Below are 109,500 nucleotides of genomic sequence, written 5' to 3' on the forward strand. Positions count from 1 at the left end.
ATATGAAATATTTATTTTGTTCAATGCAACATGCACCGGTTGTCGGTGCGTTCCTCAAAATGAAATGCGCGTGCAAACATGAACAGACAATCACTAGTTTTGCAAGTGTTTGATAGCTGTCACTGTCAGGCGATCCCCAACCTCTTTAGTCTACGGCCTGACTATAGACTAAAGCTATAGACCATAGAAGGTAGTATCCTATAGAAGTGGTCTACCCGTGCCTCCGTGAGGGACAAAACATACGCAATGCTACGCTATGATTGGTCGAATTTATTTGTTATGGGGGCAATAAATCAATTCGACCAATCATGTATCTAATTTACAGTAAGGAATAAAAAAAAAGTGAGACTGTGACAAGGACAGTGGCGTAACTAGGGGGGTGCTGGGGGGGCACGTGCCCCGGGCGCCGTCCAAGGGGGGGCGCCAAAATGGGCCAAATACCTCCCATAGAAAATGGATGGAAATGGATGGATTTTTTTCGCGACTTAGGGGTTGGTCTCAAAGTAAAAATTGGTCAGTATAATCCCAAAACCTCCCTGGCAACGGAAATGCAGTTATTTTTTAGCCACCCTGTATACAGGGTGGTCCAAACCTTGACGTGAAAAAAATTTTTTTAGAATCCTAGCTCGTCGTTGGTTATCAGAATATACCCCATGTATGTTAGCCGATTTTTAGTAGTTTTCGAGTTTAACTTTTAACTTTTGTTAAGAAATTCCGGGGTGAAGCTTTACGTTGCTTTTATGCCTTCTAATAATTGGGGAAGTGACCCCATAAAATAATAGTAGAAATAACAAAAGAGGATTTTTGTAATGAATTACTAATTTGGAAGCTTTCCACCTCAGTTCCTTTGGCCGGCGACTCTGACAAATTATGACTATTAAGTATCAGTTTTTTGACCTTTTAAAAAAACGTAGGGTCTAGCAGTTTCTAAAATAACCAAAAGTCTTTGAAATCGCTTGTATTTTTTATTTATTTAGGTAAGGGCAACATCTAAGCTTGACATGCTTGAACGTAAAAGTTTGTCTTTTTTTCAACTCAGCCAAGTGAGGATGCTGATTTTTTTTTAGCAACTGCGCCGTTTGTGAAGGATTATGTTACAAAAAGAAATATTCAAAAAAATTCAATAGTTTTTTTTAATAAATAATTGCTTCACCCCGGAATTTCTCAACAAAAGTTAAAAGTAATAACAATAAAAATCATAATTCGAAAACTACGAAAAGTCGGCTAACATACATATTCTGATAGCCCACAGCATGAGGAATCTAAAAAAAAATTTTGGACGGCAAGGTTTGGACCAGGGATGTTGCGGATGCCGATTTTTTGACATCCGCGGATGCGGATGCGGATGCGGATTTTTAAAGGCTCACATCCGCGGATGCGGATGCGGATGCGGATGTCAAAATAGTACCATAAAAAACGTCAAATATTACATTTTAGTAATTTTTATTTCAAAAAACCGGCCAAGTGCGAGTCGGACTCGCGTTCCAAGGGTTCCGTACATTAAGTCCCACTCACGCTTGACTGCTTATTTCTAATAGGTTTTTTTCGTTAATGACTAAATTACCTAGCAGTCTAGCACTTACGCCGATGCTAAGACGTTCCTGTACCGACCTGTTCCACATCCGCATCCGCATTAAATCCGCATCGATTTTATGCGGATGCGGATGCGGATGTTGAAAATAATGCGGAAGTTCCGCGGTTGCGGATGCGGATGCGGATATTCGCAACATCCCTGGTTGGACCAACCTGTATAACACATGCCGTGCCAACATCTCGTTCTGTGATACTAGAATGCCGTGAAAAACCTGTGTCAGGTATTGAGGTATCCAGAGTTTCGGTGTGGGATCGGGAGAATTTAGTCCAATTCAATCCCACCAAGGCTCAATTTTGCGCGTTTACCGCTAAGAAAACCTCATTTTTCAAGGCACAACCCATCCCATGTCAAGGAGTATTGGGAGCCTCGGTGTTGACATCTCCATCAGTGACATCCAATAATTTCGTAGCCACCTTGCTGGGTAGGCTGCGCTCGTATCCAAAAAACTCGGTGTGCTCAATAAAGGGAGGCGATACTTTACTCTGGGGCAGACAGATCCATAGGCGTACCCACGGTGGGGCAAAGTGGGGCAGTTGTCCCACCCTGGTCTCTGACCATAAGCTAAGAATCTCTGTTTCAACCGTACTCTGTTACAACGTCCCCAGCCTCCCCTACTTCTGCCCCACCCCTTAAAAAATGCTGCGTACGACCATGGACAGATCCCATATAAAGAGTACTGCTGTCACCTTTGGGCAGGAGCACCTAGATGCCACCTTGGTCCCTTCAAATCAGTCCAAAGGCGCGCTATGAACAGTCTACGATCCCAAACTTACAAGCGATATTGAATCTTCAAGTCTAAGGAGATCTCCAAAAAGAAGTGTATACGTTTTAAAATGGTCGGCAACGCGCATTACCCGCTCCTGGAGTGTAGACGTCCATAGGATGCGGTGACCGCTTACCATCAGGTGAGTCGTAAGCTTGTTAGCCACCGATGGACTAAAACAACACTTATTTGTCTAAATCAAAAGTAAACTTTAATAAGTAAAAAGTAATCCTTTCGTTAGTTCATTTCGTTTGGGGGGGGGGGGGGGGCGCAAATTTGGTGCCTGCCCCGGGCGCCATATCGTCTAGCTACGCCACTGGACAAGGACAAACAATAATAGCGCTTTCGCTGTTACTCCTACTGAAAGATACATAAGATTATCCCGTTCTGTCAGTTATCCCCACCACTCATGCCCAATCCAGTTTAATACTAGATTCATGCTATAGACCAAGGCTCCATAAAGCCGTCTCCAGACGAGCTGGGCAAATCGACCAATTTGATCAGGAAAATAATTGGCGACAATCTCCAATTTAATCACCAATTTAAGATTTATGGTGATATTTGAGCCCTCTAAGTTAAATAAAAGCGGCCAAGTGCGAGTCGGACTCGCCCATGAAGGGTTCCGTATTTAGGCGATTTATGACGTATAAAAAAAAACTACTTACTAGATCTCGTTCAAACCAATTTTCGGTGGAAGTTTACATGGTAATGTACATCATATATTTTTTTTACTTTTATCATTCTCTTATTTTAGAAGTTACAGGGGGGGGGGGGGGGGGGGCACACATTTTACCACTTTGGAAGTGTCTCTCGCGCAAACTATTCAGTCTAGAAAAAAATGATATTAGAAACCTCAATATCATTTTTGAAGACCTATCCATAGATACCCCACACGTATGGGTTTGATGAAAAAAAAAAATTGAGTTTCAGTTCGAAGTATGGGGAACCCCAAAAATTTATTGTTTTTTTTTTCTATTTTTGTGTGAAAATCTTAATGCGGTTCACAGAATACATCTACTTACCAAGTTTCAACAGTATAGTTCTTATAGTTTCGGAGAAAAGTGGCTGTGACATACGGACGGACAGACAGATGGACAGACGGACAGACAGACAGACAGACATGACGAATCTATAAGGGTTCCGTTTTTTGCCATTTGGCTACGGAACCCTAAAAATGATCCAAAAACGAAAATACTAGCGTCACTAATTGGTATTCTTTCTTGCGTCCGCACCCCATTTTATCGGTAATATCCTTGGAGGATACAACTAAACGGAGTAGCCATTAACAGGCTTTCCCCTCTGTCGAAAATAGGCGGCCAACGGTCATACACAATGTATGGACTGACGTTTATCTGACATGGCTATTTTTACGTTACGCATACATTTGACGTTCCCCTCCCCCGCAAAAATCGGCAGACTGTTTTGTACAGAAAATTACAGACATGGCGTCTCCGTTTGATTATATCCTCCAAGGTAATATCGGTCATAATCGGCGATCGAATTCGGCGAGCCAAATTGGCGTTTGCGTCCGCACGTCCTGATTTTGATCGGATAATTTCATCAGATTGGCGAAAAATTGTCTCGTCTGGCGGTCTAGCACAACTTGCGTTCTCGCACGCGAGTCCATACTTGAAGTCGCGCGATGTATGGAGCCGCGCGCGAGAACGCAACTCATGCTAGACCACCTGGACTGGACACAGCTTAAATGAGACAATTTGTCTGAGATTGCAATATTATACTTGGTCAAGCAGATCTTGTCAGTAGAAAAGGGCGGCAAATTTGGAAAATATAGTCGCGAAGGATATCGTCCCATAGGAAATTTGAATATCTCGCCTTTTTTTACTGACAAGATTTGCTTGACCAACATAAATGGCATCCATCTCTTGCGTCCACTTTAAAGCCATAACACACTACGGCACCGCAGCGCGAGCTTGGTGGGATCGGTAGTGTGTTACGACTTCATTGGCTTCTCTAGTCTGTGCGGAAAGAGAAGAGTCGTAGAATGTATTGGATTCCATACCCATACATTTCACGACTCTTTTCTTTCCGCACAGACTCGGGCCCGATTCGGATTTTGAACTAGTTATCTATTAGATATCTATTAGACATCACGAAGATACGACAACGATATTTTAAGATCTAGCCTGTCAAACTTGACATTTCCACGATTCTGGAGATACTCTTGAACGATTTTCACAATGTCTAAAACGTCTCGTTATGTATTTTAGATCTCGAAATGATTTTGAAACGATCTTAAAACGACAATTTGACGTAAAAGCAAAGAGTAAAGTAAGTATATAGGTAAAGAGAGCCCTCTTGACGCATTTTATGGAAACTCATTTGAAAGCGCCATCTCTGATTCTCCGCCGAAACTAAGTATGTTTGTGTGCGTGCACAACTACATATGCATCCATACGTGTACTTTCGTTCCACATAATATTAGGTCTACTTGGGCGGTTTACAAGTCCATTTTTTGTTTGGTTTCTTGTAACAAAAACCTTTAATTGTTTACAAGAAATCAAACAAAAAATGTACCTACTTGTAAACCGCCCAAGTAGACCTAACATTATGTGTAAAAGGTTAATGTTATCAATAATGGAGTAAAGAAAAAAACAGAATATTACATTCAATATGTTTATTACATACATGTTTTACATCACATTATCGCTAGGAAAGTACAATTTTAGGTAAACAATAGAAAAGAAAGCGAGTGTGGTGAAAAAGCATTCACACACAAGAAAATACATGTTAATAAGAAAATTTGAATACAATACACGCACAATACAAGCACATAGTCTAGGCATTGTAGCAGATTTATCGATAGTGGCGTGCCTTATCAAAAGTAGGTACTTAGATACCTACCACGAAATAAATTTACTCTAAAATAGCGTCCATATTGCACAAAATAACACAGAACTCAACGCACTTTCTGGAGGTTTTCACAACAGGGCATGGCAGGGCAGGGCAGGCATGTGTTTTCATAACCTAACCATAACGAAGAAAATGGCTCAACCATCACTAAAATATTTTTAATTTACGTTCTTCCAGTGACAGTTAAAAAATTGCATGTCTTAGCCATATACCTAGTATTATATACTTAGATGAGCTATACGCGTGCGCCCGTGAGGGACAGAACATACGTAATGCGACCAAATTAAAAACACGTTTTGATGTTCCTGACAACCTACCAAACATAACCTACGTAATTTGGTCGGGTTATTTCAAAAGCGCTTTCTCTGCTACTCATACTAAAAGCTCCATAAGTGCATCTCGTTCTGTCAACTGGCTCCTCGCCCATTTCATCTAGGTATACAGGGTGCTTCCTGTAACAGGAGCAATAAATTAAACTGTAGGCTTTACTCCTCAAACTGACTAACATTTGTTCAGCAACTTTTGAAAATAACTCATGTTTTGATTTTTATTACACTTTTAAGTTTATTCTAAGACGCAATGTATTGCAAATTTTGTTATGTTTAAAGCGTGACAAGCAACGTCAAACACACTGATGTCAGCGTACATTGAAGGCAATATTTATTTTGTATGAAAAAGAGGAGGTCTAAATGATTCATAATTTTTAAATGTTGCTGAACAAATGTTGGTCAGTTTGAGGAGTACAGCCTTTGGTTTAATTTATTGCTCCTGTTACAGGAAGCGTCCTGTATATGATTGTACCACTATGGTCTTGGCGGTTATGCAAGTGTTGCCAGCATAAACAAACAGCATAATTAAATCACATTTTAACAAAATTCTTATTTTTTCGAAAAATTAATTGAAAATTATAATAATTAAAAATATCAATTCGTACTTATTTTTATTTTAATATTAATGCCACTAAAATTATATGAATTTTATAGTGACATCTGGTGACGTAGTTTGTGTAATCGGAAGTCAACTTTACGCAATAGTATGTTGTCGGGGGCAAACATAGAAATCGCCTGCATCTTTACGGACGTTAACTACATTTCTAGTGTCCCCCCCCTGCGTAAAAGTGACAATTGGTTGCCCGAATTGAGCTGCATAAGATAGAGTCTGTTCGGAAAGAGAAGAGTCGTGGAATGTATGGGGCCTAATACATTCCACGACTCTTCTCTTTCCGAACGACTCTCGGCTGTATTCGAACTTTAAGATGCGTCAAATACTACGCGTCGCTTTTGACACTTGTTTGACACTGACATATCCAATCCATATCGTTTCAATCTCTAGTATTTGACGTATCTTAAAGTTCGAATACAGCCGTCTATCTATTTGAAATCTAAACTAGTTGGTATCTAGTACATATCGTATCGTTCTCTTCTCTAGAACGAATCTTGTTTTCCGAATACCGCGGGATCGCCTTTGCAAATTCGAACTTAGCGATTATATTCTCTTTGATTAGTTCGAGCGATAGAGGCAGATAGAGGAATAACGATTTTGGGTTTGCACTTTGCAGTAAGTAAACATTGATTGTTTTTAATATTAATATACGTAGTCCTAACAAGATGTTAACAAGAATGGTGACTGTAAATTGTACAGATTTCCAAAAGTATGGTGGTACAATCGTACAACGAAATAAGCGGAACAAAAATTAATTGTAAGCAAGGCGCCCCTCATAGGGGGAAATGTGTTTGCTAATAAACCAATTAAATCACTACATCGTATAAAACAAAGTCGCTTCCCTGTCTGTCTGTAATGTCTGTATGTATGCTTAGATCTTTAAAACTACGCAACGGATTTTGTTGCAGTTTTTTTTAATAGATAGAGTGATTCAAGAGGAAGGTTTATGTTGTTAAACCGTGCGAAGCCGGGGCGGGTCGCTAGTTATGTATAAATCAGTATTATTAGTAATATTGTCCTACTGACTTCCCAACTTTTGGTCCCGTCCTTGACACATACCTACTCGTAGTTTTATATTGCTTATTTTTCGCTTATCATGTAAACGGCAAATTATGGCCATATTTTTCGCGGATAATCAAAAGTAGGTACCTAGGTAATCATTTTGATTTGTTTAATTATATTAGATCTCTGCAAAGTAACGCCTGGGCTATAACCGCGAAAATCGAAGATCACAAATTGCGGGGTTATTTCTCTGTCACTCTAATTACGCCTTCATTGGAGAAAAAGAGAAAGATTCCCGCAATTTGCAAATTTCGGTTTTTGCGGTATAGACTTTTTTACAATTATTTATTATTCTGTTTGTTTACATTATTCCCAATTTATATTGAACTCGACTATAATCAATCATTATTCATAATATTTACCTTATTCCCAATTTATATTGAACTCGACTATAATAAATCATTATTAATTATATTTACCTAGTTCCTTTTTATTAAATTTTTCTTGTATTTTGTATAATTTGCTTCCGAACAATAAATATTATTATTATTATTACCATTTATTTATTATTTCATCTCTATGCCTATATAACAATAAATCTTATTAGGTATTACTACCTTTTTTAAAGTAAATAAATAAATACTTACTTAATGTAAAAAAAACTCTCGGAAATGACACCCTGTACCATCAGTTTGGCACTGACATAAACGCCGTCGAGAACGTAATTTACTTTTTCTACTCCCGTACTTTTATTTGTCATTTAAAGGGTCGTGCACACACCTTTAAACCCCTCTCTTATAGTTGTCAAGACAAGTCTTTAGTCTATTCCTCAAAAAAGTATTTGTGCATACCCGCAGTATCTTTTTGGTACTTTTACAATACTTCGTGTAATCACCACTTAAAAAATATTGTATGAAATACATTGTTGACAACCTAATTTTAGTTGTCATCTCTGACAGATGAGTACTAAGTGCATTTGTGACACCTGTAAAGCAAGATCCATAGACTACGAACACCGCTTAGCGTTGCTTGTTAGTCTCCATAGGCTACTGCGGCCAAAATCGAGAAAAAAAACTATCCAAAATTGTAATTTAACTAAGAGCAAGTACCAGGGCCTCATGAGTTACAAGAAGGTGTCGCTGACCAACCGGCAGCGCCACTCGCCTTTTTTGACCTCTCTTAAACAACGGTTGCATAAAATACTATTCTATACATCTCGCTCGTACTCGCATATTTAGTGCAAACGAGTACGGCTACCATCAGTTTGGTACTGACATAAACGCCATCGAGAACGTAATTTACTTTCTATACATCTCGCTCGTACTCGCATATTAGTGCGAACGAGATGTATAGAAAATAAATTACGTTCTCGATAGCGTATTTGTCAGTTTTGACACTCATGGTACGGGCTTAGATGTATAGAAAGTAAATTACGTTCTCGATAGTGTAAATGTCAGTTTTGACACTGTCAGTGACTCATGGTACGGGCTCTGTATCTACGTAAAAATATATATTGCGACTGCACGCAATAGATACTAGAGAAAAAATGCTACGCAAGCAATATCTACGCGCGTAGCGTACTAAAGGCCTTCTACGAGCTGAATCATAAGCGCATCGCAGGCTGAGTTCCTCCCTGGTACAGTACCCGCCGATAAATATCGGAATGTCGGCTTCGTAGAGCGTTGTCTCTTTCTCACTCGTATTCTCCAATATTCTCTTTCTAAAGACCGATGTGTAATATTTACCTATCGCCGGGTACTTACTGTACAGTCACCTGCAATAATATGTTATTCTTCCAAGGCCGCAAAAATCAGACGCGCTCTTATGGCTCTACAAATAAGATCGTGTCAGATATTTTTGTGGCCTTTGAAGAGTAACATATCATTGCGGGTGACTGTACACTCTTATCTGTATCTCACTATGTCCATTGTATCTCACTCTCTCACTAAGCAAAATGTGAGACGCAAATACACATTGGACAGAATACCACCCTATAAGAGAAGGAAACGTTAAGATTTGAAAAATACGACATTCAGGCCTATTCGAGCATAGGTGATGTCAGTGTAGGTACAGTCAAGTGTAAAAATATGGGTGTACTTAGATCACTTACCTACTTAGGTACTCAAAAATATGTCCCAGATGAATTCGCTGACATAAGAGCTATTGGGCATAATTTTTATGAAGATTTTTGCACCTATATTTTGACACTTGATTGTACTAGGAATTGCAAATGTGTATTCGAAACTTTCAGGTATTGGTATATTCGAATTTTTCGGACGAGATATTTGAATACCTATTCGAATATTATATAAAATAAGAAAATAAATCCGAACGGAGGAACGAGAAATCGGTTTTTCACACGCTCATCACACTCTTCAAACTTCTGGATATATGTATTTATATTAAACATAGCTAAGTAAGAACCACAGCAAGGAAAATCGCTTTGACGTAAAAAAACCACATGGAAATCGGTTCATCCGTTGGAGGGCTACACACAGACATTGGCGTCAAACATACAACACCCCTCTTTTTGCGTCGGGGGTTAAAAATAGTTGGTAGTCGGAAAACAGACATCAAGTTTGTTAAAAAAAGAAACGGTCGAATTGATAACCTCCTCCTTTATGGAAGTCGGTTAAAAACTATACAGAAATACCTAAAACAGGGATTATGACAAGCCAATTCAATTCAATTCAAAATATTTATTTGCATAGGTAAATATTTAAGGGCGCCTACAATAAAGGTAAGTATTCAAAGTTTTCATAATCATTCTTATTTTACCTTACCTAATATGGCGTACAAATATTCAATACTTAGAAACTTAACTATTGCCTAATAGAGCTACCTATATTTACTGTACAAAGATATATATTAAGTGAACTTTAAAAAAAATATGACGATATATTGACCTTACGACCCCTTTTTGTAATGCCTTACCTACGAAGTTTATTTAAACTCTTTAAATACCTAATCAAACGCCACGTCAAGTTTTGGATACACTGAAACTACGCATCTTATATTCAAAATTATTCCGCGGTAGGTTAACAAAACCAGATTTTTAAAAAGGCGGAATTCCACCAAGTGTGCGACAGTTGCGACAATATGCGGCACGAGCAAATCGAGTACAAAATTTCAAAAATGCTTATGCGAAACAGTGCCGCACACTGGTGGAATCCCGCCTTAAAAATGATATCACAACATTCTAAAAAATAATCAAAAATGGGTGCATAAGTAGTGGTAAAATAGTTATTTTCGATACAAGTGCGAAAAAGAGGAAATTCGAAACGAGTGGCGACAAATTAAAACACGACCGAAGGGAGTGTTTTAAATCGACACGAGTTGCGAATTACCCATTCGCACGTGTATCGAACAACGTTTTTCAGTACATATGGCACTTTAAAGTTTCGACATACGCACGAAAAGTTCTATTTTACGCACTAGTGCGGAAAAGTAGCCCCATATGTACTGTAAAACACTTTTTGCCCTAAATTACCAGTTTGAATATGATGAATTATGAGATCACTGTTTTATCCATTGTCAGCAGCAACATTATACTTTTACAAGACCTTTAATACCTTTCCTTTATGTAAGGTTATGTACAGTCACCACACGGGATTGTTACTCCATTTAGGGTCCTAGCTAAATTGGTTTATCCATAGTTACGCTGTGTAAAGTCCAATTTAGCTAGAACCCTCAATGGCGTAACGATCACGGAGCGTGACTGTACCTATTTATGCATAAAATTAATTGACTGACTGACAGCAACTACGATACTTTTGCGAGTTTTGCGTTAGTTAAGTACAAATTAGCTTATATGTTCAGAGTCAGTTTGCTGCGCTATAGAGTTACAAATAGGTAAGCACATGTTGCAGGTACATGCGGCGTAAGGTCGGAAAGGCTGCCCCGATATTTCTACATTATTCAAACCCAAAAGACGGAAATTGGGGAGGAACCGTCACTCGCCAAATTTCAAAGCGGTTACAAGGCTCCTCCTTCTCACGCCATTGGTGTCGGGCCGCTCAAACCCACCAATAGCACTCCGTCTTGCCCCACCGACCGCAAGACCAAGATTTGGTTTTCCTTGTGAAAACTTTATGATTTTCGTCATTATTTTGTAGGGTTTTTTAACGAATTTAAAAAAGGAATGCCGATCGCATTTAAAGTTTCCTTTTTTCGAAATGTGTCTCGGTATGATTTGTTTTCAGGTTTCAGTGCGGTGTTGGTGTGCCGTGATTTGGCGGTAGCGAGTATAGCGCAACCTAAGCCAGTCCGTCGGTCGGCCATCGCTCGCACACTCGTTCGGCGCGCAACGCACTGCGTCCGCCCGCCCAAATCACGCGATTTTCTTAAAACTTATAATAAATTCTAAAAAAAAAAGTTGTTTACGTGTGGACTGTTTTTTTTATCTGTGACACAACAAGGATGCCCGCTATGTAAAGCTTCATGGACTTTTGAGCTGAATTGGAAAGCCTAAATTTATAAAAAGTGGGTGAGTAATATAAAAGTAGAAGCAGAGTTGAGATAAATTAATGAGCGATCGGGCTTTCGGTGGGCGGTCAACTTTTATAGCTTGTTAACTGTGATTTATGCACTGTAAAATACTCGTTTATTACAAAAACATAAAACTGTGTTTTGGTAAACAAATATAAGTCAATATTGGATAGAAATGCTTATACTGTTGATAAAAATACCCATAAAACAGTATACCTACTCTCATCTCATTAAGCAATTAAGTCAAAGTTTCAAAGTTAATGTGATCTTGACGGTACTTGTGTATATTAAAGTGGTTACCAAAAATTCCAATATAATATAGGTACATGCATATAATTATTATTATGCCTGACATTAAGACGAAAAAGTGAACATTAATTAGTATTAGGTATTAGGTAGGTATAGTTTGTCAAAGGACTGTCGCATTTCAAACATAGACAGAGAGAATTATACTATCTTTGTTTTACACAAGTACTAGCACCCAAAAGAAAAGGACAAGTACAGTTTTTTTTGTTCCATTTTACTGACAATTTGGTTTGACCAACTATATTTACGTAACGATTAAAACTCTACAAACATTTTGTAAAATAAGCATTTGAAGTACTTATCCTTTATAGCATGTGATACTCAGCATTCTAAAAACAAACCAAGGTAAAAATCGTTATGTTAAACATTTTAATAGAAAAATAAGTGAGAAATGCTTTTTTTTAAATAAATAAAATATTTTAACAGAATATTAATTCTTTACCCGCTTTCGCCAATAGTATAGGGTATTTGACTGTATTTAAAATAAATTATTACACCATGCATTAAATAAATTACCAGAAGATTAGTAGAGAAACGTAGACAGCAGTTATTTTTAGATACAAATTTTATTTTAAAACCCGTATAAAACTATAAAGAGTACGTTATTTGATTGTGACGTCACATGGTAGTGTTTCATATAAATGCCATTGTAGCAAAATCGTTCTGACAGTTCGAAAAAAGAAACTGATTTGACTAGTGGAAGCGTCCTGGGCCCAAAACCTATAATTGAAATACGTGCATGTTAACCGAAGGCTATTTATTGTGTGACAGAATGAAATGACAGCAATTCATATCAAAACCTATTTGGTACATAAGAGTTCCATATTTAAACAAACACTATAGATGGCGCTGCTGGATATCAAAAACTACAATATTATTCGAAATGTCGTGCAGATTTTGTATAAATAGTATACAGTATCATAACATGTATATACTCACAAAAGTTACGTTAAAGCTTTGCACAGCGCTTTTAGGGCGGGTTTCGACCAGAGATGTACGAGGATGGATTGCGAGGGATGTGTTTGTTAAGACCCAAACCCAATAGAATCACTTCATTTGTTTTCCTCGCTCAGTGTGCAGTGATTCTAAAGATTCTTAAAAACACATCCTTCGCAACACATCCCTGGTCGAAACGCACCCTTAAACTGATATATGTAGACTAGCATTCGAATTAAAATCGGATCTTGTTTGGATAACTACAAAAGACTTTACCCGAAAGACACCTCACTCGTAAGTAACTAACATATTGGTGGAATCGAAATGCAATGCGCCTACCGAATGTCATATCAAGATGTTTGAATGCCGGTACTGTTGCTATGTACCCTACAAAATAACTAAATTTTCATTTTCATCATATTTATATAAAATAAAATGTATAGGTTATGGGTTTAATTGAAAAGGATAGAATTTTATATTTTTTATAGCTTAATTAATTGTCCTAAAATTAGTTAAATCCAGTAATTATAAACCTCTTTAAAAACTATTTCAAATACAAAAGGTGAACAGAGTACAGACTACAGACGCTGGAATATTTAAATTGACCTTTTCGTAAACTTAAATGAACTGTACCTAATTAAGTTTGTGGAGAATAATATAAAAGTTAACGACCCCGGTACATTATAAAAAACGTTTTTCCACCTGTAAGGATGCACCGACTTGGCAAGCGACACAGTATGGAAGCTCGACCATCAATATCAAGTTTATATAAAAATATGATCTTGTTAGTGACAGTTCCCAACCTTTTCAAAGCTGCAAAGTCTGTCATGTAGCGTAGTCAGTGGTAGACAGACTCTAGAAATGTTCCTGGCAAAAACGAGTGCTCGTCCAAAATCATTCAAAATGAAACTTTGACGTAAGGACTATTATGCACGACTATTGGATGAAACTTATAAACAAAATTCTAGACTATTAATAACTAGCTTAAATCTAAGATAGGCCCTTGAGGCACTGTACCAAGATGAATAAAAGTTTTATTATGCGACAGTTTCAGCCTGGCGTATTTTTCTGCGCGTATACGGTCGTTTCAGCGGTAGGAGCTTATTATATACGCATTACATTTCCCTACATTTGATTTTTACGAGCTTACACGTGCGTTACTTTTCCCTACATGTGGTCTACCATACGAGGTTACACGTACGTACGCGTACGCTTGTATAAAACGCTAGTCTGAAACCGCCCTAAGACAACCTCAGTGAATGTAATAAACCTCTAATTAGGTACCTTTCATCTTACATGCTCCATTTAGCAGGAAAATCATCTTGTACTTAGGTACGATGTAAAAAAAACTGTTTATATTTCTATAGAATTACATTCCAATTACTTAGTACTAATCTTACATTTTTAAGATTATATGAACTAAGGGACATGGGGAGCAACCCCTATCAAATTATTGAATTACCATTAAATATTATTACATGCTACTGCGTCTTTTTACATTTATCTCTATCAGTGCCTTTTTAACTATAGCCTTAATATTACTAGGTTTCTTAATGTGACGGGTTCTTGGTAAAGCTGAGAATACAAGTCAATACCCTCCGCAATTATTTTCTTGTTGCCACGCCCACCATTTGCAGTGAAATTCGCGACTTTCTTGAAATATTTTCAGTTTAATTATAGAAGACTACCCAATAAGGATTAATCAATTCCAACTAATATTAATACTATGTTTTCCTGATTCACATGTTGTAATGGACAATATTTTGCGTATTTAAAAAAAACCATTGCAATAAATGTTTCGTAGGTAGGTACATTTAAATCTAGCAGGTAGAAACCTATTCATTAATTTCCTAGATGTCAAACTATGTCAATGTAAAATTGGTTATTCTCACCAGCGACTGATTGCACCACCAAATTTTTATCGATGGTAACAACTAGAATTTTTTTTCACCTGTTTTGTTTGTTAGTGGAGTTTTACATGGTCGGAAGTTGGGAACTAAACTTGTAACTAAAAATTTAAGCGTGAATGCAGGTAATAGGCAGACAGATAGAGCCATTTTCGCATTTATAATAATTAGGAATATCCGTCCGTAGCCCGTGAATTTGGAATATATTGCGCAAGAAATAGTAGGTACCTTAAACAATTGACTAAGTTGGTTGGTATCACATTAAAATATTTCAAGGGATATAAAATACCTACGTATCGAAGTTTCGCGTTCGTGGTCAACGGGAAACTGGGGAAAAATATATGAATCTCTGTCAAGATTATAATATACAAAACTACCCACCTCAATGGCCTCACACAACATTCAACATACTCGTAGGTTGGTAAGGTAGCGATGTTACATTAGGTCAGATAATTGACCGAGTTTTAGTTATGCAATTATTAAAAAGTTAGTGTGACTGCGTAATGCTACATCAGCGCATGGAAGTACCGAAGTAAGCAATAAAGATATACGTACATACGTACTATAGGTGTATGTAATTTGATTACTGGCTGATGAGTTATAAATAGCTTACGTGCGTGTTAATAGGTCTTAATGCATTTTCGACAAAGTAATATCAGTAATTAATATCATTGCGCCAGGGTATTGAGACCTTGAAAATTTTAAGTCAGAGTAAGAATTATTAAAATACCTACGTTGGATTCAAAATGAAGTTAACATTTATGACTACATATAAGTACCTATGTACATCATTATAATAGTACATATACTATCATTAACTAGGTACTTCTAGTGAGTGTATGAAGAAGAGGCTTAAAATTTTGCAGTAAATTGATTTAACTCTATTGGCTCTGTGAGCTGTAGAACTCTCGAGTCTGTCGTAACATAACAAATAATAATGAGGAGGCACACTGAAAAGTTAGGACAGATGTCGCCACTGCTGCCGGCTTTGTGTACGTTTTGTTGTCAAGTGCGATTTTTTCAATAATACTTGCGATTATTAAAGTATAATGTATTCATTTATGACTGTACGGGAACTGCATACCGGGCTTCGAAGGAGAAATGATACAGTTGGTGGTAAAAAGGCTGATTTGTAACAAAGATAATCACTTACACATTTGAGCAATATGCTATTACACATGAACTTGTATGCAATGTGTGCTTCCTCAATTTTGAAAACTGTTCTAAAAATGAATTGATAGAAAATCTATGTATGTAACTATCGAACCCTGTTCACAAAATTTTACGACAATCGGTTGATAAATGCAGCCTGTTGTAGAGGCTAAGGACAGCCCGGTTATACGAAAGCGTTTTTGCCCAAGCTGAAACGGTGACGCTCTTGAGCTCGGTCAAAAAAAGGAAAATGCGTTATTATAAATCCATAAGCTTGCACAAAAACACTGTCTTGGCTACCTCATCACAGTCATTACTTTAAGCCCGGCTATTATTTACTCTACCTGTCTATTTACTTAACGATTAAATAGAAATTTAAAATACCCTAGTACCTAATTCAGGCATTTGAAGTCAAATTTTAGAGAGTTTCGTATACCTATGCCTTTCGTATAACTTCATGCCAATGACATTACAGAAACACTGAGAATGACTGAGAACATTAGATATATTTCAGAACTCCATCACAGTCTGGAGCAATTATCTCTGCCTGGATGATGTATGGTGTTAACTCTATCCTTCGAGTTAGTAAACAAAGAACAATCCTGACCATATGACCCTTAATCCCGCCATCTAGCGAGATTGATGTTAAACTTTGCAAACTTTGTCGCAGTGGCCCGCACGACGGATGATGACGAGCTGCACGACGGCAGCGGCGATGTCGCGCTGACCGGCTACCCGTTCGTCATGAACGACCTGTATGTGGACGCGCGCAGGATGCAACTCTACTCCCACCCGCATATGCACCCGACGGTAAGTCCTAGGCACGTCGCGCGACGGATGATGTCACGCTGACTGTATGTGTGCACGCTGTGTGTATCAAAACGCGTGACTCCTTACTATTGGTATATGAAAAGTCCAAAAAGCCCGATTCTGACTTTAATTGTTCTGAAACTGATAGGGCCTTACCATGACGTTCTTATTGCGATTCTGTTTAAGATCTAAACTGAATTGCTAAAGGACGGAGCTATATAAGTCGCATAACTCCGTCCCTTAGCAATTCAGTTTAGGTCCTAAACAGAATCGCAATAAGGAATCACGGTAAGGCCCCTGTTATGTCACTGTTGACAGGTACAGAAATCAAATCTGTAACCGTTTCAGAACAAGAAATTAAAATCCAGATCGGGTTGAATATTTTGGTAATTCTTAAGGTTCTGTTAAGGTTAGTTATATTTAGGTGCATCTGCTATTTAGAAACCTACCTACGTAGGTATATTTCAACTTCTTACTCTTCAGAAACGACGTGTAATCCTCGACGCACGTAAATTGAAATTCTACCTCCACCCCGTGCACCAGTATGTGAGTCAGCCTTTGTCTTTACGCAAACGGACTTGGCCCTAAGCACCTATTGCCATTGGTTACGCGAGAGCGGGCGAATCGAGGTCGACCCAGTAGAGTGACAGAGACTCATAACATCTATACCTCTCGCGTCGAATGATGGTCCCAATGGAAGTTCATTTTTAGGGTTCCGTAGCCAAATGGTAAAAAACGGAACCCTTATAGATTCGTCATGTCTGTCTGTCTGTCTGTCTGTCCGTCTGTCCGTCTGTCCGTCTGTCCGTCTGTCTGTCCGTCCGTATGTCACAGCCACTTTTCTCCGAAACTATAAGAACTATACTGTTGAAACTTGGTAAGTAGATGTATTCTGTGAACCGCATTAAGATTTTCACACAAAAATAGAAAAAAAAAACAATAAATTTTTGGGGTTCCCCATACTTCGAACTGAAACTCAAAAATTTTTTTTTCATCAAACCCATACGTGTGGGGTATCTATGGATAGGTCTTCAAAAATGATATTGAGGTGCCTAATATCATTTTTTTCTAAACTGAATAGTTTGCGCGAGAGACACTTCCAAAGTGGTAAAATGTGTCCCCCCCCCCCCCTGTAACTTCTAAAATAAGAGAATGATAAAACTAAAAAAAATATATGATGTACATTACCATGTAAACTTCCACCGAAAATTGGTTTGAACAAGATCTAGTAAGTATTTTTTTTTATACGTCATAAATCGCCTAAATACGGAACCCTTCATGGGCGAGTCCGACTCGCACTTGGCCGCTTTTTATATGGAATAGCTGTCACGTAAAATGTTTGTAGACATTTTTTTAAAGCATACATAGCACATTAATTTATTAAGAAATGTAACATTTGAGTAATACAAATTCAATAATCATTTATTTACAAACAAGATATATACCTACAGTGCAGTGGTATTACTAAAAGAAATTAAAAACTATCTTAAATCTAAAATAGGCCCTTGAGGCATTGTACCAAGGATGCTGGCGACATTTCCTCGCTGTATCGCAATGCTGATACGTTGTGCGAGGTAGTAATAAAAAGGTACATACCTACGTTAAAGTCAAAATTTGGTACCTACTTGACAATAAAAGTGTATATACTGTACACGTATGGAACGTTTTTGTAACTCAGGGGAAGATTTTTTAGGACATATGGTGAAATTATTGAATTATTGGCTTACCTACATTGTATAGAATCGGAAACTATCTATAAAAAAATATCGATTCATAGTCTTCTATTTTCTATGTTGCTTGAATATTCTTAGTGTTTTGAAAAGTTCGTTGTGCGCACCGCCCCAAATCATTCAATTCACGTTTATCACACGACACAGAATCAGTTGGTACCTAGGTAAATATTTTTATAACAATCAATATGACATTGACTTACCCAATGTTCAGTTCAGGTTATCAAACATTACCATTTTAATCGGTTAGGGCACTCTCAATTACAAAAAAACATGCTTCACAAACAGATTTTAGAAATCGTTCTAACAAAGTAAGTATGTAGACCCTCGTGAGTAACTTACAATGTTATGTTCCATTTAAGAGTACGGCTTTCAAAATAAATGTACAGAACGATAATTCAATAGAGAACTAATTTCTGTAGAAGTAAAACTAGGAAGAATTATGTTTTTAAGAAAACATAAAAATGATAATTATAATAAAAATATACGCAATTTTTTACCTATAATGTTCAATTTCAATTTACAACCCTTTTATGTTTATTTGCCTTATAGATAATGTACCTATCTCTAGATGTTACTTTACAACAATTATATCCTTATTTGTAGAATAGGGAGCAATCTTACACAAATCGAAGGGATAGTATTGAACACTTCGCTTATTTGCCCACTCACCTTTAAGTTAAAGGTGAGTGGCCAAATAAGCGGGCTTTAACACTTTAACTATTTACCTGTTACACTCGAGCCCTCGCCTTTCTCTAATATTACATTTATAGACGAGTGTTTTGTTTCACCCTATAGTAATGATAATGACGCTTTAATTACTTGACCATAGTATTTTTGATATACCCCCAAATTAAAACAAGACGTACTCGTAGGTTTACATACTGTGAAATAAGTATTGCGCGCTGAATTATTTTATACTTTTGAGCACTGTATTTATACTATAAAACGACAGCAACTATAAAACAAATAATCACAAACTACCCATGCAATAAACACCTTGAATTTGGACGAAAGTTAAAAACAAAAAGCAGTTCGGCGTTTGTAAAGATGAATTACACCTGAAGTCGTGAAAATAAAAATAATTGAAAGGTATGAAACCTGGCGTTGAATTTCGACGAAAAGTCGAATAGTCGTATCTACATAAGACAGTGGTAGTGGCATAAGGCGTACTGGATCGGTTTTGTGGCTTCGAATTCGAATCCGGCGACGGTCGTTCGACCAATAACTGCACATTGCCGTAAAGCAGTCTGCAATGTGTTTGCACGTGAAACTTTATTGGTCAAATGTTACCAGATTTATTAAATATTAAAAAAAAAACGTGCGGGTATGATTTTACGACAGTTAGTTCTACACTCGCTATAAAGATTTAAAAACGTTTGTTGTGATACGTATAAATACCTAAGTAGACAAAATGTAACAATTATTCCCATCTTTAATATTTATCACATAGACATCTCACATAAAATTTCTACGTAACCAATTTTTATTTATTATTCATTGGCTTATATTTTAATTGTTCTACTTATAAATTAATATTAGACTTATCAATAAACGTGACAGTATATTATTTATTTTCAAATATCTATCAAAGATAAAATATGCTAAATCTATATATATATAAATGCAAGTGTCCTGACTGACTGACTGATTCATCAACGCACAGCCGAAACTACAAAAGCTAGAAAGTTGAATTTTGCACATCAGGTTGCATTTATAAAGTGTACAAGAGATAAGAAGCGATTTTGAAAAATTCAACCCCTAAGGGGGTTAAAAAGGGGATGAAAGGTTGTATGGGGTACAAGTTTTATTTTGAGCTAGGAATTTAAAAGTTCGTAAAAAGATATATTATCATAATCTTTAATAGAAAAAAACCGACTTCTCTAACTACTAGCCTAACCCACTTAACGGTGCTTATACTTTATTTGGTAATATGTATACATTTTATGGTAATCATAGTGGTTGATTTAGTTTAGGTATCATAGTGGTTTTCCGGGTCAAGGTCCGGGTCTGGGTCCGAGTCCGAGTACGGGTCCGAGTCCGGAGTCCGGGGCCCAATCCAAGTCAAAATCGAAATTGAAAATCACAAAACGTGTACTATGCGTCGTTGAGGAGTTCTGTTCTGATCATCATCAGCAGTTCCACTTCATCAAATGCCACAGTTTTTAATGTAAATGCTTGATTTTCTGATGAAAATATATAAAATTCTATACGGATGCCTTTAAGATTTGAGAAGTTCCCTCGATTCCTCATGGATACCATGTTCAGGACTTGAGATTGACATAAATGTGCCTAAAAACCTAACTTGCTTAATAAACATAACGAAAAGGACAAATCGCCAAATGCGAGCTATGCGTCGTTGAAGAGTTCCGTTATGATCATCATCAGCAGTTCCACTTCATCAAATGCGACAGTTTTTAATGAAAATGCTCGATTTTCTGATGAAAATACAAAAATCTCTATACGCATGCCTTTAAGATTGGAGTAGTTCCCTCGATTCCTCGTGGATCCCATCATCAGAACTCGAGCTTGACAAAATTGTGGCTTAAAAGTTAACTTGCTTAACAAACATAACGAAGAGGACAAATCGTCAGACGTGTGCTATGCATCGTTGAAGAGTTCCGTTCTGATCATCATCAGCAGTTCCACTTCATCAAATGTCACTTTTTTGAATGTATATGCTTGATTTGTTGATAAAAATACAAAAATCACTATATGTGTGCCTTTAAGATTTGAGGAGTTCCCTCGATTCCTCATGGATCCCATCATCAGAACTGGGTTTTGACAAAAACGGGACCAATCTGTATGCATATACATACAATCAAAAAAATAATTTTCAAAATCGGTCCAGTAATGACGGAGATATGGAGTAACAAACCGAATTGATAACCTCCTCCTTTTAGATTTGGAAGTCGGTTAAAAATACAAGAATACTAATTTCAGCGTTTTGGAAAATTCATCCCCTAAGGTGGAGAAAAAGGGGTTGAAAGATTGTATGGAAATTAAAAAAAAATTCGAGCGCAGGACTTGAAACTTTGTATATGGGGATATTATTATAAGACACGAAAAGTAATTTCAGCGTTTTTGAAAATTCATCCCCTAACAGGGATAAAAAGGGGTTGAAAGTTTGAATCCATTACAAATGCTTTGAAACTTCTTAGAAAGGCATAATAGCCGATTAGAAAAAAAAAGTTATTGCAAGGTTTTCGGGAATTCAACCCCTGAGGGGGTTAAAAAGGGGATGAAAGTTCGTCTTGGGGTGCAAATTTTATTTTAAGTTAGGAGTTCGAAACTTTGCAAAAAGGTATTAAATTAAAATACAAGAAAACTAATTTCAGCGTTTTTGAAAATTCATCTCCTAAGGTGGTGAAAAAAGGGTTGAAAGTTTGTATGAATATCAAACATTTTTTCGAGCGCGGGACTTGAATCTTTGTATTTGGGGATATTATTAAAAGACAGGAAAAGTCCCCTTAAATCCCTTAAATGGGTTAAAAAGGGGTTGAAAATTTGTATGGAGATTTTTGAGTACGGGACTTGAATCTTTGTATGAAGGCATATTATTAGAATACAAGAAAAGTAATTTCAGCGTTTTTGAAAATTCATCTCTCAAGGTGGTGAAAAAGAGGTTGAAACTTTGTATGGAGAACAAACAGTTTTGTGAGTGCGGGGCTTGAATCTTTGTACAAAAGCATATTATTAGAATACAAAAAAAGCAATTTCAGCGTTTTTGAAAATTTATCTCACAAGGTGGTGAAAAAGAGGTTGAAACTTTGTATGGAGAACAAACATTTTTGTGAGTGCGGTGCTGGTCATGAGTTAAAAGGGTTAAAAAGGGGTTGAAAGTTTGTATGGGGTTCAAATTTAGCCAGGAACTTGAAACTTCGTAAAAATGTATTTTATTAAAAGAGAAGAAAACTCATTTCAGCGTTTTTGAAAATTCATCCCTCAATGTGGTGAAAAAGGGTTGAAAGTATGCATCGGGCGCGATTTTTTTTTAAATAGTGGAGTTGAAAATCTTCTAAGGGCCACGCAAGAGGGATACTATCGAGAATTTTTTTTTCAGTTAGGGAGCTTGAAACTTCATGAGTAGTTTGTGACAGACAAATTTCATGCTTTGTATAATTATTAACAGTCCCTACTGCTATCTTCTTTAGGTGGTCGCCGACATCCGTTAGGGCATGGTAATTAAAGAAAAAGAAGAAGACTACTATATTTTGCCGCATTAATGCTCTATGCTCATGTAGAATATATTACCACCAACATACAAATCCACGCGGACGAAGTCGCTGGCAACAGCTAGTAATATATAAAATAAAAAAGAGAATGTAACGACAATGTTAATATGGCAATGCATTTATTAGTTTTTCATTTTTGTCAACATTTTTAAAATGTTTTCGATATCGGTACTACTTCAGGAGACTGATATTTACTCCACGTTCCTCTAGCTTTGGGATTCCCGTCTTCTTTATAACTAAGTATAAATTATTTATCGTTTGTACTCAACCTATGTTTATTAAATAAATAAACCAAACAGCATAATATTTACTTAAAATACTAATTACGCACATTAAAAACGAATCTCATGATCAATTTGCAAAAGCCTATAGCTCGTTTTAATCAGTGTCAATTGAATTTTGTTTGTAAATATTTTTCTAGTTTCACACAGTTAATCGAGTATTTACAATAATAACTTTCATATGAGCTGGTTATGTGATGACGTGGGTTGTCAAGTCGGAGTACATGCGGTATCAGAACAGGGTCTTATCGCCCTCGTCACGGTTATATCACCGAGACCGACCTTGTTGTCTTGACTTTTATTCTTGCGACTATTGATATGAATTGATACTGGAGCTATCCTGTGCAATTAGTTAGTTTGGAAATGCCTAGTTTATTAAAATACCTACATCGATAGTTAAAAAAATGAAACTTTATGTAAACAGGAAATATGTATATGAGAAAAAACCAACGTCTGTATGTTTTTTTCACGTATTTTCTGGTATTTGTATGTATAAGCTTTCCTTTAAACAATTATTTTAACGAAAAAGATGACTGAAAGTACATGCTGCATTGGCTGATTGGTGTAACATTGTGATTAAGTGTGATGGTTGTCATATTTTTTAATCCTAAGTATGAATACACCTCCCCGACAATACGTTTTCGCTCAACCAGAAAACAGATAAAATTTCACTAAATAACTTAAAATTTTCAACGATTCAAGTTGAATTTCAATTCGCGCCTTTATTATCAGCATGGTTGGTTCTTTCCACTTCTTAAAAGATAGATTCTTGAATCGTATTTAGCAAAGAAAACACTTGATAATAAAAACCAACGGGCTGCACTCCGGGAGTGCCGATAGAAGTGAAAACTCACCTCACTATGTTACCGACGCCCGGTAACACGATACATACGTTTAGCGGAGGTATTCTATTTATTTATTATACTTATATTATTATAATTCTCAAATAAGATCACACTTTTTCATAGACATGTTTATTTACATACTGCCATGACAACGTCAAATTATTTGAACAAAGGTAAGTATAGGTTTTGAAAAGGAGTCCGCAACATGAATGTCAAATAACATTGAGTTTTTCTTTATTGATTTAAATGCCATCTAAATTACGGGGCTTACGGTCACGTGATCGCCTTACGCTAGCTCGAGTTTATCATTTTTTCCCCACCTCAAAAAGTGCCCAGCGCCGCTAAAGAACTTTTCACTTCAAAAACCTTTACACTACTTATACCTACATGTCAAACTTAAACGCATTATCACCTTGCGCGGGGGAAATAATAAAATTGCTTATACTTATACAGACGTGCAGAATTGTGTACCTAATATGAATTCAGTGGTACCTACATGAATTCTAGTTACAGGCCCGGAATCTATATTATCTGTCGTCCGTGACTCTAGTTCACCGCGGGCCGAACAACAGATTGACCGTAAGATAACACTTATTTACTACTAGCGGGTAAAAATTAATGATGAAACATTCGGGTCAAGCAATGACACAATACTGTACCTGAAATATTTCATTATTGTACGCAGGGATCGGATACCGGTATTTTTTGTATGGGAACGGAAACAGTATTTTTTCGTTCTTTGCTAATTACTTCATTTCTTATTGAGCAATCTAATAATACAAAGTCGTAATCTAAAAACACAACTGAATCCTACATTTCGAGTATAAAATAATTCGAAAAATATGGTTATTTCTAAGATTTTGCAAAAAACCGGTTCCGATCCCTGATTGTAGGTACGACTCCATTCCATCTTCCCCGTTCCTTCATCGGACGTAAGGCGTGGGGAGGGAATGCATCCTTTATGTCGACATACCGTACGAGTATGTGCACGAAGCGATTTGCCACGTCATCTTCAATGCGTCCGTATGCTATGGAATGGAATATATCGCACGCGTCGTCTGTATTACCTGATAAAAAGTATTGTACTAGTGACAATGCATTTTTCCAAAAACGTACGCTAATATCAAAATTATTTAATTGTATTTTTAGGGTTCCGTACCCAAAGGGTAAAAAACGGGACCCTATTACTAAGACTTCGCTGTCCGTCCGTCTGTCACCAGGCTGTATCTCATGAACCGCGATAGCTAGACAGTTGAAATTTTCACAAATGATGTATCTCTGTTGCCGCTATAACAACAAATATCAAAAATAAAATAAAATAAATATTAAAATTTTTAACAAACACGATTATTTTGCTCTATTTTGTGTTGATGGTGCGGAACCCTCCGTGCGCGAGTCTGACTCGCACTTGGCCGGTTTTTTTTAGTTAATTGAAGAATGAAGCTGGGTCTAGTCGTATGCCATATTTAATTACCTACCTATGCATAATGTCACAGAATATAATGTAATGAATGATACATTAACATTTTTGTCATATTGTAACAAATCAGCCTTTAGCAGTAGGTAATTGTTTTCAGTTGTCCAGGTTGTTCCTTTTACATTCTGGTTATTTCAGTAAATAAAATGGCCGCATCGATATTTCAACCCTTACCTACTCTTGGCGCTTTAGACGTACATTATGTAGGTACTACATAGAGTCCGGTTCTATACTCTGAACAACTTTACGAATTTTGGATTAATACTTAAAGTACCTACTACCTAGGCGATGATTTATAATTTTCGAATTCGTTGGCCCTGGAGAACACCAGGGATCTTTTCAAATGTTATAAGCACACCTATAGTGATTTCGGTGTTTTTCATATGTACCTACGTAGCAAATGCAAAAAAATGCGTTTCAATTAAAGCAATACCTATTTAGTACAGTGGAACTGCAACAAACTGAACTAGAAAGGTTTTATAGATATATTTATTTAAACTTTATTGCACATATAAAGAACAATGTCAAAATTCATAATCCATAATCCATAAGGGATTCTCTACCAACCAATGTATGTATGTTTTCAAATATTAGTAAGTACCTAAGTTGTTACCTAGTTGCTGGACCTAAAAGTAATAAAACTTTCTTTCCGATCATCACCTCGGGTGACCTACAAAGTGCAGATTGCGCGTCTAGAGCATGATATGCCTTGGTAACCTCGTGCTCAAAGTGACTCATTAGCTCATTACTAATTATGGTCTAGACTCCTCTAACTACCTACACTGTCATACTAAAGTAATGTACCGGCACTTTTATTGTCTTTTTAAGGTTCCGCACCAAAAAGCTAAACAGGAACCCTTATTGTGCAGCTCTGTTCGTCTATCTGTCGGTCACATCGCTAAATATCTCGGGAACTTGGAATAGTTAAAAACAAAGCTCTCGCTCGAGCTTTTTAGTTCACTACTATATACCTAATCTAAATTAAAAACATCTACATCATTACCAATCCAATCGTAATTAATAAAAAGTACACATAGCTACCTAAGTAAGTAGTTATTATGAGCCAAGGGAATATGTTGAGAATAATATTTGAAGCAACTGGTACCAAACAGTCCAACTACTCAGTTGGCTTACGGCATAGTTTCGGGAAAACTTGGAACTGTATGTCAGGTTACTAATGAAAGTAATGGGGCCTGACTTGGAATCAACATAGGTACATATTTTATTGTAATGTAATGTAGTAATACGAACGGATTTTGGAAAGTATGAATTTATTTACAAACTTATAATGCAGCCATTCTCAAAGTGTGTTCCGCGGAACCCTAGGGTTCCGCGACACCCCTGCAGGAATTTAGAATAATTTAGAATAATAAAATAAATAATTATTATGCTTATTAATAAAAAAATACACTTCTAAAAACTATTGTTTTATTGTAGGGTTCCATCAAGTATTTCGCTTTCCAAAAGGGTTCCGTCAAAAAAAAAAGATTGAGAACCGCTGTTATAATGTATTCGGTACCATTATGTATTTCTATATTTCGTTAGGTACCTGTATGGTTTGTGTAGGTAGGTATTTATTTCAATTTAATATTCCCGACGAATCAAAATGCCAAAATATTTATATTGAATAACACGCGTAATTCACGTATTGTGCTATTCAAAACAATATAATATTTATCGGAATTTTCTGACATGACAATAGTTTCAGGGAATTTAGATAATTCCAGGATATAGGCAGGATATAGGTATATTTTTCTTGGTAGCCTTTTAATTGGAATTTTAAAACAACGGTGTTTCAAAAATATACCTACACGCAAGAGAATGTAACTTCCGTAAAATTATATGTAGTAGATAAATAAAAATAGATATTACATTAAATTATTAATGTCAGATAAATAATTATTGAATACTACGAATAACTCGTTATTTATACATATCTATATATTGTTATTATAAAGGCTGTTTAAAAGCACAAAATTTTTAGAGCTATCGACATAATAAGGGTCGTTCACATTTATTGTATTGTATGCTTGTATTGTATTGCTATATGTAGTTCGCGAAGAAAAGACGCAAAGTTAAGATAGTCAAAAGCTAATTTTTACGCTGGACGGGCGAGATACATTTTATCAGTACCTACTTGAGACACAGATAAGAAACACGTGATATGTGTCTAAGTACTCCGGACGTTAACTTTTATTGTGTTGTCCAAAGATACTTTTTTCTGAAACGTAGGTAGGTATATAGAATGAATGTTTACAATCATGATAAACTAAACTAAATAACATAAATTTTATTCCTATTCTGAAAAGTAGGCGCAAAACTGACATTCAAACCTCGATAACATTTTATTTTTACATATGCAAACTGAATGGTGTATATAATAAGTGTTCCGGACGTTTGTATTTTAGTTTTTATCTTATTTTGGGTAGTTCCATTTCATAACTTTGACGATAAAGAGGAAAACCCACCTCACCCCGTAGTGCCTCGTATTTGGGGTGAGAGGGCTTTTCATACAAAGGTGATTTTGGAAGAATGTTGGATCGATTTTTTTTTATTATGCGTATTACTATAGCTCCATTTTAAATTGGAATACATTATTTTTGTAGCAGTAGCCTTAAAATCCCTTCTCACCCCCCTCTCAAACCTTCTCTCCCCATTCATAACCCACCTCTCCCCGCGAAACCTACTCACCCCATTTTACGGTATTCAATAGATTTCCATATAAAGTGACCAATTAACGTGGCTTTACGATGTGTATTCTTTCTATCTATTCTAAGACAATCGTCGGCAACCCTAAGTCACACACGAAACTCCATTGTCGCAAAACTTCAATCGTGGTAACTCGACACTTCTAATCATAAATTTCATAGAGCGTATACAAGTACAGGAAGCGTGCAATACTACTCCAACCATTAATCTTATAACGGCTCTAGTGGAGGGGTTTCACACGAACCCGAGACATCAAAATGTCCCGAACCTATGAGTGGTACTGGTATGAACCAAGGTTCTTGACCACTCATAGTTCGCTTACTATTTCAGGCATAGATCACTAGAGCGTGCATAACGACTAGCGGTCATAGGCCATAAGCGTTTCTATAAGTAGTGTCTGCGTTCGTAAGAATTTTGCGATCGCTGAGTTAGAGAGTAAAAATATGGGCGCATACAATTTACTGAAAAATATGTTCCATATTTATTAATTTGCTGATATGATCTAAAGCACATAAGTATTTTGGAGTAAGAGGTGTGCACCCACATTTTTGGTGAACGCGGATCTTATATTTTATAATGCATAATCTAGTAGAGGTAAGCACTGATTTCAGCACTTGAAACCGTAAAGTCCTTAGTCACCTACGGCTTGGAGTTTTTGTTATTTTACGTTTTTGAACGAGTTAACTCTCGTTATTCATTCACACATACACGTGCGAGAACGGTTCTGTGGCCCTAGTGAAAAAGGGTACAAGTCTCGGGCATCGCAGGTGTAAAAGCCTAAAAGGGTGTAAGTCTCACGTAACACTTATGCCCTTTTATACCTAAGCTGCGCGGGACTTGTCCCCTTTTTCACTAGGGCCACAGGGTTTGACTTTAACAGAACCCTTTGTTTAGAGCCGTAACTGTGCTACTTATTATAAAGTTCAAAAAGACATTGGAATACCTGGAGTTAGGACTTTTGGACTGGCGATTGCTACCGATCGCCGATACGTAGGTAAGTAAGTGGTTTGATAAAATATTGCAGTCCCAAGAATGTTCCTGAATAAGTAGTTTCACGGTAGGGTTCTACCATAAAATTAAATGTGTGCATACGCAAGAGTTAAAAGCTACGAAAGAGCTTGTAGACCGTCTTACCTTATAGACGTTATTTCCCACTTTGACCTTAATTTTATAGTCCTTACTTGACAATAATGACGTTTCATCCATTGAATTCTCGTCATCGTTTGGGGCGCAAGGCATACCAAAAATAATATTGTTATAGAAACTCGGGTCAAAAACTTTGTTCACAAATGAGTCCGTTCTTGTAACTCCAACTGAGGAACCCCAAACGTGAAACCGAATTCTGAAAGCGTTCCAACAAAGCGCATTGTTTCAAACTCATCGATCATCAGCACTTGGACTCGATAAAGTACTTTTTGTTCCAGACTTCAACACCCTCACGGGGTCACCTTTAAAAGTACGATGACATTCTGTAGAGTAATTGGAGTGTAGGGCACAATGCCCACTGTAAGAGAATAAACTGCTGTATACAAAAATCATAATATAATGCCTACCAATAATGCAATGAACTGACTTCAACTTGACTAGTTATTAATATTTTTTACAACCGCACTAGTGCGATAATTAGCACATTACGCAACTATGCCGACAATTTAAAGGGCTATAATGTACTGTAAAACGAAAATACACTTGCGAATAGTATTCGCAACTTGCGTCGATTAAAATGTATCGCCACTCGTTTCGAATTTCTTATTTTTCGCACTTGTATCGTAATGCACTATTATACTTTACATTTTATTTGTCGGTCTTAAAGTCGAGTACTACTTAGTATATAACAAGCATCACAATTCCAAAGTACCTACAAGCGCGTGAAACGTTTTTTTATTACAGTTCAGTCTTTATTATGGAAACAACCTCGAAATCGCGAAAAAATGGTCGCTTCATAAAATTTGGCTGATGAAATGTCCATGTGTTCTTTGAGGCTGTATATTTGCTCATTCAGTGGCCCGTTTCTCAAAAGCTTGTAACTTGTAATACAAGTAGAAGTCCATTTCTAACAAAAGCTGTCGAAAAGTGATACATACGAGTAGTAAAAGTTGTTCATTAAGTATAAACTTGCATATCCGATTCGCATAGATCAAAACACTAAAAGACAACTTGTGTACGATGCACGTTTAAGTATAATTATACGCTTGCAATAATTAATACAACACAGTGACAGCCGTATTCGAACTTCAAGATATTCACAAGAGACGACACGTACTAGATCCATTCTAGATACGTTATAGTTTAGATTTCAACTAGTTCTCTTTTGCAGCGCAATTCGGGCAACCAATGTCACTTTTACGATACATCGTGTTAGATATTTATTAGATGTGAATTAGATCTCTAAGTAATAGTTATCTTGTGGAAGTCGTTCAAGAGTACGTATCTCCAGAACCGCGGAAATGCCAAATTTGACAGGTTACATCTTAAACATATCGTTATCGTATCTTGGCGATGTCTAAAAGATATCTAATAGATGTCTATTACAAAATCCGAATCGGGCCCTATGTCTGAAGCTGCTCACATTAGTAATCCTCTAGCTACATGTATGTGTAGTGTATGTATATAATATCGGCATTCGGCATCCGTACGTCTATCATGGAGATGTGCCAAACAGTCAGGTATCGCTGACTCGGGAGTCGCGGCCCGCCTCGCGTGTCAGCAACCCGACACGCGCAGTGTGACAAATGCGTAAACTATTGCAGTTTTTAAGTGCCCGCGGTGCCTGCAACAATTTAAGTTGCCGATGGATCGGGTTACGTCAAAATGCTGCTTGTACAAAACCGTATAGTCGTCACATTCCTTTTTGACCACGTGTCTTAAGCATTAAGCAAAGACTAGTGAATTGTAAAGAGTGCTTCCTGGCCCCGTAGACAACATGCCAATCGCTAACGCTAAGTAGCGAACGAAATGCAACGGTCACTGTCACACTGATATTCAAGAGTGATATATTATACATGATAAATCATACCCTTTATTGTTCTACACGTCTTAGGGCCAATTGCGCCATCCAGGGTTAACCACTAACTCGGGGTTTCCCGGTTAAATCCGGAGATACCAGTATATTAACAGTTAACTTCGAGTTAGTGGGTAACCCTGGATGGTACAAGTGACCCTTAGGGTTATATGCAGAGATCGGAGAGATTGGCGTCATTGCTCGCAAGAATGTGGACATGACTCCAAATTTGATTAAATAATTAATCATTTAATTATATTAATTAATTTTTTACCTGAGATTTAATTTTGTTCCCTAGTCAATAAATAGCACTGAAATATATTTTTGATATAAAAAATGAGTACCTACCTACAAAAAATTTGGAAAACATACTGATTTTTTTTAACATTATAAGAAATCTTTGTGTTGGTTATTTATTAGGAATCAAAATTAAACCTCAGGTAAGAAATTAATTAAATGATTAATTATTTAATCAATTTTGGAGTCATGTCCATATTATTGCGAGCAATGACGCAAATTTTTCCGATCTCTGGTTATATGTGAGGTTTTACGGGTTAAGGGGGGAGGTTATGGCGGTTGACACTTACCTCGCATATTAGCACCGCATTTAGTATAGGTAAGTACGTCGGTCATTAGTATAATCGGAACTCATACTCGACTAACATTGGAACGACGCACAATTATATCCAATAAAATAGAATTACGAGTACAGTATGAATAAGTTTCACACTCGTTGGTTTAGAACAGGGATGTTGCGAACATCCGCATCCGCATCCGCAACCGCGGAACTTCCGCATTATTTTCAACATCCGCATCCGCATAAAATCGATGCGGAGCTTATGCGGATGCGGATGTCGAACAAGTCGGTACAGGAACGTCTTAGCGGCGGCGTAAGTGCTAGGTAATTTCGTAATTACCTATAACGAAATCGTCTAGATGCAGAAAAGTCGGCGAAGTTACTGTTTATTAAATATAACGCACCTATATTCTTGCTCAAATACTAAACGTTTCGTTTTTTTTAATAAAAATATACGAAAAATGTAATATTTGACGTTTTCTAAGTACCTAATCTTGACATCCGCATCCGCATCCGCGGATGTGAGCCTTTAAATATCCGCATCCGCATCCGCGGATATCAAAAAATCTGCATCCGCAACATCCCTGGTTTAGAATAACTACTTACTATACCTGCTCTTGATCAGACATATTTCTAGAATTTTTCCGATTCGATCGGACAAATTTCGACCAGGGGGCCGATTTTTGAATTTCGACCACTAGATTTTGTGTATTTCGTTAATTAATATCTCCACTACTAGGCATTTAAATTCTACTAATAGAATTAAAATCGAGTGGTCAATACCAATAGATTCCAAATTTCGATCGCTCGTATTTCAAAAATTAGCATTTCGCCGTTTTCCACCGATTTTCAAGTGACGAAATCGAGCGGTGGAAATTCAAAAATCGGCCCCCTGGCGGCTATTGTACACAAAATTTATTCATCAGATAAAGGACGACTCACAGTGGAATGGTCCGGTCCGAAGAGTCCGAACCGAGGCTTCCGACACTTTAGTTTTCTATAGAAAGCATCACATCAACACCGACCACCCGTCATAGAAAACTAAGTTTTGGAAGCCTCGGCCCGTACCCGGACCGTTCCGAAAAATTTAGCTTAGTTGCCGTAGCCAAGATAACAATTGTACATCGACAAACGCAACGCGAGAAGTCATAATTTATCAGTATGATATATCTATCATACTGATAAATTATGACTTCAAGATATGACTTATGATAAGTTTTTAGCAAAAATTTCATTTTTGGTACACGCTTTTATCGCTGACTATACTTTTCTTACGACAGACAACTAATACTCATCGAGACAATTCTAAAAACCCCTAACACAATTAGGTTGCGTTGTTTCATCACAGAGTTCCTATGGCCGCCTCCTGTCTCCATCATCAGATCAGCTCGATGGTACCATAATATTGCATTCTCACCCGACTTACATATGTATGCAAAATTTCAGCTCAATCGGAAACCGGGAAGTGGATCAAATTTAACTTGCAAGATTCCATTACAAGTTAGTTACATACAGGTCGAGTTCCTATGGCCACCTCCTGTCTCCATCATCAGATCAGCTCGATGTTACCATAATATTGCATTGTCACCCGACTTACATGTGTATGCAAAATTTCAGCTCAATCGGAAACCGGGAAGTGGATCAAGATTAATTACTTTAATTACATGTTAAAGTGTCATTCAATAGAACTTGCGAACTATGTAAACAAAAGTTACTAGTCATTTGACATTTAGTGTCAATTTTAGTATGGCGGTTTGTTTACATAGTTAGCAAGTTCTATTGAATGACACTTTAGTTACATACAGGGGCCTATTTCTCAAACGGTATTTAGTCTGATATTATTAGTGTGTTGCCATAGTAACCCATACGATTTGACAGTTCGTGGACTAATAATATTAGTCTTATACCGTTCGAGAAATAGGCCCCAGGTCGACCTAATAAAAGCGTGTTAAAAACAAAAAGGCAGTAATTCGAGTAATCATTTTCATAAATTATTTAAGCTTTTTACTTGGCTAGGCCGCCTGGAAAGTTCACAACTTTGCCACCGCTTAGCTCATAGCCAATATTAATCAAGCTACAAGAATTTTCTGACGTCAGAACGCCGTGTGACTAGAATTAGTTTACATTGCCATCGGGTGTTTATATTAGAACTAACCGTAATATAATTAATTGTACAGAAATAATACCTGTACAGGTCTATTGCAGGCAAGACCTAAAAGTGAAAAGGCCTAAAGGTAGCTTTTAATTATAACAGATTTATGGGCAACATTTTTAATGGAAGTTTTGTATGTTATACCTGGTCTACTTAAGCACGTACAGGTAGTACCGCTGAGTAGGTACTATTATAATTACTTTCTCTCAAACTTTTTCATAAAATTTATAAATGATTTAAGTAGGTACACATTTTATAGAAATGACAATATTGTGTTAGTCATTGGGATAGTTAATTTTACTTTATAATGTGTAGGTAGGTATTTGATGTTAAAATGTGCTCATGAATAATGTATAGATAGTTATTGGGAATTAAAAAAAGGATCTTTGAAATTCTATTCTATTCTAAATTTGGCAATTACACCCCTAGGTGCGCCCCGCACTCAGAGTAACTAGCTACCTACCTATTTATTATTAAGCATAGTTTCAAGTCATATTTGTGTCGCAACGCTCGACCTCAATTAAAGTAAAGCGTAATATGTAAATGATGCCAATGTTAATGTGACGAAATCGAAGATGGCTGCCCCGTCATCGTCAGCGCCGTTTCAGCTTTGTCGACAACCGCGGACACTGCGGAAGGCAGCAAAAACGTCCTTTGGGCTACTAATATATAGGTCTACCACTTATATCAGACGTTTATTAGTAAGCCTGTTCTGCATTGAGCTATACAGATATATTTTTTATTTACATAACACAAATCAGCTTCATGAAGCCAAGATTTAACCAGCCCGCAGCTCTGACCATAATGAATTCTTAACAACCGCCTCAGTTATAAGACAGACTGATTTTGCAATATTTGACTATAATATTTTTATAGATGGTGCTCACTTTAACAGAAGAATTCACAGTTCAACTATAATTAGGATTATTATTGAGGTATAGCATCACAGACAAGACATCCTCTAGACTGAGCATAGTAACGCTACCCCCTCTGCCACTTATACGGTAGTTTTACTCCATCTTCGAGTCAATCCCGTGCCGTGATTGGTCCGTGTCTTTGAACGGACCAATCACGGCACGGGATTCGCTCACCTCGTCCCCCGCACCCCCGTATTTTTGGCAGCATCGGTTTCATGAAATAATTGCTCTAAACTCAGTCTAGAGGATTCCTAGTCTATGTATAGCATATACCTAATCACTTCTAAGAATATCGCTGTACCTATACCTATAAGAAAAGTTTAGTTTTCTATAACTTTTCTTAATGAAATTGGCCCCGCCCGTCCATACATTATTTCGGTGCTAAGAACTGATGGCGTTGATAGGTGATGATACTGATGATATAATCGTTTGTCCCTATTTGTCATTTTGACATAGGTATGTGTTAGTTAGAATAAGACAAAATTTTACAAAGGCTTGCTATGTAACAAGGGGTTACGTAAGGTCAGTAACAATTTCAATTGGGAATGGTAGGTATTTAATCAATCAAAGTTTTATGCAAATAAAGCACCAATGTTTTGTAACAAAATATTCCCCGTAAGCATTGGCATTGCCTCCTCGTGGGTGGCCCGCTTGCAGTTTTTCACATATGCATACTCTACTCAGGCGTCAACCGCCGTCCCCTTAGTTTATTCGAATCTCGATCTTATACGTTTAAGCATTAGAACCATATATGGATGGATAAAAATGCCTTATCGGGAGCACTGGTTCAATTAGTTAGTGAAATGAGAAATAAGCACGCGGAGCGAGCTACTTCATAAATTTCTTAAGTTATACTTAAGTACAAACATGTAACTATAGTAATATCGTCTTCAATGGGGTAGCCAGAACACGTGTTATATATTTAGAGTACGTTTACCCACAGTTTTGTACAAATAGTAAGTGTGCTTAGGTATTGCACCGTAGGAAGATGCATATACCTACATGTTCCGTAATAAACAAACGGATTACGGATTAAGGACATCTATCAATCACACAAAATTACTATTCCCTCTATTTATTATAGTTCTTAGATTAGGAACTTTTATATATATATAAAATATATGTTTTCCTGCGTGTTATTTATACAACAATACTGTACATAATACGGGCAGAGGCAGTTGAGTTAGACCGGGCCGTGTCCGGGCCGAAGCTTCCGGAGCTTCGTTTTGTATGGCAAGCATCACGTGATCATCTGTCATAGAAAAGTAAGCGCCAGAAGCTCCGGCCCGGACACGGCCCGGTCTAACGTGAGGAACCGCCGCCGACCCGTAACGTGCGCGCCTTGTCCAGGATTACCGCCTTCCGTACCCGAGCCTTGATCAAATCACCACTACGTAGCGTTTTTTATTTATTCCTGGACTTCCATCGGCAATAGTATATTGTTTTAATAGGGAAAAAGTTGCCCAACATTTACAGAAAACAATTTATTTATTTATGATCACATTGATACCTACTTGCTATTCATTTGGCGCAAAAACCGTCAAAGTTACTTCATGCGACACTACACATTCAGAGGGCTAAGCATTTCAGAGGGCAATATAGGTATTTATCAGGCCCCGAAGGCTAACGGAACAGTAGTTTTTTTCTTAAATATGATCGTGATTTAATTTTACTTGAAATTATGTGTATCACGTTTGCTTTATGTATAAAAGCGAACGACATGTACTGACACTGATATCAAGCAATATAAAATCAAGATGTTATTTTCAAAATAGGTGTACCTATGCCTTCGCTACGCTTCACCTGATGTGAATTGTGGTATATAGGCATTTCGAAAAATGCTGGTAGCTCGTAGCATACCTGCGCTTGCTTGGCTGATTTTACACACATAACAAGGCAAATCATCAATTCAATCAATAAGGATATTTAAAAACGATTTGTAAAATGAATTAATGTTAATTTAATGAATTAATGTTAAAGTTTTAACGCGAATGCGTTATTTTCGAAATCTGAATTTGTTGGGCATGGTTACAAATTTTGGTCACTACTCAACTATTACCATAACTATTACAAAAATGGGAAACCTGTGGTAGACACATATACCTCTACTTACATGTGTTGGTATTTTCAGGATTCCGTACCAAGAGGACAAAAAGTTCAATAACGTAAAGTAATCTAGGGGCGGCCACCATTCTTTTAATAAGCGAAGTTATGTTCGCGAAAACTTATGTATATACGCCGATCGCCGATGCAGCATCAGGTATCTTCCAAGAGCTGCCGTTAGATAGCATCAGAAGGCGATTTATGGATGACTCACGTTTAACCGGGCCGTGTCCGAACTTCCGGAGCCTCATTTTCTATGGAGAGCATCACTGATCACCGGTCATCTATCATAGAAAAGTAAAACTCCGACCCGAATACGGCCCGGTCTAACGTGAGTCATCCTTTGACCGGCATTACCGGCAGTGTACCGCACCCCTTTCAATTTTATTACGTACAACTTTAATGTAACCTGTTGCACCTTGTTGCACGCTTCATAAAACGGTTGCGAAGGAATGAGATCGGAGGCTATGGACGGTGGAGATGGTAATTCGTTTGGGTACACACAATGGGCTTATTTCACGAACCGATTGAATTATGTACAATTTTACTTAGCTAGAAAAAAAGTTATGATGATTTTAGAAATTGTAGCAAGTAAATAACAAATGTCATGTCATGCTGACACAGTTTTGTTGTTGCTTTTGGCTGGACGAATGGACTCAAAAATTCAAAAGTATCTAAGTATCTATAATACCTGCGAGGACTCTTGCAATTAGGCCACGGGCTGTTTTAGAACACAACTGGTAAAGCGCTAAAACGACGAGTGTTTGTATCTATCTACTTACATATAACCAGTATTGAAGATAATTATCTATTGCACTTAGATTTAGGTACCTACTTAACCACTTTGAAGGGTACTTACATAAAGGCACTTTATTAGAAGTTAAAAAAAACCTGTCAAAAAACGTAATAGGTACTAGTAAAAGGTTGAATTGCCGGTTTGTCTTTTGTTATTTTTGGTATAAGTTTATCAATAAAATTCTAACGAACCCAAACTCGTTAATGGCTGTAGGTACTTATTGATTTTGTTCTGAGTTCCGTCAGTCTTCTTCATCAAACCAGCTTTATTGCATTATCACTGAAGTTTGTAGGTATTTACATACTCGTATAATAATTAATAGGTACCTTAATTGGAAACCGGAAACCATAAAATAGCTCAAATTTAATTTGCTCGATTTGATTTCATACACACAAACAGGACACCGGGACGGATGTAACTTGACTCAAGCAAATGAAATCTTGACTAGACATATATCGACCGGGATATGAACCGTGATTACCTTATGTATTGTTTTCGAGCTCCCGTTGAGCGTTGTGAGGGTTTCAGGGCACGAGAATTAAACTAATTTTGCTATCGAGTGAAAGACATTTTCTCAACAACGCGAAGAAAATACTAACAGTAAAATAAAAAATAAAAAACAACCAAATCAAACCTAATGAACGTTATTAAATATTTATCATTTAAAAATCAATTGTACCAGCCAACATAAGGAAACAAGTGACAACTGTATGTAGAGATGGGTAGGAGTGAGTAAATACTGAGTATTTACTCGGTATTTACTCAAAGCACCCGATAATGAACAGATGATAATGCATAGTTAACAATTTTGTTTTAAATAAGAAGGTATTTTACTCTAAAAATATGGTACTTAAATTCTATCGATGTTCTAGCTAGATAACTGCATGTCGCGCAAAAGTGCGTGTTTACGCGGCACTTACGACCTTTTATTACGGGTTTTTTACAGAAAACTCAAAAATAAATGGCTCAACCGATGATGTTCAAAATATTGTTTTTTGCACTCTATTATACGGCTAATCTCCCGATGTATTTTCATATGTTTTCTGAACTTTGGTTCGAAAGTTATAGAGAGATAAACATTATTTTGGCCTTTTGAAACAGTTTTTTTCCAATAATATTCAATTTATCCAAAAAAGTTCTTAGAAACATTCCAGTTATTTTTAAAGACCCATTTTATGATGTGCAGCAGCACGTTGGTAGTTTCTGAAATATTTTTTGTGACAATTATTTACATGTATTGAGTGACCCTCTTAAAAACACATTTCTTACAATTTTGAGTACTTAATCCAGTAGCGGCTTACACTACCCATCTCTAACTGTATGACATTGTAGCTAACTAATTAGTAAAATAATACTTCGTAGAATCTCTTTGGCCGGAACCTGTTAAATATAAAAGGTAGGGTTAGTTGTTGATCAATGAAACACTAAAAGTTCAAGCCTTCCTATCTCTGGTGTTTTTAAAGTTATGAGTGTGATATTTCGTATGAAGATAAACAATTTATTTGGCTATCATATGGCGTTCTTGGTTTCTACTTATTTTTAACAGTTTCTGTATTATAAAGCTTTTTTGAAAAATGAGTTTTGTTTAGTTGTGTACTTGTGCATGTTTTCAATGAAACACTCAAATTTTTACAGTGAAACAGATGTAATATATATAGTCTACCATGAAACATCCTTAATAAACATTGAAACGTTGTAATAAATAAGTTACATTAATACCTACATACATCCTTTAAATCAATTAATGAGAAAGGAAAGGAGAACATAGTGGTAGGCTGAAATTTGTTATTTAAAAGGTTTCCGAAATATGGAATCGTTATAAGATTGCTGAAATATCTAAAAGCGAAAGACTTGTTTCATTGTACACACACCTAAGTTTCATTGTGAATCAAAAATCTGGTCGGCAATTACGGCATGCTGCGAGAAAGGCGCCTTTTATGTCCACGGAGCATGATTGCCAACTAGGTGGACGCGGGAGGGTTTTAAGCATCTCCATGCTTGATATCATACACTTTCTTGCAACATAGTGTTTATAAACGACTGTTTCAATGTTAGACATGTGACCTTAACCTTGCCATCAATGAAACATTCAACATATAAACTATCCTATCTCAGCCATTTCTAAAGTATCTTATATTTTGTCATATGTTAGACAAATTATTATCAATTTTCATGGTATTTTAGTTTCACAAATTTCGCACATAGTCTTTAATTAATTTAAAAAATTATGAATTTGTTTCATTGTGTACTAATACTGGTGTTCAGTGAACTTCATGTTTCATTGTTTACTACATAAAAATGTTTAATTGTGAGACTGGTGTTTTTTGAAAAAAAATAAAGAAACTGCACCAAAGAGTGAAAGAAATTTAAAAATATTTAGCTCCAAAGTAACTTTAATACACATAGAACACAACAAAAAATTAAATAACGCCATACTAGACTCTATATCTTGCGAAACATAAATAAAAAATATTACTTTTGTCGCACGAATTCACAAAAACGCTCGTAGCAACGTGCTCCTTCTCCGAGGCGCGCTCGCGTATTGGGGAGATGCTGGGGGTCCCTGAGCCTGCCTTTGCTTGACAGACGGCACTAGCTGATAACACCTAGTTTCCGAGATATCGCAAAGTTTCACTGTGTACGATTGTTTCAATGTTCGACAAGTGATCCTACGCTTAAAATGTTTTCTAGAAATCGTCCTGAATCAGCGAGTCTCAGTCTTGTGTCTGTCGGCATATTCGGCTGTTCTTGAAATGGGCCTTATCAAAATATCGTTAATAGAGGACCTACCACACCGGCTGCCCTCCTACGCCAAATAGCGTTATCTCAATAACAAATGATTTTGAAAACACAATCTTAAGCTACAGAAACTAAAGTATAAGTTAACAATGGATTTTCTTTTGAGACGGCGCTATTTGGCATTGTAGGGCACGCTGGTACTTGACTAGAGTTTGTGTAAAGACTCGAGACTTTGGAGTCCTTAGTCGCTATCAGTTTACTGTTTTTAATTATTTATATTTCACAGTTTTTGCACATTGACTTAAACAAACTTTTTTTTATTTCTCCTGACGTTTAAAATATTATCTAACTATTCCAGAGACTAGGGAAAAAAAATATTTAGGACGCATTCTCATATAATCATAGCTTCGGTACACCATTTTTTATAACAATTATTTTCTTGGCTAGTATAGGAAAAACCTTTATAAAAAACAATATTTTTTTAATGGACTTTTTTTTCGAGTTTTTTGCGAATCTCGTAAAGACTCGTGAATTTATGAATTGCATTTTTGTCAAACATTTGCTTCGTCATAGAGAAATATAGTAAGACAAGAGTGCTCACTCCATACATCAGTTAGACTATTAATTTCAGTGTCTACATCTAGCATCGAGTAGCGGAACTATCAGTACTGCTACTTGACAATAGATGTAGCACCGACCGGAAAGTCTTATCTCAACAGCATACCTAAGACTTTCCGGTCGGTGCTACATCTATTGTCAAGTAGCAGTACTGATAGTTCCGCTACTCGATGCTAGATGCTAATAGTCTTTTTGGTACTAAAACTGATGTATCGAGTGAGCAATCTATGTATTTTTTTCTCTATGGCTGCCTTAACGGTGCGTCGGTGGTCCCATGCTACCGACAGTTGAGTCCTCTGCATTGCTGGCTTGACAAGTATAATTTATTTATATCTACGACGAATAACGTTAAATATTTATTTCAGTACAAATTGCAAAGCTTTAAATCCTGAAATCCTTTAAATATTGAAATTGAAGTAGGTAAGTATTTTCAAAAACAACACAATTTTTTTACGAAACATAAGTTATGATTTATCGACATATGTGATTAAAGAACTGTTATCTCAACTTTAAAGGAAAATATGTATATTATATCTCAAAATGTGCCTTCAATATGCACATTTTCCATTGTGTTTTTACTCCATATGGTTATGTTGTATTATTTATTTAATATAGAAAAATGCAAAACCATTATAATATACGTAGTAGTAGCATAGATAGTTTGTTCAAAAGCTGTTGTTGATAAGTAACTAAATAATAAGTACCTAGTTTGAAATATGGCGCTCGCCGCCGCTGACTCGGCCTGCACATCTGTCACAACATAATTAAACGACGACGAACTGTCTTTTAAAGTGATTCTTTAGTCAACCACGGCATTCATTCGTACACATAAACTACGATCTTAAACTTATCGCAGATTAATTCATTCAAGCCGCCTTTTTACGAATATATTGACAGAAGAATTCAAAAACTGTCGTTGATGGTTCGCATGATTATAGCTTTGATGATATCCGCTGATCCGATGGACATTTATTAGTATTAAACCATTTAGGGGTTCAAGACAATAATAAAAGTTAGATTATATTCATAAATGTAAAACGAGCGAACCTAACATTAAATTTTAAATTTTTTGACCTACATCAATAAATTATTAACCAAATCAGTAGCCGCCTTGCCATTTAAATCTTGACCGGGCAAGCGATTTACATCGGGACTGAAAATAATTTCCAAAGTATTATATTCGATAATTTTATTATCATGTGTTGGTATTCTCGAAATGCGTTCGTTTGGAGACTGTGGGCTTCGAAATGCCCATTAATTACGGAGCTATTTTCGTTTAATCCACCCGCGATCCGCAGCGTCTTCGTCACTATGTCGAGGACTTTTTCTTGTATCCACCTTGTATCTGTAAATATTTATTTTTTATCCACTAACAAATTATTTCTATTTGGATTTTAACGTGCTGTCCATCACCCCGGAATCTATGGTACTTGTTGTTATTGTTAAGTTTCGTTGTTTGGCATCTGTTTTGTTATAAAGATATTTATGGGAGCCAATTAACGTAACCGCCGTGAAGCAAAGCGGTAAGAAATCACCGCATTATGAAATGTTGATAAACTAATGCTGTGTTGACAAATAATTGAGGTTGATACGCCGCCAAGAACATATTTTTTCTGAGCAGCTACACGTAATAAATGTCTTAATTATATTGTTTCGGCTAAACTATAACGGAAAGACAGATTCATCCGCAATGCAGGTGTAGATAATGTTTTAATTGATATTGATAGCTTTAGGAAATATTCAATAAATAGTTCGAGGCAAAAAACGCGTAAGTTTCCGGCGACATAACGTTTCTTAGGTTAAATAAGAGTCTACCATGTCATAAATATGTAACATTCCTTGACCAATTTATCTTTATACAGCATAAGAAAAATGGCCTGCCAGCAAAAATGTCGCGTTTATATACCTACTCCGATTCCAATTTTCGTTACGAGAATTTTTCTCATGTGTCACGCTGCAGTAAAATAAATATCGGTCGTGAATTGGAGAAATGGATCGATCTCACTCTTTTATGGGTGATTTTGGATTTTTATCTCTTTCTCGCTAATAGCCGGCTGACAAACATGTATCAGCGGTTAATAGGTGCGCTCGCGCAGCTGCTGCGAACAAATCAGTTTGGATATAGCTGACACTGTCAAAAAGCTAACTCTTCGGTACACGGGGATAGCGCCGAGCGGCTTATTTAGGTACTACAAGGTACAGTTTTCATTTCCTTTTGTGAATTAATAAATGGTCAGACCAGCTCTCATGGTCGCATTTTATCACCTGTCATGCTAAGCGTCACTTTCGCACTTACATATGTTAGAACGTGACAGCCATGGTGACAAATGATAAAGAGCCGGCCATCTTAGCCCTACAGGATTCTTTACAACAAATGGAAACGTAAATTCAATATTTTTGTAGGTACATATACTTTAGTAAGTGTAAAGTAAGTAAGAATCAATCAGTAAAGTACAGCAGAACCGGCCAAGAGCATGTCGTTATTATTGAGCACAATATGTACATAACCAGCAAAATTTCATTTCATTTCATTTAGTTTCGTTTCGTTTCGTTTCGTTTCGTTTCGTTTCGTTTCGTTTCGTTTCGTTTCATTTCATTTCATTTCATTTCATTTCATTTCACGTCTTTTTACTATTTAAGAAGGGAAGATTTTTTCGAAAACTCCACGGCTTAACCTTAAAGGATACAACTAAACGGAGTAGCCATTAACGGGCTTTCCCCTCTGTCGAAAATAGGCGGCCAACGGTCATACACAATGTATGGACTGACGTTTATCTGACATGGCTATTTTTACGTTACGCATACATTTGACGTTCCCCTCCCCCGCAAAAATCGGCAGACTGTTTTGTACAGAAAATTACAGACATGGCGTCTCCGTTTGATTATATCCTCCAAGGGCTTAACCGATCATCTTCGCTATAGTTTTCAATAAAAGTCTTTACTACGCTTTACTTTCATAATTTTTCTATATTGTTTGGACCCATGGTCCAAAAGTTAAAGAAAACACGTTTTTTTACAGCGATGACGTTTTAATAGAAGACCTATTCGTTTTGAAAGACCTATCGACATCCCACGCAAAAGAAAAATCATCCCGACTTTGTGTGTATATTCCGAGTCGTAAGGGCCCGGCCACATGTCAGCGGTGCGGCGCCGCCGCCGCCGCGCGGCGCGGCACCGCAGAAATCTGCGGCACCGCAAACCGCTCTGCGGCGACGCCCGCCGCAACGCAAAATTTTGCGGTGCCGCGCTGCGGCGCCGCAAAGCGGTGCGCGGCGCCGCGCGCGGTGCCGCAAAGCGGTGAGTTTCGCCGCGCGCGGTGCCGCCGAGCGGCGTGCGGCGCCGCAGATTTCTGCGGTGCCGCGCCGGTATTTTATTTTGAAATGATTTGCATCTTCATACGAAGATATGGGTTCACCCAAAATTTTCTTTCCAATTGTTTTTAGGGTTCCGTAGCCAAATGGCAAAAAACGGAACCCTTATAGATTCGTCATGTCTGTCTGTCTGTCTGTCTGTCTGTCTGTCTATCTGTCTGTCTGTCTGTCCGTCTGTCTGTCCGTCCGTATGTCACAGCCACTTTTCTCCGAAACTATAAGAACTATACTGTTGAAACTTGGTAAGTAGATGTATTCTGTGAACCGCATTAAGATTTTCACACAAAAATAGAAAAAAAACAATAAATTTTTGGGGTTCCCCATACTTCGAACTGAAACTCAAAAATTTTTTTTTCATCAAACCCATACGTGTGGGGTATCTATGGATAGGTCTTCAAAAATGATATTGAGGTTTCTAATATCATTTTTTTACTGAAACTGAATAGTTTGCGCGAGAGACACTTCCAAAGTGGTAAAATGTGTGTCCCCCCCCCCCCGTAACTTCTAAAATAACAGAATGATAAAACTAAAAAAAAATATATGATGTACATTACCATGTAAACTTCCACCAAAAATTGGTTTGAACGAGATCTAGTAAGTAGTTTTTTTTTATACGTCATAAATCGCCTAAATACGGAACCCTTCATGGGCGAGTCCGACTCGCACTTGGCCGCTTTTTTATTTCTGCGCCTTAATAGCGCTGGCAGTACACCGAGAAATTCAGTAAAATGTTGCAAATGATGTTAAAGGTATGAAAATCGGTACGATTGATATTTAGGACATTTGAAACAATTTGACCCGAAGCACCATTAAATAAAAAAAAAACGAGATGAGTTATCTTTTTTTTGTACGGAATTTAAAGAAAACTGTTTTGAAACCCATCGTGTGTGGTATTAAACGAAAGGGCTTTCTGAGCCGATTCCAAAAATATCATATCATTACATTTCAGTCATTTTTTTTAATTATAATAAAAATAATTTTCAAAACATACCAAGTTTGGTCTTCTCCAGATACAATACCGTTCAATATTTTTTTGTAAAATATACCTCAAATTATACCTAATATCCTCATATCTAACCCTAAGAAAGCAATTTTGAAAATAATTACATGAAGTATTTTTTTTTTAATTTGTCAATTTTACAAAGTGTGATCTATGAATCTCTCAATTAAATATTTAAATAGAAAGCATAGTTTTTCCAGAAAGTCGCTTATATCTCGGAATCTATAAGTCGTAGTAAAAATTATCTATGTAAGAATTAACTGAAAAAACTCACCTTTAACCCCCCCCCCCCCCTTTCCCCGAGTTCTCCACCCCCCACTCATGAGAACTTTTTCTTACTTAAAGCTTAGATATTACCAAAGGAACATGTAAACCAAGTTTCAATACTCTTATTTTACCCGAATGACATTATGAGTAATTCGGCAGGGGTATTATTACACTTTGTAAAATTGAAATAGTATTTTATGCAACCGTTGTTTAAGAGGGGTCAAAAAAGGCGAGTGGCGTGAGTAACAATTTGAGGCGAAGCCGAAAATTGTTAATAAAGACGCCACGAGTATTTTTTGACTCCGTTAAACAACGTTGCATACAAATCTTTTTCTACGACCAAGCACTTACTTTGAAAAAAAATTGTAAATTTAACAAATATTTTTCATTCAACAAAAATAATACTTTAAACAAGTGGAATCATATAGGACATGTATGTAGGTAAACAAACCAAAAGTATACAGCTAAGATACGCGACCCAGCCACCGCGCCCCGCGCCCCATGACCGTATGGTCAGCGACACCTTCTAGTAACTCATGAGGCCCTGGTACTTGCTCTTAGTTAAATTACAATTTTGGATAGTTTTTTTTTCTCTATTTTGGCCACAGTAGCCTATGGAGACTAACAAGCAACGCTAAGCGGTGTTCGTAGTCTATGGATCTTGCTATATTACGGGTGTCACATGCGCGTTTCTGACTTCTGAAGGAATTTTATTGTTTCTACTATAGAACCTAATGAATATTTTGTAAATTGGCAGCAATGCACTTAGTACTCATCTGTCAGAGATGACAATTAAAATTAGGTTGGCAACAATGTATTTCATACAATATTTTTTAAGTGGTGATTACACGAAGTATCGTAAACGTACCAAAAAGATACTGCGTGTATGCACAAATACTTTTTTGGGGAATAGACTAAAGACTTGTCTTGACAACTATAGCATAGGGGTTTAAATGTGTGTGTGTGTATGACCTTTTAAATGACAAATAAAGGTACGGGAGTAGAAAAAATTAAAACAAATATACTAAATGTAAATATTTTCAAAATTGCTTTATTAGAATTATATATATTTATTTATTTATTTAATCTTTATTGCACAAATGAAAATACAAACGTACAAAAGGCGGACTTAATGCTAAAATGCATTCTCTACCAGTCAACCTTCGGGCAAATCAGATAACTTGTAGGCGGTGCAATATCATGTTATAATTACAAAACAAAGTAGGTACCTACTTTTACACAACTAAACAAATACAATGAATATAAATAATAAATAGATGAAGCGCTGGTGGCCTAGCGGTAAGAGCGTGCGACTTGCAATCCGGAGGTCGCGGGTTCGAACCCCGGCTCGTACCAATGAGTTTTTCGGAACTTATGTACGAAATATCATTTGATATTTACCAGTCGCTTTTCGGTGAAGGAAAACATCGTGAGGAAACCGGACTAATCCCAATACGGGCCTAGTTTACCCTCTGGGTTGGAAGGTCAGATGGCAGTCGCTTTCGTAAAAACTGGTGCCCACGCCAATTACTGGGATTAGTTGCCAAGCAGACCCCAGGCTCCCATGAGCCGTGGCAAAATGCCGGGAGAACGCGAGGAAGAAGAAGAAGATAAATAATAAATAGATATAGATATGAGGATATTAGGTATAATTTGAGGTATATTTAACAAAAAAAATTTAACGGTATTGTATCTGGAAAAACCCAAACTTGGTATGATTTGAAAAATATTTTTATTATAATCAAAAAAAATTACTCAAATGTAATGACGTGATATATTTTTGAAATCAGCTCAGAAAGCCCTTTCGTTTAATACTACACACGATAGGTTTCTAAACAAATTTTTTTTAAATTTCATACAAAAAGAAGATGACGTCATAACTGCTCTCGTTTTTTTTATTTGTTGGTGCTTCGGGTCAAATTGTTTCAAATGTCGTAAAGATCAATCGTACCGATTTTCATACCTTTACCACCATTTGCAGCGTTTTTTGGCGAACCGCTATCGCTATAACAACAGCAAGAGCAGAACACGTGTGAAGGGATCCATGTCTGATTAAACAACTGGTAGTCGAATTTTATTCTTTACTATGCAGCGTGGCATCGCACGCGGCGCCGCACGCCGCTTGGCGGCACCGCGCGCGGCGAAACTCGCCGCTTTGCGGCACCGCGCGCGGCGCCGCGCACCGCTTTGCGGCGCCGCAGCGCGGCACCGCAAAATTTTGCGTTGCGGCGGGCGTCGCCGCAGAGCGGTTTGCGGTGCCGCAGATTTCTGCGGTGCCGCGCCGCGCGGCGGCGGCGGCGCCGCACCGCTAACATGTGGCCGGGCCCTAATTAGATTCCAAAAAAAGTAAGAGAATGTTGCCACTGCAATAAACTGATTGTAAAATAGTAAATTCCTTTTTATAAATAAACACGCTAAGATAATTTATTTATTGGTAATTTTACTCCTACGATTTAAAAAAGTACTTTTATTTACTTATTTTTACATAAATACAAGACGCACTAGTAAAAAGTGGCAAAATTGTCTTACTTTTTTTGGAATCTAATTACGACTCGGAGTTTAGAGGAGGTTTACGTAGTCTGCATCAAAACTAGCGGACCAGATTACGCGTCAAAAGTTACCATTCTCAAACAGCTTATCAAAAATAGATATCTCTCTATGTATTTAGAACAATTAGACTGTAACAGATGCTTACGCGGCGCGTCATCTTAACTGATACTATTAATGCTGACTAATACATCATCAATATTGTGTTTAGAAAGTATTTACCTAATACTATTGACATAGATATCTAGGGACTGGCTTTACGGGCAATAATAATGAGGCATGACAGGGGCCAGTACAGCGGTGTGAAATCGCTACAACGCGATTGGTTGATGAGTTCGCATCACGCGCGCGATTGGTTGACGAGTGCGCATTACGCGCGCTATTGGTCGCAACTAGTCGCGTTAGACTGCACGATTGGCTGGAATTCGTGGGTAGCACCGCTGAACTAGTACGATGTTTAGTGCCCCATTAGCCCGTCCTTAGATATTATACGGCAATGCCTAATACGCGTTTTTGCATTTTTGCAAGTTTTGTTTCAAGTATTTTTTTGTTTTTTAATTATTAAATAAATACCTACTTACCGTTACTTTATACTTTTACTTCACAAAGAACTATAAAATAAATCATGTTTTTAAATTGACTAGACATATAATTCAAATGTTTAAAACAACGAATTAGATAAAATAACTTGATGTGTTCAAAGTTCGCTTCCTCCCAATACTTGCACCTGCACCATGGCGTAACAGCCACTCAGAATTACACATTACGAACGAGGGTGGACTCTCCGTTCATTCAGCATAGTAGAAAGCACCGCTTAAAAATAGACCTACGATATTTATTGGCCATGTCACGGGGATTCGATTTAATATTAACATCAGAAAAATATGGCTGACGCGTGCGCATTCGATAGATGCTAATTTCTTTACTGGAGTTTTACTTTAATAGTTTTTTAGTGGTGAAATATTTGTTTAAATAAATAAAAATATCGTTTTCATTTATTTATAAAAAAAATATGTTTTTAGTGTTTTATTATGTTTTACCTACTTGTATTTCGTTTTGTCGGCTTTTCAGTAGGTACCTAGGTAGGTATACTTACATAATTGCAACCACTCAACGTTGTCAAGATAATCTGTCTATCCGTCCGTGGACTAACCAGCCAGTGCTATGAGATATGTAGCCGTAATTTTGCATTTTTAATTGCGCCATTACACAGTGCCGCGCACTTTTTAATTAAGTATGTACCTACATACATATTAATTATTTAATAATGATTTTCAGACCTGGTTGTACCTTTTGATATGTAAAGCCACAAATATTCGATCGTTTTGTATGATCTCACGGTATAACATAGTATGTTTACTTCAGGAGCTGACGGTGCAGGCCGTGTCGTCGCACGAGCTGCTGAAGCCTAAAGACGAGCCGTCTTACACCCTGGCGCCGAGCTCCACGCTTTGCTCGGTGGAACTTCATCACCCAGGTTAGTGACCATTTGTCTACTTCAGGAGCTGATGGTGTAGGCCGTATTTTCGCTGCTGAAGCCCTAAGATGACCCGATCTACACCCAGGTTAGTGATCATGACCATATTGACTGCAGGAGCTGGCGGTGCAGACTGTCGTCGCATTGCGTGGCACTAGCGTCCAGATCGAGGTCCTGCCGGCCTAGCCAAGCTGATAATCGCTATCGCTTCAACAACGAACCGCTTTGTGTCTCTCTATCTCTCTTCCATATTAGTGCGACAGTAACAGTTGCGTTTTGATCGCTACTGAGCGTAAGCGATTGGCACGTTGGCTACGCGGCCTGTTCGGTGAAACTTCATCACTGAGGTTAGTTCCGGGCTAGGTTCCATCAACTTATCAACTTTAGTTTGTTACTTTATTAATAGTTTCTAGGGTAGTAGAAGGTTAATGCAGTAGTTGATTTCCAAATTAAGCAAAAAACAATCAAATAAATCAGATCATAAACAGTTCAGTGGTCTAAGTAATACGCCCTAAATCTGAAATGAAACAAAATGAGATAAAATTCTTTACAATTCGAGTTTCACACATTCACTACCAGCACGCGTAGCCGATAACTCGTTTTTTTTCGTTCGTAGCGGTAAAACCCTAAGAACAGAGAACCCGCCTATTGAGACCACATGTAGCAAGTACATATTACATTTTTTTTAAAAGGAGGAGGGACAAGCATGCGGTTAGTGTCAAGTCGCATTTGCCACCAATAATAGACCCGAGCGAAGTGACGTAAATCACATTTTAATTTGATTTTCAAGGATCTGGGCTCCCTGAAAATAGCGACGGGTTTTTAGTGCGTCGACCGGACGGCATTAATGACTTTGCAATTTACTCGAATCAAATGCCGTGTGCGTTATTTTAGTGCATGCGATTAAATCTATCAATGAGTTTCCGGCACGGGCCGGTTGACAGTTTTAATATCGCCAATCAACCCGAGAACGCCGTCAATGAACAATACGGCTTAAGATCGTAAATTATACGTTGCTGACTTCGCGCGAGTGCTCAACTTTTGCTTGGAAATGGCTTAAAAACGCCTAATTTTCAGCATACATTTACTTCTTTGGTAATATTATTTTTATTAACGGTTTCCATTGCCTTGGGTGCAATGAAAAGGTACCTATAGGTACGTGTTGTATTGAAATTCTACACAAAATGTTCGACGCTGGGTTTTATTGTTCTTGGTTATATTATATTCGGTCACGGACCGCAAACAAATAATATTTGGCATATTTACGAGTATTGAGCATATGACGTATTAAAGAGGTTTAGGTATCTAAAGTACTTACCTACTGCTGGGAAATAATAAAAATATCTTTACAGTACATATGGTGCTACTTTCCCGCACTAGTGCATAAATAAGCACTTTTCGTTGCTAAGTATGTCAAATATTTAAAGGGGCATATGTACTGTAAAACGTTGTACGATACGCGTGCGAATAGGTAATTCACAACTCGTGTCGATTTAAAACACTCCCTTCGGTCGTGTTTTAATTTATCGCCACTCGTTTCGAATTTCCTCTTTTCCGCACTTGTATCGTAAATAACTATTTTGACAAAATAAGTCCTACGCATAACATTAGGATTAAGTAACTCCAGTAACCAGTAACAGTTCTATGGGGAATGGGGAAGATGTAAAGTAAAATTAACAGAATTAAGCCGTATGATATTTTTCACAACATGCACCAGCTCGTAAAGGCCTTTATTCTTCAAAAACTGATTAGAGAGAGTTGCATTTTATCTATAAGCGTGGCAAAGTACTTTCACCACACCAACTGGTAAAGGCTCTCTTGATTGTTCAAAAACGGATAGCAAAGTTGCATTTTATTCACATGTGAGGCAAAGTAATCAAATGCAAATTTTGCGCTGTTTTCTTATGTTTGCTGGTAGAATTGACTCTTAAATGATGATTTTGAAAGATAAATATTTAATAACATTCATTTGGATTTGATTTGGTTTGATTTAGTTGGATATCTTACAGTTAATATTTTCTTCGGGTTGGTGTGGTGAAAAATTTTGTGTTTCGTTCGGGGGCAAATTTTGTTTAACCCTCGTGATTTAAAACTCTCGCAACGCTCAAGGTTCCATTTTTAGTTTTATTCCATTCAAAGTTCAATTTTGGAATCTTTCGCTTACTCGGGTATCAATATTAGCACGAGCAGTTAAACAACAACTTTGCCCCCTTGTAAAACAAATAACTATTGATGCAATTTTTCAGTTATTTCCTCATGTTGGCTGGTGGAATTGACTTTTAAGTGATTATTTTGAATGATACTTAAATGCTAAATAACGTTCACTTGGATTAAATTTGTAATGTTTTATAGTATTTACCTCGCGTTGGTGTGGTAAAAGTTTTTGTGTTGCACTTATATTCCACTTTTCGAACCACTCACTGCGCTCGTGGTTCAATTTTGGATTTTTTCGCTCGCAAGGGTAAGAGAGGTCGAACAACAATGTTGCCTCCTAGTAAAACAAGTAACATTTTAAGCTGGAATTAAAGGATGACTCACACTAGACCGGGCCGGGGCCGGGCCGGAGCTTCCAGCGCTTCGTTTTGTATGGAATGCACCACGTGGTCACCGATCAGCCGTCATAGAAAATTACATGTTGGAGGCCTCGAAATGGGTACCGTTAAAATACAAACGTATCCTAGAAAGGGATTATATACCGGTCTACATATCACTACATAGTATAAAAAAGTCGCTTCCCGCTTTCTGTCTGACGTCTGTCTGTATGTATGTATGCTTAGATCTCTAAAACAACGCGACGGATTTTGATGACTTTGTTTTTAATAGATAGAGTGATTCAAGAGGAAGGTTTATGTATAATTTGCTAACCCGTGCGAAGCCGGGGCGGGTAACAGAAGTAAAAGAAATACGTAAAGGAATTTCACTAAATAAACAAGAAAATTATACCAAACCAAATTGCATCTAAAATTAGATACACGCTTAAGTAAATAGTACTGGCGGTGTACCTAATTGTATTAATAATAACAATTGGCTTCTATACTAATTCGAAACGTGATCCACCACCGTTTGCTATGAAAACTTTCTACAATGTATGCGACGCAACGGATCGTCTATATGGAGGTAGGTATACCCTCATTGTTTACGTTATGTTAGCCTTCCCCGACATTCTGACATCATGGAACAACTCACTGAATAACGCAACAGATATGCACAGGAAAATCTAATTCCAATTCCTAAAATAGGAAACCTTTCTAAACTGATCTAAATAAGAATATGTTAATAAAATTTCTTGGTTCTTCGATATTCAAAATTGTTGACATCCGTAGGTAGGTAACGAAAAAGTTGTGTTTCGGACGTTTCGGCAAATGCATGCAACTGAGTAAAATATTTTCACCTCAGCAGCTCGAACAAGGGTACTTTGCTACTTAAAAACAGTGAGCAAAATGCGATTTTTCTCACTGTTTTTAAGTAGCAAAATATCCTTGTTCGAGCTGCTGAGGTGAAAACTTAATTGTTGGTATATCTTGAAAACATGAGTGAATAGAGGTAAGTGATGAAGAAGGAATACATTTTTCGGGTTCTCTAATATGTTCTCACTGCTGAGGTGAAAAGTTTTGTGAACTACACGAGATCAAAGTTATTTACATCTCGTGCGCTTTTGAGTCCCTTACTACGCTCAAGATTCTAAATTAGATTCACTCGCTACGCTCGTGAATCTACTATAGAATCTTTCGCTTGCACAGGACTCAAAATAAGCACTCGAAGAAATATCAAACTTTGATCTCTTGTTGTACAAATAACTTTTGTTTATATAAGGTCAACGTACTGGTGCTCGACGCGGTCCCAGTACATGTCATCTTCGAACTTAAGTCATTGTCAATAGAGGTGACAGCATGTCATCTATTGGACATTAGCATGTCGCGCACTAGTACGTTTACCTTATGTGTCTATGTATAGAGTATGTGCGGAAAGAGAAGAGTCGTGGAATGTATGGGATCCAATACATTCCACGACTCTTCTCTTTCTGCACAGACTCTAGGATTTTTTTTATTGCGAGTAGTTCTTACATGTATCCGAATAAGGGGTGTAACCGGGTACAGCAGTTCTTGTTTCACTACTACTGTTCCATAAACGTAGTTACAATATAGGTAGATATAGCTATTAAGTAGAATGGTGTAAAACAATGCCCCACCTTCGATTCCGATCGTAAAGTTACCCGTAGCAAATTCAGTACAAATATGACCGTGTCCAACACATCTCATCGACATGATTCTTTATCCACCTTTCTTAAAGGAATTAAGGTTCAGATTAGCTTGTTTAACGTAACAGCTCCCTGCACTTTCTCGGTTTAAGACCGGGTGCGAACATTACACCTAAATCGATTAGACATCGAAAGAAATCGATTTAAGCTGTGTGCGTCGATAATTTCGTTTATAGCGAAGTTATCATTCATTTACATTTCATGTTGCATTTCTATAACGTGAGAACGCAGTGTGATTTATGTATTAAAAGATTTTTGAATAACCCGTGAAAGGGGGTTATAAGAGCCTTTTGAATTGAAATTTTTCCAATATAAATGCGAATTTAATAACATAATATCCGTGAGACACAAACATATTAAATCCATCAAAACTGGTTACTCACGTATTTTAAGTCAAAGTCGAATTGGATTTTCAACTTAAAATACGTGAGTGACGCGTTTTACTACATAAGTACCTTAATATAGCGTTGTTGAGTTTTGAATACCTATGCCATCAAAATATGTTGCGGCTGTCCACTAAAGCGTTCCAAGCGTGGAATTTGGTTGTTTACAGTCATCAAGTATGATTGTTTGGATATTGCATTGTTGTAATTATGGGTTAACGCTATTTATTACAACTCTGTTCTACTGGTAATTAAGTCAGGAGTTTGCATAGTAAAGCCCTATAACGAAATTTATATTTAACCACTGGTATTTAAGTCCACTTAAAGTTTATTTTTTTATTCCGTAGACTGAAATGACATTTCATAGTATGAACATCATGTGTCATCTCATACTATGAAATGTCATTTAAGTCTACGGAATAAAAAAAAATAGACTTTAGATTTTCTATGGCATAAAATATTATTGGGGCCTACATTTTTTGATTCCGGAACTGATTACCTTTTGTATTATTTTTGAGGTCCCCGTGAACAAGATGCATGTAACGGCGTCGAAATATCGGGAGCTCATAAATAATACAAATACGCTCAATATCTCGGTGGATAAATACTTAAGTCTTGTGAATTTTACGACAATTCGTTTAAGTTTTCATTATTTATACTATTTATAGTAACGGTAATAGTAATACATATTTTTATTGGATTAAGTTACCAACGTGGACCAGGAGCGCAGAGGTTAACAGGACATGACCGCTGCTAACGTCATCGGTGCGAATCCCAGAGATACGGGGGTGATAACTCACGCATGTGATCGACAACAACTTTTTATACTCAGGGGTCGATTCTCGAATAGTGTAATGTGCGGGTTATGTAGTAAATTAAACTATACATAAAACATATTTTTAAGCATTTCTTCAATTACTTACAATAATCAAATTAAGTACGTACAAGGGGTAAGAGAAACACTGGGAAAATAGAAAAACTTGTAGAAAATCCTCATACTTAGTGTTTCGCTTGCCCCGAGCAAAGTAAAATTACCCCACACGATCTTCGTTGGATTCAATGCACATAGGACTTGAATTGATTTCTGCTTACGCAGGCACAGAATTCAGGAACAAAACTCATTCAACCACTTTTACACAGGAAATTACATCTAAAGGGGTTTATGAAAGGGTTCCTAGGTATTGGTAGTATTGGTGACAGTATTTCTATTTGTGATCCTATACGATTGATTTTTAGGGTTCCGTACCCAAAGTTACTAAGACTCCGCTTTCCGTCCGTCCGTCCGTCCGTCCGTCTGTCACCAGGCTGTATCTCACGAACCGTGATAGCTAGACAGTTGAAATTTTCACAGATGATGTATTTCTGTTGCCGCTATACGTAACAACAAATACTAAAAACAGAATAAAATAAAGATTTAAGTGGGGCTCCCATACAACAAACGTGATTTTTGACCGAAGTTAAGCAACGTCGGGCGGGTTCAGTACTTGGATGGGTGACCGTTTTTTTCTTGTTTTTTTTTTTGCTTGTTTTGCTCTATTTTTTGTTGATGGTGCGGAACCCTCCGTGCGCAAGTCCGACTCGCACTTGGCCGGTTTTTTCATGCTCAGCGCCCCGCAGTTTTTTTTTTTAATTTGGCCACTTCCAGCTCATGGTCAGTTGTTATCGCCATTATACACCAAATTACATTATACGTCATACACCAATAAAATCAAATTCGATGACCAATTTCTGTTTAAAAAAAATATATTTAAATACTCTTTAGTGCGGTATTTGGGAGTAATACTAGTTCCCTACCTCATCATACCAAAGACCGTAGAATGAGGGCTTCCCAGCTACCGTAAGTAGAAAACTAGACTCGGCACAAGTAACTGAAAAAACGTATTTCGAATGAAGTTTGACTGCATAATACACAATCTTGCCAGCTGTTACGAGTAACTACTTTCCTTACCTATACTCAAAACATTCACATTACTCATTACCGAGATTAACTCAGCTCTGTTACGTGAATGTTTGAAAAAGGTTTCACGTGCGCCGATAGAGTTATCTAAGTATAACAACGATCATCTGGCATTACCTCAATCGACAATGCACGCGTACCTTACCTAGAACCTTGCGTTATTAAACTTTATTGTTTGAGGGAACAATTACCTTTTGTACAGTGGGTATCGGAGCCATTATCAGTAGACGCGTTAAGTAACGCCGGAGGCTCGAGTTCGACTATTTAACTTAAGTCACAGGTTCATAACCAGGTTTTATTATGTCTTTGTTCGCTTGGTGGAAAAGAGAAGTAACTATGTACCTACTTAACACAGGTCTAAGCACTTTACCACATTCTTTAGAACTTAATCAGTCGTACTCTGGTTATAATATGTATATGTATTTCACATTAGATTTACTGAAACACATTCTTCAAAGGTGTAGGTAGTAAAGATATGTTAAATCTTTTCCGTTTCTGTGTATATAGTTTGGGAACTAGTAAATTGGGAATGTCCGCCATTATGTTGTACACCTACTTGTGAATTTCACTAGGAGATTAGAATGGTAATAAAAGACGAATTTAACACCCTCAGAGCATAATTGCAATGAAGACTTAGTAGGTACTACGTACTTCGGCCTCTGCTTCTAATTCTTTTTGTTTTGAAGAAATAAAAAGTATCGATCAGGTATGTATCTGCTACTTTTTTTTAATTCACATACTATAATGATAGATAGGTACACGTTTAACAAATATCATCCCTCTTTTTTACGTAAACATGTCTTGTCTCCCCTAAGGCGATACTTAACCTGACTTTTCTCTTTAGTAACCAAGTGTTTGGTAATTAGTAATCGACCCAAGACTCGGTAACTCTCCTAATTGAAGAGAAATATTTGGTTTCTGCCCTAGGCGTTATGACGAAGGTGGGCTACTAAGAGGATCAAACAATATTGGATTACATTTAAGTTCTACTCTTATTCGATTGTATATTTACAAAGATAAAAGTTAGGGGGAGTTCTCCAGACCTGTCCAGGTAATAAAATACGAAAATGTTATGGAGCTCTCCTTTTGTATATACTTACCTCGTTTTTAGGGTTCCGTACTTCAAAAGGAAAAAAACGGAACCCTTATAGGATCACTCGTGCGTCTGTCTGTCCGTCCGTCTGTCACAGCCTATTTTCTCCGAAACTACTGGACCAATTAAGTTGAAATTTGGCACACATATGTAAGTTTGTGACCCAAAGACGGACATGTAACGCAAACAAATGAAATTTAAATATGGAGGCCACTTTTGGGGTGTAAAAGAGCAAATTAAAAGATAAAGTTTTTCAAACTATATCGTGTTACATATCAAATGAAAGAGCTCATTTTGAGAATCTCAAGTATATTTTATTTATAATTTTAAGATAAATAGTTTAGCAGTTATTCAAGAAAATAGGCAAAAAATGATAATTCCCCCCCCCCCCCTTTATCTCTGAAACTACTGGGTCTAAAATTTTGAAAAATTACACTAAATAGTTCTTTACATATAGATGACAGGAAAACCTATTAGAAATGTGCAGTCAAGCGTGAGTCGGACTTAAGTACTCAGTTTTTGATCCGACCCCTATACGGGTTTTTTAAAGACATTTTCATTTCTCGTGCTCTGAAAGAGGGTCATTGTTGTTCTAAGGTGTGCAGAAAATGATACGCTTCTGCACTAGAGCATTTTACGTTCCAAGTACGATTAAAAAAAAATTACAATGAAATTTGAATTGAAATTTGGGTTTAAATGGATTTGTTATACAATTTCCATTCTGATATTTAACTCCGCATTCCATAAATAACGATCCGTTTGGCTAAATTGTTAATTGAAAGTACCCTCAAGAAATACTATGAAAATTTGTATTTACTCATGTTTCTAAAAACCGGCCAAGTGCGAGTCGGACTCGCGCACGGAGGGTTCCGTACCATCAACAAAAAATAGAGCAAAAAATCGTGTTTGTTGTATGGGAGCCCCCCTTAAATATTTATTTTATTTTATTTTTAGTATTTCTTGTTATAGCGGCAACAGAGATACATCATTTGTAAAAATTTCAACTGTCTAGCTATCGCGGTTCATGAGATACAGCCTGGTGACAGACGGACGGACGGACAGCGAAGTCTTACTAAGATATGGTCCCGTTTTTTACCCTTTGGGTACGGAACCCTAAAAAAGGAAACCATAGTCAATCACCATCGTGATTTGAGAAAAACATTCCTACATTTCGGTAATTGGCAAAGAATTGTGCAAGTTGTTACAGTTCAGCATTTAACCGAACTTGAATTGCGACATTGAAGAACTTGAGCCAAAGTTTCTGATAGGTATTCATGTTGTGAAATATTTGCGGTTACGTAAAAGTCTCTCTCTCTCTCTTCTCCCGGCCGATTTCGGCCACAGCGACTGCATTATAATTATGCTTAGGAGCGGGAACTGAGCTGCGGTCTCAGCATGGTTCCATTTTTATCGACTATCACTATGCCCGTCACTTTCGCACTTACATACTTGTTAGAACGTGACAGACATGGTGACAAGTGATAAAAAAACCGGCCAAGTGCGAGTCGGACTCGCGCACGGAGGGTTCGGAGGGTGATGCACCATCAGTACATGGTAGATTGCTGGATTGGTTCTCATCTTATCTTACATCACGATCTCAGAAAGTTCTAATATGTGGACATGAATCTGTTAGTTTTAAGGCTTCATCCGGTGTACCACAGGGATCGCACTTAGGTCCTACATTATTTTTAATTTTTCTAAATGATCTTGCTCAAGAAATTCATCACTCTACGTTTTCATTTTTTGCGGACGACTTAAAGATAAGTAAAATCATCAACAACTCATCTGACTCACAACAGCTACAGGAGGACTTATCTTGTATATCCAATTGGTCCAATAACAACAAACTACCGCTGAATATAGGAAAATGCAAGCACATAACATTTACAAAAAAGCGGTTGCCTTTAAAAACATCCTATGCCATAGACAATGTACCCTTGGAAGAAGTTTCGCTTATAAGAGATCTCGGGGTGACTCTCGACAAGGAATTATCATTTAACTCACACCTTGATAATATAATAAAAAAGGCTAACCAACTGCTCGGCTTTATCTGGAGAAATTGCAAGAAATTCAAAAATATCTCGGCTTTAAAGATTGTTTTTTCAGCTCTAGTTCGCAGTCTGTTAGATTACTGCTCTAATATATGGAATCCGTTTTATAAATGTCATGTAGAGTAGAACGAATCGAACGTATACAAAAGAGATTCTTATTTTTCTTCACTGTTCATCAGGGGAAACTGCGCTCACTAAACTCATACCGTAAACGATTAAAGTTTTTTAAAATGATTTCTCTCGAGGACCGCCGTTGGATTTCTGACCAAACGCTACTACACAAAATTGTCTCGGGAACGCTAGACTGCCCACAGCTTTTGCAGCAAATATATTGGACTGTTCCGCGACAGCATTCTCGACTGGCTAATTTTCGGCCTTTCTTATGTAGAACTTATAGAACAAATGTTGGTTCTCATAGTTTAATACCTAGAATTTGTAGAGAGCATAACCTATTATATAAACAGAATAGACTTGACATATTAAAGATGACACTAAATCAATTCAAAACATATCTACATAGACTCAAGACAAAACCGTAAATTCCATATTAAGTGTAACTTTTCTCATGTAATTATTTAGAATCCATTATTTGCTTCCTAGAGAACCTAACTCAAAAATTGTAAACTTATATTAATTTAGACTATGGAAAGTAGTATCAAGGTCATTAGTTATTAAGCTTATTTTCTGTATTCTACTACCTAATTTCAGCAACCTTGATTTATATTTAGTACCTACTAGTTTAGTACTTAGGATAAAAAAACATATGTAAGCAACATCTGTTACAAGCATGCCGTGTTTGCCTGTAATTGGGTGAATACTCTAGCAATATTATTTTATAATTTGTTATATATAAGTATTTTTTGTATTGCACCTGTTGGCGAACCTAATAAATAAATAAAATAAATAAAATAAATAAATCAACAAAAATAAAGCAAAACAAGCAAAAAAACGGTCACCCATCCAAGTACTGACCCCGCCCGACGTTGCTTAACTTCGGTCAAAAATCACGTTTGTTGTATGGGCGCCCCACTTAAATCTTTATTTTATTCTGTTTTTAGTATTTGTTGTTATAGCGGCAACAGAAATACATCATCTGTGAAAATTTCAACTGTCTAGCTATCACGGTTCGTGAGATACAGCCTGGTGACAGACGGACGGACGGACGGACGGACAGCGGAGTCTTAGTAATAGGGTCCCGTTTTTACCCTTTGGGTACGGAACCCTAAAAACACATGCATTTTACTTTCCTCGTATTCGAAATGAAAAGTAGAGTGTTTAACTCAGGTGAAAGGCATCATTTCAGCCTCGGACTATTGGCGCTACATAGACTCAAGACAAAACCGTAAATTCCATATTAAGTGTAACTTTTCTCATGTAATTATTTAGAATCCATTATTTGCTTCCTAGAGAACCTAACTCGAAAATTGTAAACTTATATTAATTTAGACTATGGAAAGTAGTATCAAGGTCATTAGTTATTAAGCTTATTTTCTGTATTCTACTACCTAATTTCAGCAACCTTGATTTATATTTAGTACCTACTAGTTTAGTACTTAGGATAAAAAAACATATGTAAGCAACATCTGTTACAAGCATGCCGTGTTTGCCTGTAATTGGGTGAATACTCTAGCAATATTATTTTATAATTTGTTATATATAAGTATTTTTTGTATTGCACCTGTTGGCGAACCTAATAAATAAATAAAATAAATAAATCAACAAAAATAAAGCAAAACAAGCAAAAAAACGGTCACCCATCCAAGTACTGACCCCGCCCGACGTTGCTTAACTTCGGTCAAAAATCACGTTTGTTGTATGGGCGCCCCACTTAAATCTTTATTTTATTCTGTTTTTAGTATTTGTTGTTATAGCGGCAACAGAAATACATCATCTGTGAAAATTTCAACTGTCCAGCTATCACGGTTCGTGAGATACAGCCTGGTGACAGACGGACGGACGGACGGACGGACGGACGGACAGCGGAGTCTTAGTAATAGGGTCCCGTTTTTACCCTTTGGGTACGGAACCCTAAAAACACATGCATTTTACTTTCCTCGTATTCGAAATGAAAAGTAGAGTGTTTAACTCAGGTGAAAGGCATCATTTCAGCCTCGGACTATTGGCGCTACATAGACTCAAGACAAAACCGTAAATTCCATATTAAGTGTAACTTTTCTCATGTAATTATTTAGAATCCATTATTTGCTTCCTAGAGAACCTAACTCGAAAATTGTAAACTTATATTAATTTAGACTATGGAAAGTAGTATCAAGGTCATTAGTTATTAAGCTTATTTTCTGTATTCTACTACCTAATTTCAGCAACCTTGATTTATATTTAGTACCTACTAGTTTAGTACTTAGGATAAAAAAACATATGTAAGCAACATCTGTTACAAGCATGCCGTGTTTGCCTGTAATTGGGTGAATACTCTAGCAATATTATTTTATAATTTGTTATATATAAGTATTTTTTGTATTGCACCTGTTGGCGAACCTAATAAATAAATAAAATAAATAAATCAACAAAAATAAAGCAAAACAAGCAAAAAAACGGTCACCCATCCAAGTACTGACCCCGCCCGACGTTGCTTAACTTCGGTCAAAAATCACGTTTGTTGTATGGGCGCCCCACTTAAATCTTTATTTTATTCTGTTTTTAGTATTTGTTGTTATAGCGGCAACAGAAATACATCATCTGTGAAAATTTCAACTGTCTAGCTATCACGGTTCGTGAGATACAGCCTGGTGACAGACGGACGGACGGACGGACGGACGGACGGACAGCGGAGTCTTAGTAATAGGGTCCCGTTTTTACCCTTTGGGTACGGAACCCTAAAAACACATGCATTTTACTTTCCTCGTATTCGAAATGAAAAGTAGAGTGTTTAACTCAGGTGAAAGGCATCATTTCAGCCTCGGACTATTGGCGCTCTCACTGCGTTCGAGCTACTGCCTGGGCAGAAATGAGTGCCTTTCACCCCTTGGTTAACAATCTACTATTTACTCACTTATCATTAAAAAAAACATATTGTTAAAAATACATGTGTCTTTCGTCTTGACCTCAATTTTAATTTTAAACGTTTTTCCAATTTTAATTCGACATGTAAATAAGCTTTGTTTTAATTTTCGATTGATTGTATATATAATTTTAAGTTTAAGTGTAAGTGTATAATTTATTTGACATGTAAATTGGCTTTATGAATAAACGAGTATGAGTATGAGTATGAGTACATGTAACGTAAAAAAATTAATTTTAAATATGGAGGCCACTTTTGGGGATAAAACAGGAATGTAACTATATCGTGTTACATATCAAATGAAAGAGCTCATTTCATCTCATCATTTCATTTCATTCATCCTAAATATTTTTTTTATAGTTTTAAGGTAAATAGTTTAGCAGTTATTCGAGAAAATAAGAATAAAAATGGGGGGGGGGGGCTTTATCTCTGAAACTACTGAGTTTACCTGAAGATGACAGGAAAACCTATTAGAAATGTGCAGTTTTTGATGGGTTTTTTAAAAACATTTTACTCCCTCTTCATTAAAAAATTATATTGTTAAAAATTGTGTAATGTACGGAACCCTTGGAACGCGAGTCCGACTCGCACTTGGCCGGTTTTTTTTAGCATTAGACGTGTTAGTATATCGCTACTCTTTTTATTCTTTTAAAAGTAAGAAGAACTTAATTAGTGGTCAAACGATATTTCGATAGTCTAAGTTAAAATATTAGACTAGCGATACTGTGGTGGAATACGCCTCGTTTGGTTGAGGATCAACTCGGAATGGATCCCATGTGAACGACAGCACAGTTATTCGCCATGTGTAATCCACTCCCGAACTAACGTTTCACGATTGTTATTTGTTATTAATTTCACGAACGATACGCTGGCTTTTAATGTTTTATAAATACGCATTGTTCTACGCGCGACACAATGCCCGGCGGGGCGGCGTTCGCGGCGCTCGAATCCGATACGCGGGCTACAGCTGTCTGCTGAATTCTTGCCTACGTTACCTGATTTAATACTACAATACTTGCCCTATTCAGATTGTTTTACGCTTTTTATAACTTTTTTCTACTCCAGCACTTAAATGTGTCAATTAAATGACTGACAGTGATATCTAAAGCAATGTCATTTGAATGCTTTGTCTATAGGCTCATAAGATGACTGCTAGCAGTCATCTTATGAGTATAATACAACTGCTTTATTTTTTTTAAAGATACAAGTTCCGATCATCTTGATTGAAAGAGGTATGTTTTCATTTACAATAATAACTCTTTTTTTTTTTAAATAATAACTCAATTTTTTTTAAATAATAACTCTTTTTTTTAAATAATAACTCTTTGTTTTTAATAATTACCTTTTTTTATTATTCCTTTTTTTTTTTTTTTTTTTTTTTTTTTTTTTTTTTTTTTTTTTTTTTTTTTTTTTGCTGCAGCTGTCATAGAAAAAGTAATGTATGCAACAGCTCATAATTGGTTCTTAAAATTCGCGGGTCTTTTTTTACAAAACTCGACTACGTCTCGTTTTGTAACTTCGACCCTTGAATTTTAAGAACCCTTATTATATCACTGTTGCATAAACTACTATTAAATACGCCATATTGTCATTTTTCGATAGGTTTGCCATGGAAGGCCCAGACCTATACCTACCTCCTTTACTCTTTGCTAACTCTTTGCCCAGACCTATTCAGCCGCGGTTGGAAATTGTGTAAAAATATTTTAAACGGCTATTAAATCAATCAAATATATATATTTTTTAACATAAACAAAAATTATTAAATAATAAACGCCGATATTTAAAGAGTAAAACTGCTTTACATTGACTTTAAACAAAATATTTTACTTAAGTATAACCTACTTGTTTCATATGAATTAGTGATAGTGATAAAAAAAAATGAGCTTCCCAAAGGAGTTTTTTTTTTATATATTTATACAAGTAGAATTTAAAACATTTTACTTTAATAGTTTGTTGGCCAGTTTTCCTTTTTCTAGAATAAATAAACTAGACTTTTAGGACTTCAACATCAGTCAACTTCCCTATGCACGAAGCTAGTTCTGCTGCTGGCGGGTAGGTACGTACGTACTCGTAGGTATTTTATTAGCTATTCCACGACGATTCCAAGAAGCCCGTATCGGGAGGCACGTACGTGTAAGATTGGCTAAATCTCAACTCAACAACACACTTTATAACAATAACCGCACTTTAGTTTTTCCGTGCCGTTCGGAGAATTCTATTTAGAGTGGGAACAGATTGATATATGAGTAGATATAATACACAGAGCACTGAGTATTGTTAGGACCTCGAGTGTTTTAGTCTAAATTTGAAAAGCTCGACTCGCTTTTAAAAGAATTTGCGCTAAAAAAACTTTCCAAGTCTTTTATTAAGTCTGTAGTCGAATACTTTAATGAGTCTTTTTTAAGAGCGACTCAAAAGGATCGAGGAAGTCCTAAAAGTAAGTAAGTACTTATTGAATAAATATGATTTGATAGTTGAAAGAGTTGATAGTTGAAAATGATTTTCATTTTGTTGTAGGTTCTTCCCCGTACGAAAATCGGCTATGTCTTCAAGACAACAATGGCCCGGACACATCGAATTCTCAAAGCGTGAAGGGCGACGAGGAGCTGTCCAGAGTTTACCAAACTTTGAACATGCAACCACTCTCGAGAGAAGAAAACACCAGTTCTAATAACAGGTTAGTGACAATGATAATACACATGACTGGGGAACAAGCTTGCACTTGCAGTCGTGGCGCCTTCAGCGCTTAGTCTCAAATTGTCGTCCGCAAGCGCGAATCTTAACAATAAAATACAACAGTTTTTAAAAAACAACAATACTAATAACATGTTAATAGTGACTACACTTATAACTTGGATGTTTCCAGACCTTGCAGACGGCGCCCTCAGTTGTAGACACAAAATTCCAAATAGTTACCCGTAAGCGGGAAACATTAAAATACTTACAAGCTTTTAAAAATGAGAAAGGGTCAGATAGGTACTTATGTCATAAATAAAATTTACTCGAAGGACCCATGAAAACTTTATGCTGAATACAACTTCTTTTTGCCATAGTAGTTGTATTAAACTCGCCTAATAGTTATATTAATATTTGTGAAATTTAAATTTAGTTTCTTTTTTGAAAAGCTGCTTAATGTTGTTCCAAACGTTTAATATATACATAGATAGCTTGTAACTTTCCAGTAGCGAAACTAAAAGCAAGTCAAAATCTGCGACTCCGGCCAGCCCCGGGCGCTCGGAGATGAAGCCCCAGTCAACCACCACCTCGCAGGCCCTCACCAAGCCCCCCTACTCCTACGTCGCCCTCATCACCATGGCCATCCACAACAGCCAGTCTAAGCGTGCCACGCTTAGCGAGATATACGCATACATCATCAAAGAGTTCCCTTTCTTCGAACAGAAGAAGAAAGGCTGGCAGAACTCCATCCGGCACAACTTGAGTCTCAACGATTGCTTTATCAAGATTCCAAGAGAAGGGGGGGGCGAGAGGAAAGGCAATTACTGGACTCTTGGTAAGAACCCGTATATCAACATATCACCACTATTCCACTTAAGGATCCGTTCAAATCTGACGAATGCGTCGTAATTACCATTTGCGCACTTCACGCGTACTGCAAATCATGCTCTAACGTAATTCAAGAGAGTATTGCTACATGCAAGTATCGGCGAGTCCTTCACAAATAAGCACCTTCGGGGCGTAGTTGAAGCCCACCTGCGCCACGTTCGCAAGATTTGGACGCATAAATTTAAAATTAAGTTGTTTATTGTATCCGTGTATCGTTACAAGTATGACATATGATTTAGAAATGTTAAAAAATATGCTTACGTGCGCCTAGCGAGTGTGGCACTGCGGATGTTCTCTTCTTATTTCCCACGTGCCCATAAATCATTATGCGAACTGCTAGCGAATTTCATGTTTATACCTTATAATGTTTCTGCGAGTTAAGTGTTGATGGAGCATTCTGCCAGAGTGTCACTTACGAGCGCTATTCTTAATAATTCTTAACATGCCAGGAAGCCGACGACGACTCCGAAATTAAACAGCATAAATCGGCTTCCTAACATTCTGCGAATGAAGAGTAGCTTTCGTATGCGACACTGGTGGAACGCCTGTTGTAGATCCCCACTGCGGTGACATGTTTGAGAACGGGAACTACCGTCGCCGACGCAGGATGAAGCGGCCGTCGAGGGCCACTCCGTACTCCAAGTCGATATTCGGGGACGCGTACCATGTATCCCACGTGGCTCAGCATGTGCCTCCCCATATGCAACCTCTTCCGTTGGGCGGGAGAAACTACTTTGGAGCTACGTCTCCTTATCCGCCGTCTTACCCGAGATATGACACGTAAGTTTCACTAGATGAGGAATAAAGTAGTGGGATTTGAATAAAACTAACTTGCCAAGAAAAACCCTAAGGTAGAGGGTAGAGTCTGTACGGAAAGAGAAGAGTCGTGAAATGTATGGGGCCCAATACATTCCACGACTCTTCTCTTTCCGCACAGACTCTACCCTCACAACAACGTGTAGGTAACCTAAGATATTAAAACAACGGGCGGTAAACTGGCTATTACAGCTGTTACACGTGTTGGGCCAAAATTTTCACAGACACTTCCTACTTAATCATTAAGGTAGGTCTTATGTAATAATTCTGTAGGTATGTCAATATAATTACATAAAATATAACGCATCATTAGTATAAGTAATTATTATAAATATTTACGCTTCTTATTCTCATGTTTACAAAACAAATGCGATTACTTAATTAATTAACTATAATAATAAAATTGATGTGTGTGTGATTTTAGTTCCCGTTTCCGTGTAGGTTCACCCATTGTCGATGTGTTAGTAAACATTTATGTGACATTAGATAACAGACAGGTGGGCTCACAGTGCTTATACGATACGACCCCATTTTAATTTATAGGTAATTCTAATTAGTGATTCTGATTGTTAATCTGATAATATTTTTGTGCCAGTTTATTTGATAGTAAAGTAAGGCATATCATCATCTGAAATAGGCAATACAGAAAAGGACCTGAATGTGTATGTATATATATACAATAGTTGCATTCAATACAATTTTAAATTTAATAACCATTACGATAAGATTTCGTGTCCAGCCAGCCTATTATGGATAGCTTTATCCATCTTTATCCACGTGATAAAATAACTGTCACTGTTTAACACCGTGGGAAAGAAAGTGACGGGCACCGTTTTATCACGCTGTCACGTAGACAAGAACGACCATCATATCCGTACAGACCAGCCAGCCTATTATGGATAGCTTTATCCATCTTTATCCACGTGATAAAATGACGGACACCGTTTTATCACGCTGTCACGTAGACAAGAACGACCATCATATCCGTACAGCTATCATGGTCGCATTTTTATCACCTGTCATGCCATGCGTCACTTTCGCACTTACATAATTGTTGGAACGTGACAGCCATGGTGACAAATGATAAAGAGCCGGCCATCTTAGGCCTACAGTTCTAGCTATACGTACGTATGTCAAGTATGTGGCTGCTATATGTCTATACAGTGTGTAAATCCAATACGGGCGAATATTTAAACGGTGGTTAGCATAGGACCTAAAAAGTATATTGAGATAGATTTTACTTAGAAATGCATTGAAAATTATAACCATACAAAATAATTCGGCCCGCAATGTAATACACCACACACGTTACGGGATACGAGCTTTTTAAAGTAACTGTCAACGCTTGTTGGCAGTTACTATGAAAAGCTCGTATCTCGTAATGTCATTATCATCATGTTTCTTAATGTTTACAGTACATTGCTGCTCGGTACATGTGGAAAAAATTAATCACGGGGTCATAATTAAGTGTAACTTAAAAAAACATCTTAATTAATGATAAGACGGGTAAATTCTATATCTGGTTTAATTTATTGGCCGTATTTGACTTACACACTGTATATCCGCCATGGAAGCTTCACAATCAAGCACTGAAGGAATAAAATGAATGTGTGTTCATGTTTCAGGGCATGGTTGTCTCCGTCCAGTGCCGGCCTGGGCTACGGCGGCGCGTGCGGCGGCGTGGGCCGCAGCCCGCCCGGCTGCTCGCCGCACACCGCGCTGCCGCACCAGTCCTCGCCAGTGCCGCTCAACCCGTTCGCATCGCATCAGCTTCAGGGTCAGGTACGTCGCTGAAAGCGTCTAACCTTCCGTGCTCTGAGTGCTGCTTGTCTCAACCCGCGCTGCCGCACCAGTCCTCGCCAGTGCCGCTCAACCCGTTCGCATCGCATCAGCTTCAGGGTCAGGTACGTCGCTGAAAACGTCTAACCTTCCGTGCTCTGAGTGCTGCTTGTCTCACACCGCGCTGCCGCACCAGTCCTCGCCAGTGCCGCTCAACCCGTTCGCATCGCATCAGCTTCAGGGTCAGGTACGTCGCTGAAAGCGTCTAACCTTCCGTGCTCTGAGTGCTGCTTGTCTCAACCCGCGCTGCCGCACCAGTCCTCGCCAGTGCCGCTCAACCCGTTCGCATCGCATCAGCTTCAGGGTCAGGTACGTCGCTGAAAGCGTCTAACCTTCCGTGCTCTGAGTGCTGCTTGTCTCAACCCGCGCTGCCGCACCAGTCCTCGCCAGTGCCGCTCAACCCGTTCGCATCGCATCAGCTTCAGGGTCAGGTACGTCGCTGAAAGCGTCTAACCTTCCGTGCTCTGAGTGCTGCTTGTCTCAACCCGCGCTGCCGCACCAGTCCTCGCCAGTGCCGCTCAACCCGTTCGCATCGCATCAGCTTCAGGGTCAGGTACGTCGCTGAAAACGTCTAACCTTCCGTGCTCTGAGTGCTGCTCGGCGCACACCGCGCTGCCGCACCAGTCCTCGCCAGTGCCGCTCAACCCGTTCGCATCGCATCAGCTTCAGGGTCAGGTACGTCGCTGAAAACGTCTAACCTTCCGTGCTCTGAGTGCTGCTCGGCGCACACCGCGCTGCCGCACCAGTCTTCGCCAGTGCCGCTCAACCCGTTCGCATCGCATCAGCTTCAGGGTCAGGTACGTCGCTGAAAGCGTCTAACCTTCCGTGCTCTGAGTGCTGCTCGGCGCACACCGCGCTGCCGCACCAGTCCTCGCCAGTGCCGCTCAACCCGTTCGCATCGCATCAGCTTCAGGGTCAGGTACGTCGCTGAAAACGTCTAACCTTCCGTGCTCTGAGTGCTGCTTGTCTCACACCGCGCTGCCGCACCAGTCCTCGCCAGTGCCGCTCAACCCGTTCGCATCGCATCAGCTTCAGGGTCAGGTACGTCGCTGAAAGCGTCTAACCTTCCGTGCTCTGAGTGCTGCTTGTCTCAACCCGCGCTGCCGCACCAGTCCTCGCCAGTGCCGCTCAACCCGTTCGCATCGCATCAGCTTCAGGGTCAGGTACGTCGCTGAAAACGTCTAACCTTCCGTGCTCTGAGTGCTGCTTGTCTCACACCGCGCTGCCGCACCAGTCCTCGCCAGTGCCGCTCAACCCGTTCGCATCGCATCAGCTTCAGGGTCAGGTACGTCGCTGAAAGCGTCTAACCTTCCGTGCTCTGAGTGCTGCTTGTCTCAACCCGCGCTGCCGCACCAGTCCTCGCCAGTGCCGCTCAACCCGTTCGCATCGCATCAGCTTCAGGGTCAGGTACGTCGCTGAAAACGTCTAACCTTCCGTGCTCTGAGTGCTGCTTGTCTCACACCGCGCTGCCGCACCAGTCCTCGCCAGTGCCGCTCAACCCGTTCGCATCGCATCAGCTTCAGGGTCAGGTACGTCGCTGAAAGCGTCTAACCTTCCGTGCTCTGAGTGCCGCTTGTCTCACACCGCGCTGCCGCACCAGTCCTCGCTAGTGCCGCTCAACCCGTTCGCATCGCATCAACTTCAGGGTCAGGTACGTCGCTGAGAATCGCATACGAAGGGTTAAGGAATCCTAAGCAACACTAACATAGTTCCGTTTTAAAAATATTTTGGAAAATCGACAGCTTCTCAAAAAGATGGCCGTTTACTTAAATTGAAATTTTGAATGACAATAGGTACTTTAAGAAACTTATGAGATTTATTTGGTATTAATACGACCGCAATGACAAAAATGAGTGGTTGTAGAGGTATAGCGTACTTTACAGCCAATTGTGACATCAATAACAAGAGTTGTAAAAATACTAGTTTATTTTACTCGTAGATCAGACAGCTGAGCTCTCATGTACGCCAAAATCGTAAATAAAGACATAAGCAGCCTGAGAAACCAGTTTGTAAGCGGCTAGCGCCAAGTTCATAACGTGATAGTCTCTAATAATCGTAAATTTCAGGCTCCAGTTACAGAATGCGTGTTAAAAGACCAATTTGATTTCTGTAATTAAATTCAGATTGAAATTTTACTAGCGTATCACGATGCTGTAAAGTTGCATGCTTGCAAATAGGTGCTTGAACGACGATCTTGCTAAGCATTTCCACGTCGTAAAATTGTTTAAAACGTTTGCAATTGCTGTGTTTACATATATAGTTAAGATTTAAAACTCAATCTTTGAAGCGATTAAAATACCTATATACTTATATCAGTTAGATTTATTCGACAAATAGATATCTATTTCACGGTTTTAAACTGTACCATTTTCATAATCAATGTTCGCGTCGAATAATTTGAAAGAGTACCTATAGTCAGGTAGGGACAAGACAAGGCTTGTACTTACTCCCAAGAGAGTAATGTAGGTTTTATTAAAAACGGGTTTTTATGGTAAAATATTCATATATTTTTATCATAGGTATACATATTTTATTTAACGTTGGTTGGTTAACGGATCATTTTTGTCATAGGTAGGTATTAGGTATACATCATTTATTTAACATTACTTGGTTAAAATATCATTTTTAGGGTTCCGTAGCCAAATGGCAAAAAACGGAACCCTTATAGATTCGTCATGTCTGTCTGTCTGTCTGTCTGTCCGTCTGTCCGTCTGTCCGTCTGTCTGTCCGTCCGTATGTCACAGCCACTTTTCTCCGAAACTATAAGAACTATACTGTTGAAACTTGGTAAGTAGATGTATTCTGTGAACCGCATTAAGATTTTCACACAAAAATAGAAAAAAAACAATAAATTTTTGGGGTTCCCCATACTTCGAACTGAAACTCAAAAATTTTTTTTTCATCAAACCCATACGTGTGGGGTATCTATGGATAGGTCTTCAAAAATGATATTGAGGTTTCTAATATCATTTTTTTCTAAACTGAATAGTTTGCGCGAGAGACACTTCCAAAGTGGTAAAATGTGTGTCCTCCCCCCTGTAACTTCTAAAATAAGAGAATGATAATACTAAAAAAAATATATGATGTACATTACCATGTAAACTTCCACCGAAAATTGGTTTGAACGAGATCTAGTAAGTAGTTTTTTTTTATACGTCATAAATCGCCTAAATACGGAACCCTTCATGGGCGAGTCCGACTCGCACTTGGCCGCTTTTTGTCATAGGTATACATATTTTATTCAACATTGGTTGGCTAACGGTTTTATAAATAACGCGTTTATTGTATTATTTATTATATTTTTGTTTCAGATACAGAGTCCCTTGCAACCGATGCAGTCGATGCCAATGAACTACAACACTATAGGAGGTGTTACTTCTTTGGGTAAGTTTTCGACCCTATATTTTACTCTTCGTTTTAGACCAATCAAACTGATTGAATTTCACACAATATGTATTACTCAAAAAACAAGTAAAACATAAAACGACACGGCAAGACATGTAATAGGTCTTCGTGGATTAATAATGAGGTTGGATAAAGAATACAATACTTACATAACATATTGTTTGTCAAAGGACTGTGTCATTTCAAACATAGACAGAGATAATCATACTATCTTTGTCTTACACTACTGCTAGCACCCAAAAGAAAAGGACGAGTATAGTTTTTTTGGTTCTTATTTACTGACAAATTGGTTTGACCAACTATACAGTGTGGAAAGATAAGTCGGGCCCTGGAGGGAAACTACCTTAAATCCTTAAGCTGGCACATTTTACTTAATGGAGACATTCCTTTATTTTTAAAAAGAAACAAAACTGCATTCAAAGTATTTTTCTTTTTTTCTTCGATTTGGCTTGTCTAAAAAAATCTTGAGTACTAAATATTACATTTTATGGATATTTTGTACGACAGACGAGTTTAAGACCTAATGTTTCTTGGAGAAATGTTATCATTAACATTAACTGTATCGACTAGTAGAATAAAATTGCGAGTTTTTATTTTTTGGAATTTTTAGTCGGTTCGAGTCCCGGGCGAGGCAAGCGAGTTTTAGAAAATCTTTGAATGCAGTTTTGTTTCTTTTTAAAAATAAAGGAATGTCTCCTTTAAGTAAAATGAGCCAGCTTAGGGATTTAAGGTAGTTTCCCTCCAGGGCCCGACTTATCTTTCCACACTGTATTAAGAATCAAGGACATATGTAACTCCGTATAAGATGAATAAAGTCTAAGGAAAAAACGTGCCTCGGGAATCAAGAAAAAGTCATTCTCGGATAGATGGCGCACACACCTTTGGCCTATGCTCGGCCAGATGGCGTTGACGACACCGTTTGATATTTAATAACAATTTTAACACCTAGGTATCAGTGAAAGAACATGGGTCAAAAGGGTATAAAAATAATAAAATCATTTATCCTATATATATTCTACTATTCTCTTTGTTAAGAATATACAAACTTGAATGAAACAGTAGTGCCAATTCACAAATAGTGAGGTAAATTTCGCTTGGTGTTTCGACATGACTACATCGAAACATATTTTATGCAAATCTGCTCATTTAGCCCTTATCACTGAGTCAAGCAAGCTATGTTAACATTTTTTTTGTATAACTGCAGACGGTTCTCCAAGCCCCGGGCCAGGCTACGCGCACTCCTCAGGCGGGTTCTCACCGGGCCGACACCATGACGTCGTCACCTCGTCTGACGCCGTCACCAGATTCCCCTTTTGGACAGATGGTATAAATGCAACTCTGCCGGGCTAGTACAGGATGGGCGCGACAGTATCTCACGGCGAGGTAGACTACCCATCCCTCTTTAATTAATATAGTTATAATAACACGGGTAGTCTATCTCGCCCCGAGATACTGTCGCGCCAATCATGTGCTAAAAATAAAAAGGCCAACTGGTGTGCAAGTTTGTGCAAAGTGGTATAGTCTTGGTTTATTACATAGAGTCTGTGCGGAAAGAGAAGAGTCGTGGAATGTATTGGGCCCGATACATTCCACGAGTCTTCTCTATCCGCACAGTCTCTACCTACGCGAAAACTGACGCGTACCTATGTAATAAACCAAGACGCCATCTATCTGTAAACTGCCGGAACTTATTACCATTGGAAATTACGACACGTTCTCGTTCCTGTCCCGCGTTCCTGATTTACACTAGTACGGAAAGTTTTCAATAGATGTCGCCAGTGTAATGTTCATGAAAAAATATACTTGGCACTACATCACTGCGAAGATTATCTTATCACTTCATGGTTATGATAATTAGATTTATTCCAACTGTATCGTTTTATTGACAGATAGTAGGAAAAGTTTGATAGATAGTAGCGAATTGTATAAGTTTATCCAAATATAATATTACATCTCTATTTATTTTAATTTGACACACAAAACTGGAGACAATTTAATACATAGAAAGGCTAACCTCTCCTTCGACACTTCTCCTATAAGTATATCGAAAGAGCTCGTGATTTTAATTTGAAACACGAGTAACCTGCAAAAATTTTTTCTTTATGGATGAGTCTAAGCTGTTCAAAATACACATTATATCCATTCTAAAGTTTTTTTAAGAGCCTGACTGACCCAATGGTCAACGTCATTATACAGGGCAAAAATTAAATAGGTAAGTAGGTACAATAAAAAAAACTTACCTAAACATGTAGGTACGTACCTACTTATATAACAATCAAAGTGAAAAGAAGAGTGTTCTGGTGTAAATGTAAGCTCTAGCAGGAATTACCCATTTTATCTTCGATTTATAGGTATGCGCCCTCGCCTATCGGCTCGGATAAAATGCTTTCTATTGTGATCTCATTTTACATTAAAATGTCGTTAAAATACTAAATGAGAGAAGAATGTTACTTTTGTTACACATTTTTTGCCATTAAAACATTATAACTCGGCATTTCGGTTGAAAATCCCTAGCGTGTATTTCAGAATAGGAGATTCATTTAAATGCGGGGCGACTCTTTGACCCTGTTGAGAGACCTTCGATTTTAGATTTACGTGAACGCATGCCTCGGGTATTTAAAAATAATTATATCCGATAATTCCTAGTCGTTTCTATTCCGTTTCACAAAACGATTCCCGCGAGCGAATCAGCGAACAAATCAATTAGTGCAGTTCAACTTTATTTCTGTGCACAGTGCCTTGGAAAAATAGCACTCCAAGGGTAGTTCAAGGTCACATTGATGCTCAAGTTCAACAAGCTGTTTTCTTGGAAAATTTTACTCAGTCAATCGGAACGGAATAACAAGGATATCTTTAGGTACGCGGAATAGGAAGTCAAACTCATAAGGGAATCTAATACCTTTAAACGAGCAATTCTTGTTTATTTATTTATTTATATATTTATTTATATATATATTTCGGGGATCTCGGAAACGGCTCTAACGATTTCGATGAAATTTGCTATATGGGGGTTTTCGAGGGCGAAAAATTGATCTAGCTAGGTCTTATGTTTTCCGAGCGAAGCTCGGTCACCCAGATATTTATATATTATACATGTTATAGGTAAATCCGTGTAGGTGGGTATCTGCAACTAAAAAAACCTCCAAATTTTATTAATAAGTATGCTTAATATGACAGTACCACAGAGAAGTTGGAATATGTTTGGGTAAACCGGGGTATTTTATTATCATCGGGCCACCAAATGGGGTGCGCTGCATGTTTTTGATGAAAAATAATCATGGATGATTAAATTGATTATATAGGTACGCTATACATAAAACCATAGTTGTTTAATTAAAACCAAATCAAAACCTTAGCATTTTTTTTTCAAGTGTTGATGGACTTTTAGAAACATGTGAACATAATCATTTTATCAAAATTAGCAGTTTTTGACTTGAAAAACAAAACCGTGTTTGGAAAAACATAAAATTCTAAAAAGTTTACAGGAATATGTGCCCTACTTTTTGTTATCAGCTTTTTTTTTTGTTATTTTCATTTTTAAGTATAAGCGAAAAGCGTAGGTTCAGGTGACTCTTAACATTTTGGACGCCAATTGATGACCGATATATCCGCACCGTAGGTTCAACGCCAAAGACTGATTAATCGGTCACAGACCACAGAGCAACATAGACCTACGTGCATATGCATAAAGTTTAATTTCAGTTTTGACACTTCGGTGACGTGGCGTCAGCGTGACAGCTTTTGTGTTTGACACGGCGTCGAAAAGGTTAAGGCTAGTTACTAACTATTCCAAAATCGTGCTCGTAGGTATCTCGAAATCTAAATTTACCTGTCTACTATTTGTTTTGCCTCGTTCGGATTAAATGTGAAGCACACGCTAACAAAACTGCCCGCTTATAGGTGGATCCCCGAGCCCTAACCCAGGCTACGTGCCGTCGAGCAACTACTCGCCCACGCGACGACACGAGGCCGTCACGTCTTCCGACGCGGCCTCCCGCTTTTCGTTCTGGCCTGAAGGTAATCTTTAGGACCCTTAACCTAATATTTTCTTAATAAGAGGAAAGTGGACCGCTCCATACAAACATCGTCCCTATTTTCCTTTCTGGATATTAACATTTCTTTTTTTAAATGATATTATAATATTGAGTTTCCAAAATGTTATATGGGATTTTTTTATCGCTTCCAACTCTAATAACAATCTGTGGGTGCAGCATGGTTCCATTTTTATCGCCTGACAGAAACTGAACGTGACAGGCATGATGGAGACAAGCGATAAAAATGCGAACGTTCTACCGCCGCATGTGGTTAATAAACATTAAATCGTGTAATTAATAATTCCGATAATGTCAATATCCAGAGTCCACTGTCCTCTTAAATACAGTACTAGGTACAGATCTGGCGAATGAGCCGACACCACGCTATTCGTAAAACAATTTCCAAAGAATCGCCAATTGATCGCAGGCATCGGTGGGTGGTCTTACCAATTGTCCGTTAACAGTGTGAATGAACGCCGTGTTGCGCTATAATCAGATCAGCCCTAGTAGCACGGTCGCATTTTTATCATTTATCACCGTGCCTGTCACGTTCTAACAAGTATGTAAGTGCGAAAGTGACGGGCTTAGTGATAGTGGATAAAAATGGAACCGTGCTGAGCCCGCTGGACGACCTTTTTTTAGAGTTTACTCAGGGGCAACTCGACTGGTGAAAATGTATGGCTACCATATTGCTGCTTATAATGTCAAACCTGAACTCACAAAACTTGCAATTTAATTTATTGCCTACATTTGATAGTAGGCACCTTATATTTGATAGTTCGGTACTCCCGACAGCTTCCTTAAACTAACGCGGAGCGTTAATTCAAATGACAATTAATTAGCTCCTTAATTTATAATCAATAAAAGAAATCCCTATTTATCGAATTCATGGCCATCCTACTACTAGTCACGTGACTTAATTGCAATGTAAACAACGCTGTTTTCAGCCAGCAAATACAAAGAGGGTGAATTGATAAATTTGATTAATGTGCTATTCTGAGTCCATGAGAGTTCTATGTAACAAGTAGGGTAACCATGAGACTGACTAAAATGTAAGTAAAAAAAAATATTAATTATAAAAAATACGTTTACACATTTTTGAATATTCTTACGTAAAATTGTTTATACTAAACGTACGGAGTAAGAAACACATATATCTGATCACGACTTATGAATCATGTATAAAGTCATATCGAGTCGAGTTCGAGTCCCTAATTCAGGCCACCTAATCGGTACTATCGCCCACACTTTGAACTGTACATCGGTGGACCTTATGCTTTTTGTAATAAGGTCCACCGATGTACAGTTAGTAGTGTTGCTGTTGTACCTAATATACAAACATCTCTTTATTATTTTCGGTTCGGTGAATAGGTATAGGTACCTACTCAGATGTCTACCTAATTACTACAGCCAGTAGTGGTATCCTCGTGGCGCCCACCGTAAAAAATTATAGCCAAGGAAGTTTGAATCTTGTTCTGTTTTCAATTGGGTTGAATTTCATTTGTTCGAAAAATTTACGAAACAAATGAAATGCTTACTTTGTTATTCATTAAGGTTGACATTCCATTGAAACTGACTGTACATCCTAATGTACATTGGGCGGTAGGAGGGTATCAGATAACTATTATTTTTGAAATTTGTTATTAGAAATTTGTAAAAAAGCTATGTTTTTAGTAGATTTTATAAAAAAAAGCTCGATTTGATAACATTTCGACTGTCGCCCTGAGTAATCGACTGTTGGTACCTACATAACATGTGGAATTTAGCAATTTTCATTGGTCGTAAATACTTTATTTCATAATATAATTTGCTATAATTTTCCGTAATAATACGATTTCCAGCTTTCCCCATTCGATATTTATGAGCCTTTTTCTTAAATCGGTCTTTGATCCCTTCACAAAAATAAAATACCCTGTGATCTTAAAGAAAAGAACACGATGTGGGCCAAATATTAATAACTGCAATCGCAGTTTGGCGAGGAATATACCTACCTTGTTATAAATTGTTATGTACTTTATGATAAAAAAAAAAAAAATAGTGTCTAAGAATTGGATTTGAACTTTTTTCTGCCTTCACCTTGAATTGAAGACTTGTTTTGTGTCTTTTAGCCGTCGGTGTCAAAGAGGAAGCGTCGACGACTCTCATCACCAACGCCGCGCCCTACTCCAAATGTTTCATGTGAGATCACAGCCCATGAGCCCTTTTATGTAATATAATCTTTAATTACAATACTCTGCGGCCTGCTCTACGAAAGCTTCGAACTTGTAAATCAAGCAGAAGACTGCAGAGTTAAAAAGAGACTTCCATAATATCTAATATTAAAAGTTACAATTTTCTAAAAAGCGGGTCCTGTTGGTTCATTTACATATTTATATTGCTTATACCCTCAATCTCGTGCGAGTTTATAAATGTATACCTACTTTTAACACTTTTGTTTTTGGTCGGAATAGGAAATTGAGTGTATTTGAAGCAAATAAAATTAAAAGAAAAACTAAGTATTTCTACATTTCCAAGACTTTTTCATGCTGTCATATCACTTTGTGGTTCGTTATTGGGATTTACCCAAACATTCGTACATTGCTTTCCTTAGGGCCCATTTAGACGATGCGAGAACTCGCATGCGAGTTTCATTACATTGCGGGTTTTGATCGGTCGGTTGAATTGGACGTAACCAACTAGTCCGCAATGTAAATAAAATCGCATGCGAGTTTGCGCGCCGTCTAAATCAGCCCTAATGGCAAACTAAAGTGACACAACTACATTACGCAAACACAAACCACGAAATGAATTGTCCAATTTAAAGATAATACCTAATATGAAATGAATGTAATTAAAATTTTGAGTGATGTAATTTGATTACTAGCAGATAATAACGGGCATATAACAGGATAAAAAAATCAAATCTTATCTGTAATATAATGTGTAGTTAACTGTTAAAACGATAAGGTAATATAATGTGTATATACAATTCTAACGTTAAACGTGCATTTAAATGTGTAAGTAGGGGAAAACAGATTTGGGGTAATTCTCGACTTTATTAAATGTGTTTAATGTATTCTATGTATGTTGTAATATTCATTGTTTATTCGTATACTAAATTGCATATTAGAATTAAAAGAATTCAGATTGTTGTCATGTAAACCACACATCGTTAGGTACTAAAAACGCTGCAAACTTACAACTTTCTATCCCACCGTTGCAGTAGGTAACACTGTGAAAAATTATTGATTATTGTTCGTTTTTTTAGCATTAGGAAGAACTTGAAAGAAGGTAAGCGATTTTGACATGTCTTTTAATTGAAAAACACTTTTTAAAAATCAATAACTATTACTTATGAAAGCAGAAGACTATAAAAGATCGTATTAGATTCATAATTGTTACATATTCCGTAACTTATTTTTAAAATGTGTTTTTCAATTAAAAGACACATCAAGATTGTTTACCTTATTTCTAATGCTAAAAAAAACGAACTATAATAATGAATTCTTTAAGTAGAGAGAAATATGATGGGCAGCCTCAACTAGCTACAACAAATCGTTATTACTGTCAAGTACATACAGCGTTCAAAATGTATGCGGTGAAGGAAAAAGGTTCCATTTCAATATTTCAAACCAATAGATTTTAATAAGAATTTCCGATGCCGGTCAGGCTGGGTTAAATAAGTGTGAAAGAGGGTATGTAGGTACGTCAGAAGGCCAGAACGATTGACCAAAGCTACTTGCACGATAGCTGGGCAGAAGTCCGTTAATCCGTTAATCGTTAATTAACGAAGTTAAGTTTTCGAGTAACGGATTAACTTTTAAGTTAACTTTAAAAACCTGTAACGGACTTGTTAACTTTCGTTAACTTTCCTTAAGTCCGTTAATCGTTAATACCTAAGTACCTACTCACACCAAGGCCGCGCGCTGCCGTGCCGCGCCGATCACGTTCCAACTACTTTGCGTTAGGTTTGTATGCAGTGCAATTTTACATAGCGCGAATCGGACTACTGACTAAGAGTCTGATATTGCTTACCCCGTGCGCCGTATTAATTTTGCGGGTGCGAGCGAGACAAATATAACAACTTACTTACTATTCGAGACCGAGCTGTCACACGACACGACGATATGATTATTTCTACTAGTTTTATTTCATATTGCGTATATTTACGATTTCGAGGTAACGATTAACGATTAACTTTAACTTCCGTTAAAACTTTTGAAAAGTAACGTTTTAACGTTTAACGAAGTTAACTTTTTATTTAACGGATTAACAATTAACGAAGTTAACTTTTTGGTTAACGGTGCCCAGCTCTGTGCACGAACTAGTTATACCGTACCATACGAGCTAGTCTGAATTATTATACAGTCTGAATTCTTATGCTATTGTGTAAACTGTTCGACACAAATGTAGGTACCTAACTAAGCAAAATGTATTTAGTAACTTTAATTTCTAAGAATCTTCATTTTATATTCTATTTTTCGTTTAGTCTCTTGTAATGAATGAATCGTTAATTGGACTGGATTGGAGATATAAGTTAATTGACGTTGAAAATTTATATGTATTTTTTTTTCGTTTTTAATTGATATAAAGAAACACAGGCTGCCAATTATTTCCGTTTTTGCTCTCTACATTATTTTGTAGTATTTTTTTCAATAAAGGGTACCTGTTGTACATACCTACCTTGGACATAGTTGTACCTACTATTTCAGATCGCTCCACTTAGTCGCAACTGTTTCCTATCCTGTAGAAGAGAGGACAAATGTTTTAAAAGAATACTTAACTAAATAGTAACACTGGTCTTTTAGCACTCTCATTTTAAATACCTCCATCCTCCATGTTTGTAAATTCATTCCAATGATCATTGTATGCTCCTTTCATGCTTAGGAGTACCTTGGACAAGATCACCTCAAATGAATTGCAAAAACACCTATACCTATTTTATTTAAATAATATTGTTTTTTCGTATTTATCTATTCACTTACAAATAAAAAATGCCCTTGCCGAGTTTTGAAATGCCAATGTCAGATAAATGTTATGATGGTGAATTTTTCTGTCACTATTACTCTGAATATAAGACTATACTATAAGTAAATGTGACTTGTTTTGTGTTTTGCGATTTGATGTTTGTAAAATAGGACTGAACTATTTGAATGAATCTACGGTAAAGATTGGATCTAAGTATAAAGTTACAGCCCGAATTTAAAAAAAGGAAAATTGTTATATACATTAGGGTTATTCGTCTTGTTATGTGTTTGAGTTAAATATGCATATTATTATATACTGTTCTCGAATAAAACGTGTTTCTTGGTAGGTTGCAAGTAATGGCGGTAATGTAATATAATTACTTAATCAAGTAGTCATTTTCATATGAATTGGTAAATTATTGACAGTTTGCTCTAACAACTGAATTCAATTCTTCACAATAACGTAGGGGAGAGGGGGGCAGCCTAGTACACTTTTTACATTAATGGTCATAGTTCAAAATATTACCTACAGAAACCAGTTTTAAGTCTCTATACAACAACCTACGTTATTAACCTATGTAATTACTGCATTTCTACATATATAAAGCTAAAGATAAAAGTACAAATTAGATTTGTGCAACTCAAGGAATAATGTTCGATACTGCCCCAAGAGGGGGTGGCTTTGAACTTACGTGGGGCAGATTTGAAATATGGGCTATAAAGGCAACAATATCGAGATATCCGTGTTTTTTTTATCTGTACTTAGTACAGTTTGTCACTAAAAATAATCGTGTTAACATTTTAATCGTATAATTTGCAGTTACAACAAAGATGGGGTAGTTTTGTACATTACATAATGTTTTTTGGAGTGTTCAAAGGTGCCTCAGTGGGGGTACCTTTGAAAAGTATTGAAATCTTACTAAAGCTACCCCCTTGAGGCAGTTTTGCACACATCATTGTTCAAAACTACTACAATAATGTTTTAACAGCGGATTATATGACTATTTATTATATTTTGGTTAAATCAATCAATTGCAATTTTATAATTATTTATATTACACTAATTTAATATTTTGTAATATTGTAAATACAGAGTTCTAATAAATATTATATTAAACATAAAACGTAATAAGCACTGAATCACTTAGGTAGTTCATGGAATTTTGGTAAATGCATTATTAGCATTTTCTAAAATAACTAAAATATTATTAGGTAAGTACTTACTGTTTCAATTTAGGTACCCACATGTCAGTTAATATCGGGGCAGATATGAACATTTCTTATGGCAGGGGTAGTTTTGAACAGACTGCTAATCAAAACTGCCTCCTATATTTTTTCAAAACTACCCCAACCCCGATTTAAAAAAATAAACGTCGTTATTTTCCAGAAACATTACAAATTCTGATTATTCATCCTTCGTCACTAAACAGAATAGATTGTTCTATCTAATAAATTAAGTTTCACTTACCACTTCCTTCAAATACAGCCTGAGAAACCTTACAAATCTGCACAAATACCGCTAACGGGTAGCATCGAAAACAAACTAAGCTACTTGTTCGTTCATGTTCTGTCAAACGTCAAATCAAATCCGTCAGGTGACAGTTGTGTGGGTCGATGTTGCAAGCCTTAAAAATGGATTTGGATAATTATCGCATCAATAATATTTTTTTAAACCCAGTTGTTCTAAGTTGCCTCCAGTGATAGCTGCCCCCCTCTCCCCTATGTACTAAGTTAAAAATAGAACTATGTTAACAAGCCTACATTTGTAGAAAATATAATTAACGCATTAACTGCCAGGGGCGTGGCCTAGGAACAAACTTGTATGACGGTGAACGCACGTGTGCGTTGGTGGCAGTGAATGCGTTAATATGGAGCTCGACTTGTGAAAGTAGATTACAACATTAGTTAGTTAACAAATTGTCGTTAAATGAATTATTCTCCGATCTGTTTTCAGTTTGTTTCCAAGTGTTTTATTTTAGTGGTCGTTTCGTTTCACTGCGGTGGCATGGCAGGCTATGTTATTTTGTTGATTTACTTTAGTTAAACTGATGTATCAAAATGATAAAACAGATATGTAAAAATATATAAGGGATATTAAAAATCTTCATTGCTGTTGTTTTCATATTTATTTTAAAATTTCTGTAGGCTTTGCCGAAAATAATTTCCATTTAAGTACCTTTACAAATATTTCTCCATATATTTACTCTAATTTCTTATATTTATTTACAACTGTTAAATAGAGATGTGGTGGATAATATTATCGCATTGTATCACTTCGGAATGTTTCGCATCAAAGATGGGTGTTTTCATTAATTTAATTAAAAATTATGTACCTATGTAGGTATCATTAAAAAAATTAAGAGTCAGATAAGAGTGACGTACAATTTCGAAACAAAACTGGCAGTTAAGAGGAAAATAGAAGACGCGCATCTTTATAAAAACCATTTTTCTCACTGGATTTTTGCACGATTTGATATACATACTTAGGTAATATAAATCAAACGAATCAGCACAGTTGTACACATTCATTTGTATGCCTTTTTTCGATTTTATTTATATAAGAGTTAGAGGAGCGAAAAAATGCAAACAAATAATTATGTTTTGAAACGAATAACTTATAGGTATGAAAAATAATAATTAAAATAACTAAATGTCATGCTCTTACACCGCCATGATTTCGATAATGCCGTATCGGTCTGATGAGAGGGATCGGAACAGACGATAATATACCTACTTACCCCAGTGGCTCCGATACTCGATATCCAGAGATGTGACTTATTTGAAATACTTGTAGATATTTAAAATGCAAAATATTTCGCACTTCTTAATTATAAAAACATATTTTGAAAATAAAAGAAATAAATTGTTGTATTTTGCATTTGAAGTATATCAAGGAAGTATTTGCATTTAAATTATTTTTATAAACTATTTTTCCCATCTCTGTCAATATCATGTTGGACAGTGAATATGTTCGTTATATTTGGATATCTAAAGAGAAACACCCCCTTCGTTAATTGAAATATCTCAAAGCAAATAAGGTTGAAAATAATAAAATGATAATTTGAATTACCATTCATATAACAGTATGAAAGTTTTGACACTAAGTTAATTAACTAGTTTATTACAATCTAATTTAATCCACACTAGTACACTTTTATGATATCGTTTTAGTAAATCAGTTTTCGTCCTATAATAAAATTCATAGGTATGTTAATATAAAAATACAAAATTTAGAATTTACACAAAGATGTGAAATCGTAAATTACGGCAGAGATAGCTAAATAGTTTGGTTCGAACAGATGAAACGTAAGGTGATTGACCTATACAAGCCTAACTAAGGAGGTAATGTACAAAATTTTATGAATAAATATATTAAAAAACACCTAGCAAACTTGCAAAATTGTGAATTCGACGGTCAATAAAAACTAGACTAGACTGGTTAGTAGACAAACAACATTCATTGAATAATCATTATAATATTGTTCCACATATTTCTATTAAGTTACTTAAGCGTTATAAAAATAAAATAAACTGAAACGTTGATACAAAGTATAATACAGTTTTATAGAATACAATTACCTACCTAACGAGTATTAACAATTTTTAAAACAATACCATTGAAAAGATAAGACGTCACTCCAGAACTTAATTATTATTTAATTTACTAATAATGATAATGACATTAAACATCTCCTTGAAAAGAATACTAACTCTGTGAAACCCTACATTACGAGTACCACTATATAGTCAAATATTGTTACTTGTTTTAGATATTTCACATTTAAAACGTGACGTCTAAATTAATTTAATTGTTTTAAACAAATTGTTTAAATGCGCAGCCATATGCTGCCTCTCCCTTGTTTCTAATTAAAGCCACATTCCATTGACACTAATTTTCAAATTATAATAAAGTAGATTTATCTTTAAGTACCTATACTTTTAAATAGTTTTTGGTTTGTTTCCGAATTCTAACCGTTGGTATCAAAATGATGTTCCAGTTCTAAACCCTTACATTTAATAAAACCCTTTCATGGTATCAAAAATAACGTAGATTTATGGCTGATTCTCATAAAAGGGGCACCGTCGCCGCGAAATAAATAAAATGACACCCATGTCAGGTGAATCAAAACAAGTAACTAGGTAATGGAGAACGGATGCAGGTTAGCGGTACCTCTACCTGTCGATAACCTGTCAAAGGTTTCATTTGAATGTGTACTTATTTTTCGCTTACCTGCTTCTATTGTCTATAACCTGGGTACAAATTATCTTTCACCTGTCATTGATGTCGTTCACATGAATTTGAAACACCTATATCTTCTAAAATAAATTAAGGAGTTGCTTCCCTTCAACATTTATGAAATGTTTAATTTGCATTCTAATAAGTAATAATCCAAATAAAAAAAAATAAACAGGTAGGTACCAACTTTTTTGAAACGAAAGTCACTTTTAATTCTGCAGTGCCACTTTTTTTGAGAAATAGCCTTAAGGTCAATGTGGCTAATTCCGTCATAGGGACTATTCCGTCTACTAGCTTTTTTCTCGAACAACGAACAAAATTGATAATTTCATTGACAAAGCAGCGATTGCTTTTAGTTTCAGCAATCAAAAGCAGATGTTTTTTTTCCTACGATTAAAAAGCAAAGAAATATAGGGACGTTAGTGGACGGAAAAGACCGTATGACGGTATTAGCCACATTGACCTTATTTGAAAGATAAACAAAATTGGGTTTTTAAATAATACATCACGGAATTTTTGAATCATTACCCTTTTTGGCTTTTAGTGAGAGTAGTCTTTGGGCGGTTTTTTAATGCGGAGTGATTTACTCCGCGGTTGGGCGGCAAGGTGGCTGAGGCTGGGCGTCCTCTCCACGCAGAGCGAGTGGCCGCGCTCCCGGCCCGCGATGGGCTTCTCCAGGAACACCGTGGACGTGCTCGGAGACATGCTCAGCCCCAACTCGCTGCACTCGTAACTTTCCGACATCCGAGCGATCTCGCTTATTATTTCAGACCCATCGGACGAAGTCCTATCCTCATCGTCGGTAATAACCTCACCTTCAGTATCTACGACCCTGAAAAATCAATGTTTTTCATCTACTGTTGTACAAATTACATCCAAATTCGCATTGCATTTTATTTACAAAATCGCTTTGGCTATGCTACCAATTAAGATACTTTAGAAACTTAAAAATTAATACCTCATTTCGATCTGAATGAGCTTTTGTTTAATTTTAGCCTGTTCTTCTCCAATGTCAGTCAACAAGCCCTCTAGTCGGTTATTGAGTATGTCCACTGTAGTCTCCAGTTGGCTGACAGTTTCTTCTAGGCTCAATTGAGTATTTTGCGCTTTTTGGAAAACTTGCTCGTCAAGTAGACCATCCTAAAAATAATCGATTATTGGAATGCCTGTTTAAATGTTTATGTTTAAGTAAGTACCTTACTAAATTGTACTATCCATAAACTTCTATAAAGGAAATTACCTTGCGTAAAAGTTGACATCCACGTTCAGTTAAGGTAGTTCGAGCATCGGGATAGTCAGCCAAGGCTTCCCAAAGATCTCTTTTTCCCAAACAAAATAAGTCGGAATAGCCCAGTGCTCGTACATTGGCGGTCCTACGATTGCCGGTGCGATTGCCCACGATGTCCAAAACGCTCACTTCTCCAAACACAGATCCGGCACTCAAAACGGCAAGCACAGTTTTACCATCATCTGCCACTACCTGCAGACGGCCCCGTTTAACAATGTACATCTCTTTTCCAACATCTCCTTTGCGGCAAATGTAATCTCCAGGGCTAAATACTTGAAGTCGTAGCTTTAACACAAGTGCTTCAAGAAGACCGGGCTCGCAATCTTGAAATATTTGCACTTTCCGCAGAGTCTCCAAGTGAACGCGTATAGCAATTTCGGCTTTAAGTTTATCAGGTAATGAGGACAGGACGTTCTCTTCGTCCAGCGCGCCGCTCTGAGCCCAGGTGTACGCAAACCATCTGATAACTCTCGCCTCGAGTTCCCCGCTCACTTTTCTGAATGCCATGTACTGTTTTACGCCGTCCATTTTATTTTGAAATTCGACCCGAGCCACGTTCATGTTCGATATCATAGAGCCGATGTTACCTACGATTGTAGCAAAAATTAGGACGCCGGCAAGGAAGTCCGCCACAACAAATAAGTATTCTGGGTCGATTTCGGGCTGGGGCGTTTCTCCTATGGTAGTGAGTGTTAGGGTCGACCAATAAAAGCTGTAAATGTATTGATGAGCTAACGTTTCGTTTCGTCCACCTGTAATGTTATATACCCAATTGTCGGTCCCGAATCCAATTGCATAGCTTATCGCGAAATAAAGGCATGCATTCCAGTGAATGAGAACTAGAATGGCCATCACGACCTGAAAGCGGAACGACAATAAGTTATCGTATAAACTAAAGTGGAGTTCAATAAATAGAAATAGTAAATAATGTAAACAAACCAATTTACCTTAATTAGTTACTTACTTTGTAAGGATAAGCATGATCTAATATTTATTTACATTTCAAAAATTACCTTTATTCATACAAACACAATACAAAATTCATATTACCGTAAATATAATTCAGTGAAAACAACCTTCATAAAAATGTTAGGTCATGTCTCAAATGCTAACAAAACCTGTTTACATTATTCGCAATTTTTATTGAATTCCACCTTACCTAATTAGTTATCAGATTTGAAATACTTGTTTTATTCTGGTACTGACCTTGCAGATTCTGAAAGCGTTTGGGTAGCTGGTGGCCGTCTCGGTGCGGTCGAACCACTCCCACATCCGAGGAAGGCGAAACAGTCGATTCATTCGCACAATAACAGGGCACGGTAAACGGTCCTAGAACGCAAACAATATTGACATTTGTAACTGTAACAACAATGTTAAATAACGTGCACAGCCATGGTTTTTGCTGTCTTTATTTATAGGTATTTTTCGCCAAATAAAAGATACACATGATTCTGTTAGGTACCTGATATTTAGAAATCGTATACAGTTTTATGTGTGGGTAGCGGTAGATTTAAGAATTTAGTATAAAATTAAAAGTAATTGCTATACCCTGTCCGGGTTCATGTTCACATATGTGTACCTTGTATACTTATAATGCAATATTTGCAATATTAAATGATAATAAAAAACATCTCATTGAAAAAACACAATGTAAACAGCGGAATAAAAAACGGTAGGTACTCGTTATTCTAAATAGGTAATCATAACCCATATTCTCCAAATCCTAAAATAAACTATTTTTTTTATTATAAATATATGCTCTGAGGGGAGTTTTACTTTCATAATTGAACCTGGTAGGTACTAACATAGTCACAGCTCTGAGGTTTCCACCAGTAGTAGGCAATGTCCGTGGGCAGCAAAGATATTAGGTCATATCGCCAAGAGTCTGTCTTGAGATAATGCTTCCTAAGTCTCGTGGCTTCCTTTACCATGAGACCGTGTTCAAGATACCCTGAAACAACATTTTATAGTATTTAGGCCAAGAGAATAGTGGGATGAAGTTTAGCAATAAAGGGAAAGGTACCTGTGGGAGGCTATGGTTTACTTCATCAAGTACTTGCAGCCTCTTAGGTCACATACTCTCGTATATTCTGTCCTTTCTTTAAGTGACAGTATATTTTTCGTAAATGTGACCCACTCCTCAAACAATCAATGAATACAAGTAGATACCTCACAGGATCATAATTCATAACCGTCGTTTATGCTGAAAGGCACACTATACAAATAGAACAATAAATCATATATACTCGTACTCTCGGAAAACTACAAATATCCCGTTTTATATCTAGTGTATTAAGGTAAACGTTCGAGTACTTATCACTGTCCCAGTACTTTTCAGTTTTAAATTTACGTCATTAGCATTAATGGAGGTGGAGTGGTGTCTACTATCATCAGTGTGTCGATCATAGAGTTGTTTACCTGAATTTGCGTATGTATAGTCTTCTTAGTGAAAATTGCAAGCATGCAGCATCTTTTTTAAGATCTTTGTCCTTTGACGAATCGTCTAAGAAACATTTGAAAACCCAATCGAACACAAGTCGCCAGTGCCACACGAACGCAATGCAAAATGTACGGAAAAAGCAACAAGGCTCGGTCAAATATTTATCCACGTGTTAGCTAAATTTGATGACGTAAGGCGCGGTCGGTGTCGAATTTGTTGGTTTGTGAACTCGAGTCTTGGAGAGGTGTAACTTTAGTAGTTTTAGGCAAACTTTGATGTGGGCTGATATAGCGATTATGCCTTGGAAGGAATACTTACTAAAGCTTTTTTTATAATAAATAAAACTTTGTTAATAAACATGATAGTTTGATTTTCAAATTTCTTTCCCAATCGTCCTGCCTTTGACCCAGTTTTATTCTGGGATATAAAAACAATACTAGTAAAATATAATATTCTATTATGATGAACATTTTTGTTTGACTTTGACTTGCAAACCGACATTGTGTTGAAGTGCCACTATTATCGTCATTGTTCATGGGAATTTGAAGTTTGTAGTGAGAATGTTGCTTGGCAAAATGGGTCAAATTTTGCCTCGGTCGGACTCTGATTTAAAGCAAAAATAAGTAGAAACGTGTTATTAGAGCCTGGATGTGGACTTGTTGAGAGCACATTAGAAACATTTGACATTAGTCAGAGAAAGTAACATATTCGCAGAGCACAATCGCGTTGCTTATAAAATAAAAATCTGTTTTTTTTTTTATATAAATGGAATGCCTAGATATTTAACCACACCAATCTGACCGTCACTTTATATTTGTGTACCTAAGTAAGTATTACATGACATAACACATTCACACTTTAATTGTTGATGAACAAACTGATAAAAAAGTTCTAAATTTGCGATATTTTATTTACGGGCCTTGCATATAACTACTTAGAATCAAGAATCCGTAAATAAGCGATTGTTACCTTCATGCACGTGAACGACGGTGTCGACGAGATAGATGGCGTCGCAGATGTAGTCCAGCACGAACCAGCCGACTGTGACGGTGTCCAACTCCCAGAACACGGCGCGCCCGATCACGAACACCACGTTGTATAGGATCGCGAGAGAGACCACGGCTAGCCACTGTCGACAATGTTAATAATTAATATTTGGGGACAAACTTCCACTGTAGGGCTAAAGGGGCCCACTGATTAACAGTCCGCCGGACGGTATCGGCATGTCAGTTGTTCGGAACTGTCAACTTTTTGTTCTAACTGACAGGCCGATACCGTCCGGCGGACTGTTAATCAGTGGGCCCCTTTAAGATTTTTTATCATCTGTCATTATGCCTGTCACGTTCTAACAAGTATGTAAGTGCGAAAGTGACGGATAACATAACATAAGTGGTTAAAATGCGACCATGATACCGCCGCAGGTCGACCTAGCTCCAAACAAAGCAAAGCTGTCAATGAGCACTAGGCGACGATATACATACTTTAAAGATAAATATACCTAAGTAAACATGGATTACATCCATAACTCGGGAACAAATATTCATAAATAAATGCCCTCCGGTTTCGAACCCGGGACCTCCCGTTTCATAGGCAGGCTCACTAGGCTAGGCTAGGAGACCTTTAAATGTTATTTAACCTCCTGTTGTTTAACCTCTTCTTCCTGTATTATCTGTATTTGTTTTCTGTAATGAGGTGTGCAATAAAGAGTATTTGTATTGTATTGTATTGTTATACACACGTTAGTTTAAAACGCTTCAAAAATGCGCGTACCTACAGCTTCGTCGGTATAGTATTTGGTAGAAGATAAATATTTTTTTAAATAAACCCTTCCTTTAATTGTGGCAAAGTAATATGTAGTTTAGAAATGTTTGCCAAAAACTTTTTTTACTGACTTTATCTTTGCCGAGCTTTTCTTTCATAACGGAATAATTTGTATGTATAGGTACATTTATGTATGTATAAAATTAATTTTAAGTAATTCTTTGTTTTGTCTAAACATTGAATAATATATGCACGATGTATTTATGGATCTCTTTATACGAGAGGAGGCGTATGTCATCGCAAACACGGCGTTTACATAAATATTTCCAGCAGATTTCACACGCCAGATAGCATGATAACAGGCGTCGGGGACATGTGATGTTGCGCATTCAAAGGTAAAACGCTTGTCAACTTTAATTCTATCACGCAGTACTGAACCTAAGCTAGGAAATAAGTTTTAAAGACGTAAGCCTCGTTGGGTCATAGAGTACCTAATAAGTTATTTAGTAATAAGTTCGCATCTCAACCATAGAACAAATAAGTAATAAAAGTACCTAAGTACTAACTATTATTGAGTTTAGTTTCTTTTCTTTTTTGTTTTAATATGTTGAATTACTCTACATGGGTAATATAATCTGCTAACAACAAACAAATATCATCTTCCTAGCGTTGTACCGGCTCTTTGCCACATACCTAACAACCAAAATTAATAATCAATAATTGCGGATATTATTAAGGTTAACTGTTAAGAGTCAACTAACCTATCTCTGCACGGATTTTACAAAGACAAAGTATGGAAATGCCATCTCTCAAAAGTTCAATAAAAAATTTGACTTTTATAATGATATTATTAAATTATACAACGGGACTTAATCGCGTATAATTAAATAATGTGTAAAAATCGTGAAAGTTTAAATCAGTGTTTTATAATGACACTTTTTATACTTTATTCTGTCAAAGTCAACGCAGAGTTAATAGTATTTTATGCAACCATTGTTTAAGAGTTTTGAAGACGCCACGAGTAGTCCCTGGTGCAGACTTAATTATACGGCAAATGATGATGATGGAATTTCCTTTTGCAGAGTTGCTCCTTTTGACTCACAGATTGATTTAGGAAGGGGAGCCAATCGAATTTTTGATGCAAAATTTTGACTTCAGGGGGGGGGGGGTGCCCCCCAAAATTTGTAAAAAATAAAGTTTTGCTATTTGGTCAAGTTCGATATCATTTTCGTGTATCTCAAGGATGCTCAATTCATTTCTGATATTTAATTTATATGGTTCCATATAAATAATTTGAAAAAAATGAAAAATTAAAATTTGGTATTTTATTTTTTTCGGAATAAATGCCAAAATTTTCCTTAAATATATACACAAAAAATAAAAATTTCATGAAATAGCCCTACTATTCCTCATTATAAAAAGTATACACATGGAATATTTATGCCTACTACTAAAAAATGTGAATAAAAAAAATAAAATGTAGACCTACTTTCGACCACAAGCTCACCGAATAGTATACAACGATGTATGTTACAGCTATTAGAATTACGGCGTTTAATGATGATGAGATACCTTTTAGCATAATGAGTCCTTAGAACCCTTAGATCATTTTAGGAAGGAGAGCCACCTTGATTTTTGGTGCGGTATGGATGAACGGGTGGGATATGATTTGTCCCATACAATCATAAAGTTATGAAAGCACCTGTTTAGATTTCTGTATTTCGATTGGCTCCCCTTCCTAAATCAATCTGTGAGTCAAAAGGAGCAACTCTAAATAGTAAATCGCACTTTTCTGGCGTGTGCGCCAGGGACTAGAGTATTTTTTGACTCAGTTAAAAAACGTTGCATACAATACTTTTTCTACGACCAAGCACTTACTTTGAAATAAAATTGTAAATTTAACAAATATTTTTCATGTCATCAAGTGGACTTTTACCTATGAATGAATGAATGAATGAAAGAATGAATGATTAAAAAAAAAAACATGTCTATGGTTCACTTATTTGTCAGAGATGACATTTAAAATAAGGTTGGCAACAATGTATTTCATACAATATTTTTTAGTGGTCATTACACGAAGTATATCGAAAAAGTGCCAAAAAGATACTGCGTGTATGCAAAAATGCTTTTTTGGGGAATAGTTAGTTAACTATTCCCCAAAAAAGCATTTTTGCTTGAAGACAAGACTTGTCTTGACAACTATAAGGTAGGGTTTTAAAGATGTGTGCACGACCATTTAAGTGACAAATAAAAGTATGGGAGTAAAAAAAGATTAATCGGACTCTATCAGCTCTAAAATAAATAAGGCAATTTTTGACAATAAACGTTTAATGATAATGATTGTCAGTCAGGTCACAACCTCTACAGAGACATCAGAATGGGCTAATACCATTATTAACTATCATAATAAAAATAATATTTAAAATATGTTATACATACTGTGTTTATTAAATCACAAAAAAAATAGACGTGGATGCAACTTATATTGCCGGATTCTCGACTAGGTGATGCAAAATAGTTTATGAGGAGAGCAGCAGTAACAGTAACTGTCCGTCTTATTGTTTTTCCTACTCTTTATAAGCGATTCAATAGCACATTCTGCCGATTAAGGAAGCAGCAAATCGATTTATCGCTTGAATTAAATTTAAATACGTTTGCTTACATGATGAATATGATGATCATAGGTAGGTATACCTCTAGAAGCAAGGAACTGATTGGATAAACGTAAAATGTTAGAAATTTAGAGCAGTTAATAAAATTAAGGTGTGATATATTAGATCCCGAAAACGTTATTATTTTTTAGTACCTAATACATAAGGAAAATTAAATGTGCTTTGTACAACTATTAGGTACTCGTATAATACAATTGCAATGATAACGAATTATCTTATAAAAATAAAAAGAGATAGTAATAACAAACGTTGCCAGCTCATCCTAAGTTAACATCTCTTGGCAGTGTGATCAAAAACATGTCTCTGAGGCGCGTCTAAATTATTTTACGTTCGGCACGTATTCCGCTCGATTTTGACATGATATTCAATTATCTCTCGGATACTATGACAGTGTGTCAAATTTTCATGTTAAAAAAAAATTATCAATTCGTACACCGCGTATTTTTATGATATTCTAAGGTAGTTGGTGTAGGCCCAGAAGAATTAAATTTGTATGTTTTACTAAAAATTTACGACTGCTTCAAAATGTCGCACTTACTGACGGAACGTCAATTATTAACTTGTTAGTTAATTCGTTGATCAAATAATTGTTAATGTAGGTAAATCATTTATAAAGCGGCCATGCACTTTTTCAGCTTGCATGTAGCAGCAGGATACATAGGTATAGGTATAGGTATTCGCGGGCTTGGTTTCAGCAACTCGACGTCATATTATTGCGCCTATTTTGCGTGATGCAGGATATATATATTATAGCAAGTCTTTATTATATAACTAAACATTTTCTCGGCTTAAAAAGCTTTAGCACGGTGTTAGATATTAACCTTTTGGACGCCAATGACCGACATATCCGCACCGTAGGTTCAACGCCAAAGACCGATTAATCGGTCACAGACCACAGAGCAACATCGACCTACGTGCATATACATAAAGTTCAACTTCAGTTTTGACACTTCAATGATGTGGCGTCTGAGTGACAGCTTTTGTGTTTGACACGGCGTGCAAAAGGTTAATAATTGGTATAAACTCACATGGTAATGTCCCGGCTGCGTCGGATCGAAGACCAGCTTTATTCCGCAAAGGATCTTGGACCTCTTGGCCTCGTACATGGGCTCCTGTGGGTCGTGGAACTCCGTGGCCGCGTACTTGTCAAGGAACAAGTCGGGCGGCGTGGCGGGGTCCTCGCGGCTGAGGCGGCGGCGAATGGCGCGCGTCATGCGCGCAAGGGCGCTCCTGAACCAGCTCGGCCGATGGGTCTCGCCCACCCCCTGGTAAATAAGGTAAAGTAAGGTCGGGAACACAGGGACACTAAATACCTACATAAATTCAAAGCTTATGACGTTAAGTGGCCCACTGATTAACAGTCCGCCGGACGATATCGGCCTGTCAGTTGTTCGGAACTGTCAATTTTTTGTTCTAACTGACAGGCCGATACCGACCGGCGGACTGTAAATCAGTAGGCCCCTTTATACTATTCCGCGCCTGACACTAGACCTATGTACTTAGTTATTAAGGACGCTTGCAGTACCTATGTAAATTCGAATTAGGCCCAATACCGGTTAATAATTTGGTAATATTCACTATCAAATTCGTGGAATATGTTTGATGTGAATGCCTAAAACTACGAAAATTATCCGTACATATACATAGGTACCTACATTTATAACAAACATTATTAGGTAAGCCGTGCTGCGTTTAAATTCATAATAGGTAAGTAGTAAACAAAGTTCAAGTGCAATATGTATTTAAAATATACTTGATGTAGCTACATATTGAAGGTATCATGAAAATTGGCCCGAAGGAACGAAACGTCAATTAACTCTGGAATATTTTGCGATTCGGCTTTATAAATAATGTTATCCTTTCAACCGTATCATTTTACAAACACACACAACACACAGAAAATGTTACTTAAATAATAATCCAATGCATTTTAGAACGCATCATTTTGCATTCTGTAGGTATATTTGATTTATCTAACCCGGCAAATCTATTACTTACATAGTTTTTTTAAACAGTGCCTAGTTAGTATTTCTTTATGCCTCAACTACAAAACAGTCTCCGAGCGAATTGTATGATTAGTTTCTTTAGAAATTTAATGACAATGTGACTCACTATGAGATGGCAAGAGATGGTAAATAATTTTTACTTTAATAATCTGCTTACGACTAAAGTGTTTAGATTTTTGCCACGTCTGACAATGCAATGGTTTAAAATTAAATCGTCCCACCTACCCCACATACCCGAAACATTAAGATTTTATATATTTGCTTCATACAATTAATATTAATTTAATATAACAGTGTAGACAAACTACCCATTCGACTTTTCAAGGGCAGAATTATCGTCGAGTTCAACCTACTTGTCGATTAAACTGTCTCAGTGCACATTACTACCTTGAAAAACACATTGAATGGAAAGATCACCGATGGATCGACTTTCACAAGATCCTTGTTTCCAAGTAAGGTTGTTTAATATACCTACTGTTTGCGAAAAAGTATAAGGAATTCATTATGACTGACGCGTAGTACAAGACTAGTGTCAAATAAGGAAACACAGAGGAATATCACCGATCTCAATAAAATGTAATACGTACATGCTTTACATTTATAGAATAAAATACGTCCACGGATTACTGAAAACTTAATAGGTATAACTATTTTTTACATATTATTGACAATGAATATATGCATATAAATATGAGTAAATCAAATTTCGAACAATACTTATGTAGGGATTTACGAAGACGAAAAATCAATCTTACCAAAAGTTGTAGGTATAATATTATTATCATCATACGCAATTTCATTGCTCGTTTTTTCGGTCGCCCAGTTCTTTATAAAAATACGAAAATCCATATTAATTAAGCAACATCCTTGCGACAGACTTTACCCAACTTCATTCACAATTTAAGATTACCTAAGGTTTGAAATTTCGTAAGGACGAAGTATTGTGTAAGAAATATTAAACTTACAGGTTAGAAAACTTTTACCTGGATAAGTTTATATTGAGTTTGTTTCTACAAAATTACCTAACGCCGTTAAAGTGACTATATTAACGTGTATCGGAGTTTGCACTGATTGGTTCATCTGAGTAGCTGCATGGGCACTGTATTGTGAAATAGTAGTTAGAAACTGTTATGTATTTTGCTGGGCGCTCGGTGGATGTTTTATGCAATTAATCTAGAGCCTGGGCGTCATTAGGCGCGCCGGTAAATTCCATACCTACCTACAGGGCGACAGACGTCTGACGAGACTATAAGAACAGAACATGATGAAGAAAATAAAATATATTTGCAAGGAGGTATTTTTTGTAGCGGTGCCACTTAATACCTACTTTAAGTACCTATATTTTAATCCCACTAAAACATTTTAAAATGTAGAAAAACCCACAAAAAGAGGGCAGCACCGTCGTGCACATAGCGAATAGCCACTGGACTGCCAGCGTCTGGAAGAATTGAGCAGTGAAACCACAATCATTGTGGTGGCTGATAGGTGATGGATAGCTACAAGGCTGATGGTAGCACAGCCTAACTATGCGTAAATCAGAACTTGTAGCTACTACCAGTGCCCTGTTTATCAAAAGCTTGTAACTTGTAATACAAGTCCCTTTCTAACAAAAGCTGTCAAAAAGTGACATCCGTTTGTATTACAAGGTACAAGCTTTTGAGAAACGGGCCCCAGAGGCTAGTGTTTAGGAAAGACAGTTACAATTAACCTAAACGTTCCGTATGCTAATACTCTGAAGTGGTAAGGATATGTACTTCATTTTTACGTTAGTCTTCATTTTCCTCCCTTAAATTTAATACCGCAACTTTGGACGGTGATATTGTCAGCTTCGTTGGCCTTATTAACTTTTATAATTATTAAGTTTCTTATCCAGAATCCATTTAGTTTAGTTTTTATGATGTTGAACGATTTTTACTGTTCGGATTTAATTTCATAACTTTTTTGATTAATGTGTGTCTTGTGTTTGTGTCTTAATGTTAAATCAAAAACATTACGCAATAGCTACCCTATCCCTATTCCCTATACCTATCCTTACCGTGAGTTTTAAGCGACTGCGTTAATTTAGACGCAGTGCATGTCGCTTGCACCAATATCAGTACGAGGGAGATGCATTGTGAGGTAGTTTACGCAGTGTCGCTAGCAAATATGTCAGTGTTAATCTCGTGGTATGGATACTGGTCCTGGCCCATTTGTGGACGTATTATTTAACCTAGTATGATTTTGCACTTATCAGTTTAATCTCACATCATTGACTTTTGTAACAAAAAAAAGAGGTCATGGAGGTGACCTCTTTTTTTTCTCGAGGGTCAAGTCGGATCAAATTAATTAAATTTTAACTAAAATAAAAAAATAATTTAACACTTTAAAATGTTGTTGACAACCGCCGAAACTTTCCAAAGCATATAAAGCATACCTATCTCAAGTAAAGGATTAAGGGTAACTTAATTTCAACTCTTTGTTTTCTTTCTGTTTATATTTCAGATATGTTCAGCTGTAATAAGACAAGATAATATTTATGCTGAAGAGCCCTGTTCGTACTTTTATGTTTTAATAATTAATCAGTAAGTTTTTTCAACAATTTTATCCTAGTATGCAATTTTGATCATGCCACCAGTTTTGACCAACACTTCTAAAAGATGACGTCGATTACCTACTATATATTCAGATAGTAATTTCTTGTAGTGGATTTGTTATAATTTAATAATATAGACTAAAACTTTAATACAATGAAGAAGTATTAGAGGAACGCATCCATTCTTGTACCTAAAACGTAACCTATCTGGGCGTAATAATCTAATCTGCTCGAGTAAGTAGGTACTTATATTTTAAGTACCGATTATACTAAATGACCATCCACTCCACTGTTGGTCAAAGATCACCACAACGACAGTTCGTTTCGACAACGACAGATGGTTTCAGTCTGCGTTTCTGCTGGTTTCAGAATTATAAGTGTGCAATAGTTGTTATTTGTACAACAAGAGATCAAAGTTTGATATTTCTTCGAGTGCTTATTTTGAGTCCCGTGCAAGCGAAAGATTCTATAATAGATTCACGAGCGTAGCGAGTGAATCTAATTTAGAATCTTGAGCGTAGTAAGGGACTCAAAAGCGCACGAGATGTAAATAACTTTGATCTCGTGTAGTACACAACATTTTTCACCTCAGCAGTGAGAACATATTAGAGAACCCGAAAAATGTATTCCTTCTTCATCACCTCTATTCACTCATGTTTTCTTAAGATATACCAACAATTAAATTTTCACCTCAGCAGCTCGAACAAGGATACTTTGCTACTTAAAAACAGTGAGCAAAATCGAATTTTGCTCACTAAGTGAGCAAAATAGCATTTTGCTCATTTTATCTTACACAGTGAGCAAAATGCGATTTTGCTCACTGTTTTTAAGTAGCAAAGTACCCTTGTTCGAGCTGCTGAGGTGAAAAATATATATTGCTTTGAAATTTGAAGGTGAAAAACCAACCTCAGCCTACGGCCTTGACATATCGCACTACATCTATGAACACACCGAAAACCGCAGTGCATGGTCGACGCATCACCACCGAAAACAGAAAGCCGTATGTCAACGATTTTAATAGGAAGATACGACTATTTCGGCGACGTAACGATACACTAATTGATACCGGACCATGAAACGCCGCAACGCGTGGATGACATGATAATAAAGTGATACTAATGAGCCACTTTTATACACACGGCGTAACGATATCGACCCAAAGCTGTGTTCACATTAAGTAGCCTTATCCTCCTAAAGCCGATTCTAAATAATTTAAGAGGGGTATGTCAGGAAATTGGAAGGGAATAAAAGATTGTAGCGCCGCGCGAAATTTGCGACGGAAGATATTGATGTCGCGCAGGTTTAAATGTTTTACCTCAATTACTCTGAAAATATATAAAGCTTCAGGCCCGCGACTTCGTATGCGTAGAATGATAATAATTATAAAAACTAGGTATCCTATGTCCTTTCCCGGGCCTCATGTCCATACCAAACTTCATCTAAATCGGTGTAACAGACAGACGAACAAGCAGAGTTATTTTCGCGTTTATAATATTAGTAGGGATTTAAATTGTATTCATGACGTCGCTCGGCTATACCACTCTAGCTATTCTACACTAAACTTATTTATTTTATTTATCTAACAATTCAGTATAAAAACTACAGTTTTGCGTTACTATTAAATTACATTTAAGTACGTAAGTACCTATGAGTATCTATAAGTATCTATGAGTAGAACCGTGGGTGGGAAGGGAAATGAAATAAATTATTATACTAGTATTATTAACAACATTTTCCCAAATCAACCCACCACAAATTACATATGCACAAGGCGAGAGGATGACGGCTACCAATTCGCAAGTTTTATTTTACTTCAAATGTTATTTGTTTCAAAACATTTTCTCTTAAAAGGTATCTTCAACACAACCTATTTTCCCTTTTTCCCTATAATATAAACCTATTTCTGATTGCTGTGCGTATAACGCTTCAGTTAGGACATGCCTTAAGATTAGGACTTTTATAATGTTATAGCTGCGTGCATGTGGTGTCAGCATTTCCTTTACTGAATATTAATTAAGTAGTACCTATTTTTTTATTAGGATATGATTAGCATAATTTTTTCGTAAACGACTAATATAATAAGCTCCAGCAGCGTAATAAATGATAATTGTGGTAATTTAAACATACCTATTACATAAACAAGAATTATAGAAAGCCAGAATGGCTGGCAAAAGAAAAATGGCAATAATTAAGTGCAATTTCAGATAACTCAATTACCTACTCATATTATCAAAATACCTTTGTAATATGTTTCAATGTTAATGTATACCTATTAGGATAATACTAAAATATTACATTTGGAATATCATAGACACAGTGTGATTTGGGTACAGTAGAACCTTTATTATCCGAATTTCAATTATACGAACCTTTTTCAGGTGTCTTATATTTTAACGTTAATTTGTACTACATATTTTAACATAGGTACTGTACTATTTTTATGTCAAAAGTCATTGTTTTTGTTTGATCTCGTCCCAAAAAATCCACATTTCAATTATCCGAATGTGATCTCTGTCACAATTAGTTTGGACAATCGAGGACCTACACGATGTTTAATGTATTGGGTACATAAACATTTGCGTCATACATTATTTTTTTTACTATCTTGAAGGCTTCTGAGCTAGTTTTGATAAATATTAATACTTACCGAAACTTGATAATCTTGAAGTTTTTATTCAAGTGATTTGGCTGGTGTTAGATTCCAGGTAAGGTGCTCAAGCGCTAAGTTAATAGGTACCATAATGAATTTAACTGAAGAGGTATGAAACTTCAGTCGAACGATTACAGGCCGACGGACACAGAGGTGATACTAAATTCGAAATTGTCCAAGTCAAGTTTAGTCTGCTAACGTACTTGGGCTAATGATCGGACTAACGCAACCATTTCCAAAAAGTTGTATGTCTCACATAACTACCCTCCGGATTTTGAACTATCATTTACATACAATAAGGTTGATAATGCAAATTATAAAACCGCGACAACACGTTTGTGTGAATTGGGCGCACCGTCTAACCCTTGGAAGGCAAGACACGAACATTTCATTTGCCACGCTATTAAATGTTACAATTAAGGGTCCTAATTCTTCCCCTCAGTTACGAGGTTATCGTACAGAAGGAAAAATAGTACCTACCTATTTCAACTTCATGGAGTCAAGGACTTGCAACGAAAAGGCTGGCATTAAAACAGTTGCAGTTGTATTTTATAGTTTGTATCAGTGGGACTCTCAATTTGTGTAAAATATCCCTATAATATTTATATTTATTTGTTTATTTATTTATCATTTATCAGCAGTTCTTATTCAGTTCATGTCACTTTCTGAGAGAAAATGCAAGAGTTATCATAAAATACACACGTGTCTATAAAAAAGACTTAAAAAAGACTTAAAATAGTAATAGTGTTTTAATCATAATCATAATCGTTTAATAAATATTCATTTTAACAAACATCCCTATCAGGTTCCTGTGATGTGGCTTGGCCTGGATTTTTTCCAAATTAAGTAATGGTTCTAAAACGGAAACATTCCACATAAAAATAACACATAAATATACTACATACTCTACATGAGAGAGCTCGTACTCACTCAACAAGTGCTCTCAAAAATAATTACCTACTTACAGCCCTATAGGAAAACACTACATTAAAATCTAATACCTTAAAACGAGCAATTTTTGTTTATTTATTTATTTATATGTTTATTTATATATATATTTCGGGCATCTCGGAAACGGCTCTAACGATTTCGATGAAATTTGGTATATGGGGGTTTTCGGGGGCGATAAATCGATCTAGCTAGGTCTTATCTCTGGGAAAACGCGCATTTTTGAGTTTTTATATGTTTTGCGAACAAAGCTCGATCTCCCAGATATTTGATATCTACTTATTTATGACTTAAAGCTACTGATTGCATAATTGATAGTTGTATTCAAAAAGGAAAGTGACGAAGTAGTTGCCTCTTTATTTCTTAGGAGTCAAGCTTCTGAATAAGATGTTTATGGGTGCGGCTATAATTAACTCTGATGGAAAATATTGTGTCTATCGATTTTGCGCAAGACTCGCAAGAGTACACGAAAATATAGGAAACATCAAACTTTGCTAATTTGAGTTTTGTTGGTACTCCATTAGAATAAAGATTTTTTGGGAAAAAATAAATAAAAACATTATAAGTAATTACAACGTTCGAGTTGAGGTGCAGTGGGGCAATTTAGACTGCGGGATAATTTAAACTAATCGAAATATCTTCCATGTTTTACATTATTAACTAGAGTCACACACAACACATCTTTTTCGCTATCTGGACGTATATGACACTCTAGTTCATAATGTAATACATGGAAGATATTTCGATTAGTTTAAATTATCCCGCAGTCTAAATTGCCCCCCTGGGCCCTGCACCTTACTCGTAATGTCAGTAAATTTACGATTACGAATTTGCGATCAGAGTTGCTGGGACAACAACGCAGCAGCCGGAGATAGGGCGATATCACTGTCGATTTCTTTGTTAAAATGAGTTGCTGAAATGCTTACGTCGTCTCGTTGCTGTCGCGAATGAAAAGTACATAACATTTAAAATAAATATTGTTTTACAACAGCCGGCCCTGACATTTTGTTATTTAGAAAAAAATATTAAAGATTAGGTTCTATTTACTATTTAGTTTTTAAAAAACTATTTAGTTTGCTGCCGGTAACACCATGTAGGTATGTAAGTATGTTTCTGTATGAATACTTTAAGTAACTACAGCTTTGCAGCCAATGGAGGTGAAAAAGTCGTCCATTTACTGACAATAAAAAATAACGAGAATCGTAATATTTTACGTCATGTACTTTAAATACCCTACTCACGCCTTCACGTATTAATTAGTAAATTTCAATAAAACATACAACCAGGGTCATCATAGTTGTCAATGCAGTTCAAAGTAAAAATGCATAATGCCACCGTAATTTATGTCAGTAATATTCAAATAAAATACACGTTAAATTGGTATATCGATATTTATATATTTAGGCACTCATTTGTTAATATAAACGTACTTACCGGGCCCATGTTGTTCCCTAGGGGTATTTTTTGTATTGTGAACACTGGACTCATATTTGTAATAATTAACACTACAGTCTTTAAACTCTCGTGCGGAATGACTCCATGACATGTCACTTCACCGGTCTCCAAATGAATAGAGCCGTTAAGACTCTTCGACAAACTAAAGATCTCTATCAGATAATTGCTGATCTAGTCACGATATCTTAACACGAACTTCAATTAAAAGAATTCAGACAACACTTCAGGTAAAACCTAGTTCGAATTTATGCGGCTGACATATGTGTGTAATTTTGAAAATTCATTAACTGGTAAGGAGTGAGCAGTTATTGCCGCTACCGTCCCAGGAGGAATGGGTGAGCCGAAAAATTGATAGTGCGTGCTTAAGTCGGAGGACATCGAAACAATAGGCCATGAGCGCCGGCTACCGACTTCCCGATACGATGTCACGTTTATGACGCGTTCACCGTACCTTCCGTTGTAAATCGACCACTCAAACTACCAACCTCGTATCTCCTGAGACGTCGGTTATAAAATAGACTTTCACTACCCTGTATTAAAGTTCACGTTTGAATCGATGCCGTAGAGATATGAGGTTCAGACAATAAGCTGGGTAACTGATTGCCACCGAACGTAATACCCCTAATTGCCCCTTTAAAAAGTTAGTGCATTAACTTGATGATGGTTCCATGTCTCTTGATCTATATTCGTGTTTGCAATTTTAGCATGTTAAGTAAATTAAGTACCTAAGCGGTAGAAACTGTACCATTTTTACTCGTATTATGCTTAAGAGAGGATATGTTCTTAGATTTGGTGTCCTTTAAAGTGTCCTTGTCAGTATGAGTTCTCTAGTAATTAAAAACCTTTTTAACATGTTAAAATGTACAAGTTACTTTCGTAGGTGTTAAGATTATTAAGGGTTTATTCTTAGATTTGAAAGTAAAAAAGCTTTTTGAATAGAGTCTGTGCGGAAAGAGAAGAGTCGTAGAATGTATTGGATCCCATACATTTCACGACTCTTCTCTTTCCGCACAGACTCTAAATGTTAATTTGGATATGTATTATCTACTTCGAAGTTTGTAAAATAACAAATTTTTATAACAAAAGTATGTATTCACAATATCGTGAATAAAGTTACATTGTTTAGGTACAACAATGTAACTTTATTTGTCCTTATTAGGGCCTACGCGTTTTCAAATAATACTTTAAAGTTAAATCCCTGGGTTTAGCATCACTGAACAGTAATTAAAGTCGTCAGGGAATTACTTTGAACGTTATTAACGAGAGGGTGAATGTCCCCTCCGCCCCTTTAACCAAGCACATTACTTGTTGCATTGTCATATCCTATAACTAGATATTTAGTATGTATGTACTAGGTAGGTGTGTTTGTCTAGAATTTACCAATGATTCCTTTTATTTTACATATAAAACAATTATAATATCGCACTGCAGGGAAATCTTCTATTGCACAACACATAAAATAAAGTTAACAAAATAAAATGAAAATTAAACTTAAAAGATAATTAGGAATTTACATTTCAGACATGGTAAGATGAAAATTCTTAGGATTAACCGTGATTAGAAAACCTACTTACGAAGACTTAACCATTTTACAAGAGGCCAATAATCAAGACAATCTAAGTAAAGACTTTAAGCTACCTATTGAAGATTTTACCTACCTATTTCAATGAACTCGCTTATAAATAAAACTGTACCGGTCTATTTTATTTAGACGATGTCATTGTTATGTAAATTGACTTCAATGAATAATCTTGGTAATTTTCCTCGTGTTACCTTCGAAAAAATTGCGGGTTTACTTTGTTATTGTCTGTTTTATAGGAGTAGTTAAGAAAATAATATTGTTATACCTAGGTAACTGAAGAGAATCACGTGCTAGCAATAATTATGAACAGCACTTACTTCATCATCGCATATCTCAATCACATCCTCCATTCTAGGGTTAGGGCTGGTCAGTGATTTCAACGGGAACGAGTTATTGGAGCTGACGGGAGGACTCCTGAGGTCCCTGGAGAATGGGGGGCTGCTGCAGATGTCTTTCGAGGTGGGAAGAGGGCTAGTGCAGTCCTTGGGAGAGGGAGCACTGCAGTCCTCGAAGATCTCTTTGGTCCTGACGCCGGAGGGCCCCGGCTCGTCCATTCGGGGCCCGGACACCATAAATACTTGGCCATCGCGGTATCTGGGGATAAAGAAATATTATAGTATCTTCGTCAGACACAGCTGTATTGACAAACTTCCCACGTAATTTTAACTTTTTGTTCGGAACGATTTTTATAGAAAACCAACGGCTATGAATCTTTCCTTAGTACTTAAAATACGATACATTACGTTGTATGTCAGGAGTTATCTCAGTATATTGCAAGTTGTACGTGAATACACATACAATATATATTATATGTCACCGTAAAATTGAAAGCACTCGTCAGTTTACAATCTCGTTACCTACTTAGTTAAATTTTAAACTAATGCTTTCACAATCTTACGGTGTCGTACTCATATATATATGTGCAAAGTGTAGTAGGTAATTATAAAATGATTTGTTCGTTAAAATATGAAAATTAGCGGGTAGAGTCTCTTCGGAAAGAGAAGAGAATGTATTGGGCCCTATACATTCCACGACTCTTCTCTTTCCGCACAGACGCTATGCCTTTATTTTTTTTTGCTTTTTCGGTCTGCAACTGTCAAGAGTCTACGGAGTTATTCATACCTACAGGTAAAATGAAACAAATATTTAGTTAGTAACACGCTTTTCTAAAATCGCGTGTGTTGTTTAAATGGAGGAAGAGTGGGCTCTGGAAAAAGGACATGAATGGCCAACCTCAACTAAATGGGATATAATGGTCAAGAAAGTGGTACTAACGAGAAGGTGTATTCTTCGGGGTTGCGTGCCATAGTCTGCCGGGAGTCCCCGCGAGCCGCCGCGATGATGTAGGCCCACATAGTAGGGGACCGGCCAGTGTGCACCACCCTGTAATACAACTTATTTATTTTACACCGTAACACAACTTAGATCTGTTGAATTTACGTCAGGTACGGTAACTGAGAGACAAGGGCTGATCAATTTATTGAAAACTTCTTTAGCGGGGCTGGGCACTTTTTGAGGTGGGGAAAAAATGATAAACTCGAGACAGCGTAAGGCGATCACGTGACCGTAAGGGGCGTTTAGATGGCCACTCATAATTTAGATGCCATTTAAATCAATATAGAAAAACTCAATGTTATTTGACATTTATGTTGCGGACTCCTTTTCAAGACTCTTTATATACATGATCAAATAATTTGACGTTGTCATGGCAGTATGTACCTAAATAAACATGTCAATAAAAAAGTGTGATCTTATTTGAGAATGATAATAATATACCTATATAATAAATAAATAGAATACCTCCGCTAAACGTATGTATCGTGTTACCGGACGTCGGTAACATAGTGAGGTGAGTTTTCACTTCTATCGGCACTCCCGGAGTGCAACCGTTGTTGCTTGTTGTTCTTAGTCTACCCTACCTGACCTAATTGCTAATTTAAGGTGACAGTCCATTTCCAACCGCAGCTGCACTACTGTTCATTTTATAGATGGACCAGGATCTATTGAGGGTGCGCCATGTTGCGGAATTTCACTGGAACTAATTTTTTCATACTACACTGAATTGTCACCCTATACATGAGAATAACAGCGCCCTCTTGACAATTATCATATATTACTGGTCAGGCTATACTATGGAAATTGACAGTAACGGCGACGCCTTCAGTACCAGTAGTGCAGCTGTGGTCAGAAATGGAATGTTACCCTTTTATAAAACGAATATCCTAAGAGGCTACGTCCGCGTTTGCTTTTATATTGTGCAACAAACTTTCAATAAAATAATATAATTACTTATCGCGTATTTTTAAGGTAACTAAGTACCTACTATGTATTTGTAAAACGTGAGTAACATTCTATTTCTTGTGGTTCCCTTTATAAAACATTAGATATTGTAACACACAATACTTACCTAAATAATGAAATAGCCGAGATTTTAATGAGGGATAGGTACCCTGCAGTACAAACGACGTATTATTTTCTCTAATTTTAACAAAACCTTCCACAAAGAAGTTATTTTATCAAGCAAATTGTATTTTTTTTATTTCAATTCAATGGATTTAATTGAGGCACTGACGCATGAGCCATTTAAATTAAGATTTTCTGTGTACCTACTCATTAAATGTATTCTGAGCAGATCGGGTAGCCAAATTATGAATATGACACAAGAAAGCAACGTAATGCCTGAGCGTCGTTGGGCGCGGTACGAATATTCGCATTGTGAAATATCGACTGACTTGTCTCCCATTAAGCAACCTCCATGGAAAGCGAATTTGTTTGTGCCATTAGTATTCTATATTCGTGTTCTGATAATAGGGGCCTTCCAGAGGCCGGGTATCGATTATGACGTAAAATACAGTTTTACTATGTCGTTGCATTTTATGGCGACGTTTAATTTGTAACTTAACACTTCTTGGACTGTTATACCTAATTACTTGGGTGTTCCGTTCTCTTGTCACCTGGCTTTAGCATCTAACGATATTTAAAGAAAGCAACGTGTACAAAACCGATCCAGACAGGTCATGCTCTCGAGCTATGTTTAAATATAACATTTTCATAAATATTGTAGGTACCTACATATTTTTAGTTTATAAGACGTAATAATGAGGCTTGAATTCGCAAATTTGGACGATATAAAAGAAAAGATGAAAGGTATGGAGACAGTCTGAAGCCTCCCCCCCCAGGCTTCAAACATACTAACACAAAGTAACTAAGACAAAGTAACTTTCCCATTTATAATATTATATAAGTTGGAAATTATGCTATAAGTAGGTATAACAATGCACACAAAAAATATACAAACAGTGGATCTGGAAACAAATTGAAAAGCACATTTGTACTGATAACGACCAGCCCCGTAGTGGATTCAGATAGCACGGCTGATAGATTGATCTATTTTAACAACCATATGACCTGACTAGCTGTTGCCCGCGACTTCGTACGCGTGGATTTGTATATTGGTGGTTATATATTCTACATTAGCTTAGAACATTGTGCAGCAAGTGATTGCGGTAGGACGGTTAATCATTTGTTAATTATTAATATTATACAACGCATGAGACTTGTCTTTCACAACCTACGAAGTTTCAAGCCCCTAACTGAATAAAATTGTCCTCGATATAATCCCTCTAAACCCCCTTAGAAGATTTTCATGTCCTCTATTTAATAAAACCTACTACCTAACTACCTATTTACGAAGTTTGAAGTTCCTAGCTTTAAATAAAATTTGAACCCTATACAAACTTTCAACCCCTTTTTAATCATTTTAGGGGATGATTTTTTAAAAGCTGAAATTATTTTTCTTGTATTCTAATAATATGCCTTTATACAACGATTCAAGTCCCGCACTCAAAAAAATGTTTGGCCTCCAAACAAATTTTCAACCCCTTTTTCACCACCTCGGGGGATGAATTATCAAAATCTCTGAAATTAGTTTTCTTCTCTTTTGATAAAATACATTTTTACGAAGTTTCAAGTTTGTAGCTTTAAATAAAATTTGAACCCTATACAAACTTTCAACCCCCTGTTTTAACCCTGTTAGAGGATGAATTTTACAAAACGCTAAAATAACTTTTCCTGTCTTCTAATAATATCCTCAAATAGAAAGATTCAAGTCACGCGTTCGAAAAAATGTTTGATATCCATACAAACTTCCAACCCCTTTTTCACCACCTTAGGGGATGAATTTTCAAAAACGCTGAAATTGGTTTTCTTGTATCTTAATTTAATACCCTTTTGCAAAGTTTCAAGTTCCTAGCTTAAAATAAAATTTGCACCCTAAGACGAACTTTCATCCTGTTTTATCCCCCTTAGGGGTTGAATTTCCAAAAACGTAGCAATTACTTTTTTTTGTAATCGGCTATTATGCCTTTCTAAGAAGTTTCAAAGCATTTGTAATGGATTAAAACTTTCAACCCCTTTTTAACCCTGTTGGGGGATGAATTTTACAAAACGCTGAAATTATTTTTCCTGTATTTTAATAATATCCCGAAATACAAAGATTCAAGTCCCGCGTTCGAAAAAATGTTTGATATCCATACAAACTTTCAACCCCCTTTTTACCACTTTAGGGGATGATAATTCAAAAACGCTGAAATTAGTTTTCTTGTATTTTAATAACATATATTTTTACGAAGTTTCCAGTTCCTAACTTAAAATAAAATTTGAACTCCATACAAACTTTCAACCCCCTTTTAACCCTGTTAGGGGATGAATTTTACAAAACGCTGAAATAACTTTTCCTGTCTTCTAATAATATCCCAAAATACAAAGATTCAAGTCCCGCACTCTCAAAAATATTTGATCTCCGTACAAACTTTCAACCCCGTTTTTACCACCTCGGCGGATGAATTTTCGAAAACGCAGAAATTAGTTTTCTTGTTTTTTAATTTAGTACCTTTTTACGAAGTTTCAAAG

General features: G+C 36.9%; 3 protein-coding genes across 5 annotated transcripts; 1 reads left to right on the plus strand and 2 right to left on the minus strand.

Annotated features, from left to right (window-relative positions):
• The first annotated feature begins 11,343 nt into the window (after positions 1 to 11,343).
• On the plus strand, positions 11,344 to 78,223 carry LOC134661688 (forkhead box protein L2-like). Of its 3 annotated transcripts, none has more exons than XM_063517852.1 (11): positions 11,344 to 11,658; positions 16,632 to 16,771; positions 49,502 to 49,613; positions 64,892 to 65,051; positions 65,557 to 65,885; positions 66,493 to 66,718; positions 68,380 to 68,536; positions 71,905 to 71,977; positions 73,203 to 73,322; positions 75,899 to 76,015; positions 78,141 to 78,223. In XM_063517852.1, the coding sequence occupies exons 2-11, from the start codon at positions 16,706 to 16,708 to the stop codon at positions 78,212 to 78,214; spliced, it is 1,434 nt and encodes a 477-aa protein (XP_063373922.1). In that variant the 5' UTR covers positions 11,344 to 11,658; positions 16,632 to 16,705; the 3' UTR covers positions 78,215 to 78,223. The 3 variants fall into 3 exon arrangements, with proteins under 3 accessions (XP_063373922.1, XP_063373920.1, XP_063373921.1); XM_063517850.1 differs by having other exon boundaries at positions 11,344 to 11,654; XM_063517851.1 differs by having other exon boundaries at positions 11,344 to 11,654; positions 65,560 to 65,885.
• Positions 78,224 to 85,703: 7,480 nt separating this feature from the next.
• Positions 85,704 to 103,725, minus strand: LOC134661685 (cyclic nucleotide-gated cation channel subunit A-like). The gene is made up of 8 exons (XM_063517843.1): positions 102,987 to 103,725; positions 94,405 to 94,641; positions 89,913 to 90,072; positions 88,309 to 88,454; positions 87,710 to 87,832; positions 86,456 to 87,361; positions 86,174 to 86,355; positions 85,704 to 86,047 (listed from the first exon to the last, which is right to left on the minus strand). The coding sequence occupies exons 1-8, from the start codon at positions 103,038 to 103,040 to the stop codon at positions 85,756 to 85,758; spliced, it is 2,100 nt and encodes a 699-aa protein (XP_063373913.1). The 5' UTR covers positions 103,041 to 103,725; the 3' UTR covers positions 85,704 to 85,755.
• Positions 103,726 to 104,879: 1,154 nt separating this feature from the next.
• On the minus strand, positions 104,880 to 105,980 carry LOC134661582 (uncharacterized). Its single transcript, XM_063517711.1, has 2 exons — positions 105,865 to 105,980; positions 104,880 to 105,183 (listed from the first exon to the last, which is right to left on the minus strand). Exons 1-2 carry the CDS (start codon positions 105,942 to 105,944, stop codon positions 104,880 to 104,882), a joined length of 384 nt encoding a protein of 127 aa, XP_063373781.1. The 5' UTR covers positions 105,945 to 105,980.
• Between the last annotated feature and the right edge of the window lie 3,520 nt (positions 105,981 to 109,500).

The sequence above is a fragment of the Cydia amplana genome, chromosome Z, assembly GCF_948474715.1.
Source record: "Cydia amplana chromosome Z, ilCydAmpl1.1, whole genome shotgun sequence".
NCBI lineage: Eukaryota > Metazoa > Arthropoda > Insecta > Lepidoptera > Tortricidae > Cydia > Cydia amplana.

Bases quoted from the DNA above. Each gene is read 5' to 3' on its own strand.
- LOC134661688 (XM_063517850.1), top strand. The intron at 65,886-66,492 runs GTAAGAACCCGT...CGCCTGTTGTAG, and splicing joins AGGCAATTACTGGACTCTTG to ATCCCCACTGCGGTGACATG. The intron at 73,323-75,898 runs GTATAAATGCAA...GCCCGCTTATAG, and splicing joins ATTCCCCTTTTGGACAGATG to GTGGATCCCCGAGCCCTAAC.
- LOC134661685 (XM_063517843.1), bottom strand. From the start codon at position 103,040: ATGAGTCCAGTGTTCACAATACAAAAAATACCCCTAGGGAACAACATG. The intron at 90,073-94,404 runs GTGAGTTTATAC...CATTGTCGACAG, and splicing joins CGCAGCCGGGACATTACCAT to TGGCTAGCCGTGGTCTCTCT. The intron at 86,356-86,455 runs GTAATTTCCTTT...GATTATTTTTAG, and splicing joins GATGTCAACTTTTACGCAAG to GATGGTCTACTTGACGAGCA.
- LOC134661582 (XM_063517711.1), bottom strand. From the start codon at position 105,944: ATGTGGGCCTACATCATCGCGGCGGCTCGCGGGGACTCCCGGCAGACT. The intron at 105,184-105,864 runs GTTAGTACCACT...CTTTATCCCCAG, and splicing joins CCCGAAGAATACACCTTCTC to ATACCGCGATGGCCAAGTAT.